The sequence below is a fragment of the Platalea leucorodia genome, assembly GCF_965183815.1.
Source record: "Platalea leucorodia genome assembly, chromosome: 9".
Classification (NCBI taxonomy): domain Eukaryota; kingdom Metazoa; phylum Chordata; class Aves; order Pelecaniformes; family Threskiornithidae; genus Platalea; species Platalea leucorodia.
In genome coordinates this window covers 7,802,855-7,924,750 of record NC_138831.1, presented here as the reverse complement: position 1 = coordinate 7,924,750, position 121,896 = coordinate 7,802,855, and the positions used below count along the sequence as shown (strand labels likewise).

The window sequence follows — 121,896 nt, the reverse complement described above, 5'->3', positions numbered from 1 at the left end:
TGAAGAAGATTAAATATGCAACCAAAAGTTACCTACACTGCCATAATACCACTAATAACACTAGCATTTATAGAGGGCTAAATCACGCTTTCCTTGCTTAAGGCCCTTCTCTCTGACCTTTGAAGGTTTGATCTCGAGACAAGATGTAAATCATCTGGAGAGTTTTCTTCACCTCCACCAGATGAAGGATATTCCTATTCTGGGAAAGCAGGGTTAGTCTTCCAAATAAAAGAAAGAAAGATACTGGCGGTACTTGGGCATCCCAGTTCTCCGCTTCCCAAAGTCCCTCAGACACCTCTGTGCAGTAGCAAAGCAGTTTCCATCAGCCGAGGAGCACCCTCCAACACCGCACACCGAGATGGACTCTCAGTTCCAGATGGCTTGAATTTTCTACACACTTATTAAAACCAACATAAACCTCCCTAAAGTAATAATCCAGCTATTTTCACCCAAACTGAAGTTTCTCAGGCTAGCAACTTACCTGTTAGTAAAAGTACACCACTTAGGGCGACTGGTGCCGGGGCAGCACAGCACAGCACTCTGCGTGTCTGCCCTCAAATCCCACTCGCTCTGGGACTCGTAGTGCACTCAGGGGAAGGAAAAAAGAGCAGCTTCTTCAGTTAAATTGATGTTTAAGTCAACGGGCATTTGGTAGATGCTCTCCAGGTACACCAACAGTCTGCAGCAATGGCCAGAGTTACATTCCCATATGTTTTAGAGAAGTACCTTGCCCTGTGAACTTAGCAGGACATTCAGACTCCATCCACTCCACCACTGGGTTTATTTTAAAAGCCAACAGGGTGTTAAAACATCAGACTGGTGTTTGCATCAAACACCACTTCCCTTGCTTAATAAACGTGTGCCTGGTTTGCTACGAGATCTCAACAGAAGTTACACAGCACTTCTCAGCCAAGCGCTCTTCTTTACACAATGTGAAAACGACTTGCCTTATAAAGAGTGAAAAAAAAAATAAACGAGGCTGTGTGTTTGACAAGAAGCTGTGGAAAATACATCAATATTTGTAATTACAGCGGCAGCTGCTGCTCTGTGAGCAGTCATGGATGAAGGCTGCTTTCCCACGGACCCCATACCCCTTCTCCCCGCTTCACCCCCATCCCCACCATGGCAATACTCCCAGCTTGTCCTTCCTACGTGCCTCACACCTATGTATTTCCCATCCCTCCACGCAGCCTGCGATGGCCACACAGCAGGCCTCGCTGCTGGCCACGTTCCCTAAGTAGCAGCTAGGCAAAAGGCATTGCCAGCACGGGGCACTGAGATACAGGCGCCGCAGGGCAGGATGGCATGAGTTATCCAGAACAGTCGATCCTTTCCAATTTGGATCTGCTATAGCCGATCTGCGCACAACTTCAAGGAACTGGACATTGTCAAGAGCTCATGACATCTGCCAGATTTGGTTCAAGTTGACCAAGGGGTTTAAACGCATTAGAGCACAGAAACCCAGACTGATGGGCAGAGGGTAGATTCACGTGAGACTATTGCCTTAGGAAAAGAGGCTTAAAAAAATCATCAAAGGACAAAAGTCACTAAGGCACCACAGGGAAGGCTGACAAGGCTGAGCTAAGGAGGAGGAAAATGGAGTAACTCCCCAGAGGACTGAAAGATTTCAAAATCCTTGCTCTCCATTTCAAGTTATGTCAGTAAATTGGTAACTATCACACCAACCAGCCAACAACCTGAGGATTTAAATACGCTTTTTGCTACCAGCACATGTAAACCCCAATGAATTCCAAACAGATGGTTTATTTAAAGATCACATTATATGTACTATAATCAATATCCAGATTACAGCGGGGCTGTTGTTGCAAGGAAAAAGATATAATTGTAGACACGTAAAAACCCTCCCGTTTGGACAGAGACTGGGCAAGAGTAATCAGCACTTCTTAAAGTCTTAGAAACGTAGTGAAAGAGCTGAAGTGTGTGTAATTACCAGTGAGAGGCACTGTAGCAAAGCAGATAAAGTTAATTATACAGTACAGGAGCATTTTCAGTGGATGTGGTAGTAATCATAGTCAACAGAGAAGTGCCCAACAGAAGGAACCGCATACAATAAAAGCAATCATGCGGTGAAAGTGTACAGCACAAATTACCTAAAAAACAAAGGCAGATACAGACACACAGCTGGAGCTGACAAATCTTAATAAAGATGTGTGGATTTCTACGTGCAATAGGATACCTTAAAAAGCAGCAGCCCTTGCCCTGTGGATGGTACCCCCTCAAAACTGTCACATCAGTCTGGAGGAGGTACCAATATTTGTGCTCCATGTGGGGAAGCAAGGGATGGATCCAGCACCAGCCTGTGACAATATTCATACCATTTGTCATGGGAAACACCGGTTATGTCCTGGGTGCTGCTGCTGTCTATGAAACAAATGCACCAGCGGGTTGGTCTAGAGTACCAATTTTCTGAAAGTAAATCTGTACTTAGGAGAAAAGATGCAGTAAATAGATCTCACGTTGAAATTCAGGCTCATGGGCTACGATTTCATAAAGACCATTCAACGTCTACATCCACCAGTCTGCATTAAAAGCAGGGAGGCTGGAACACAGGACCTAAAATGAAAGGTTCAAGAGTGTGTGTATATTTATGCATCTCTACAAACATCTTTTCAGAATCTCTTGGTTTGATGATGGGACAGACACGGCACAGAATTCCACCTTCCCGTGCTGGCAGCAATCTCTCCCACTCCTCATTACAAGCCATTTCACCCAGGAGCTACCTCTTCCCATATGTTTTCATGGCATCAAATAAAGTGGGTTCTCACCTCTTCGAAAAGCGCTTTCCCCCCAGGATTTCCTGAAGCAGTGGCATTAAACAAATCCAGTCTCAGGCAGCAGCATGCCATCACCCTCCCCTGCACCCAGGGCTGCTGCAGGTATGGGGCGAAGGAAGAGGCTCCCCCGCCATCCCAGCCCTACCTGCCAGTTTGATTTCTCATGGCCATTAGACATTAATAGCTTTTCAGATCTCTAATGAATGATCCTGTTTCATCCTGTCTTCCCAGGATAATAAACGCCCCCTAACATAGCTGTTTGTTGGAACCCCTCGATTCACAGACTTTAATGCTGTAAAAGACTTAATTTGGGGACTAGGTGAAATGTTCTCCTTCAAAACATCCTGGTGCGCTACTGGGGAAGGATTTATTGATTTGAAAATATGCAGATAAACAAATAAGAGACACTAATTGCTGTGAAACAGATACCTGGCTGATCAGACGCAATTAGCAGTACGGAGGGGGTGACAAAACATCAGGAAGGTCAAGAGATGCCAAAATCCCACTCCAAGGGCATTTTCTAACTGTCCTCACACTTGTGCCAGGGCTTGTCTAGTGCCAGCAGGCCTGCAGAGCTGTACGGGCAGAGGGCTTGACCCTGTGCCTTTCACTCCTTGCTAATACAGACTGTAATTTCTAAGAGCCAGACTTGCAGAGACAAGAGACATATCTATGCCAACAATAATTACTTATGAAAACAGATAATCTCTAGGAGCTTATTCAGAAGAAATCAATGCCTAACACCTGTGGGTTTGTATCGTGCAGCTCTAGGGCAGATATGAGTATTGCTGTCAACACTTCCACTACTGAAGGATGAAGAATGAAGCCAGACATGACTCAAGTGCCATCTTTTCCAAAGTTAAGTTAAAACAGCCCTGCAAATGAAACAAATGCATCGGCCTTGAAGATGCTTGAGGATCACAGCAAGCATAAAGAAAGCATAACTGGTATTACCGAGGTGAGCCTGCAGCTCAGGTTGGTGGTTGTGCACAAAGAGCTCTTCGTTAGAGCGCAGACAGGCCAACCAGCTCCCACGACCCTTCACGCTTTTCATGATGGGAATTAAAGCCATTCAGCAACACTTGGGTCCAATCCGGCGCCCTGCTGCGGATCCTGATCTGCTGGCAGAGGATGCTCGCAGTGCCGGGGTGGTCCCTGTCTCTGAAGCCCGGCTAGTGCCACAGGACCTCCTTGGTGAGGAAAGCAGAGCACTTCTGTGACCTGTTGCTGGCAAGTGCCACGTACCCAGAGGTGACGTGACCTTTTCCCTTTGCGGGCTGGGAGAGAGGAGCCCTCGCACCCGGCGGGGCTGGACGAGCAGAGGGAGCAGTGACAGCCAGCGTCCCCGGCTCCATCGATGGCACTTGCAAACAAAACGCTCGTATCCCTACGCTGCCATAACGGGTGGCTCCCTGCAAGCAGCAAGTCTGGGTGCAGGAGCCTGGACACCAGGCAGTGGCTGGGGCGGGGGACATGGCAGGTTTCGGGTGGTCTGTCCCAGCTACGCCCCTGCAGAAGGCTGGTGGCCCCCAAAGCTTTCGGTTAGCATCCAGTGAGAGCAGAGCTTCACTTTGCATGCCTGGGGCAAACCAAACACCCAGAAGGTAGAGATGCCGCACAGTTATTGCTCTGAAACACTGTCACCTTGTGGCTGCTCAGCCGCAGTCGGACACGCTGCAGCCGATGTGCCTCGCTGGACATCGGGGTGGCCTGGGCACGGCTCCGAGGGCGAAGGGCTGGCCGGGACACAACAGGGAGCAACCTCACACAGGGGCCTTGCTCCAGGTAGCATTTAGTAACCTATTACTCCTATTAATTACTGGGGAAGGCAGAGGTCTGGACATCTGTATTTGCACTTCCAGCTCTGTCTAGTGGCCTCCCACTTCTGCAAAAGTAAGAACAGGGAGGGTGGCATTAGTTGGGGTGCTGGTGATCACCTGTAACTGCCGGGAGTACTGACCACATGGGATGTGCCCACCCGGGAACTGCAAGGAGCAACCGAACCTCTCTGTGTGTCTGAGCATCCCTGGGGGGACTGAGCCCATCTGGGGGCTGTAGGTGACAGACACACCAGGTAACGGGTCACAGGAGAGTCTGCAGGACCGTGCCCAGCCCTGACCCTGCTCTCCACGCCTGCGCGCCTCATCCAGACCGACCCATCTGCTGCTGCTCCTGCCAGCACGTCGTGCGCCAGGGGAGCGCGGGGGCTGCGCCGTCCTCCGAAACACCCGGGAAAGGGAGCCCTCTGCCATAGAGAGAACGGTCAGAATGCCTGTGCCTGTTAGACACCGGAGAGTTGTGATACCCCTTGATTTAATGAGCAGATGGGAGATCTCCGCTCCCTGTGAGAGGAGTGCAGCCATCAGCTGCACAACGGGCAGGACTGGAGAGCTAGGCAACAGCAAACACCACTATATTTTGCTATTTTTAAGTTTGACCGCATGGCCACAGGTGCTGAAAAAGCTGTCCTGCTCCAAAACCACCATCAGGCAGAGGAGACCTGCTTGGGCGCCCTGAATGCCACCGGAGCCACTCCTGGGGTTAGTGCGAGCAGGAAGGTGGACCAGACCAGCGCTTTGCAGGTGCAGAGTCGTAGGGAGGTGCTGAGGAGCTCCTGCCAGCTGCAAAAGGGGTTGGCTCCTACTTTCAGCTGGATAACCAGTGTGGATGATGCCATTAAAACAACCTGCAGCATATCTATATCATCACTCTTCAAGTAACAGAGCATCATCAGAGTTATGAGGAGCCACCACGGAGCTTCTGCTGCATCTTGCAAGGAAAGACGCAATCATTTGAAGTCCATTTTGGAAAAAAAAAAAAGTATTTATTTATTTGGATCCTTTTGAATGCTGTAAGGCCACGTGAGAATTATGGTCACCACAAGGCCTTATTTTGTCATATAAATATTTGAGATATAAATATTCTCTCTGAATTTCCTTTCATGTTTAGTAGGGAACATCACATACGTGTAGCCAGCTCCCTTGTTCCCAGTTATTGCTTAAATATACATAAATATAAAAATGTGGGCAAATATTTACAGACAATAAATACTGGGGCTTTTTAATTAACTAGTGTTTCATATGGTTAAAAAACAAAACAACATTTCAGCAATAACTAAACCCAGGAAAATGAAATCTTGGCTCCCTTACTCTTCTCACACCTAGCAACTTGTCTGGGGGTCAATTAAAAGTTGGCAAATCCAGAAAAGAGAGAATGAAGAACTTTTTCTCCCCCAGCACATAACGAAACTGTGGCTTTTATTGCCACAATGAACTGCGGATGCCAAAAACGCAGCGATGTTAACAGGGCGTGGGTATTTCTGTGGACAGTAAGAATGGCCAGAGCTATAATAGTTACGAATGACGTGAATTTTGGAAGAGAGGCAGACCTCCAGCTCTGGTTGCAAACCAATCTTTATTAAGGATTAGGAAAAGAGCTAAGGTGACAGCCAGGTTATCTGCTTACAAGGGAGCTGCACATACTTGCCACCTTCCACCCAGCGCTGGAGAGACCGGCTGCAATAACTGGACATTGGAGCTGATTCAATTTTTTTTTTTCTTCTTCAATTTTTGTGAGCTAATCCCAGCTCGGCTGCTCACACGAGTAACGCTCACCCATGTGTGCAGTGCCTGAGCATATGAAACATCAGCCTCGCTTAGCAGAAAGAAACCAACCGTCCTTTTCTTCCTAAACAAGGCACGCTAAGAATAAACAGCATACCGCAGCGCCGGAGCACACTGCCCAAGGAATATAGCTGGGGACAAGATTCAAAAGAAAAATATGCAAGAGGTCTAAAAGTGTCTGTCATAAAAAAAAAAATCTAATAGGTCTCTGAGCAAATGCAAAGGCCAACAGGCAAATAACATAAACACTGCTGCTAAAAGACCCACGTGCAGTTCTCTGCAAAGCATCAAAGCAATTCCTTATTGTGCAATCAATACAAAAGAGATTGCAACTCAAAAAAAAAGAAACAGAAGACAAAAAAAGAACCTGCTCCTAAAGAAACAAAGGAGCTACCCAACTTAAAACAAAGATTCTCCTTTATTTTATTCTAAAACACTAGAACTACAAGCCAATGACTTAAATGAAGGAAAAAATAATCAGAATCAACATAACAAATATTAGCACTTATCAAAAGCTAATGTGATAGCCCTCCACAAGAAGGGTCGGAAGGAGGATCCGGGGAACTACAGGCCTGTCAGCCTGACCTCGGTGCCAGGGTAGGGCATGGAGCAGATCGTCTTGAGTGCCATTACGTGGCACGTGTGGGACAACCAGGGGATCAAGCCCAGCCAGCATGGGTTCATGAAGGGAAGATCCTGCTTGACCAACCTGATCTGCTTCTACGACAAGGTGACCCGCCTGGTGGATGAGCGGAAGGCCGTGCATGTTGTCTACCTGGACTTTAGTAAGGCCTTTGACACTGTCTCCCACAGCATTCTCCTGGAGAAACTGGCTGCTCACGGCTTGGATAAGTGCACTCTCTGCTGGGTAAAAAACTGGCTGTACGGCCGAGCCCAGAGAGTGGTGGTGAATGGAGTTAAATCCAGTTGGTGACCGGTCACAAGCGGTGTTCCCCAGGGCTCAGTGCTGGGGCCGGTCCTGTTTAATGTCTTTATCAACAATCTGGATGAGGGGATCGAGTGCACCCTCAGTAAGTTTGCAGACAACAAGAAGCTGGGCAGGAGTGTTGATCTGCTGGAGGGTAGGAAGGCCTTGCAGAGGGACCTGCACAGGCTGGATCGTTGGGCCGGGGCCAACTGTATGAGGTTCAACAAGGCTCAGTACCGGGTCCTGCACTTGGGGCACAACAACCCCATACAACGCTACAGGCTGGGGGAGGAGTGGCTGGAGAGCTGCTTGGTGGGAAAAGACCTGGGGGTGTTGGTTGACAGCCACCTGAACATGAGCCAGCAGTGTGCTCAGGTGGCCAAGAGGGCCAATGGCATCCTGGCTTGTATCAGGAACAGTGTGGCCAGCAGGACCAGGGAGGTGATGGTGCCCCTGTACTCGGCACTGGTGAGGCCGCCCCTCGAGTGCTGTGTTCAGTGTTGGGCCCCTCACCACAAGAAGGACATCGAGGTGCTGGAGCGTGGCCAGAGAAGGGCAACGAAGCTGGTGAAGGGTCTGGAGCACAAGGCTTATGAGGAGCAGCTGAGGGAGCTGGGGTTGTTTAGTCTGGAGGAGGCTGAGGGGAGACCTTATCGCTCTCTACAGCTGCCTGACAGGAGGCTGTAGCGAGGTGGGGGTCGGTCTCTTCTCCCAAGTAACAAGCGATAGGACGAGAGGGAACGGCCTCAAGCTGCGCCAGGGGAGGGTCAGGTTGGATATTAGGAAAACCTCACGCAGAGCGCTCAGGCACGGACCCGGCTGCCCGGGGGAGCGGCGCAGCCGGACTCGCTGAAGCGCTCAGAAGAGGCGCGGGTGCGGCGGGCCGGGCGGCGGGTGGGCTCGGGGGCCTCAGGGGTCCCCTCCACCCGTAACGATTCCGTGGCCGATCGCATGAGCCGAGCGGAACCGGCCGCGGGCGAGGGCAGGCGGGCCGCGGGCAGCGCTCGGCCACACGGGGGAGGCACCGGAGCGCTGCGCCCCTGCCCCCTATAGACTGCGCGTGCACGGCCCCTACAGCCCGCACTGTGCGTGCCCAGCTCCTGTAGCCTGCACAGGTACTACGCACCCCCTACACCCAGTGCGTTTGCAGCCCCTATAGCTCGCACTGGGCGCCTACAGCCTGTGCCTGCTCAGCCCCCACAGTCTGCACCAGGTGCACAGCCTCAGCAGCCTGCACGGTGCACGCCCACCCCTACAGCCCGCACCGCGCCCACGCACCTATGGCCACGGCTGCCGCAGCCCTACCGCCTGCGCGCGCCCACCCCCCTATGGACGGCGCTGCGCACGCGCGGCCCCCCCACCAGCACCCGCAGGCCTCCGGGGCGGCAGGGGGCGCTGCGAGGCGGAAGCGCGCCGCCGTTTCCGCCCGTCGCGGCTGAGTCACTGGGCCGCGCCGCCGCCTGCCCGCTGCCGAGTCGCCCCGTCGCCCGGTCCCGGTCCCGGTCCCGGTCCCGTCCCGCCGCCATGCCGCTGGAGAACCTGGAGGAGGAGGGGCTGCCCAAGAACCCCGACCTCCGCATCGCCCAGCTCCGCTTCCTCCTCAGCCTCCGGCCCCGCGCGCCCGACCCCGCCGCGCGCGACGAGCTGATGGCGGCCGTGCGGCTCCACAGTGAGTGCGGCCTGGGGGGGGGGGGGGGGGAGTCTGTCCGTCCCCCGTGGAGCTGGGGCGGCTCTGTCTGTCTGCCTGTCTGTCCGGCCACAGGCCTGCCTGTGTAGGCAAGGAGCCGGTCTGACTGTGTTCAGTTACCGATGGGGGGTGTGTGTGTACGTGCTTCCCAGCGGGAGGGCATCAGGCTGCCCCCGGGGCATGGACAGTCCGAGAGCAACGGGGAGGGGGAATGGGGGGGTGGACATATCAGTGAGGTGCCTTGTCCCCAGCTGTGGCCGCTGTTACATCATGCTGGTGTTTTAAAAGCTGAGCACTGGGGTCCACTGCGCTCAGGGTCAGATAAATAGTTAGGGAAGTGCAAGCGGGAGGGGTGTAAAGAGAGCAGTGGTAGTAAAGAATCAGTAAAAAGAAGCGTGACAGGCAAGAGCTGCTGAAACACTGGCTCTGTAATGTCTGGATTTAATAGGTACCTGATTGTAGAAGGGACGTGGCTGGCATTGACGATCTTGTCCTTCAGTGCTCTGCTCTAGAAACACGCACACGCTCGTTGCAGCGATTAATAGCAGAAGCCTTCCTGCTTTTCTTCCAGATATGGCTCCGTATTATGAAGCACTCTGCAAGTCTCTCGAATGGCAGATAGACATGGATCTGTTGAACAAAATGAAGAAAGCTAATGAGGAAGAACTGAAACGTCTCGACAACGAATTAGAAGATGCGGAAAAGATCTTGGGGGAGAGTGAAATCCGAGATGCAATGATGGCCAAAGCTGAGTACCTGTGCAGGATCGGGGACAAGGTTGGTTCATGGCAGAGGCTTTATGGACTCACGTTAAAAACACTGCATCATAATCATGTTAAGCTAGGCAGGTTCCAGTGAGCACCGTTCATAGGGAGGAAGCTGCGTGAGTTACCGTGCTTTTTCTCTAGGGCGCAACTCAGACACGGGTGGGAGATAGGGGAGGGGGTTACCGAAATTTAAATTATCTCGAAAAAAAACAAGCAGGGCTTACAATAAAACATTTTTTTTCTTGAAAAGGGAAGAAGTTATTTTCCATTTGCAGATGTTATCTTTCACTTTTCTTGTGTCTTTAGTCTTTTCTAAACTATTTACATAGTGCCACTTAATTTCAAGTTACAGAGTAGATTTTCATAGTCCTTAGATTTAAAAGATATATGAGGATTGGCTCTTTTAACTTGATTTAAACTTTGATGCTTTAAGATTATTCAGAATGTGTAATGTTAAAGTTCTGTGGGAAACTTAACAAAGTCACGACTAGCAGCAGAAGACAACGCGTGTACTTACGACAGACACTTTGTAAATATTCTAGGTGCTTTTAACATTCTTATAGTAGAAAATACTGTCTTGCTAGGAGGGAGCTCTGACTGCGTTCCGCAAGACTTATGACAAAACTGTGGCACTGGGACATCGTCTGGATATCGTGTTCTATCTCTTAAGGATTGGCTTGTTTTATATGGATAATGACCTCATCACACGGAACATTGAAAAGGCAAAAAGGTACTGCTTGGGTTGTTTGAGTGCACTAAAGCACTTTTGAGACAAACTGTAACAAAAGGCGTGGAAGATAAATACCTTGCTGTCAAGACATGACTAAGACTGGTTGTGAGGCAGAATCACAGTGATGGGCGGGTGTTACCTTGCACTAGAGAGCTTCCTGTTCCTGGATTTTTTTTTATGAGGGGGAAGAGAAAAGAAGAGTTAATGTTTTGTGTCAGCTATTTTCTAGCAGCTGACTTGATTTTAATTTGTAGCTCGCCCCTTGCTCCCACTTTTCAGTTCTGTAGCTGTTGGAAGACTAATAACTTTGGGCGTGATTAGATCGTACGATTGCCAGCTGAATCCAGCTGCTGCCGGTGCCACCCAGCTGGCTCTGTGAAGTGCCAGCTTTTCCTCTAGCCTCCAGAGCCCAGTGTCAGCCTGGTGTGCTCTGGTGCAGCTCTCCTTCCCTCGTTTCCACTGCAAGCTTCAGTGTCTCTGTGCTCCCAGCACTCTGAACTTCAGTGGTTCCTGTAGCAAGCTGCGGTTTCCAGTCTCTTTGCTGGTGCTGAGACACCAGGGCAGAGGGTCTTCCCAGTTATCGTGTTCCCTGGGCAATGATTTTTTTGTGTTGCCTTCTCAGCAGATTTTGTCTTGGCCTGTGGTCCTCCTTATAGCCACATCAATTTTGTGTTAATGTAATTCTTGAAAAGCAGCAACTTCTAAAGTTTTTCTATGCTGCTAGTTGGATGGCTTTGATTTTAGCAGCATAGGCAGTGGAAATCATAGAATAGAATCATAGAATCGTTAAGGTTGGAAAAGACCCTTAAGGTCATCGAGTCCAACCGTTAACCTAGCACTGCCAAGTCCACCGCTAAACCATGTCCTCGAGCACCACGTCTACCCAGCTTTTAAATACCTCCAGGGATGGAAGCTCAACCCCTTCCCTGGGCAGCCTGTGCCAGGGCCTGACTGCCCTTTCGGTGAAGAAGTTTTTCCTAATACCCAACCTAAACCTCCCCTTGCGCAGCTTGAGGCTGTTTCCTCTTGTCCTATCGCTTGTTACTAGGGAGAAGAGACCGACGATATGTTGCCACAGCCAAGGTTGGCAGTAACATTTGCGTGCACATCTCAAAAGACAGTTGTCACAACTTTAAAGGCTTTAAACTTTTCCTTTCAGCTGAAACTTGCACTGTGCAAAAGCGCCTGGCCTCTCCTGTCCCAAGGAAGCCACTTCCCTACCCCTGACAGGTGTACAAAGCCTGGACTGTTTCAACAAGCTGTAACATAAAACAAATTATTCTTTCTCTAATCGCATGGTATCAGTTGATTTACTGTACTTGTTTCATATAACTTATTACATAATACATGTACATAAGTAAATATTTCTTTTTTTCTATTTTAAGTCTAATAGAAGAAGGAGGAGACTGGGACAGGAGAAATCGTCTCAAAGTGTACCAGGGCCTTTACTGTGTAGCTATTCGAGATTTCAAACAAGCAGCAGAGCTCTTCCTTGATACAGTTTCAACGTTTACATCCTATGAACTTATGGATTACAAAACATTTGTAACATACACGGTCTATGTCAGCATGATTGCATTAGACAGGCCTGACCTTAGGGAAAAGGTAAGGAAAGCAGATGAAAACACCAGCTGAAACAGACACAGCCTTTCTTTAACCTGCTTATCTCTAGGGTGAAAGTGATGGTATTTAAACATGTTGTTTGTTTGCTTTCAGGTTATTAAAGGAGCAGAGATTCTGGAGGTGTTACACAGTTTGCCAGCTGTACGACAGTATCTCTTTTCTCTTTACGAATGCCGTTACGCAGCCTTTTTCCAGTCATTAGGTAAGGCTGTGTTTTTTCCTGCAACGCTGTTTCAAGTGCTTCAATTATTTATGTCAGATCATGCACAACTTTTGTGGAGTAGCTACAATCTAGAACTAAAGCTACTTCATGCAGAAAAAAAAAATAGAGATTTTTGTTTGTTTGTTTTTTAAACAGCGACCTAAAATTTGCTGCTGTTTGATTTTTTCGAACAAACCAACCTTTGCATACAGTGAGCTTTTTGAAAGGTCCCATCTGATGAGGTGGAAAAGCATTTTCAAATGGCTATGGAGCACTGTCTTGCCTGAAGAGCCAGGTCAAACGAGAAAGCTTTGAAGGGTTTTATCTTTGGAAGAAGTTATAGGACTTGTAGTCTAAAGACCCTGAAATCTCGACCGTAAAAGATACTCCAGGGAAAGTTTTCATGGTTGGTGTTACACTGGCTTTCTGCTCTGGTTGCTGTGTTAAAGGGTGACACTGAAAAAAAAAGCTTTTCAGAAAACTCATTCTTGCCAGTTGTCAGACTGCTTGTGTTCCTTCTGTGAGGTTTAGAATACAAGAAAAGAAGATATTGAGAAAAAGCAAAAAAGAACCCTTCATTTTGTGGAAAACTAGGCCTGATGAGATTAAGAGCTAGGGGCAACATTTATCTATCGCTGGCCTTATCGCTAGCTGAGAACTAAAACTGTCAGGAGAAAAAGTCACTTCAGTGCCTAGAAATCCTTGTAACTAATTTAAGAGCTAGTACCAGAAAGGTACCCTTATTTCCTTACCCAGCTTTGGGTAACAACGTTTCTTCAAGTAGTTAGGTACCAAGCACTGCTTGTTTCCCAGCACCACGTTGCTCCTGTGTGACAGTGGCTCCCCGCGCCTGCCTTCAGTGGGGTGGTCCCCCTGCAGCAGAGGGGAGACTGGCTCACGCCCCAAAAGAAGTATTCTCTGCTGACAAACGGGGTCATTAGCTTTGCCACAATATTGTTTACTGCTTCTGGCTCTAGAACTGATACAGATTATACGAATTTACTTTAGTGTAGAATAGCTTTCATATCCTGAAGTATGCAAGAATACGATAGAGTTATGTTCACACTGATTACTTATTAACTGCTGTTATGTGCTTTATTTACATAACTGATATTTTACATTTCTCAGAGATTACTGACTCATTTTCTTTTTTTTTTTTTCCTTTTCAGCTATTGTAGAGCAAGAGATGAAAAAAGATTGGCTGTTTGCACCTCACTATCGATACTATGTACGGGAAATGAGAATTCATGCCTATAGCCAGCTCCTAGAGTCTTACCGGTCGTTGACATTAGGATACATGGCGGAAGCATTTGGAGTCAGTGTAGAATTCATAGATCAGTAAGTTATTCGGCTTTTTAAGTTCATAAAGATCTCACTTTACACCTTAATTATTTATAATAATCCCATTATGAATAAAAGTCTTTGTTCTACTTTGATTCTAAACATGCCAAGTTATGTTCCTATGGAAGAGCTTGGCTAAATTTAAGTGAACCTTATGTTTCGGTAAAGAAAATAATCCGATTGCCATCCCTCCTGACAACGTTTTCCAGTATTTCTTCCACTCTAAACACCATATGAGAAACTGGTCTTTTATTAATAACTTTGTTCTTTATACTGCTGTATCTGTTGACCTTCATGTGTATGAAACTTAAGATTTTAGAGGATGACTTAGATCACAACTATGTGAAAACTTAACTGTTAACAACGTTAGGGATCCACACATTTTATGTATCATCGTACAAGTCTCCTTATTTAGTTTTGCTTGCTTTCTGGTATATGGACAAGATCGGATGTTTTTTGCTTAAATCAAACACACACTGCGGTCTCAATTTGCAGTTCTTTTCTAGTGTAAAACCAACAGATTTAGATGACTGAGAACTAACGTGAAGTGAGAAACTGACTTTTACTCTATGTGTGTGAAACGCTTTGTTTCAAATGCCTTAAGAGTCATTCTTTCATAGAGAAGTTTCAGATTTTCTAACATAGAAAAGTGTTACGGAAATATGAATACTGCTTGAAATATTCAGAAATTAATTAAGAGGTGTTTCAAGAGAAACCAAATACCATTCAATTCAAAGGTAAATGTTTTAAAGTCATGCTAGTTCTTATGCTTCCCAGTAATTTATTAATAGTTGTAACTTGTCTTACTGTTGATCGCAGGAATATTTTCTTCTACAGTAATGTGCTGTAGACCACCAGTTGATTAAGCAAAATAATAATTTTAAAAAAGCAGCATATTTAGAGCTCTTGGAGAGTAGGGAACTATTAAGAGACTTCTCTAATGAACTGACTGGCAAGAAGATATTTCCATCAGGATAAATTCCAAATAGGCACACTACATGACTGCGACCTTTGAATTTGAAGAGTAGTTGATGCTGAGCCAAGTGATAAATTTCACTAACTCAAGTATCACACTTTGGCATGAGAAGAAAATACTAAGACGTTTTGTATTCAGATCGCGAGAATGATTATTCTTGTGTGTAACGTCCAAGCTTTAATAAGATGAGGATGCGTAAGATGATACCTTGTGAAAAATACATAGGCTGTTGCTTCAGAAATACAGTGTGGTGACAGTGTTGTTTTGTAGTAGCAGACTGCTAAGTCTGCAAGTCCTTGGTGAACCATGATTTAATGCACTTTTTTTTTTTTTTCCTTAGGGAGCTTTCAAGATTTATTGCAGCTGGGCGATTACACTGCAAAATAGACAAAGTAAACGAGATTGTAGAAACTAACAGGTATGCTAACAATTCCTAGAAATCATTTTTGACAGCCCAGTTGAATTCTGTACGTTTTGATGACACTTACTACAGAAATGTAAGTGGTTTGGTGTAAAACATATTCTCACTTCTAAACCTTTTTTTTTTTCCCCCCCCCACAATTCCTAGGCCTGATAGCAAGAATTGGCAGTACCAAGAAACCATCAAGAAAGGAGATTTGCTGCTAAACAGAGTTCAGAAACTTTCCAGAGTAATTAATATGTAATTTTTTTAATGCAAGGGAACGCAAAATTTAGATGTTTAAAACATTTTGGAAGTAACCTATAAATATATTGTATAACTTGGTATACTGTAGGTAAAAAAATTACTAGCGAGAGAGGTAGTGTTTTTACTTTCCACTTCATTATGTAAAAGACGTTCTGTTTTGGTGTACGGATCCCAGTTCATTTATTAAATGTATGACAGAGTTGGTGATCTCTTGTAATATGCTTTGTTCCTTTACTTGACTGTGTATACAGCGTTCAATATTTAACAGCAAAGCAGGGCCAAGATCTGCGAACAGAGAGAAGTAATGGTGATTCTATGCTTGCTTGTTTAAGACTTCTGTTTTTGATTCAAAGGTGAAAAGAATCAGTTGCATAATAGTAAAGTAGCCAAAAATTTTAGTTTGTGTTTTAGTAGAATGAACTCTTGTTACGAGAGGGTTACAGGGAGAAGGAATAAGGATACAAATGACTGCGGTGAAACAGTAATATAACCATGAAAACTGTAAGGACTATAACTTTGGGAACATCTTTAACTGAGGTAGCCTCTCTCTTACAATGACATTTTTGCTAGTTGTTGACAAGAAAGTCAGCACATGAGCAAAGCATTACATTTGTAACTGCTTCCTCTCTTAGCTTTGCAGATGTCAAAACGATGGTAGGAAGAGTGGAAGATCCTATTGCAGTTGGACACAACTGATCACATACTGTAGGGGGTTACGGTTTCTTTCTCCACAGCTGCTGAGGAATAAACATTTCAAGTAGGCTGCTGCCATGCTGATGACACATGGTTCCTGGCCGTAGCAGAGCCTACGGCAGCAGCTGTTTACCCGGCTTGCTTGGCTTGGCTTGAGGTTCCTTTTTTCCTCCCAAAGAAAGTCTGTGACTTAGTTCTGTTGGCTGTTTGATGCCGCTGCGCTTAGCAACAGAATCCATTTACTGCCTGTATTCGCTGTGACTTTAATGCTTGAAGTCACAGCAGGTAGAGGTACCCACAGAACCAGCCTGACGCTTGGACGCTCGCAACAACAGCGAGGGCAGCGCGGAGTTTCACCTGCCCGCTCCTCTTACTGGGAGATCACGGGGGATCTCCCCTCTCGGAATCGCTGCCCCCTGCCCCAGGTGGAGACTCCCCAGCCACAACATTGAGGGTCCATTAATATTCTCTGTTGTGCTGTTCTGAAACCCAAAATACAACCTAATGATTTTTGGTTTTCTTGCACCGATTAGAAGAAAATTCTGATCTTCACTTTCTTTAGAATAGCAAGAGTAATAGAAGAGAACCCTAGTTTGTTTACCACACGGTCAGCTATTGATTCTATAGTTTGTATGTTTACACACATATATCACTTCTTATAAAGTTTTAATTGATTTAGGCCAATATTCAGACTTCTCAGAGCTGCAATAATACCAGTTTTTCTAGATCTGTTCCATATCAGATAAAGTGTAGCTTAGCTAGGAAGACTTTAGTTCTGGCTGCCTTTTGGTAACATCTTTTCCACCTTCCATACACGCAAACGTTAAGCGTATCAGAAGACGGTGCTACAGACAGGACGCACGGGCCGTAGGCTTCACTGAATTGAGGGATTTCGTTTCTGGTACACAGATGAATTTTCCTTTCCAACATATTTGTACGTGAACTGACCTTAATTAACTATATTGAAGTTTCATGAAATAAATCTCAGGATTTCCATTCAGCTTATATATTACCATATATATTTTTAACTATAAGTTGAAGGGAATAGAAACTTACTCAAGAAAAATAGGCTAATGTAGGCTTCATTCACTCAAGAGAAACCTTGCTGCTCTTTTAGTATAAGTAAGAGCAACAGAAAAAAAACCAACAAAAACCAGAAATGTCTACTTTGCAAGGAAAATAAAAGTATTACTAAAGATTCTTAGCATGCTGTGAGATATTTGCAGAGCTTTCACTTTTTATTTTATTTTATTCTAACCATCACTATCACCCTGAGGGAGCCAAGCATTTCAGAATCTGGTGTTCTCTGCTCAGGTGGGTGAAAAACCAGAACGTGCGAAGTGGAAGCGCACGTATCCTGCCAGAGCAAATGAGAATTCATTTCCAGGGTGCCGCTGATAAAACAAATCCTTGTCAAGATGTCAGCATCATCTAGAAAAACACTATTTGCACTAGAGAGAATTTTAAAAGACGTCCTTGCCTTGCTCATTTCTTGATCTCAGCCTAATGTCCTGCAAAGGAGGATCCGGGAGGAACCTGCAGAGCCTCTTGACAAAGCTTTTTGGGCCAAGGCCTGCCAAGATCACCACAGCAATTTTACCTGAATAATTTTAAGGCTTTCAGCAGCAGTTCAGCCCCTCAGCCATGCCAAATAGTGGTGCGATAAAATTCTGGAGAGCTGTAGGGAAAATCAGCTCCTGAAGGCCGCAGCTGGATGCACAAAGCATAGCCGGAGCAGCTAGTTATTGCTCTCCTGAAAAAAAGAAAAAGCAGTACCTGGTGCACAGTCTTTTCCAAAGAGTAGGAACGCTGAGGGGTGCAGGGTGGTCAGGCCTCCAGCTGATCAAGGGCATGATTTTTTTCCTATTCTATCATTTTTAACTGCTTGCTTCAATTTCCGTGTCAACTCAGAAGAGAGAGGATTTCTGCTTCCTTTGAACCCTGAAGTAACTTCAAGTTGCCTTTCACTGTCCTGTGCTCAACGTTAGTTTTACCTTTCATCTCACGATTTCCATTTATTTAACTCTGATGGTGGCTGGCACTCCCGACACCCCCGTTCATGCCTCGGTCTTGACACCTTTCCCTGGATTTATAGTCCACATGCCAAAGTTGTACATTCGCTCTCGTAATTTAAGCTTGTGCAGTTCCTTGAACTAATGCCATTCTCCAGTTTCACTTTGGAAGGCTGACTTCCAAAAGCAACAAGGGTAGCCAGAATCAGACACAGATTTCAAGACGCGGCCACACCGCAGGGCCGTTTGCCACCTTGCGCTGCAACGCGCGCGCTGCCATTACGCTCCGGGACCGCAGGCGGGAAGGACAGGAGATGGAGCGTTGTAGGGCTTGTCAGGAAGCTTCTGCTACAAAATGGTTGAGATCTCGTTTGTGTGCAGAGATTTTTTGGCTCACCTGCCTGCTGGCCTGCCAACGGCACAGTTTCTTCTCCCACTGAACGCTGGGCTCCAGAGTTTAAGGTCTGGCCTTGCAGACAAGAGACAAGGCGCTCGCTCTCGGAAAAAGTCACCTGTTGTGGACTGGAAGGGACAGAGGTGAAGGGAGCTCAACTGCCAAAACGGAGGACAAAGAAAATCTCCAGCACTGTGTTGGAGAGCAGCAAAACCGAGCAGCAACGCACTGGGCCTGCTGATGCTGAGGAAAGCTTTTGTACTGGTTTGGCTACAGATGTCAGCTACAGTCGTTCCCCGTGGGCTTGGGCCAAGGTTTTTGACTGACCGCATCGCTCAGGCCAGCTTTCGTCCTTCGCAACTTTGACTCCAGGTTAGTTTGAAGAACTTCAAAAAAAGTTTTTTGAGATTCCCCTGAAGTTTGGTGGGCCAGAAAAAGCAAAACCAAAACAAGCATATGCCGCTTTTCCACGACAAAGATCCCATGCTGCTTGTTAGGAACAAATCCAGCAGCTAACGCAGTTCTGAGCCAAAGCTCTGAGAAAAGCATTCAGTCAAATTAAGAGTCCCATGGTGGATCCTACAGGCCACGTGTGTTTGATTATTTCTTGCAGCAGAATGTGATAATAATGAACCAACAGGAATTTGCATTTAAATAAAGCCAATTGCAAGCCCTTGTATTGGTTGTTTCAGTAGTTGGCATCAGTAGCGGCGGCCACGGAGCGCTTCAGCCTGCAAAGGCAAGGGGTGTCGGGGCCGTTCGCTGCCGGCCCGGCGGTACGCAGCCAGGGCACCGGGCCAGCTGCGTGCCCCGGCCTCCAGAGCTGCACACGCTGCAGGCACAGGACCAGGATTTAGGACTTTCCCTACCAAAGGTGGTAGCCTTTGAGCCCAACACGTCTCCACCAGAAGGCTGACACCTTTGGGTTCAAAGGACACATCACCAGCTTCCATTTTAAATGCACAGGGTATCGACAATACGTGCATGTACACAAAGGCATACACACAGAGAATCTCTGACATTCGGATTCGTGTTGCACGCACTATCAGGCTCAAACTCCATCACCAAGTAGCTCTCCCTGGATATAAACTGGAGCATTTTTCCATGAGACAACAGCGACAGGAGAGAAACTGCTCTCTATCCACTTCAGGGAAGTCTGTGTTATGGGGCTCTACTCCGGCACCTGGTCTGAAGGCATTTTTCATTACAAACCCCTTTACTGAGCCGATCGAGTCACTGGGAGAAGCGATAACCCACCGAGCAGCTCGGCTCTCTGCCCCCAGGTCCGGGCTCCCGGGCACGGCGCTGCGCGGTGCCCGTAGCAGGGTGCCCGTAGCAGGGTGCCCGTAGCAGGGTGCCGGGCGCAGCAAAGGAAGGGGAGAGGGAGGACACTCCAAACCTGCCGAGCTCCCAAAGACCTCAAAGAGCTCAGGGTTATATGGGATAAACACAACCTTTTTCCCCCCTCTTTCTTCACCTTACCAGTTTTAGAGGCTACAGAACCCTACTTTAAATGCAGTTTAATGCAGAGTTAATCCTTCCATGCTGCAGCAGCCCCGAGTCACAAACTTGCCTGAGGGTGGTGCCAGGCGGGGCGCCCCGCTCTGCTGCGCCAGCTCCCGTCTCCTGCACGCTCCGCGCTGCCGTCGCCCGCGCAGCCCCGCGCAGCCAGCTTCCCTGCCGACAGCATACAGGGTGGAGCAGAAACTGGAAACTGCTACTAGAAAAGAAAGATATTTGCAGGAAGGTGAGACAAAAAATAAATAAAAACCTGCAGTCAACACAAAAGAGAAGTTAAATGTAGGAATATTAGAAGTACTCATTATAAAAAGGCAAAGCAGAACCTGCTTGCTGCCTGACTCCCCCATTTACATCTTGTAGCATTTATTCCAAACACTAAAGACGACTTTGTTCTTACTGTTGTAAGAGGAAAAGAAGGGGGGGCTGGGGGCGGGGGGAGAGAGAGAGAGAGTAAAGGCAGCATTGCCATGGATGCAACTATGAATCCCACTGACAGGAGTTTTACCGGTTTTACAAACCGCTCCTCAGAAGTCATCCACCACACGCGAGTCCCGAGTCACACGCAGAGGAAAGCCTGCAAGAGTATTTAACCTGTTGAATTCACACACTGGCTCTTTAAACTGTGAAAACACCGAAGATGCTTTTTTGGAAGGGGAAAAAAAAAAAAAAAAAAAAAAAAAAAAACCCCACGAAACATGATCATTCCACATACCGCATTTGGGGTTGCAAAAGCTGCTTCTCATTCTACTTAGAAAACAATTTAAAGCGTGAACCTGAAGTAACAAAACGTCCTTTGCATGGGAAAAACACGGCGGAGCTGGTGCAGGCCCCTCCGACAAGCAGGCACCCGAACCCCCGCAGCACGCCGAGATCCCATCCTACCGCGCTGACCCTGGGGCTGCTCGCGCGATGCTGAGGTTCAGCGACAGAATTTGAGCACGTCCAATTCTCTGAAATTAGTTCACATAGGCACCGATACAGATAATGTTTTCCTTTAATGGTGAATGGTTTTATAATGAAGCAGAAACATATAATGTATTCCATGCAACCAACCTCATTTATTGAAAAGTCCTAATTTTATTGCCTTGTTTAGTAACATGTTTGTTCAACAAACTAATCTTTTTCATGAAGCAAAGCACAACTTTTTCTTATAAATAGTATAAATTATTTTATTTACAGAAACTTGTTACAAAACAAATAGACTATATATTTATTTTTCTTTTAAATATCGAAAGTAATTTTTCTATCCCATGACATTTGTTCAGGTACTATACAGCAGCCAACACAGAGTTCAGCTGATCAGATGCTCTTGATTATGTATACAAATTATCAAACTATTCACACATTTTACACAGGAGATTGCTTTTAGAACCAGGCTCAACACCGAGCAAGATGCTTTCAAGGCCTACATTCACATTGACATTATGTAGTGCTCATTTTAAAATTATCTTTAAAACGTAAAATATCTTGCACAAAAGGTAAAAATGATCATTTTCTGCTGAACAGTGAAACATTTAAGAATCTTTCTAAGCCCAATTCCCTCCTCCAGGACAGAATGAGTGAAAGACGAGAGAGAGATTCCTTGGCAAGAGAACTCTTACAGGAAGACAACTGCCTTAGAAATGTCATGTGGAAATCACATCTTTTATCTTTTAATGGTTTTAAGAGGTACTTACTTGGTTTTTTTGTTTGTTTTGTTTTCCTGGAATAGCAACTATCGTGAAGATTTTCCATATTATTTCATTTATGAATGAGTAACTTCCCCTCTCCCTCCCTTCCCCAAAGGGGACGCTTAAATAAACGGCTGGTTAAAACCATATTTCAAACCCTTGGCGTTATATTAACTATGTGTTATCAGTGGGATTGTTCCAACACAAGGTATTCTAATTAAAAGATTTTACAAAAGTTACCAGCATCGTTCACTTTCTTTTGTCAACCCATCTCATTAATTTCAGAAAATATACATATATGTATGTGTGTGTGTATATGTATACATATATACACACACGGACACATACATACATATACGCACACATATATATAGGTGGAAAAAGCAAGCTCCAAAATTTCAACTGAACATTCAAGTCTTTTAAGGAGAAGCTGTCTAAACAGTCCAAGCTTAAAACTAGTTATATCAGGCACTTTCAGTTTTTCCGTTAGTTTTAAACCACATGAGACCCACACAAATGCGCACGCACACACACGCACACAAACACTAAAAAAAGAGAAGCAGTGTGTCACTTAACTAAATGTAGTCTTCTGGGAATCAGGCAACTGATAAGCGATGCCGTATCGACCGTTTCGGCTCCGATCCTGCGCTCGGGTTCCCGCGGCAGAACCCGACCGCAGGACCCGGGCCATAGCTCGCATGTATCCACTCCCAAGACGCGAAAAGGGACACAGCTTTCACAAAACGGAGGCATCCCTTAAGTTGCAAAGTAGGCATGTTAACTATTGGCTTGGCAGTGAACCACTTCAAATTATAAAAAGGTATTTGCTTTTTTTTTTTTTTAATTAATTAATAAATAAATACTAGATGATCTCAATTGTACCAAAACTGGATATAAGAAAAAAAGACCTGTGCAAAAATACATATTTAAATATGTACAATCAATTAACAAAATATGTCTTCTGAAATAGGGATACTTCAATATTTATAATAGAACAAGAAATTCCAAAATAAAGATACAAAAGTATGTTTTTTTTCTTGTATAATTCTTTGTTCATCATTGCAGCAATTTTTTAGGTTAAGAAAACTGCAGGAGTCATAACGAGAAGTTGGAAAGACTATAAAAACTGTATCTCTTAAATTAATACCAAAATCTGTCTAGAAACAACCCAGCCACTGCAAATTCAATTTTGCAAGGAAAATTAATTTTAAGCTTCCTTAATTATTTACAGTAAGAACTATGTGACAATAAAAGCTTCAGGAACAATGTTCTGCTTATAACCAAGATCTAAAACATACTATTGAAGCAGGTCTATGCTCACGGGCAGACAGAATTTACGATGTTCTAACTCTTTACCCCCAATGGCTTAAACCCACACGACGCAGGTGACTGCAGACACTGGCTCTGTACGAGCAGCGCTCAGGAATTCACTTTTTAAACACGTCTGCATGCTATCGAAGGAGCACGAATTTGCCATTTATGCTTTCAGATCAACAGAACCTTAAAAAAAAAAAAAACAAACAAAAAAACAGAGGAGGGTTTGATCACAAACCCGCCGGCGTTCAATCTTGCCAAATTTTTGTTTCCTTTACCTTTGTCTCTATCAAGAGTCAAATTGCACTTGTGACTGACGCTATCCTGAAGTGGAAGCTCTGCCCCAGGGACTTCATCAGAGCATGGATTTCACTCCAAATGTGCAGGATTTAATACGCTTTGATTTCTTTTTGTGGCATATCACTTTGGTTCCTTTTACGTTAAACCAATCGCAGTTCTAACAATCCTTTCAACAGGGCATCTTATTAAATATGAATCTTTTTGTTCCTGAAAAGGTGTCTTTTTTTTTTTTTTAAAGTTTGCATAATAAGTGACTCTAGTACGTTGCTTTCTCAATGTGATCTTTTATATGAATGCAAAGTTAACGTGTCTGCATAGAGGCTTCTTGTTGTTTTGCTGTATCACACTGATTCTGTAGCACGTTCAGGTTAAACTGAAAGCATCGTTAGGTAAACAACTAAGCAACTGCTACTCAGAGTGGCTTTGGATTCCCTGATGTACTACTTGCCACCAGAACTGGGGAGAAGGCTGGGCTACGCGAACAATTGGACAGGCTCAGATTGTCTCTTCTCAGCAACAGCTGGTGCCTCTTTAAGGCAGGAAAAAATGTCTTCTTGGTCAGGAATTTGTTTTCCTTTGCTTTGCCCCTTAATAAAAGTTGAGTCAGTTTTGAGACTTTACTCGATGTTTAAAAACTTAAAAACATCCAGACGAATCAAATCATAATACAATAAGCCCTTTAGCAGAATTAACTTTTGAGGTGTTTTGAAGCAAGACAAAATATTTCATAAAAATTGACTGGACTGTATAAAACTGTGTAAAGCCCCCTTTATTCATCAAGCCTGGGTAGGTGTGGGATGACTGCGATGCATACATCTGCGCTTTATGGTGAACTCGGCTGTCAAATTGGCGTTCATTCCAGAATTTTGAAAATCTTACTCTGTGGTTGAAAGCGTTACATGTTAAGGATTTAGTTTTACAAACAAGGCATAAAGTAACTGACTTCTATGTTTTTTAGAAAAGATTTAAATACTTTAAATACTTAGTTTTAAAAGGGCTATTTTTACCGGCCGGAAGGCAAACCCAGCCTAATTTAACCAATACAGTTGTTATTTTTTTTTTAAATAACAAAGGCCTATGGTACACAGTATAGGCCAATAAATACGTTCTTTGGGCACATAGTTTTAGAGGTTATTTGCCTTTGTCTGTTATTTTTGGATTTTTTTTGAAAAGCAAAATTAACTTTTATTTTCTTCTGCAATCGAATCTTATTCAAAAGAATAGAAAATAGGTTTTGTATCATGCAAGTATGACATTTTTATACTTGTTTTCTGAGCGATGGCCTCAAACAAGTTTTTTCTGGTTTTTGTCGGGTTTGTTTTGTTTTGTTTTTTAAACTCCTGATAGCTTCTTATCCCAAATTACTTGCAAAAGGCTGGGCAAAACACAGACTATTTTTTGAATTGTGCTATTTTTATATTCCATTAAAGGAACATTGCTATAAAAACACTAAAGCCATATTCCCTTCTTGAGGGCTTCTTTCCATTGTGCCTCACACATTCTTCCCCCTTGTCGCGGGGTCCTCTCCATTGAGGGTGTCTGTCTGGTTAGCTATCACCTACAAAAGACACCATCAGTATAAAAATAAGTCCACAGTAACGTTTATTTCCCCCCAGAAAACATTCGTTTGCCCAGCCAATCTATGTCAAATAGTGGCAAGATGATGTACTCCTGTAAGTAAAATCTCACAGATTTGTAGCAAACAGTCCAGACCACCGTTAACACTGATAAGAGCAATTATGTGGCTGAACTTCATCCAGTGTCCATTTCTAGTATATTCACTGCTACAGACATGGCTTCAGGGAAATTCCTTGTTTAAGTGACAGTCCAGTAGATTTCCACACCTGAGGACCATGGGAAGTTGGGAAAAGTCAAGGCATCTTGGAGTCCAGAATTCCAGATGGAGGTTTTGCTTGTAGTGAAAATTGTCCAGTTCGTTTCTCACCATGGTGCATTCAGCTATCAGGGACGTGCCTTTGGCTTTTGAGCAAGCAAAAGAAAGAGGAGGATGAGTGAGCCAGGCTGTTACAGCAGATGCCCTTAAAGACATTTTTACGGATATTTTCTGGATAACAAAGCATACTTAGGGGAGAACCAGCAGGCACGATGTGACACCACTAACACGCGGTTGGCTTCTCCAAGACTTGACAATTCTCAAGGTAGAGCTCTTTAAAGTTGTAATGGTTTCAGACATGATTTCCTTCCTTAATTCACTCAAATTACATTCCCCCTTTATTTACATTGCAGAGTTGAAATAGTAAGTATTAGATACATCCAAAAATAAATTCCGCCATCTGAATGCTTTTCTTATTACAGTAAACACAACATAATGGTGAAAATCTTCCTCTATGGCTGAAACTGAAAATTCAGAAACCGTTCTGAAAAAGCTCTTACTGACCTCCTAACCTGCAATGTGTACCTGGACAGTTATTAGCACCAGAGGAAACAAAAGTTTCTTGGGTTTTCAATCTTGAAAAATCTAGTTCTAAAGCTACTTTCTAAAATTCTTCTAAAATCTTCTATACTCTCCTCCAGCTGTATCAAATTATTTTTACCCCTCCAAGTGATCCTCCAAGCCAATTTGAATAGTTTTATTAAGAAGTCTGAGCTACCAGTTTCTAAATTATCCCTCATCCTAATTTCTCAAGAACTTTCTCTCCCAATACACTACTTTTCCAGTGCGATTTGTTTAAAAAAACCAAAACCCCAAACTAATTTTTAAAATGGTATCTTACATATTCATGAGATCTGCTGCTTTTATAGTAAATCTCTTTGCTTTACTGACTAAAAAGGTTTCTATCTTATTTATAACATTTAATCTCGTTATTACTAAGAAGTTAGCCAATGACACCTTGGGATAATAGGCTTATTTTATCACAGTATCACAGTTCTGTTATCAGCATCATTATGTTCCACTTTGTAGGATGTTTATTACTGACTCAGAAACAAGAAATGAGGCTGAGACATGCAGCTCAGTTCCATGGCAGGCTGGCAAGATTTACTTTTAAAGTTATTTTTTTAAAGTGTGAGGACTGAATTTCATCCAAGAGTAATTCACAGGCAATATTTAAGGAACTTGGAACATCATATTTAAGGTTACTTTAAAAAAAGAAAGCTACACTTTATGAGAGCGTTCATAAAAATCTTGTGTAAATGTACTATAAAAACACTCAAAATGAGTAGTGGACAAATAAGAGAACTGTCTTTTACTTGAACAGGATCTGGAATTGGCTAGCTAATAATTAAGAGAACACATCCAATACAGGCATGTAAAGAGGCATGTTCATATTGGCTTAGTTAGAGACAAAATTTCATACCTGATGAAAAAGAGAATTGTTCATCAGTCCTTGTGTCCCTGGGATTGCACCAGTGTGTTTTGCATGAACATTGTTCACCGATGTCAATTTGGCAACTTTGTTTGATTTGCTGCTGCTGCTGCTGCTGTTTATGCTGCTTGAACCAGGTGAGCACTTTCTTTTCTTTCCTATTAATTTGTCGAGGGAAGTATGCGAATGTGAAAAACTGCTGTGTGAATTTACAGTCAGCTCGCTGGACTGATGAACAAACGGCCCTAAGGAGAGCGTGGAGTCGCTGCTGTTCATCATCACACTCATTCTCTTTATCGATTCTGCAGGGCTTCCAGTCGGAGGACCCCTCCCTGATTGGTCATGTTTGAGGCTAACAGAGTTAGCTTTGCTAGTCATACAGTTGAGGCCAACGCTGTGGGACGAAGCTGTCACCGATGGATGATAGGAGGTCCCAGAGTTTCCAGAGTTAACCACACAGTTTTTTCTAAAGGACTCTGTGGAATGAGAAGGTGCTAGCAGTGCGGAACTGTTTTTACGCTTCTTTCCTGAGCCGCCGCTGCTACTGACGCTGCCGGTACTGTTACAGGTGCCACTGCCAGCAGAAGATTCCTTAGGTTTAAAAGATTTGCTGGATTTCATTTTCTGAGGTTTGCTGGGCATAGGTGAAGGTACAGAGGAAAGCACTGTAGGTGTTGAAGGGGATGAAGACACTTGTCTTGATTGCATACTGCAGACAGGATCCACTGCACCCAGACTAGCAGGATTGGCATTTAGTGTCGTTCCATGTGATGGTACCGATTTATTATTCAGAGACACACAGGAAGGAGATACCAATGCTGGCGAGGACATAACCGTGGTGGGTAAGAGGAAACCTGCTGCGCTGACACCGTACTGTGAAGCAGGCATCGAGTTTGTCCGATGTGGTGCACGAACTGATGCTGTGTTACCAGATGCTGGAGGAATTTTCCTGCAGGTGAACAGAAAACCAAACAAAAACCTACATAGCTACCATTCTTTGGAGTAACACCCCGTCTCATTACGGGGGTATCTACATTAAAGTTGATTGTATCTTGAGGCTGATTAATGCCACTAAAATATTTCATTAAATTAATAGTTAATTGGTGCAAAAACGTAAAGCATAGACTATCAACCTTTGATCCGATTAATCTGAATACAAGGTTATTGTTCTGTAACTAGAATCACAGGCTTCATGTATTTCTACAAATACCAAGAAGAGTAAGAGCTCTTTCACTTCTACTCACTTCCACATCTGTGAATTAAGATGCTTCTCCAACATGAAGTCAAGTGCACATCGAATATGGTTCCACCGCTTGTCAAACACGTAGTAACCTCTTCCAATTTGCCGACTACCAAATGTGCAAAACTGAAAAGACAGATTTTTATTGGTGTTTTCTACTTTCAGTAACAACTCTCTGAATAACAATGCACTTTTTAATAAATAAATATGGCTAAACAAATATGCTTTTAGACACTTAAATCAAGGATAAAAAAATACATTAGAATTTTTATTTCTATGGTTTAACAACTATTTTAAATTTCTGGCCTTGGTATATTGGGATAATTTTCTTCTCATCTGATACTTCTGGCCAAAAGCAGTGGTCAGATTTGAATCCCTCCGATTAAACAGGGAAGTACAGTAGTGTGTGTTTGTGTGTGTGTGTGTGTGTATGTAAAACCATTATATATATATATATATATGTAACAACTACTTCTGCGGAGCTATCAGCTATCTGCTCATAGTCTGTTTTTTGAAAAACGGAGACAATTTTATATACAGGCTAGGCAATAAAGCTTGTGCTTTTAGTTAGACTAACTAGCTTTTGTCAAGATTTTAATATTAAAACAACACATTACCGCTACCCTTACTGTGATGATTGGCACACTGAGTAAAAAAATGTGTGTGTGGTCAAGTCCAATAACAAAATCTCACCAAAGAGGCACTGCCTACATGTCCTTATTCCAAAACCACAGCCCTTTAGAGCAGTTACCCATTTCATCTTCAGTATTTTGGCATTTTGATTTTTTTTGGACTGGGGAAGTGAGCTCCAAATATATTTCTTTAGCACATTTACTTTACAACTACAGTTGCCTTCAATGCCTACTAGGCAACAAAACAATTTTCTTAAAATCTAGAAAAAACAAAAATCACATACCCAATAGGTGATAACCCATAACCACCCTTAAAACCCCCAAGTCATTTGTTTACAAGTTCAGAGCCAGCAAGAGACCAAGGTTAACTTTTACTTAGAACGTACAGCGGCTGGTTGAGGATGATGACCTGAATAATGACAATCCAGTTTTTCAACAGGCTCTTCTTTTTCATCACATTCTCCCTCATCACTGGATAACCGAGATGCTGGCTCAGCTGCAGGCAAGGGAGGGTGCGGGGACTCATGGACAGAAGGAGACTCGCTAGGGGCATTTCCACTGTGCTGGGCTGGACAGCCTGGAGGCCTGGGCAAGGCAAGCAGTAAAGGTGTTACCGAACTAAGTCTAGTTAAAAATTCCAAGCTTAAGTGCTTACTACCACTGACAGAAGGAAGCCTACATTAACAGATTTCTGATATTTTCCATAGTCTCATAACACATCTACCGCGAGGAAAGACAGGAGGTACGGTACCTCTGGAAAAGCAGCACTGCCCAATCGTTGCTGAACCGCTTTCATTGATGCAAGTCAGCTTTTACTATTTCAAACACCAAACCCTCCTTGCTAGGAGTTACAGCTCAGCATGTAATTGCCAATTGCAGACAGTCACCAGGCCTAATGCAAAAATACTGCCCCGTCCAACAGATCCATATCGCTCTTTCAAAGTCCACCTGATGAAGCTACCAGTATTAATTTCATACCATTGGATCTGCAGATTTTACTTACCTTGGAAGACTGGGGGGGTGAGGTTTGGGTTTATTAGGTAATAAAGGCTTTGACTCTGTAAGAGTAACTCCATAAGAATTTTGGTGCAGCTCCTGGGAAGTTTTAGTAGGTGAGGGATGTGGTTCCCTGAGAGGGGGCATCTGCTGATGATGATCCGAATGTCGAAGAAGTTCCTTTTCCCTGGTTTTGCTTTTGTGCTCGGCTAATAACACATCAAATCGTTTTCTTCGACCCTGTACAGCCCTCCGCTGGGTTAAGGAATGTGTCTGCAAAACCATGAATAAATCATTAATCCCAGGCTATTAGATTTGTGGAAATAAACACTCAAAACACATGTCTAAAGCTCTAAACCAGAGAAAATCATCACACTCATGGTTTAGTAAACAAATGGAAGAATGACTTAGAAAACAAACTTTAAAATTGCTTGGTGGATGATTATATCCCTGTCTGATACAAAATAACAAAACCCAGCAACTGAGTAACAGGCTTCTTTGAAATTTCTTTTTAAAAAAGAAACTACAAAAGTTCTTATGAGGTTAAGACTAGAATTGAAAATCTTTTTTACATTGATATTTTAATTGCCAACTAGTGCACAACCAAAAATGCTAAATATTTACCTTCACTTATGAAAATATTTAACACAATAATGTTTAAAATTAGACTTTTAATGGGAGACATGAGAAATATTTATAAAAATACTTTGCTTCCTTCTAATATATTCCTTGGAAACTAAATAATCAAATAGATATTAAGGAATGCAAAAAATACAGCGGAATCCACAGTCAGACGGAAGTCAGAGTCCTTTGAGTGTCCTGAATGCTACACATAGTAAGATGTGTATGTGTATATATGGCACAAATTCTAGATAAAGTGAAATAGATGGAAAGTTACTTTTCTGAATTGTTGAAGTCACATACAATACCTTTTTTTTTTTTTTTAATATGGCATAAAAGGTTTGATTGGGTTCGTTTTAGTAGGTAAAATACATAAAAAAACATAATTCAGACACAAATACCAATTCCAAAAAATATTTTATAAGTAGGTATAATATAAGGAATTGCTGAGAAACATTTTTACTTTCTTTCTCTTTTACACTTCTAATTTGCCTAGTTCTCTTGTAAAATCTTGATGCTTTTCCCTCCTCTATTAGCAAAACAATTGCCTCCCTCCTGTAATTCCAAAAGGGCAACTGTTCAAGTTCAGTTCCTCCGGGTCATTAGTACCAGCTTCATTTACCTTTGTTCTGTAGGTGGTTTATTTACCAGATGCTTCCCCTACTGACAGCTTAGCTGCTTTGCAGGAAAGTCGCTAAATATTACACAGTTGCAGGGGATCTGGATTTTTGGTTCCTCCTCAGGACTAAGTGATAACCCTCTGTCCCCCAAGATTTTTGAGCCAGAGGACACATTTCATGTGACCAAAAGTTTTTACAGATTGTTTAATATAGCGTTTGACCTCCAGGCATACTCCGTGGCTTTTTCAGAATACTCATTTCTGAGTTGGCTGTAGTGGTACACCAAGCAGCATTAGCATTTACGCAAATACCTCCTAAGTATCTGCTGCAGACTCTGCTGGGGGAAAAGGTGGGGTGTGAGTGGGGAGGAGCCTGATTTATTTAAATCCTGCATAAACAAATAATACTTCTAATGCTTATGAGGAATTTTAAAATTCATGATCTATGACTCAAATGTTATCCCCAAAAAGAAGAATGTGTTGGCCCCCTACTACCTACATGTGGCATAACATAATCTGTCCCATATCAACATCCATGTTTCAATAGTTTATACAGAAATACAAATCTCCAGGTTACTTTAAGAAATACGTTTTTGAATAAATAATTAACTGAACTTTGAAAACAATTCATTCTTGGTTCTGGGCAACATGTTTTGAGAGGTACCATTTACAGCAGTAATTACTGACAGCAAAAATTTGTACTTAGAAAAGTATTTCCTGTCATATTCCTCAGGAACTTGAATTAAAACTTTAGATAATCTTATTCTGATTAAGATATCCTACCTTGCATGTCAAAGACCTAGTACAAGGTTTCCTGGTTTCCACATCAATGACACCACAGTATATATCAGGATCAAATTCTCTCTCTGTCAAAGGTACACAGTATTGAAAAGTTATCCAAAGACACTTTGAAATACTAACATTTATTTTCATTATAAAAAGGAACCATACTGGAAACTGTTTTCAAATGTACCACAGGCAAACGTACAAACAAAAATGCACAATAAAACTGTAGAAATAGAGTTTTCTACACTCTCAGAAAGTTTATGGTGTGCTGAAATACAGATCTCAAGTCTACAAGCAGAACGGAGAAATTTACAGCTGTAAGGGACCCCAAAGGAGGAGTAGATCCTGCATGTTAGGATTAGAGGTCCCCATCAATATGAACTGTGATAAACAAATGATGGGGTTTTGTTGTTGGTTTTGGTGTTAAGAACTTTTCTACCATTCTACTAACACTCAAAGTTACTGTATTTAAAAAGTGTAAAGAGCAGACTGGGTTTACATTTTTGAGTTTATGCGGCGCTAGTTGTTCTGTTTTCTATGTACATTCGGATCTTCCATATAGAAAAAAGGAAATCTTTAAAGACAGTAGAAAAACATAACTTTAAAACGCTAAGAACTGACAGGCCTTTGAGGTCTGTATGGTTTCTGAAAGCAACAGCCACATTTCAAGTTGTTTGCGTCCTTTAAGAGTATGTCAAGTTTAGATTTAATTTCTAATACATAAAACATACCTCATTACAAGTTACAGTGTTATAAAAGTGTTTAATTTACTTCTGAAACTTATTTCTATATATCCTATATATGTATTTCTATAGATACACTACTAAGAGGAATATAGCAAATAATAATTAAAACCAATTACCTGACAATCTTTTATGTAAAAATTTCCTATTATTTGTATTTTCTTCAGATTTCTTTTCCAAAAATGGAGGCACAGAGAGAAGACCTTTACCATTCAGTATCTGTCCAGGGGAAGGCAAGGGTGGCTTTGGTATTGAGGGACAATTAAGGCCAGTCTTTATTGAGGAACTCACAGTAGTAGAACAAGTTGGACCAACAGCAGCTTTCAGTTGGGCACCATCTATCTTTGGATGAATCTTTTCCACTTTGACAGATGGAGTCATACTATTATTTATGAAAAACAAAGGGGGGGAATTGAAAATTATAGTCATAAATTATAAGGAGTACTTTAAATATGTTATTATTCACTAATACTCTGATCTATTCATAATGCAAATGTAGACCTTTCTCTTTCATTCCCAGTTTTCTTATTCTTATCTTTTTTATTTTCACATTTTTTTATGATGTCCATAACCTCTTCTGTCCTCTTTTCCCCATTTCCTCGTAAGTATTTCAGAGAGTCGTCAGGGACTTCAGAAATTGTTATTTGGATTCACAGATAGAGTGTATCACCAAAGCAACTGGAATGGGCCTGTTATGTCCAGTGAGAAATGCCCCATTCTGTGACAGTAGTTGCATTACCAGTTCTGCAATCTCACATGGGCAGGTCAAAAATCACCTGAATCAGAGCTAAAACTCTCTTATAATCAAAGTATGCAGATTAGATCAAAGAATTAAGAGCCCCTAGTAAAACAACCTTTATTTATAGCGATTTAAGACGCAGCTTTGCAAGCGTTCTTGTTCAACAGTCATGAGTATTATCTATAATCTTAGACTAGGTTGCTGGAAAAGATCTGGAGGAGTTTAAAGTGATTACCTCTTAAACCAAAAAACCTCTGAAACAAAAGGAAATTCTACTGATATAGCAGTGTCTATGCAAGTAAGAACATTTAATTCTTTGTCAAAACACATACTCACATTTTATCATGGGGAACTTTGCTATGCTGTACCGAATGCATTAACCTGTTGTTTCCGCTGATCTGCAGCTTGTCTTTGGGCGATTTCAACAACTTTGAATTTGATGATGATGCACTAGTACCTCCACTGGATGAACGATTGCTCCCACTTCCACTGCTACCTTTGTTTTTTGAAGGGAAAGATGAAATGAGGGAAAATACTGAAGAGGAGGGAGGAGTCAAAGGCGGCTTGCTGGAGGAGCTGTGTCTTCTTTCTGAAAAGGAGGAAAAAAAAGGGGGTTTAAGCTCCCATACAGAAACAATTCTTAAATACTTCATGTTGTCATTTACTCCATTAACATTTTTCCTTTATTGGCTTAGGAGGTCCCCTGCCACACACAGAGCATAGAGGATTCAAGCCTCACTGTATTCCATGAGGCTCCACTCATTGCTGGTCCCCAGCTGGTTACGGGAATCTCTTTTAACTTCGTGAGCCACATTCCTCAGCCACTAAAGCTTAGCTTTTAATAACACTCCCCACTCACTCTCCATCTTAAAGAACAAGAAAATGAGAATCAGACCTAGACCTCAGACACACAAAGCAGAGACCCTTATCCTCAGGCCAAGCAAGATTAAATATCATATTTCCTCAAAGCATAACAATTATCTGTAAATATGTCTTCTAATGGTCAAAATTATATTGGAGCCAACATTTTAACTTTCACTTCATGACAATCTTTTGGTATGGTCTACTAGACCTTCAGGTGGAACGCCCCTGAGAACAGCAGCTCAAGTATTGACCTAAATTGTTTCTTGGGGTGTTGGTTTTTTTTTTTCTTCTTTTTTTTTTTTTTCCCCCCTCTCCTTTGTTTTATTTTCCTCTGATTAATTCTATAGGATTTCTATTTAGGAACAACATCAAAAGGAGCAACAGATATTCTTCTGCCAAAAAAAAAAAAAATCTCAACATTTGAATTAAGAGTGGTCAGGTTCCACCAATGAATGTGTTGGAAAAGAAATTATTTCATTAACATTAAACCATTAACATTAATATATTGCTAGCACCATTTCCATTAAAATAGCGTATGTTATAAAGATAGCTCTTTGGAACAACAAATTCTTAGTCACAAAACAGCTGACAGCTTCAGGGAGTACCCAGCTCTGCCTACACATGGGCACATTAATTGACCATTTGCTCGACCGACGCTTGGACACCTGTGCTGCCTCGATGATCGTGTAATCAACACCTGCTTAAGAGACATGTCTGGCAACCAAGTACATGCAAACCACAGATCTAAGAGAGAACCAAGAATCAGCAGGTCTATCAGGGGAGTGGAAAGGCACTTCTCTCCTTGACAGCGGTAACACCTCTTTCTCAGCCAAGGTGAAAGGTGCCCAAATCCACCATCGATCAATCCCAGGATCAGCTTACAGATGTTGACTTAAGTTTACTTAAACTATGAAAGAAGCAGGCTATTCATGAAGTTACAACTACAGCCAAGAGTGAAAGTCAAGTCCAGTGCAACTTGTACGGAAGTCTGTAACGCTCTGGAAAATGTAAATTAATACATCCATGTTCTGCATATATGACCTATTTTCCCCCCGGTCCTAAATACAGCAATCATATGCCACTCAGACGATGACCAACCAGGACTCCATTCGTAGCTGGAAGCCATCAAACAAGCCAGCACCAACGTTGTCTGGCACATCACCCACTGCACGGCGCCTGCAAGCAAGACCGTAACGGAGTGCAACAGCAATAACCAGGGGGAAAAGGCAAGCCACGGTGCAAGAGGAAGGCACAGGAGTCTAACACCTGGCAAGCTCATTTCTTAGAAAGGTGAGGAAGCAGCATGTAAAATATGTTCATTAGCTTGGGGCGGGAAGCATAGAGCTTAGACTAGGAAACTCCAGTCAAGAAATGAGATCTGAGACTGAACCAAGTGATGTGTGTTTCTCTGTTTAACTGCAAAATGGGTGCAAACTACCTAATGAACCTTCTGCAAAAGAGTCATCACTTCTTAATTAGCATTTACCAAAAAGCTCTGAGAGGTCAGGTGAAATACCCAAGAGAAACACGTAACAAATGCAGTAACTTATCACCCATCTCAAGAAACAACTGCTTTAAAACTATAGTATTTAGAACAACTAGTTATCTGTGATGTCCAAAATCATGTTAGTTTTCTCGAACCAGATGCCACTGTAGAGTTTGTAAGTGAAGTATGTTAGCATATTTATGTTCTAGTAAATGGCTGTGCTTCTAATATGACATACTGCTTATTGCCAAATGTCTTTTTATAGCAATGGCAAGAATCCCTGAGCAGCTCTGATAAGTTACTATTTGAGGGCCATTCGTTCAGCGATGCTACACCCTGTGAGATTACTCTGCAAGATAATGAGAAAAATTGCTCAATACTCTTCCACCTTCTGTATATTTAGAAAATTCAAAGTCCAAGTTCTTATCACAGTTACAAATGATCTCTAATAAACCAGTGGATGACTAATGCAATCTTTGGGAGTTTGTTTTGACTTTTTTTTTTTTTAAAGAAAGAAAGGGTGTTACTTCCTTGGAAAAAAACCTGGCAGATGAGAATGGGATTAGAATAAGACTGAGTACCTCGTTGCGTCCCATCATTAGGAATAAACTAGACAAAATATGAATCTCAGCTATTAATCCAAATGATATGAACACTTCTTTTCTGGCAACTTTAACTGGTACTGTTCTCGTACTAAACCAAGATGTTACAGACTACTATTTGCATGAATGTTTCATAGCACCAATCTCAATACGAGTGAGTTAATATAAAAAGAAAGTGTTTTAAACTGCTGATAATAAAAAAAAAAAATTACCTAAGACAACTAAGGCTAATGGCCGATCACACACCAAGATTAGAGTCTACCATCAGAGAGAATTTCCATTCTACAGACAGACATATGATTTGGAAAACACACACACACACGCACGCCAAATGAGCTTTTTCTAGAATTCTGGGAGAATTTCTGAAAAAGATACTATAACATTGTAAGTCTGTGAAACCTTCACTTACTCCTTCTGTACGTAACCAGGACTTGTGTAGTTTATCAACAAAATGAGAAGACTTTTCAGCTAACTTTTTGTAACCTGCCTGGACCTGTTTTGTGTTGACTTACATACAAGTAGAGGTAGGGCTGCTACTAGGATTTGCTTATATTTAATGTTTCAGTCTTTTTATAAAATTCATGTTTTTAAGTGAAATCTGCTTAAGGTCTGTTTTGTAAACCATCTAATACAACTGATGTCTTATTGGAGAAAGCTAATATTATTTTTGAAACCAGACGTGTTTTAAGCATGGCATACTTGACCTAATGAATGTATTTATTGACAGACTGACAGAGTCTTTTAATTGAAAAATTACTACACAAACCATCACTGAATAATCAAGACTACCATGCTAAGCATATTATAATGATAAATTCCACTAATCACCTGCCAATCTAATACGGTTCCCATTTGTCATTAACTCTGACTCAGCCTGAAAACATTTAAAAATGTAATTATCTCCAGGTGTTCAGTTTTCAAATTTTAGAAGTTAGCACTCATGTCACTTCCCTTCGCATAACTCTTGAAAGAAAAACAATTTTTTTATGTCATGACCGCTTTTACAACATGTCAAACTGGTATTTCAAACACTGCGCCTGTATAACACGGTTCTAAACTCTAAAATTTGGGAGGAGGATTTGGGGGGCGGAGGGGGTGTTGCAGGGAGAGATTGTTTTTTACGTATCACAAAGATGTAAGTTTTGGCTTCGGACAAAGAACCTGGAGGTCTTCCTTGATCCCACAGCACTGGGTAGTATCTGACCTAAAATGAAAGCTGCACTTAACACTAAACATTAACAGATAAACTCCTCCCTAAATATCTTTGCATTGATATAACATATTTGTGACCCTAAGGAGAAGGGCTGTACAGAGAGTTAGAAAGCTGTGAAAAGAGATGGCATGCCAGCAAAGGCCGTCTCTGCTCGGTGACTGGGATATCTGTTAACTATCAATTTGGAAAAATGCAGCGATAGTTTGTGTGCTACTGGACTTACGGTTGAGCAAGAATTATATATGCATATTGCCAAAGCACACAGGACTTCCTGATAAAATGAATATTGAGAATTTAGATCTCTTCAAGAGCTCTAACAAAAACAAAACAAACAAACAAACACTAAACACCTTTGCTTTGCCCTTAGTCTGGCTGCCAATTTTCTTGGGTTTAGAATCTTCTTTTCCATTGCATATTTCCTACTAAACATGCACCAATTTCTGACAAAATGCAAAAAAGTAACCTGGAAGGGGAAGAAAAAAAAGAAAGCTTCTCACTGTGTTTGGCTACTACTTCTTATTCTTCCATCAGTGGGTAAACACTCAGACTTACTGTGATTCATAGCTTTATTTTTGTATTGAAATAAAAGAAGAAACCCAGACTATTTTTCTCTATAAAAGGGTATCATGAAATGCTACTTTCTTTGCTGTATGCTTAAGAAAAAAAAAATTAAGAGTAACAATACTCTTAAAATTTTTCAAAATGTTCCTCCCAGGTCTACACTTAGTTCTCAAAATCTAGGAAGTGTTCTGTGCTCTTCATTCTCTCTGGGCATAAACTAATAGCTTTGGGCAGCAAATACAAGATGTACAGATCAAATTTCATAAACCCATTTTTTTATACTGACTTCTTGCGTAAGTACTGGGCAAAAAGTCAAACTGACCTGTGTCAGTGCTAGCAGAGCTGTCATTAAAAATGAAGCACACCCATTCACACACACGCAAGTTTAGCTCAGTGAAATACGCTGCAACTTCAGCTAACATTCAGAAAGATAGTTTTAACATAGGTTAGCCTACGTAAGATTGTCATTCAGGCTATCAAAGTAAATGTGTATATTGAAACAAAGCATAAAGGTAACTTTATGTTTAACTAATTATTATTTCATGTATCCGTCTCAAAGTATAAACATGATAAAAGCGCAACTTAAAGCGAACTTTTTTCCTATCATACTGAGCTACAGTTTGACTTGTCATTTGAGAAATTGTTTAGTACAGCCATATTAAAACAAACATCTTTTACCTGAGGATAAAATTTATTTTCTGTCAGCATGACTATTACATTTCTAGAGTAATTGTGGAGAGCTAATTTACTTGATCTTCTAATTTCTCTAGAAGGATCAGATCCAGGACATGACAGGAGAGCACAGACTGGGACACTGCTGTGGAAGGGCACCTCCCCATAGCTCCAGACTTTACTCAGCAACCAGCTAACACCCCTTTTGCAGCTCTACCCCAAATGCCTGTGTTGGGCTCTGATCCACCACCACTCTGACCTCAACACGACAAAGAAAAAAAAAAAAAAAAAAAAAGAATTAGATCCATGAGGATTTCACAAGGGGAACTCGGGAGCTAAAACAATCATGGGCATAGCAGGCAAATTTCTCTTCCTTTGATGCCACCGTGGCAGCACGCAGCTGCTTGGGAGCAATCGCCTGCGCGAGATCTTGATCTGCTGCTCACTCACTTCTTGCTGGTTCATTATCCCGCTCCAATCACGGGGCCTAGATACCAAGGATTCTGCCTTAATCTTTCACTGATGTCCCTTTAATCATCCCATCAGTTCTGTTTGCACTGTAAGGCAGGATGAGGTCACTCCATCTTCCATTGTGTGGTGTTCAAACTTATACTCTGAGCTGAACAGACAGCAGCTAAACAAAGTTATATTTTTTGCTCCAGCCAGAAAGTTACAGAAAAGAATATTTATGGAGTCCAAGCTATCAGTATGACAGACTGCCAAGACTTGACTGGCACCAGTACAAGCTGTCATGTCTCGAGAGAGAATTCTTCTTACTATTTCATAAAAAACCATTGCTTTGCCACTGGCAGTTGATATTATTGTTTATCACTCAGTGTTAGCAAAACCACGAAGAGAATCTGACTGATAGTCATGTATACTTATGGCACTCCACTCACAGAAAAATAACACTTTAGCAGAAGAGAAATAAAAAAAAAAAAAAGGAAGTATATAATTTGTATTGCAGCATACCAAATGCAAGTCAGGGTGGCACATATATAAGCATTATGTTGCTTTATGTATTTACATCAGTTACCACAATGGTCTTCCTTATCTTGACCAGAGTTCTTCAATATTATAAAGAAAGATAAATAGTTCATACCTATTACTATAAGAAATAGGTTTATATAATATCTTTTATACAGACTATGGCCAAGTTAGCAATATCGATCCAGCCCTGTGTCCTGCACTTCCTCACTTTAAAAATACTCAGCTCAACCGCAGTACAGAATGTTTCTATTGCCTGTGTAGGTACCACCACATAAGGAGGCAGTTAAGCTACAATGATAAAACTTTACTTAAAACGTGTCTCTTCTCAAAAATCTATTAAAATGCAAGACCTAGCCAATTTTGAAGAGTGTATTTTAAAACCCAGAATTTACCTTCACAACTCGATATGTTAACAGGTTTGCCTAGCAGAGATTTAAAATGTGCTGGTTTATATGTTTGTACATTACATCTTCACCACATACATGCTACAGCATTGTTCAAAGACAGTCTTACATTTACATGGAGGTGGTTAATACCCAAGAAGATAAAATCACCTTCTTAGGGGCAACAGATAGAATTTAAGTCGAAGTCATACATTACAGAGGAAAATATAACTACAGAGATCAACAATTTTAAAAATTCCCTTTAAAATATTCTTTCACATTAAAGCAATTTGTGGAGGCTTCAGCTTGGTAAGTACAAATACATCAAGACCTTTCTTGCTGACTGGGTATGCTCCAAAATTATACGTCAGTTCCTAGGACATTTTTACTTCTCAAATGAGGGCGGTATCACCACTAAGCTTTACACGTCATCTGTTTTCTGCATCTTTATTTAACGGCAGTGTTGGTGCATTTACCTCACGCTCTTCCAGGTACGAATTCCTGCACTGTTCCCTTGTCAATCACCTCCAAAACACACACTACAACTCGCCCTGAAAAGCATATAAAATCTGGCTATGCTTTAACTAGGGTGCACAGTTTTTGGGTTGGGTTTTTTGTTTGGTTTTTTTTTTTTTTGGTTGGGTTTTTGGTTTTTTTTGTGTTTAAGATATGCTTCAGTTACAAATGCTCAATTCAGAACCCAAAGGTCTCATATATACAAATATTTGGGTTTCAGTTTATCATTCCAGTTCCAAAATCCCTCCACAGTAATTCACGCTGATTTAAGACATGTAAATAAAACATATGTGGATGTTTATGATGGTCCAGCACACTTAACTAATCTTCCTCATGAAATCCAAACTTCAATGCAACCAAAAGCCACTGATCGTTTTGAATGATTTGTTTGTAATAGCTACTTTAACTAAAAGTTTCAGGTAACCTACTTCCTATCAGTCCAGAAATCCTAGACTGACAGATTTTAGCTCAACTTTCACTTTGGTTTGTTTTTAAAAGCAGATTTACCAGAACACTTAACATAGGAGATGCGAGCAAAGTTGGGAATTGGAAAACAACCTCTGAGAAGTATTTGGGCTTTCGTCTTCCCCAGCCTCACGGCGCCACGTTCGCTGTGCCACTTCAACCCTCTGAAGTTCCCCAACATTTAAATTTGAATATTTGCAAATTATTTACTCAACTCCCAAGAGGTGTTACGATGGTTAGTTAGTTAACCACATCCCTTTGAACAGAAACAGAACACAAACGTTAGCTATTCGTATTATTTTGTTCATTTCACTACAGTAGTTATGGAGAAGCACTGACTACTTTTAAAACTGTAAAACCAATTACTCAACTTCTGATTTCTAAGTATGTATGTTTATAATTTTCCTAGAGATTTACTTTCGAGAACCAAAATCCACTCGCAAGTGATCACTGTGCAAAATACATCAGATAAAAGAGCGTGAAATTCAGCATAAGCGGGGTCACAGTTTTGTTACTGCCATTGAAGAAAACAGAGGGAGGAGTGGAAAAAAGATCATTTTCACTAGTAAGATTCTGAATGCCAACTTCAATACTTTAAAATCGTATTTCAAAAAGGAGATGATCCTTTAACTATAATTTAGGGTATTTAAATGATGCTTTTAAAAACGGTACCACTACAGCGTAGCCAGGATGGTATTGTAATTCTCTAATAGCACAACACTAACTGGGCAGGAACGGCCATCTCCACTACAATAACCACTGCAAAACAGCCCCAAACCTAGCACGCTTCCCCTGATCACCAAGATTATCACCACAGAAAGGAGAGCGAGGAGCAGATTGCAAACAGAGTTACTAAGAACATGGCAAAAAAAATAGCAACACTAAAACGTATTTAAATAAATAACGTTCAAGTACACCCCTTTGTCCACTGCTGCCTCTGCACAACTCTCTGTACATTACTAAAGCTATTTTTTCCATTTTTCCGTATTTGTTACTAATCCTTTCAAAACCCCTCGTATTCAGCACACGAGTAGTTCTGCAATCAGTTTCCACAGGATTTAAAATCCCTCTTTAAAATACACAGGGTTTGCCCCTGAGAGGTGTAAAATAACCCTTGAAGCATCAACCAATACATACTGTCATCCCAAGCCTGCAGACAGACTAGGGTTTTGCTCCGTTGTGCAGCTCTCGTGCAGTGGCAAACTGGAATTAGGGACGCTCCCGTCAGGTTTGTTTCAGCTATTCAGAGCCTTCTGGAGACCAGTAAAACTCTCAAGAGCAATGTGGGAAAACTGACAGAAACAGAACATTAAATTATTCATGGAGCAGAACCACAAGCAAAACGAAGCCAGGGAGACCAACTGTTGGGAAGTCCCCCTTCGTCACCCAGAGGAGGATGTTTTCCCCATCCTTCTCCATCCCCCTCTTTGCTCAGGTAAACCCAAATGCAAGGGCTTGAACATCTCAAAGAGGCTCCGGCCTAATATCCAAGATCAAACTTCTGGTACACTTCCCTGAACAAATTGCTAAGAGGTGGGGGAAGGAACGGACAGATTTCTCACCAGGGAACTGGCCCTGGACATTTCGGTCGGTAGCTGTCTGGTAAATCTGTCAAGCGCTGGAACATAAATATTGCAAAGTTATTACGGAAGGACAAGTAGAGTGTCTTACATGGTAATCGGGCCATGGAGAGATTATAATATCCACATTATAAGCACTAATCTCTGTGTAGCCTGTTGACGACATGACAATACCTGCACTGTCTGATTAAAAAGCAGGTATCGAATAAATCATTTTTTGCTATTAAAAAAATTGTTATTTGGAAAAAACTTTGGAGAAGCCACAGTGATAATAAACAAAAACATCAAACAAAGATAACCAGTACAGATTAGCATTGTACCAAGACGCAGTATAGGTCGGCTTCCTCAAAAATACAGCTGGAAAACTGTTATCTCATATATGCTTACCCTCAAGGACATTAAAGAAAAGCTTCAGTTTTTCAAAACAAGCATAAAGCAAATTAAAAATAAATAAAAAAAATTATTTCAAACTTTTAATAAAAAGTTGAATAAACAGAAGTTTAACAAAAACGTGTGCTGAAAGCACGGGAGTAAAGAATTAAGTGAAGAACCACCACCTAATTTCCAATTTTCTCTCTGCCCATTTTCTACCCAGAAATCAGGTTTACACCTTTAACACCATGTTCTTCCCCTTCAGCATCAATAATACTTCTTACAAGACCTTATCACATAGTATTATAATATTGTGTAATGTATTCAGATGAGTTCATATATCCAAATGCCTGTTTAGTTTTCATCTTGCTAATGCTTCTATTCACGCCACAATGAGGAATTTTAATGTTTTCCCCTGTAGCTATTTCTTTATGTGTAGCAAACTTTAACCATTGCCTGTTGACCATCAGACTCGGCTAAAAAAAAAAAAAAAAAAAATACGCTGACATTGAAAACTTGCTTAAAAGCTGTTAGTGAACCAAAATACAAAGGGGGTTAAGGGCTAACTGATAAAGTTCTTGAGATGGTGTAAAAAAAAAAAAAAAAAGGGTCTTGAAACAGAAAGCTCTCCGTATGAAAGAGATCAGGAAGAGTGAATTGACTTTGTTTTGAGCAGGAGAATAAGAGGAAATATCACAGGGTGTACAAAAATAGTAAATCACATTCTTTGATTTTGTCATCAAGAAACGACAGGATAAAAAGACATTGAGCACAAATATTTTTCTTACATACTGCCCGACTAACGAGTGACATCCACTGCCACACGATAGAAAAGCTTTGTAAGATTAAAAAAAAAAAGATAAACATGTACATAGCTACTTAGAACTTAGCCACACGCCAACTAGGACAGCCCCTCCTCTCCCCCGAGGCGTTACTGCTCACGGCAAAGCCGAGGAAACGCCGACTGGTAGAGCCGAGAAGGAAGCTCCCGTCGCCGTCTCTGACGTTACCGTCCCTCACGTCTGTCCCTGTACGTACGGCACTCACCACGCGCACCCGATGGATGTGACAACCCATGCGCTTCCCCACGGCTAACGGGACAACCGCGTTACTGAGCCTCTACACCTACGGGCAGTGCCCGCTTGCAGGAAAACCTCGCGGAGAAGTGAGAGCAGCGTGAGGGATCCAGGCTGGGCTTCTGCCTGTGCGGCTAACGCCTCGTCTTCTGTCCAAGTCTTTAAACACAAGAAATGTTGAACTTTTTCAGGATGGAAAATGAAGATGGGAAGCAAACCTGTGGTAGGGCGAATTGTAATCTTTTTAAAAGATGTTTCAAGAGCCGAATAACTTTCTAAAACTTGAAATCTCTTGGAACATAAACACTCAGTCTGCAACATCAATGGAAAAACAGAGAATAAATATTTTGGTTTCTTGTTTTAAATCGGATCCTTATGTTATTTTACACTGATTTAAGGTTTTTAGGCATTAGTCATTTTTCAATTATAAAAAGGATCCTTACAGCTTATTTCATTAACACTGGTCAATCACAATTGGCTTGAAACAACTGTTTTCATGTTTAAAAACACTGACCATGTTAACTATACACTAATTAAAATTTTACAGCAGCATTAGCACAGCAAAGTCTCTCAGAAATCACCAATACAGTCAAACGAGGGCACGAACCTACTGTGCTTGCACAATAATGTCTTTCAAATTAAATAAACCAGTCCTTTCACATTTCACTTTGAAAGAACCAAGCAATGCTGTAATTAGGATGTGCTAACTAAAACGTTTGTGCAAGTTTAACCTTTTAAATAAAAACACAACTGCATTCCACGCATCCAGGCTGCGCCTGTATTTCCTATTTCCTCCAAAACAGAGATATAACGGCACAGACCATCCTGCCCACAGCCAGCCACACAGAGCTGCAACAAGGAAGGTATTTGCCCTCCGATTTATAAATTACACGGATGAGCGCACTCAGGAGAACAAGCTAAAACGAACACGCTCTTAATAGTTTCTTTCTTTAATTAACACTTTGACTAACAGCCGCCAATTTACCTAGAGGCCTGACAGGATTGCAGTCGCCTGTCTATGTTTTTATTGCTGTTTTCTCGCCTTGCGCTTTCCCCATCAGAGCTGCAGCTTCAGCGCGGTTTGGGGGGATTTCACGTTTCTGAAGGTGGCTGCCTGCCGCAGACCCCGGTCAGGTCCGCGCACGGCTCTGGGGAAAAGGGGCAGCTCCCGGCGCGGGGCTCGGCAGGGGCTGTGCGCGGCACTGGGCAGGGCAGAGCGCGGCACTGGGCAGAGCGCGGCACTTCGCCCCTGCTCACGGCAAACTCACCGCCTGCCTGCTTTTGGAGCCGGGCCAGACCGCTCCGGTGACATTTCAGAAAGGCTCACGCCAGCCGCTTGCAGCGCGTAATCCCTCCCTGTGAGATTATCCATGTCGCTCGGCCAACTCCGCCGAGGCCCTGCGACACCCGTGGGCAACGCCGCCGTCCATGCCGGGCCGCCTCGCCAGCGGTGCTGGGGCTCCCAGCCAGCCTCGGCCGCCTCAAGGCAACCAGCCGCCCCGGGGCTGCCCTCGGGCCTCTGGCCAGCCTCAGCTTTACCTTCTGCCTGCTGCTGACGGGCACTGGAGCCACGGAGGAGGCGGCCACGGCCACGGGGCGTGTGGATGGAGGTTAATCCCCTCTCCGATTCCCACGGTGAGCTGCCAGGCCCAAGCCGGCAGCACTACGACGGCTCCCCTGCGGCCACGTCACCCAGCCCGGGGGCAGCCGGCATCTCTGGAGCTGCAGCTCCCTGGGCTGTTGGTGGCCCACGGGGGATGGCCCCTGCCGCCCCGGCAGAGCGCCGGAGGACACTCCTGGGATGCATCTCCAGCAGCACAAATTCACTTCCAGATAAGTCTTGCCGTCCTATATTTCCAGACTCAGATGTCTGAACATCGGGGTCTGATGTCCACCCAAAGTGAGCGCATGGATACTAAAATCTAATTTTTACCAAATTACTAATTTCTGGACCATTTCCTAAGTAATCACTAGGAAAAATTACAGCGTATCTGCTGACAAAATAGAACGGGAAGAAACAACTTGTGGCTTTTGCTCTTGTTTTAAATTACCATAATCAAAGCTGAAATTTCTGGCCTCCCTCACTCATCAAATTACACCCAAATTTGGTTTTAAAACCAAGCAATCACTTTTTCACTAAAATAAAAAGTTTGCCAAGAGGAAAGGCATATGGCTCCTACAAGTGCCTTTATGTATTAATATCAGTGTGTCAGCATATTACTTTCTTTTCATAAAGAAGGGGTAAACAGAAGCAGGGAGCACCATTTCAGCAGGCTGGGCTTTGGGTTGTGTTTTTTGTGGGGTTTTTTTTGTGGGGTTTGTTTTTTTTAAGGAACACACAGAAACCTGGAGACTACTGCTCCCATTAACAAGCTTAGAAACAAATCCTAAACCACAAATACTAAATACTAACTTTCCCACGTCTGTGTACTCAGAATATGAGACAGCAACCAGTTCCTCTTTCGCTCTGAATTTCAAGAGAAGTTGACGGCTCATGTCACCTAACCATGAATTGTTAAGGACAACTCAGAAATACAAAGACATTTCCTTGGACTATGCTGTTTTTAAAAGACATCTCCTTCCACTGCTAAAATTAGTACCAGAGGCATGCGTGCTTTTGGGGGATTTGTTTCTATTGTGTACTCTTCTACTTGACACCCATAATTAAAACTGGGTAAGTCTCCAACAGATTTTAGTGGTTCACAAAATTCTTGACTTTAAACTACTACGTGCGGAACCAGCACTGATGTATTTGTTTTCTTACCAACTAGAATTTATCCTTCCTTAGTCTTTGATTTGGTCTAGTCTCATTTTAGGACCAAGAGGGCGAGTAACTTCTATTTTTTTGCTTTTTCCACAAATAAACCAACCAAGATCAGGCAATTTAATTCCCACATGGAACAATATAGAAAGCTGTCTTCCTTCTGAGTAAGAGCGAGGACAAAGAGCCCGATCACTAAGAAACCCCAACAGCTGGGCGTCAAGGCAGGAGCTGGAATGGAAGGGAGAGGCATGACGGTACATTCACACGGGGAGAAAACAGCCACGGCCCACGGGAAGGCACACAATGGCCGAGAGAGAACGCAGCAGGATTTTATGCTTGCATATGTTATAGTCGCAGCATATATGCCAACTGTCTCAATCTGTGCGTTTGTTTTTATTTACTATTTTCCAATGATTAAAGGCTTCTAAGTAACTTTATACAGTAAATATTCATGGAGTTTCACCTTAAAACAAATTGATGTACCACAGTTAAATCATATGCTGCAAGTGTACCCTGACAAATGCAAAAGTAATTTTACTTAGTGTAGTAAAAACAACCCATTATATAAGACAATGAAATTATGAAGTTCTTTTCCTGGTATTGAATATCGCAAGAGGTTTTATGTTCTACCAACATAACCTGAAATCATTAAAAAAAAAAATCCCCAAAATACCAACAACATCAGATTGAATATAAACGCTTATATCATCAGTTAACACCTGAGTTCAGAGGTCTAAACTTAGCCTTGGAAGCTGTGATAGTACTTTGTACAGATACCTACACAAAGGGACATAAACCTGCGCACGCTGCTGGCTCCCAGGGAACAGGGCTGAAGTGACGAGAGTCCTGCTCCAGCGCCGGCTCAGGAGGACAGCGCAGGCAGGGCAGACGGGAGAGAAGCAGTTCAATCTGCACCCCTGCAGAGAACCCAATTTCCAAGTCTTTGCTGTTGCAATATCATCCAAGAAGGACAACTTGAACTGTGTTGAAACCATTGCAATGGAAGAACGTTTGCTTCCTACTGCTCAAGATAACGTAAAGAACAGCATCAACCCCCTCCTTTCTTCATTTCCTCACTGAACACGTGTAACATGAAAAGATATTTATCACGTGTGATGCTATCGCTATGCACACACATATAGTAGCTTCCTAGTATGAATGAGTACTGCAGAATGTTAAGAAATGCAAAAAAAAATATCATTCTACAACCTGAAGTATTCCGCACATTTTGCAATGCCAAAAAAATTGTTTTTAAGATTGCCTAGAGAATTTTTAATCTTTTATTTACATTATATTTTCTTATCTAGGTTTGTGAAGTGAGATAAATGCAGCTGTACCACATCTCCTTCCACCTGTCTACATTTTAATGTTCTCTATGTTGAAATGATAGGTTAATTTTAAGTAAACGGGAGCGCTGGATTTGAGGCAGCATGCCCTCCCGCCCCCTCTGCTGACAGAGGTCCTAAACATACTGGGGTTTATCACTAGCATTAAAATCAGCATTCAGACAGCAAAGGTAGGACCTCTCAGTGCTCTTACGGAAGGCAGGCAGGCAGGCAGATCTTCACTGGCCAGTCATCATGCGCACACTCCAGCCTAGCTGTGGCATGCGTATGCCTTATTAAACTGGCAGGGGAAAAAAAAAAGGGGGCAAAACATGACATGAAACCTGAAGCTATGTATGTGCACAGAGCAGGAGGTGTTGCAACGGGAGGGAGAGTGATGGCAAAACACACAGGACAAGCCAGAGATGACCAGGCTTCATTATCTCCATTGCACATGAAACAACTCATTTATTCTTTCTCAAAATTCAGTAATCTCAGGCACCAATTTCACAATCGCTTTAAGCTGGCTGGTGCGAGCCAATACTGCCACAGCAAAAAGCATTCCTGCCCTCTCCCCCAATCCTGACCGCTCAGTTCGAGCCTTCGCACCATCTGCTCTCTCCGTAACAAAGAGCAAAACCGTCCCTTCAAAGGCCTGACAGTCTTGCAAACCGCAGGCCTCCTTGTGCCAACGCTAGCAATTAACAGAGCGAGGACCAGCAAGAACTAAAGTGTGAGTTGATCCCAGGGAACAGGCTGGAGGCCTAAGCAACTGGGGATGACAAAGAACTGCGTTGTGAGCTGCAGTAACGATTAGTTTGCCAGTTCCTAGAAGTTTTGAGGGGGGACATAAAAAAAATTGAGACTTCCAAGGAATTTTCACCTGATTGATACCAACGCTGCACAAGCTGGGCTTCCTTACGCTGCAGCCTGCTTATGTTTACATTTAGTACTGCCTAAAATGGTTTTGTTGTAAATATTTTGTTTTAAAGAGATTGTTTGGTTACTGGCTACTATTATTATTCTTCCCGGAAGGAAGAGAATGATGGGCCTTGAGCCAACACCAAACTTTAAGAAGTTGATCGATTGAGAACTCCAGCGTGGTTACTTGGAAAACTGACTTTGCTGCTACGGGGGGTGCACAGAACGGACCCTGCCACACGCTATGCGACACCATGAAATCAGCCTTAGCGAAGGAAGCAGCAAAATCATATAAAAAGTAGCACTACTGACTTAGTATTTAAGGCCTTTTGTGTCTTTTTTTCCTGAAGCTGGAAACGAGTGCTCTGAAGTACCATCATGAATGAAATTCTCAGAACCTCCAGAATGATGGGGCAATGGATTTTGAAATCAGTGGATTTTTATCTTGAGCAGCTGCCACTTTGGAGAGGGTCTTATGTGCTACAGAAAACACATCAGGCAAGATTTCCGATTTTGGGGTTTTCTTTTCTTTTCCAAGTGGGCATGCTTAGAAGTTCCTCAGGTTTTAGAAAAGCGGAGCAAGTCCAAAATAAAATGGATGACTGAGTAGAGGAACAACTTGACAAGCTTGCTGGTGCACAATCAAGTGACAGCATTTTATGCCTTAGTATCAACTCTACTTGCACAACGTGCTTGTTTATACCAGAAATACAAAATATAACTGCTACCCATATAGCATTGTGTACACACAGAGAGCGAAGGCTTCTATATAAACTTATGCCATTTTCAGGGACTAAAACCAGAGAAAGACATTTAGTACATTAGATTTCAAGCATCCAGCCACAGCTATTGTGGACCACTGCCACCTGGACAACTGGGACAAGGCAGAGGAAACAGCAAGCAGCCCAGGAGCTCGTCAGGGCTTTCAGCACGTCCTATCTGCCATGCCTCCAGCCTCCCCAGGTACATTCTTGTGATCACAGAAAAAGGCGATGGGTATGGTCCTAAAGGTCAGTGTCCTCATTCTGAACACCAATCGATCCTATGGAGAGCATGCTGGACTGAGAAAGGAACTGGCCGCTATCAAAATGAAATGACACTTGCTGTCATTCGCCATCCGTGACAAGCGAGATGTGAGCATCAAGCTTTGCAATACTACGCACATGTATAAGTTTATATCATTTCTATGGCTATCAAAGCAGTCACGGGTATTTTTAGAAGCTGGCTGGTGGATAGCTTTGGGACCCACATGATGACCTTTGGTCAAAGAGTACATGGCACTATGAAGGGGAGGGGAGTGAACTGTGGTGGTTTAAAAACCTTTCCTTTGACCTTAGAGGCCAGGAGAGGGACAAGATGGCATGCCTCCAGGCATATACATGGTTATGTGTGGCTTGTCAGAGGCTGTAAGCCAAAATGAAACCGAAGAAAATAAGTGCTAGCTAGTCCCTTGCCAATGATGAGAAGGGCCAGAGCCTTCGAGAATACTGTAAGGCTTCTCATTATCATCCAGAAAAGTGAAAGAAATGAAAACAATTACTTCACTAAGTCCACCCTAATACAGCAGAACATCAAAATGCTTAGCCTGCGAACCCAAACGAAGACTTCAGCCATGTAGTAACAAAGGAGATACAGCCAATTTTCCCCTTAGCAAGGAGAGGAGCCATGAATTCCACGTGAATATTTATGGACAATAACGAACAGCTCTTAAAACTATCGAAGTATATAACACAAAACTTCTGATCAGCTCAAATCCAGCTCTACAAATAATCCACAAACACCTGAAAGTTTCAGGCTCAAAGGTGGAAGGGCACACTGAAAGGGGTACACCTTCGCCTCACGCACAGAATTAGCTGCTACGCACCACAGAAACCAGGGCTTTTCCCACCGCCAGACACAACAAACAGGTTCTTTGCAACCCGCGGGGGTCACACATAGAGGACACGGCACAATACAACTTCTGCCTGGCAGAGGAACAAAATCCTATGCGGTAAAAATATAAGAAGGTGATCTGGCTAGAAGAGAAGGCTTTCTTTTGAAAAGCTACTCTATATAGAATTGTGAGTTAAAGATTTTCTGACAATCTTGCCAAACAACGAGGAAAAACTCAGTTATGTAGGAACTGCTTCAACTCTCCAGGAGCCTGGTCTAATTGCATCCTTTACAAACCAGTGTAAAGAGCGAGAGTTTCATACCAACATGGGCAACTCATTAATTGGGGAACAGAGAACAGAAAAGAGGACAAGGTTCTCTTGATGACAGCTCTTCTTCCTCTAACACAACCTGGGGAAACAAGTTAAAATGTAATTGCAATCTTTGTGGCCAGCAGTGCTCTCAGACATCGCAAAAGTTGTATGAGGTAGCAGAACAGGCAGAGGTTATTAGGAGTTTACGTATTGGACAAATTGATGGCTTTTTCTCCTACATCATATTGTTATTGTTCAAAGGATTAACCTGTTGCCCTGCTGCACAACAACTGGAGGAACATCTACATAAACTATAGAGTAAAAATATTGATTTTCTATACAAGCACTACATTATGTTTTTGTTTCATCAACAGCAGATAATAGGGTTTGGAAGTATTTTGGCTGTTACTGCCCGAGATAGGTAATGATGGCCCATTTAGTCAATAATAGTATCACAGACCTATGTAAAATTTCATATCATATTTATCTGTTATTTTCTGCATTTTTAAAAGATAGTTGTAATTGTTTTCAAGTTTCACATTGTTATGGAGCTCTTATAGAGCTGGGTACTGCAAAAGCTAATCCAAGACTGCTATTGAAAAGCTGTTTAAATCTTTGTTACAGGTAGACAACACAACATTTAGGAATCTGAATTGACTTCAAGGCCATTTACACTACTTGGTTATAATTATTTAGTGTTAAACTGAATTAAACCTAATGAGGAGCTTAAAAAGTTGGCATTAATTGTGCTCTTTTGAAAGGGAATTTCAGCCTGCATTTTTTTTTTTTTTTTTTTTACTTATTACATAAATCATGTGGTTATTGATTGCTATTCATCAATAAACTTACAGGTTTCATTGTATACAAAGTGTTTTACACTCCCTCTTCTGGTAATATCTTAAAAACACAGTTTGTAGACTTTATGTGTATCAAATGTTAGATTTTAAGTGTATCATATTGCCTGGAAGAAAAAAAAAAAACAAAGCAGTATCATGTCAATACCTGGAAGTTTGTTTTTAAAAAGTCAACAAACTGGTGATCAAAAATGAGTAAATAAGTAACAGGTGAAAATTACTTGACATAATGCCTAAGCAAACTAGGTAGCAGTCTACCTACTCTGTAGCTGTGCTTAAAAGCAAAATGTTATTGATTTCTTTTAATTTGGTAAGAATAATATTGTCTCAAGTTTTTCCAGAAGCAGGACACTCGCATACACACCCGGTTACCATTTGGTGCACTATTGCTGTAGGTGAGGATATGGCTTTCAGAATGCTGCCCACTTGTCTTGAGGCAGCAGATGAAGAAGTTCCTACAAACACTGCTTTTATGTAGGTCCAGCATGGGTAACTTTCTTCCATCTAGTACACTACCTCCTTTTCTCCCTGCTTGTAGAGAACTGGTGGGCATTCCTCTTACTGCAAAAGCTGCATGAAAGCTACATGCACATCCTATGCACCTCCTAGTCTCTAAAAAAATACATTATTTAGAATACAGAAAAGAGCTTTGAAGTAAACTTCAGGAGTCCAGCAAGAAACAGTAAAAGGGATGTGCAAGAAAACAAACAGAAGATGACCTATTAATAATTAATATTAATAACATGCATGCATATATCCATGTCTTTTCTTGATGGTCGGTGCCTGATAAAGCCGGGAGAGGTGTCTCAAGCAGGACGCACTGCTGTTCCCCCCGCCCCCCACCAAAACGTGCAAAATCCAAGAATGCCATGACGATACACAAACCACACTAATAGCATTGCTGCCAAAACATTAAGAGAGGAAAAACTAGTGAAAAAGCTTTTGTTTGTTTTGCCCTGTTAAATCTCTCCTCCTTTCTTCCACTTTTCCTCCTCAATACAGAGTAATAAAACCAGCACCATACCTACTTCATTCTCCCTCCTGCAAGGTCATTTTCTCCTGCCTTCCTTATTTAGCTTCCTCCTTATTGTCTTCATTATTTCTTTTTGTATGGATTTTACTTAAGTTCTTTGTTTTACGTTTCCCTTTTTAGCTATTCCTCCATGTCCTCTCTTTCCCCTCCTCGGACACGCACCCACCCAGACTGCAGACCACTTAATTCTAGCTGTGCTAAACCAGCCCTGCCAAAGCTGCCACCCTCCTGCCCCAGCCAGGTGCTGCACAGCTCTGCGCTGGGAGCAGTGGCATCTTGGCAAAAAAATTAATGTAATTGATGGTTACTGATGAGATTTCCTATCTGTCCTTTGTAGCTGTGCTTGCAGAGAAAAAGAGATTACGTGCAAATCCTCTCCCTTCCGAATGCAGCAGTTGTTTGAGAGTTGGCTGGTGCGATGAGAGGGTACGGTCTGTGCAACTTGAAATTATGTGCTTCCATGAAAAAAAGCAAAAACCAACCCAAACTATTTTCTTCATGACATTGTTTTACAAGCTTCCCAGAATACTTCTCCCTGGAATCACGAAGCGCTGTGGCGTTCATCTGAGGTCTGCAGTTTTTGGAATAATCTACAGAGTTCATGAGAACACATACTTCTCCCCAAAAAAATAAATTAGGAAGTCCTTATAAATAATTGATCTGCATGTCGTTAGCTTTTGAAATTAAACTACTTCTAACTCCACCCTCCAACACCAAGTTCACATCTCGATGGCTCTGACACATTCCCAACTCTCCTCCACAACAGCAGAAATCCTGTTTTTTATTCTGACCCGGGCTTCTTCCACCTCCCCAGCTCTTAAACAGGTTGCAGCTTCATTCTTCTGCACTCAGCTTAGGGCTGCCTGCCAAACCCTGCGTGCCCATGGCCTGCCCGTGCAACACGTGCCACCTCCTCTGGCCGAGCTCCAGCTCGAAGGAGTGGCTTCGGCCTTAGAAAGAGCCCTTTTAGCTGTGAAGGAAACCCTCCAAGGATGTAGAGCACGTAAGCTGATGCAGAACGGCCTTCCCTGAACCTGCAGAAAATCTGAAACGGTGGTGATGGGAGCTGTGCTCTGCTCCATGCGCCGTTTCATCATTCAGAATGAGTTCTGACTGATGAAACTTAACCTTGACTTTCAGATCGGTTAACTCTCTCGTTGTCAATCATTTTTCATTGTAGACCTGATGCGACTATCCCAGCTGGCTTCTTCCAAAGTAAAGCTGTAGTCAAAGATACTCAACAGCTACTTTTTATTAGAACCACTTGTTCTCTCGAGATCTTACGCCAATCTATTGATCAACGTACTAACGTTCGCCCACTTGCTGAACAACTATTTCTGTAAGCAACAGTGAACGCAGCATTGCTTCCTTTTCCCACAAAGATAAATATCTTTGTTTTTCTTTCTTTCACTTGTTCATTCCCCGTTACTGTTTACCTTGAAAAGGGAGCAGTCGGTCCCAGTCTCCAAATACCTAGCAAGGAGATCACTATAAAGGACCAGGGTTTTCATGGAACCCTTGTACAATTTTGTATGTTGGCCTTGTTTTAACTACTTTAATATTTTAGTAAGACTAGAATAAAAAAAAAAAAAAAAGATATTGTCTATCCAGCCAGTAATAAAACACAAGGATTTCTGCATGGAGGTCTTCTGCTATGGCAGAACAGCATGAAATTCAATTGACGCTAACTGAAGGTGAGAAAAGCCAAAAGCATACCAAAGCACTTTAAGTTTGCGATATTTTAGCGCACATGGTGCTGTAGATAGAGTAACATGAGTTAGATGGTAAGCAGTAACTGAACAATCAATTTCTTTTTTAAATCTGAAGCTGAACATCACCTTTTTTGTTAACTGATACTTAAAATTGCTTTATGTCTTCAACCAGAGTTTGACAAATCCATGTACCCACAAAAAAGGAGGAAGTTTTACTAGAAAACTGCCATCAACTTCTCAAACAGAGTCTCTATGCTTTCATGTAACAAAGACCACAGCCATTACGCTTACAAAAATAACCTTCTGCATGTGAACCGTTTGCGATGTTACCATCAACCACAGTGCCTAACTTCATCGCTCCTTAAAATTTGCACGGCAGAACTTGTTTGTGACTTTAAATCCCAACTAGCACATTTGGTATTCAGCTAATGGCTTTGGGGTACACATTTCACAGCCCAAAATATATTTACAGAGTTTAATTCCAGGCGGTAATACTTTCTTATTTAATGATGTGTTATTTAAAAATAACTAAATAACCAGCTGAAACGTTTTTTTCCAAAACGAATCCTGTCCTGACCTCTGAGCCCATTCCCTTCTGGGAATATGCCAAGATGATTCTTGCAAAAGCTACAGAATTTCACAAATCTCTGCCAAGAAGAAATTAAGCTAGCTGTTGCTGGACCTGGAGACTAAGATCCAACTACTGGAACCTGGACTGTGTGAACTACTGTGAGAGGACTGTGTATTTAAACAGAAGCTGCTGAAGCTGCCAATGGTAATTTGTTAAATCATATACATTAACTCGAGCCATAATATGCCAAATGCCACCTATGCACGTTTGGCAATGTGCTTGGCAGATTACTCCAGCACATCTGTGACACACCACATAATATTCAAGTTTTATTTTGGTTGTTAGACTACTACAGAAGATTACTGATACCCAAGAAAATTCTTATGGTTTATATAAAACGTTTTCATACTGCTTTAAAGAGACATTAGCGAACAGTGGACACTTAATTACTGAAGCAAGTTGCTTGCTGCCAAAAGTATGCAGGCCATAATGAAGGCCCATCCCTCCAACACACAGATGAGCTCAGGCAATCTCCTACAAGGGACACCCCGCCCCCCAAAAAAAAACCTCAACACAAAACAAAACCAAAAAACCCACCAAACAACAACTTCTCCCAGTCCTCAGGTCCAATGGCTTTGGAACAAGATTCAGTACATTCCTTTCTTTTCCTATCTGCTTCAAATGCTGCCTTGTACAGACACTTTATCTTTGACTTTGTAATCCATGCTAAACACTCTCTCTATTGTATTCTAAACAAGCAACATCTGCAGAACTCTGAAAAATAAAACTTAAAGATATCAAATACCAATGTCAGATTTTTCAGAACAATTAGCTGATGCCAAATTTGAGATAACAAAAAGAGGGCAGGAAAAATTTATATTCAGTTGACAGTATGTCAGAAGAAACCAAATATGTAACGCTGCAGGGACTGTAATAATTAAGTTACATATGATAAAACATCTGAAATACAACAGGATATTAGCAAGGATAGTTAACGGATCATTATCCCGATTAAAATCACAACAAATATCACATGGTCTGTCCGAATTCAAGCACTTAACACCAAAAAACCCCCTTACGAGTAGGCAAAGCAGTAAATCTGCTAACTAAAGGTGGGCATGAGAACTGGCTGAGGGAGGAAGGAGTTGTATATTTGTATATACAATTGTATAATTACAATTCTACAATTAAATGAAGGAGATTCACGAGAGACCTTACACTGACTTGCAAGATGGACCCAAGTAAATAACACAAGTGAACACCTCTCTCTCTACTGCCAGGATCTGCCCTCTGAGTCTCTCCAGGGTGGGTACAAGGTTGTGGGATGACCTTCTCTATTCCAATCTCACAACCTCCTAGAAACCACAAAAGGTGTGTAAATCTGTATTATTATCCCATTTCTGAATCCTATACTTCAGGTTTAAACATGCACTGATCAGAAACTGAAACGCTTAAGCGATTCCCCACCGGCTCAGAGATCAGCAGCAAGCAAAGCTCACAGTATCGCTCACCTTTGCCACTGCATGCCAAACTGATGGAAGTTAATCAAAACACCAGGCATAGCCTTTCAATGACTCAACAGCCCAACACGGCTATCATCATCTCTTTTCAGTATGTACTGTATTAATGGTTTTCACAATCACTACATGACTCACAGGCACTCTCAGTTTAAGTTTTACAGGTAGCCTTCATTATTATTGCCGAGAGCTTAACCTCACTTTATATTTTACAGAAACCAAGGCACAGAGGAAACAACCCTGCAAAAAAACCCTAGGAAAAATTAGAAGAAACCTCACAGCTCTACACTGATGCTGCTTCCACACTGCTGAGCTGTCTCCTCTCCTCTGAGCCACAAAGCAGCCCAGATGGTGCAGAGAAGCATCGCTCCTCAAACAGGAGGCTGATAACCACAGGGAGATGCGATAAACCCGTGGAACGGCTGAAATACCAACGAAAGGTCATACAGCCCGAAAACCACGTCACTTCAGGGCTTCCACGAACAACCTGAAATAACTGTCGCGATGGCTTTCTCAAAGAGCAGCCTTTTGGCACGGCATGGGAACCATATCTAGCACGTTTTTGTGGGAAGGAGAGAGAGGAAACAAAAGGGACGCAGGCACATCCCGCTGTCTGCCGAGGGGCACTCTTGAGGAGCACGACCGTTAGCAATTTGACAGACAGCACAGTCATTTTTCTTGTAAGAATTTATATATTAAGAGAGAAAACCGTGCAGGGACTTAAGAAATACATACAATTTAAATACAGAGGGAGAGTCTCTGTGGCATGGAAGCTGGAGAGGCTGGCACGTGATCATCCAGAGCGTAGAGAAATACTCCAACTGGAGAAAAATACTGTGTTTTTTCAGAATAGGTCATCACGCCAAGCAATCTCAGGTGCTTCGCCCACAGGACTGAATGCCTGAACATCATACCTTTTTTTTCCACCTTTCACCTCTGAATTGATCTTGAGCCATCCAAGGAAGATGCCGATACCATGCAAGTGTAACCATTCAAAAAGCAGCAGCAAGAATAGTGGCAATAAAGGACTTAAATCCGTTGTCCAGCCCCACAAATGAAGAAGCTGAGATCTGACAGAACAGAGGATTTGTCTTGAAACAACCCTCCCCGGCTGGCTGGCCTGCCCCTGCCCCGCCAGGTCCCCAGCATCACTGCCACCCCAGGCCAAGAGGGTACAACCCTCCGAGTGTCCTGACGGTCAGCTGCAGGGCACAGGCCAGAAGAAATACCACAAGCAGACTTCAGATATCTCATGATATTAGATTGCTTTTAAAAACTTAACTTACATGTGGTGTTATGCATACCAAATATGTCACCGAATTTTACAAATCAATGATAGTATATATGCTAACAGTATAAATCATTAAAGTGGCAATTCATACTCCAAATGCATGCTTAGATTGCTTCAAAAGGTAGAATTTTGAATTAATATCTCTTCTAGTCAATTAAAACCCATGAAATATAAAAGTGTCAGTTACGTACAAAAATCTGTGATTTGTATCAATGAAGTATTTCACTAAAAAGGTCAAATATTCTGATCAACAAGGTTACATTTAAATTATTTCTGACTACTTGTGGTCCAGGAAAAAAAACAGCATATGCCCTGCAGTGCACTTTCTGTCTACCTAGCTAAGTAGTTTATCACAAATATGCTTTGGAAGAAATTAATTAGCTCATTAGGTTTAGCTAAGTTTGTCTAGCCTTCCTTTGACAAAACTAACATTTTAAAAGAGCGTATTCTACCTTCAGAAAACAAAATCCCATGTGACAGGTTTCAAAGAACACCAAGTACAAGCGACACATACCACCAGGAGTTGTAGAATATTTTAAGAGATTACTATTTCTCTGTAACAATTAAAAATAACTTTTAAGAGACCCTAAGAACATCACAAAGGTACAGCTTCATTGATGCATTGTAATTTTTCAGAACTTGCTGAAGTTACCTCTCCTTTATCAATCCCAGAAATAATGCCACAAATAAAAGACCTAATTCAGGGAAAACTGACTGCGATGAATCCAAAGAGTGTTTTATTTTCTTGTTATCATGATAGCGTACTTTTCGTTTTAAAAGAACTGTGCATTTTGAGGACTTCAGCAATTTTCTTCTCCTGAAGTACTCCGTGTTAAAAAAAAAAAACCACACACCATTGCCTGGCAATCAATCATCTGCCATATTTATCAGCTTTCACATTCAATTTGCTAAAATGAGGGACAACTGCGTAAGGATTTCAAGAATGTGAAGGCTGATAAAAAGCGAGAACACTAGTTGTACTCAAAATCACCAAGTCAGCCTTCTTACCTTTCTGAGGCTATTAGTTTGGCAAACTAAGGTCCTTTAATGACATTCACCCCACCCAAGCCTGTTTTTCTCATCAGAATGACCCCGCCTGTTTCCTTTGCACGCCGCAGCCCTTGCCGAGCGTCTTCATTGTTCAGAATGGGCTTAAGAAATACTAAGAAAAACCTCGTCATTTCCATCCCCCCTTCTACATTTCTCTCAAAGTACGAATCTGCCATCGGTGTAAGTTTTACATCAGGGAAAGTTTCATGTTTAGAGATCACGCTCCTACGACGTGATAAAGAATGGGAACATTACATTAGTATTTATTCTTTTTATTTTTTAAAAATATTTTTGATACCTTCATTTTCTGAGTTCCCTCTTCACTCTGTCTCTTTTAAATTGCAAGTAGGGCTTACAGAAGAGTTTGAATTAACTTCTCATAGCAAGCTTAACACTGGTACAAGCAGCATTACAACACCCCACGTTTTCATGTCACGGTCAAGAAGCAATGCCATACCTCTTCTGTTCTTGAACTGCTTCTTCAATCTGCCCACAAGGCTGTCACGCCAACAACTACAATACTGGTTCCTACAGTACGGATACCCGTTTGCCAGACAGTATTTGGAGATACCTGCTCATTTCAGAAAGACTACCCGAAGTGTCTGCAGATATCCACAGCTCTCCGTCACTGCCAACCTGAGCCAGTTCCATATTACTGACCTCAAGATGGAAGACTGAATATGCCAAGACTCCAAACTGGGTACCATCCAGTCCTCCCCCATGAATTTATTTTTAACTGTCAGAATCAATTTAATATGATATTTTAGAAGGACTAATTGGACATCCCAAACTGGTATTCAGTGACAGGTGAGGAATCATGCTGGCAAGGGGTGGACTTGCTCTCAGCTGATACAAAGGCTTAGAGCAACCAGAGGAAGAAAAGCTGATGGCCTTCTGTTCTTCTGGCTCCCTACAGCTCTGGAGACTTATGTCCACAAAATTGTGGGTTTTTTTAAAAAATTTATTACTACTGCCATCCACAGAATAACAACAAAATGAGTACGAATTATGTCACAAGACCTATCAGATTCTTCTCCAGGACACTCTGTGCGACACAACTGCAGAAATCCAGCAGCAAGGGTAGAGGTATAATCCATAAGGCATTACAACACAAAAAACCTCAAGTGAGCGGTGGAAAGGATAAGAAGTTCACCCTCTGCACAGCGTAGGAAGACCCCTTCCCTGTCTCTAGGAAGCAGAAGCGAGTATGCCTTTTCTTGCCAAAGGGCTGGAGTATTTAAGATGCAAGAAAAGTTACCCCTTATTCTCAACACTCGAAAAGCCTCCCCACCCATATCCAGTATCTTCTGTCCTTTTAAACACCAAGGCAATCAGTGGGTGCACTGGGCTAGGAAAAAAGGGAACACATACAAATACTCACACTCAGAGGGAGGAAGGACTAGTTCAGAAGATGCTTTGTCCATCTTTTTTGTTAGCACTTGGTTAGCAAACATCTCCTGAATTTCTCAAGAAACAAAAAGCTGAATACCCAACACCTCCTATCCAAATATTGGCATGAAACTGAGATTAATTTCTAGGCTTGAGAGGAGTAAGAAAAAGAACTGCCAACCACCCCCAGTTAGGTTTGTAGGAAGTAACAGAGCACTTGACCTTGCGTAGCACTTCGCATTTTCTCAGTCCTCTATAGACACTGGCTAACACCAACCAATACAACAAGAGCTTCCTAGCATAGTTTATATACAAAACCATCAGACCAGTAAAACAAATACAAATTGATACTTTTGAAAATAAATAAGCAAGCCTACTGGCCAGTGGAAGCATACTATGTTTTACAACAAAGTTTGTAAGTTTAGCTTTTAGCTCAAGTTCACAGTTCACACTGCAAGAGAACCCGTGTAAAAATAATTTGTATAAATACACAAGGAGAAATGACACACAGACACAAACACACTACACATACTGTCTGTGAAATACACTATATGTCATTTCAAAATTGAACTGTATGTATGCAGTATTTCAAGAAGGCATTAAAAAAATTAAAAGGAACAAGATCTTTACGTAACTGCATTACAATGTATATAAAATGCTTAAACACAGGTTATGTTCTTTGACATTATTCATAATGTAATGATCTATGTACCATCAATTTTTAAAAAAAAAATTGCCAGGCTTAATCCTGATTTAACCTCACCCTTAATTATTAAAAATAGTTAAGCACTTACCATAATGTGATTGAAATGCCTGTGGTTTTACGACCTGATTACAGTGGTTACACATCACCAAATAGAAATCATCATGAGCCGGGCAAAGACCAAATATTGGCATATCTAAAAACAAAAAGACAAAATGGCATCTCTCAGCTGCTGACAATTATTGAAAAACAGTTTAATTACAGAGCCATGACACTAGTGTTGAATCATAATTTTAATACATTTGTACCAAATTTGAAAATGAGGAAAAAAGAGCATATAATGCAATAGATAATTTTGTGCTGGAGTATTACAAAAGCAAAAATCTTCCTACAAAGATAAATGTAAAATGAGCGATTACTTGTAGAAAACATCTATTAGAAAACTGATTTAGGACTGATTATCTTATACCAGATGCAAGAATGTAATAAAAAAAAAAGACTGACTTCAAATAACAAACACAACATAAGAGAGGATGTTTTATGTATTCTGAAAGGGGTCTGGATTTTATTCCAATTTCATTAAATGAATTCAAAAATGAACTTTATTTTCTATTTAATTTTTTTAAACCATTTTAAACACACAGTCGTTTACCAGGCAGTATTACATGCCTAATGGTTTTATTTGTTTAGGAGTGCATTATAGTCCAGCCATCTGCTGCCAGAGATCTGTGTAACAGCTATATAAGAGAGAGAAATAGAGATAACAGTATGTCAGAGCATGTGTGGATTTCAGAGATAACACACATACTTGCAGACCTTTACTAATAAAGTTAGTTTCTACAATTTTGTTTTTAAGAATACAGTTTCTTAAGAATACAGTTTAACAGTTAAAACTGCATTCAGAGACTACTGGAGCATTAAATACAACATTTACTACACAACTTAAATGTATATATTACATTTATATAACTAAAAATGTTATTCGATCATTAGAAGACAAAAAAATAGGAAACTGCAAACGTAAGAGTATAAATTCATTATTGCCAAAGCACGTGGCTAAGGGATCTATAACACTATTTAAAGGTTTAAAACTGATATAAGAAAACTTATTTTCTTAAAAAAAAATAAAATACTTAAGTAATAGATTTATGGTAACAGTAACTTCGAAATTAAGTTAAACTTATTTACCTCTGTGCTAGAACTGACCCCGGAGCTTTGTTTTAAAGCTACTAATTTGCCTATGTGTATTTTTAACAACATCCATATTTTTGTTCGTTACTGGAACACCAATTATGAAATCAATTGAGTGGGCTGCATTTTAAGAGCAAAGGTGCCATAACCCAAGGTGACCGCTGGCAGCGCGACGCTGGCAGCCCTGTAGAGCCCCACAGACTCCACTTTTTTTCCTCACAGACAAAAGAACGTACCCACACCAAACAGCTTCCAGAATTAAGGGCTCCCTTTGTAGTAAGTATCTTCTTCATAAAAATTTAATTACCTTTCTTTAAAAAATAAGGTCTATCCCAGGTTTTCCAAAAACCTTATTAGCGCTACATTAAAATTAAGCATGATACCAGCAATAACAGCTGCAACTGGATTTTGCAGTTGGACACAAATACAATGACCATCGACATCTGACATGGCTGTGATAGATCAGAGCTACACTTACCTAAATCACAGGCACCTTTTTGCAACTGAGGTTACATTAAATAAATAATAAATTATAAACTGATTTGCACTTCGTTAAGTAGCGACTCTTGTTTATTTATTTATAAGATATTTATACATATATAAAAAAAGGTATTAAGACCTCAGGCACACCTAACTTACTGCAAACTAGGCAAAACTGAGTAAATATATGCTAGGGGAAAAAAAGTCAGATAGGAATAATAAACTTCTATTTTTCAGTATCTACCTTCTGTGATGTAATATTAAGCTAGTTAAGAGGAAAAAAAAAAAAGTATAAACTTAAACGTCATTGCTAATACTCCACGCAGGAGCTCTTTCGCTATGCCTGCGTAAAAGAGTTTCCACACGGCAAGCAAATACTCCAGGGTCACTTCCATTTGACTCCTAATAGACCATGATGAATGGGACAATAACAGCGCGCGCTGCCTGCTATTTACATTGTTAATAGCACGCAGACAGGCGACTGCTGTATAATGTCTAACGAACTGTAAATCCACACCCTGTAACCTGCTCTCATAACCATACCTTTCGGACAACACTGGATTCACAGGCTTGACACCAGCTTGACCCGAATGCAGGGGGGAAAGTCATTAACAGGAGGAACGGATTGCTTTCTTCTGCGTCTCTTGCAAAAGCTAAAGCACTCCTTGACACTAGCCCGAGACATCATGCTCACTCTATTTAAGTACCCTTTTATGAATATTTGCTGGCAATACAGAGCTGCAATTTGAAACGACAAGTGAAACAAATTGGCAGAAATTGACGTAAACAAAAATGTTTTCTTATTTCCGTTTGGGGATCCCAAGAAATCTGAATAATTTATGAGCATCCTTTACACTGTGAAGCACATCTTCAGAGTTTTAAAATCAATGCTCCAAGTGACAGAAAGCAATGCCAATATACTAGGAAATACACAAACTTGTAAAGAACCATTCTAAGAGTAAAACCACTTGACACAGCAAAAAAAAAAATGTGCTGCACACCCAAAATCACAACCGTGGTTTCAAAGGAAGTCACGCACAAAACTCCAGCCAGATCACACCGATCAACGTGAAAGATCTGCTACCCCCGCAGTACTCTCCTGCGGTGCTGATAATAGAGCAGCACCTAAACGTAACCAGCGAGGGAGCAGCAGGAAGGCTAGAGTCCTAAACGCAATTCCTTTTGTTTTCTCATATGAGGTAAAATAAACTATAGCATTTTATTATCAAAGCATTTATTTAAAATAGATACAATCAAATCCTTTTGTTAGAGAAACCCATAGGGCCCCAAATAAGACTGGAACCCAACTATGCTGAGCACTGCATGAACACAGGAGACCAGCCCACAGACTGGATACCGGGGGGCAAAAAGTAGTGTCCGTACTTCACGGAGACCTGAACGTTAGCGTTAACAAGGGGTTTGGAACTGTAAGGAGTGGGACCCAACCACGATCAGTTAAGACGACTGGAAGAGACCTGAATCCACACTTCCCAACCCCGGAGCCTCAGTCTTAGGCAGGTAAGCTCCCACGCATTTAATGTGCTTCGCTGTCATTTTAGTTGAGCGGAGTAAGAGCAAGTTTCAGGGAAATCCTGTTTCTGTGTTCCAATGGGGCAAACACCTATGCGGCACTGTTATGAGAATGACAAATTAGACCATGCAAATGTTAGAGAACAATACACAGAATAGTTTAACAAAACTTAGGTAAGAAGTACGTACCAAGAGTAGGGGATGGATGCCTTATTTTTGTGTTCCCCCCCAACCACTTCTGAAAGTTCACCCGTCTTGCAGTTGATATTCTACTGTCTAATACTTTATACCCATTTCATTTAATGACATGCAAATTCTCTATTTAAAAGTCTAATGAAGTTTATAGTATTTCACCAGTGTCATTTCAAACGCGCTGTTCCTCCGAGTTTAAAGATTACTTTTTGAAATACTTCACTGTAAATGTAAAGCCTGTGCCTCTCAAGGAAGAGCCTAGCAACCGTGATTCATATGTTCCTCTTTCAAAGCTGGGCTCATTTAACTCTCTCCATCTGGGAATGTTTTTCAAGGTCAAACTAAAAATTTAAACCAAGACCTCAAAATTTCCATTTATTTTTCCATAAATGCAATATTTATACAGCATCAACATACAAATACTGTTACAGGAGCTGTTAGTTACATTAATTCTGTTAACACCAAAAAGAAAAACAACTTCATTTACCTCCATAATATGAAACCTCTGAATGTTGTGACCTCCAGAATTCACTTCTCCTTTCAAATGTAACTTAGTTACCGTGTTTTTAAAAAGGTAACTTTAAATGATATATTGCTGCACTCTTCACCAAGACTAGAACAAACCCGTGCCATAGGCAATTCGGAGATCTCTTAACTGCATTATTTGTTGAGCATGTAATAAGGAAAATGCTTCTTATTTGGAAAAGGCCAATATAGTATCTTTTCTAATAAAAAAGGAAAAACAATAATGGACAATCTGGCATACCGTACATCAAGTAACATGGAGCTCAGCATGTCTACTCTGAAAAACTTCCTTAAACTGAGCTGCCATCTCCTCTTCTCCTGAGAGACGTAGAAGCACAGAAGTCACCTAATAACGTCTTAGTATTTTCAGCATTTTCTTTCAAGACTGTTAACTACAGAAATTCATGCTTGTGGTCATTAAAAGTAACTGTGTCTGTGTACTCTCAATTCTATTACTTAACGTCACGGACAACAGAACAAATAAAAGAGGCTAAATCATGCAGCTGGAGAACAGGCCGGCAGTTTGCATTTATTGAGCCACTAGGTTCAGTGACTGCCACAGCTCCACTGTGTATTTTTATTGTGGTTTTTTTTTTTTTTTTAAACCCCAATATTTATCAAATTTCCTACAAATCTTGTTGTCCCTTTTCAGGCTGGGACCACTGCACAGTCCATCTAACCTAGCAGGTAATAAGACAACATCCCTTCCAGAAATGAAATGAAATATCACCAAAAAAGCGAGGTCGCGATCTTCTCCAGGACAGCAAACCCCAGAGGAAGAGGGTAAAAGGAGCCCTAATCCTGGCTGTTTGCAGAGACCAGAACACAAGTTTCCTATTTTGCAGAAGTCTGCTCACCGCGACTGAAAAAACAAGGAGGAGAGTAAACAGAGGAAGAGAAAGCAAAACTAGGAAGGGGAGAAGTGAAAGGGCAAAGAACAAACTCTATCGATAGAGTCAGGGCAAAAGAATAAAAAAAACTTGATGAAAAAAGTGACAAACACACATAAAAGTACTGCAGAACTATTTTTTAAGCCAGGACACAGCTAATGCTCACTTCCTCCCTATCCATTCTCAGCATAAGCATCTGCTTATTAAGATTAATTTTTGAAGTCTGAATCTGATTTATCACAAATATGTACATACTGCTTGCCATTTAGTGTAATTTGACAACAGACATTTCATGCTGATGCCCGACGTGAACAGTAAGATGTTTTGACTACAAAGATCCCCATGGCATAGCATAACATGCCTTCAGCACACCGCCAGCCTGATTATACTTCCATAATATTTTAAATAACTATAGTTAATATTCGATGCATTAAAACACGATGCCCTAGACTATTAACTTTACACTCACAACAGAGATATAACTCCCTATTATCTTTACAGCTCCCCAAACACAGAGTTTATTTTCCTTTTTACTGGGGCCTGATCTAAATCCACCCTAAGTAAATGTACCAATTTTTATCAATTCGCTGGGCTTTCCATTAAGATATCAGGGAACTGTTTTGGAGGTACTATACAAGGAAACTTTAAATATATCCCATTATTTTGAAATGTTGCCAAATCTGGATTGTTTGAACTATTTACTTCATGGACCAAGTAAGTTCAAATAGTGTTCACAAAAGCTATCTTGAATACATTTGCTCCATACTAGCTGTGTTTTCTCTTCTCATTAGAAGATCGTTAGTCTTGATCATACTAAGGTGAAAAATATGTGAGTACATCTCGTTTTAACTTGACTTAACTGGTAGATCTCTTTCTCTAAAGGCATGCTTTTATTAGAACTTTTCTTCAAGATAACACAACTCTTCAGTAACATCTGAAAAAAATTTTGAGAAGGGGAGAAAAAACACAGCTGCAGAAACTTAAAACTAGTCGACATCTTGAAGGAAAAAAAAAAGGTTTGTGCCACCTCCTGTAATTTGCTTATAACACTTGTCCCAGCTACTGACAGATCCTGTTAAAGTAATAAAAATATTTCTATTGGTTTACCCTCTATGGTTGTGGAGAACATGAATGTCACTTTAATATCTGAAAGCAGACAAAACCTCCCAAATTACTGTTTTTAAGAGCTTGTGATTTGGGGGAGAGAGGCCCAAGGAGGGAGAAGGCAGGCGCCCAACCAGCGCTCAGGGACCAGACGAAACAGCGCACACCAAACCCGGGCAGATTTCAAACAGAAAGCTGAGCTGGGTTACAACCAGGCCAACGGCTTACGGTCAGCCCAAAAAGCTGAAATTCTGCCAGGAGATCTGCACACCTGGATCTGGCGCTGACATTAGTTGTCAATAACAAGTAGTTTTCAGGTGCAAGGAGGATGTTAGACACAAGCCTGAGGCAGCAACCTTTCTGCACAAATAGCACTACAAGGTATCTTAACTTAGTTATCTTAAGTAAAGCTCCATCAATTCTAAGCCATATAGTCCCTTATTTGAATTGATAGGAATGTTTAATAAAAGGGATTTAAGTTAGCATCTCAAAACTTACCTTTCATACACAAATACTTCACTTTCTGCAACTGAAATATTATTTTCTACACAATATTTTTCCAAACTATTTTCCAGAAACACTCAAGTGCTTATCATTCATGAACACACATGCGGTTTTGTATACTTATCAATGTTGAAATGAAATTAAACTACTGGCAATTTTTTTACTGTGTATTATGCAAGATGATAACATAAAAAGAATATTCCTAAACAGATATTGTGAACAAAATAACTAAAACCACATAATATTCAGAGCGCTCTGGTTTACACAAGTTTTAAACCAAAATAAGAGATTCTAGTAAAATATACACACTTGAGGGTTTTCTGCAAAATTTCAAGTAATGAACAGTTATGTATTAATAGAACAAAAGTATTTTATGAACCATATGTGCAGGCATAACAAATTTGTGCTTGCAAAGAACATATGCATAATCAAACAGACTGAACATAAAACGATCAAATTTACATACAGAAACACTTTCTTAAAAAATTTGTCCCATAAGGTTTGTGCTCATGTTGCCTCAGATACAAAAGAACCTTTTAATACAAAATAAAGCAAAACAAATGGACGTTTCCATACCCAAGCTGTTTCATTTAGGCTCAGAGGGAAGCATTGCTAAAGTATTTTCTGCAAGGTTATGTATTTTTTTTAAATTCCTTGCCAACTCCGCTCTGTCCATTAAGTAACTTACATTTTTTGCACACACAGCTTTGAAAGCCCAGCTACTTGAGGAGACGTTCGAAAGGCACAGCTCTGCTTGGGTTCTGAGCACAAGTGCGTGAACTTTGTTTCACCGCGCAGTTGTTGATTGATCGGATGAAGGGAGGAACAGCTGAAGACTTGATTAAATGTTTTTACTGCATTTTCCACTTTGGCAAATATAGCAATTACACAGCGTTTTATTAAAGTCCTAAGAATACCCAAACCTCAAAGTTTTGGCTCAGAGAAATGACTTTCACTTCAAGACCAAAAAACCCCACAATCTAGTTTAACTAGGCACAGGAGCCGCATTATGAGATTTGATCGGTCGTAAATCTTTACTAGCGTTAGAACACTATCTCTAAAGGCAGAGTCCTCTCTGTCCAGTCTCCTTTCCAAACTCAAGACAGTCTATTTTTCCAAAGCTATGGTTCTGTAGTTTTCACTTTGCTTTCCCAAATTCAAGGCAGAGTCTTGCCCAGCGAAACCTGAAAGGGTGAAGGAGGACCTACCTCTCCTGGCTCACATTTTCTCTGGGTTCAGACATGCTGCATTTCCAAAATCCCATCCCCTGCACCACCTCCTCCAGCTTCACATCCAGCAAGAAAAGGTTTGCCGCATGCTGCGGGCAGTACCACTCCACCGTGCGTACCCCAGCGGCAAATCCAAACACCAGCCCTTTTGCAGGGCTACGAGCACACGATCACTGCAATGCTCCTGTAGCCTTTCCTCTCTCAGGGTGCAGAATGCAACGCTGGCAGTCACTATACCTCCTGTTCTCTAAAATTTAACAGTCTTGGGAAATTTCTGCATCGTGGCCACTGATAAAAACCGAGCAGCAGATACCAAAGAGAAGTGTGTCATGCACACGTGCACCTGCAGCCTAGCGCGCAGCTGGGAGTTCTAATTTTAGGCTCCCAAGATTTGAATGTTCCTGTAATTATATATAAAACACATATTAAAGCAGGCATCTAAGTATTTAGTTAAATTCTTTGTATACAAATTCAGCTACACACAATTAATCTTTTAGAAAATCTAACACAAAAAGTATGTCAAATTGTTCATTCAAAACTATTAAACAGTTTTTCTAAGTTTATTATTCAGAATAATACAAAATTTCAGTGAGCGAGTTTACAAAAGATTGATTAATAAATTCCTCAAAGAAACACAAGTAGCATATTTAAAGCTTTTCAGCAGATGAAAAATTGCCCCCCACACATTGTATTCTGTTACATCAGGTTTTCATCAGCAATTTGAATGAAGTCAGTCATAAGCAAAAACTATGTCCATTTACTCATTAATTAGTTTTCAGAGTTGAAGATACTTTAAATTTCTCCAGCCAATTTGTATAATATTACATAAATGCTGAACATACAACTTGTCATATAAGAAATCTTCAAAGCCATCCATTATTTTTAGATGACATGATCTCACCGTGCCACTGCTATATTTTAGACAACAAATTATTATTTATGTTTTTGTGGCAAAAAACCCCTATTTGTTACATACCTACTCCTAAAATACCTTAAGGAACCCTCAATCTTGAGTTAAATTTTGTGATTATGACACAAAAATTAAACAGAACTCAGGAAATAAACTTGGGATTTACACAGCAATAGTAAAATCGGGGGTAATTTAACATGAAAGGGTACACAGGAACATTTATGCAGAAAAACAGAGTCTACTATAAGGGGACAAAAAGTTCTGGCCAAGCAACTAGTTACAATCATAGCCTCAATTAAAATTAACTGTATCATCCAGAGAATATTCTGAATTGTATCTTAATTCGTATACCCCAAAGCATGCTACTATTATGAATTGTTTTAACATCAACAGGCCTGGTACTTTTCTCCTCTTCCACACACAGCACTGTGTACTTTGCAGCACCTGTACTTCTGTAGTAGGAAAAAGGAAGTTTTTTAAAATCTAAACTCACAGTTTACATAAAACCATTAATTGCAGCAGAAGTATTCGGGTACATCGTGACTGCAAATGGTGACCATGTTCCAAGCTCCTCACCCTTTCACATCTCTTATCTAGGCTTTTGAGGAAAAAATAAAGTGGCACGTGTGGTTTTTGCCATCTTTCCCTATGTAACTGTCCACGTCACAGCGATGCAACTGGGTGCTGGCTGTATCTCAGCACCCAGTAACTGAGGAAGCAGAGAGGTAGTCATCATTCACTTAGATTTACACATTTTTTCTTACTAACTGAGAACTGGAGGAATACAACCTACCCATGACTGTATCTTTTGTGATACGAGAAAACAACAAGATTTAGTAATACTAAAAAAAAAATAAACAAAAAAGTGACATCAGAAACACCAGAATCCATACAGTCTTTAGAAATATAAACTTTTTCAAAACCAATAAAAACAAGAACTAGAGACAGTTATGCATCTCTCGCATGATGGCATTACTGCAATTTTCACATTAAAAACATCATCAGTTAACACATTATTTTCCCTGCTACATAGGACATGCGCAGTGCTCATCTTTCAACCTCTTCTACCCTCTCTCCTGCTGACCCCAGCTCCTGGGTGATACCAGCATAGCATTCTTTAATTCTGCAAAGGCAATGCGTCTTTGCACAAAGAATACTCTTTCCATACATTTTACATCATGCACCTGATACCTGAGGGAGAAAAATCAGCATATGCAAAAATGAATTTAATGAAAATTATACAGATGACCTGTCAACTGAATTCTATTTCAGTATTTTCTTTTATTAGGCAACCCAACTACCTAAAACCACCCCACCCCTGCCACTCCTATTCTCCCCACACTGAAATATCCACTTCAAAAATAAGACAATCATGTCTAATATAGCTACAAGGAAACTGATGCCTGTCAATTTTCACATACCAACTTAAATTTCTGCACCCCTCTCAATTTGGCAGGCACTATTAGTTTTTCCCTTAAAATTTACCTCCTTTGCTTTACAGATTTACTAGCAGTTGATTTGATACAATTAAAAAAAAAAAAAAGTAAGTTGCACAGCAACAGGCATATAAATATACTGTAGCACAAAAAAAACAGTACTGTGATATTTCATAAGATTAAAAGATAAAGTGGAAAATAAAACAATGTTTTAGTTGTTACAGTGTAGTGTAAGAGCTAACCCACTTCTTAGGTATTTGAACACACATGTAGTGACACAAAGTATTTTGAACTTGACCATTGCATACCTTTAGACAAATAAATATGACTATTTCAATTGTATAGCTGAGGAACCAGGAAACCCTAAGTCTTTACTTCTCACAAATTATATATTCCAGCACATACAGAGCTACAGTCGTCACAGCTTCCCTTCCAAGAGGGGATCTATCTATTCAGAAGTGTTAGGCTTCAAACCAGTACCAGTTGTTTTCTGAGACAGTTATATTAACTAAATAGGTAAGCACTGAAGAAAATCAGGCTACCTGTTCACAGTATAAGGTCAATAATTCCACTGCTGCCTGTTTGCGATAAAATACAAACCCAGTTCAGCCTAAAAACTCTTTACGGAAGTGATTTTTTTTTTTTTATTGTTATGGTATTTCAAATTCTTCTAAAGAAGAAATTTAGGTTTTGCCTTTGCATGTCATCTCCCTTTTAGAATAAGCCCATTGCTATACTGATTTCAGGATGTATTTCTTCACTGTTGAGAGTGATTCGCCTTATTTTAGGAGCCCGCCTTCACAAAATTTTCCAGAATTCCATCTCCAAACATTATACATAAAATACACGGTATCTGTTACAGAATAAAAAAAGACTCTGAAAACACCAGGTGAACGAGTCTGCCCCAGGTATTACCCTTCCATATCTGGTACTAATTCTCTGCTACTGAAAGCACCCGTTTCACTCTTAAATAAAAACAGGTTGGGAAGGACTGCAACTTTTAATATTTTTAAATTTAGATGTATTCCAAAATGAAGATCACTTAGATCATATTATACATGTGGAAGATCTGAAAGGGCTGACATGCTTTAAAGTAATTTTTCTGCTCTTTCATGGTCTGGGCCTCTATAACATAACTGGAACACCAGCCCACTTGTGATGTACATGAAAGGTAATACCTGTAACAAAATAAAACAAAAGGGAAGGATAAAAGAATTTGCTGAGACTACTTAATGTACTGATTTGGTTGGTTTGGTCTAACTCACGTTTTTGACAGACACTTCCAAGACTACTACTCTCCTCCGGTTCCCCTGCAGCTAACAGTGCTCATCACACTTGGGAAGACGGTATATGGATATCTATGAATGGAACTAAATACACAGGGGGAGGGGGGAAAAAGGAACTTTTCTCCTAGGAAGCAAAATGTTCTGCTCTTGGGGGGCAAAAAAAAAAAAAAAAAAGAGTACTGAATTGGGCACAAATTCTAATTTTTAGACATCTCATGTCAAAAAGGACATAAGAATAAACCTGATTACAGAAGCAGCAAGACAGAGAAAGTCATCCTTGCAGAGATACAAGAAGATTAGACACATTTGGTGTATGACTGTGCAATGAGACACAGGCGAGCGGTGTCCTGCCCCCCCCCCCCCCAAGGACCCCACAGACCTCAAGCGGTGGTCCCGGCACATCACGTTACAAGACTAGGCCTATTAGCAAAGGTCTGTGGAGGAGATGTCACAGAAGACATATGGAGTCAGTATTAAGCAAGAGGCACGGCAAAGAACATACGGAGTTAGTATTTAAAAAAAGGCACGGAAAAGAACATTTCAGAGCACCAGTTAACTGCCCCTAGATGATTCAGGATGACAACAGCACGTAAGATTAAATAGATAACAGAAGATTGAAAGCTAAACAGGATCCTTTGATATTATGACAAATTTGTAGAGTTTACCACCCTTCAGTACACTGAAAACAAATAACACATCCACCTTCCTACAGCAGACAAAAGATAACTACTGCAAACATATCTAGGATAACAAAACCGTGGTTTACAACAGAAGCGGATCCTTTGCCAGACGCAGCAGTTGCACGCGCATGAATTTCAGGACCTAGGCCGAGGTCTTCTGCGCAAACCCGCCCGAAGACTACGGCAATCTCTACTGGTGCCTATCCAGGGTAGGCAGGAAGCCAAAGCCACTGCTGCCAAACTTGTTGAGCCAGTCTTCCCAGCGCTGGCCCAGAATGCACCGCTTTGTGTTTGGAAATTGCTCAAAAGCTTTTGCTTCCAGCAATGCTGCAGAGCACTTGGGGAATGATGCCAAAGGAGTCCATGAACGGGTATCACAGGGCCCCCATAACAGTACGGACACCCCAAATGCTCCTGTCAGTTGGTGACGTCACCCTGAATCACTGCGATGACGAATGACACGGTGCTTCCTGTGAAGCCCTGATCTCACAACACCACTCACAGGAGTACAGGAAAACTCTTAGCGTGAATAAACTATAAATAAAACTGCTGATGTTGCACCTTACCATCACGTCTTCCCATTTTACAGTGCAGAGCACCATCCATCCAGACTGTGAGTTTGGTCCTTTCCCAGGACAGGGGCCTTCCTTCACATGGTCGTGGTTATCCACGATGGCTCTTGATGGCGTCAGCAGGATGACAGAGAACTGCAGCGTTGCACAGAGAACCCCCTTCTCCTCCCAAGCAGTTGTAAACAAGCCTCAGACGAGACACACTGACAGCGCGCCTAAGATTTTACTCCTGTGCTCTACCTACTCCGCAGATAAAAATAGCATTGTTATCTCCAAGGCTATCAAGCCAACACTTCAGATCATTAAATTCAGGCCACAAAAACAACAGAAGAGACTTGCAAGTTTTATTCCAGCAATGACACAGTGGTCTGTGCCCCTACATTTCAGTGCATAGGCTGCTAGTCAGGCAGAACCAGAAGGAAATTTCCCAAACAAGGGCTGATGCATTTTGGACGACTTCTCCCAACACCCCGTGGAAATAGCGGTGTTGAAATAGCCAGGCAAAGCAAACCAAGTCAGCCAGCTATTAAAGCAGGTCCTACAGAAGGAACAACAGGTAAGGAGAGGGCTCTGCCCAGCCTGCACACAAGACATAATCAAACTGTATCAGGTATGGTTCAGACATCGGTATTTTGCCCCAAGTCCCAGAACACAACTGGTACTAGAAGTCTCCTTCAATCACTTAGCCACAAAAAAGAGCATTTAGGGTGAAAATTTGCAACCTCTTATATAACCACGTATTACAGTAGCTTTGGTAGGCAACGCAGATATATTGAATTTGGCTCAAAACTTCTCTGTAAATTACGAACCACAATATGGAACAGAAGGTCCTTAACAAGTATGATTTCTAGACAGTTGCTTTGGGTAACACACCTTACACAGAAACAAAAAAACAAAATTGCTTTCCGAAATTCATCTTCAAGTACTTTTATGAAGTAAATACTGCTTACAAATATTCCTCACAAACCAAAGCCTCCTAGTTGTCAGAGGCAAGTTACAGTCCTTTAACACATTTCTAGAGTCATCCTAATTGAACTGGAGGGAAACAGACAATTTTAACATTTCCCGGGAAAAGTGGAAAAATTCCTGGGAAAATGTATTATTTTGAAAGCTGCTTTCCAAATTATTTTACATGGCTGTCTCAATAATCCAACACTCACAGTGTCTGACTATTGGGAACAATTTTCGTTCCTTTGAAATATCCATCAAAAATACAGCCAGTTAACCCAAATTTTTGCAGAGTTTGAGGCCTCCAGATATTCCACGCTACTACAGATTTGTTCTGAAGGGATAAAAAGAATATTTGGTATGGTTCACATTTACGTATACTGTATAGATGATGCCTCTTTCTCCTTTTGGCACCATTTGCAACAGCCCTCCAATAGGAGATAAAAATAAATGACACCGTAACTCTTCCTCAGCAGAGTAACCCAGATTCAAATGGTATTCTCTCCAGTTCACAAAGCTACTGGGAACCATCTCGGGAATTTCAGTCAAAGAAACTTTAAATTTCTATTACCTAGTTTTCTAACACAGCTAGTTACTGAAAATAAATTTCAGAACTAACAAATATGTTAAATAATATGAACTAATTCTTACTTGCTGTTTACTTTTCACAATACACTTACATATTATAACTGATCCTGATATATACTACAGTTATTCACGGATATAACATCTCCAACACTCTTAAAGATAACCAAGATACAAGATCTAATATACCATACAATCACATAGGTAGCCATGTAAAAATCAGATCAGATTCACCCTGAAAAGATACATAAGCAAGTATGGCCCAATGGATTCTATGATTACCAGACCAAATACGTGCTGGAAAATTCAATATCTTCTTTAAGCAACCATCACCTTGTTTTGGAAACAACTTTAAAGTTAGAACGAGACCATTATTTCACAAATGTTTTAATCAGCAGAGATGGAGGAGCTGCTTAATCCAGCATTATTGGGAGGGGGAAAAAAAAAAAAAAAGATCGTAGAACCACACCCTAGGTGTAAACCGATACAGATTTTCTTCTGTATTTTAGCCTGAAACAATAGCCAGAGGGTGTCATTTAGGCTATATACACCTTGACAAAGCAATGGCTACAATATCTAGGGACTGACAATTAAAATGTTTGCATAGCGAAGTACCTCTCTGTCTGATCACAAGGCTGTAGCGAGGTGGCTGTCTCACACATGCAAACTCTCTCGCTCACCGAGCCCCATGACCTGGTCCTGCGTCCTCCCTCCAGCCACAAGCAAAACCCTTGCTGGCTTCAGTGGCTCACGACAACACCTCGCATCCCCAGATACCACTTCATAAACTGGCAGAACTCCAATTTTCCCACTGACAACATCTACTGCGTCATTTATGCAGTCAATGAAAGAAAAACTGTAGACAGAAAACTGGATTTGTGAAGGGTAAAATACAACAGAATTTGACGTTAAAGGAAAACAAACACCCAATTTACCGTGCATTCAGTGTATTATTTGCTTTTCAAATTTAACTCAGTAAAGCTTCTATACTTCATTTTCATGCAAGCTGCTATAGGACTTCCAGGCAACTGTATCAGCATGAAATTGTCCAACAAACTTTCTTGCAAATAAAATCGTGAGAGCTCTAGATTTCAGAACAAAAGCACACATCACGGACTTAAAACCTCAAAGCTGCTCCCTATTGGATTTTAGCCCTTCAGCTGCTTTGTATATGCTTTTTCAGTGCCAGTTGAGAACACTGCATTTTCTATTACACTACAAACAGTTGATGCAAGTCCTGCTTAGCCACAGAAAAGCTGATCAAGAACACTGCGTAAGTTTTCTGGCGGTTATAATCCCACCAGAAGAGAAGGGAGGCACAACCGATTATCCCTTTCACCTTTTATTATCAATGAAGTTTGTCTATGGGCTACACTGAAGCTATTGAAAGTCGAAATCAGGGTGGGGGTGAGCTTGTAAATAACCAATCTTTCTCATGGGAAAACAGGTTACCACAAAATAGTTTATTCCACAAGGGCTGACAAGCAGCGTTTACACACCAATAATTGAGCATTTGAGTATTTATAATCTACTTGAGCCAATAACCTAGAATATTTACCATTGCAGTGACCATTTCCAAAGCTAGTGATCATGACTCAAAGTGATGTGGGAGCAGCTGCATGTGCAGTTTACTTTGATGAAGTCATACCCCGTAGTAGCTAGGGTTACCACGAGTATCTGACTTACCACAAGAATCAGTTTGAGAGCCACTGCACCACCGGTCCTGGCTCACAGCTGCACGCAGCCTGCACAAGCAGGGAGAACTTTTGACTGCACAAAGCTTGCTAGCAACAGGAGCACCAATTGCAATAAATTCATTGCCTTCCATGACAACTGCTTTTACAGTCGTGCTACTTTGCTCTGTTACACTTTCAATTCCCTTTGCCAGATTTTTAACAGTCGCTTCTAAAAACTTACGGTATAAGTACAAAGCTGTGTTCACCTCTGTGCTGTCACCTACGCTGGAAGAACGTCCAGGAAATAACACTGAGTATCATACATAGAGGCAACTTCCACAGCAGTGGTGATTTTCTTCATTAAAAGGGAAGAGAAACCATTTTAAAGCATCTTATAGACAAATCAAATATTATGATTTGCGAAAGATGAAATCTCTTCTGTCTTGTAAGTGGTAACAGATCACATGCATCCCCAGCCGGCCTTCGGCAGTTACAGCCATAGGCTGGGCAGAGGCAGAAAAGGCGCAAGAACGGTATGCGCGTTCTTTTACAGACCCACTGCAGTGGAAGAAATAGCTTTTAAAATAGTTACCTTAGAGAGAGTAATCTGCATCCTCTTAACCTAATTTGTTTAAAAGTAGCCTTCACTAAGCCTTTTTGTCTTTCCTGCTCTACTTAGATGACAGTGTTATCAACTCGTGTGAAAGTCACATTTCTACATAATATTTATTGCATTGTTGTTCTCTTACTGAGCATTTGTTGTTAAATACAGAACAGAAACTACACAAAAAGCAATATTTAATCAAGTATTATCAAGACATCACCTCTTCTGCACAGGGATAACCTAGCTAATCATACATACCACTTAAGAAGCGTTAGATAACAGTGAATTCCTGACTGTTATGCACGTGTATAGACAACTATTTCAAAGGTTCTTATAAAAAGAAAAAAAAAAATCCTGCTTCCTCACATATTATGGATAGATTGAGGCAGTTTTGTGGCTGCAGTTCCAGTGAAAGTCCCCAAGGCCTTGCGATATTGCACTAATAATATGGTAGTATCTAAAACCTGCAAAGTATCTTTAAAGCATAAAAGATGACACAGTTCTAACTTGCAGTCTAACATCACAATATTCTATTTATAACATGTGACTCATCTTGCCAGATATAATTAAATATTGTAAACAGAACTTGGATTTAAGGGGAAAAAAAATAACAAGACGAAAATGAGGGCCAGTCACTGCAGATAATCTCAAAAGTAGCATCCTTTCAAATTGCATGTTTTTCAAGCTCTTTCATAAAATCTCTACAATTTTCTTGAACAGTTCAATGCACTTTTAAAGTCTCCTTGTAATTGTTTTACGATAACCAGTCCACAAATCCCTAAAACACTCTGTGTAAATAGTCAATTAAAATGCAATAAAATGAAGAGGTGATTTATCTGATTACAGACTGTGAATAGCTATGCAGAATGTCAAAAAAGAAGCATGGCACTTTGTACTGCTACCTTAAAATATTTATTTCAATCTATTAAAAATTCTCACAGTGCATTTGCAGGCAGTCAAGGACTATAGAGCCCTCTAAGCATCTTTCACATGATTTAACACAACAAAAATCAACTCAATTGAGCACCTCCCAAGGCTGAATAAAAACAAATTTAAATTTGAAATAAGATGCCGTCTCTTACTTGTATTTACAACTTAATATTGGAACAAAAGTTTCACCAATGCTTTAATTATTTATTGAACCTGCTGCTGGGAAAATTCTAGACCTTGGGTCTATGTGATAAAGATGCTTCTAGTGAGCCCTCCTGGCCCGGTCCTGGATTTCAGTGCTCAACCCTGCCCAGCACAGGCTCAAGAAGAACAAGGGTTTGTTGCATAGCTGTCTACCCTCACAGCTCTGGTAACTTCCATTAATAACAATTAATATAATCAAATCTCAAAGCTCCTGTTGAATGCCCTAGAGGTTCATGAAGTGTCTTTTTTTTTTTTTTCCCCCCTCCCTAGGACAGACTAACTCCAAGACCAGAAGTTCAACTGCTATCAGGTGACAGGATGCTGAATGGAATTTGCTCCCACCTGCTCTCCTGATAGATTCCTACAGTCATAAAATCTTCCGGAGTGTCTTCTGAAGGTGCTTCCCAAAGCTGATGATCTGTATTCCCACAGAAAATTCAACACTTATTTAAGACCAGTATAGCCTAAAAACTGTAAGAATGGCACCATGCTACATCACCACACAGCCAGCATCAATTCTGACTTGCAATACCTCCGAGCACATCAAGCGCATCAGTGACCATCGCTCAACTAACCTCAACCTATGATAAAGTAATTGTCTCCTGTGCATCTCCCTCCGTGACCATCGAAAGGATCAGCTCGTCCGAAACAGTTCTGCTCTGTACAGAGAGCAATCAGTAACTTCCTCGGGATTCTCTGAAGCACCAAGTACAAACAGTTAGAACAAATCACTGGCAGACTCTGTGGAAGCTGTAAGGGTGGCAAAGACCTCTTTTTAGCCAAGATTCAACAATCTTGATGAATGACAATTGACCAAATCGAGCTCAAGACTCAAGTTACAAATGTTCTCTCCTCCTCCTCCTCTACTTTGCCAGTTAGCTATAAACTACTGTGACAGTACTAGTGGAGTGCTTGAAATAGGCAGTACCAAGGGGTTTACCTCTCAAAGGACATAACACACACACCCTCCAAAAAAAGGGGAGGGGCCGTATGTGTTACTGAAAAGATGAGATGCCTAAGCTCTTGCAAAGACACCCCATGGTTTCAGCATGCACTGAATAAGCTATCAAAACCAAACACTCAATCTTAAATTGTCTAACTAAATCCCTCCTCTGTTCTCCACATTTTTATTTTCCATTCTCAGATGCTGTAGATTCCTTTGCATTTTTATTATTACACATATTTCAAAATTATTTAATGAGTCAATATAAGAATCTAAGAGACTTTCACCCCAACCACTTCAAAAGGGTTGCATGCATTAACAAGTATTACTGCGAGTAATGGTGATCTTTGTTAAGGGCAGATAGGCTCTCTGCCTCTCCAATACAGCCGTGGGGGTCGTGGTGGCTTGATTTTTTTGGTTTTGTTTTATTTAAAACAACATACAAGATAACTGGTAGCACCTGGAAATTTACTGTGGGGAGAGTCAGAGTTTCTCGGGGGGTGAGGGAGGGTTAAGCCCCCAGTCCCAATGAACAGCTTTAGGCCTCTCTGTTTCTACTCAGAGCTTCTCTACTCTTCCACAGAGTGAAACAAGCCAACCTGTCATCAAATTTTGCAAGAAGAAAAAGTTCACTCTCTTGATGCCTGTCAAAGTTATCACAAACGAACTCTGCTTACAAACACAGTTCTATTTAAAGGTCATCTTCACAACAATAACGGGCTAGAAATTTTTTTTAAAAGAAAACCAAATTCAACACAGCGAGAATCTCCTGAAAAACAAACTTGTTTGCCGAAGCGTTTCAAGCACCGATTACAAAGTTTGACACTAAGAATCATTTTCTTCAAATGAAAAAAGTATCCGATACTACAGACACATCAACCTCCTTCTGAGGCCTGCTGCATCTCTGAGATGAACTGAGTGTACGTGAGCACGTTGGCTGCATCTGACAGCACATGCTCCCAGTATCACACAAACAAGTTTGAAAGATGCACTTCAGCAAAGTTTTGTGTTAAAATATAAGAAAAATGGGATGACAAGGACTAGATTTTCTGCCTCACTGTTTTAGAATGCATTTACAGATCATAACGCAACATGCTATACTTGCTTCGTCACAGCAAAAGCTGTGTGGCAGGGGAATCACACCTTTAGCTGGTTCGCAAGCAGCAAGTAATTAAGTGACTGCATGAGCTAAAAGATTCTGTCATGTGAACTACATATGAAAATAACTGAAGCACAATTGCTTCTAACACGCTGTTACATTGATAGTATTGCTCATCGTGAGATTATTTCAGTCCACAAAGTAAATTTTAAAGGGTACTTTAAAGTAATATTTTCCCATGATGGAGGATGCCCCTTTCTCATTTCCATCTGTTGGGGACTTTCTGTACTAAAAGCAAGCCAAGTCCAATGGGCCCGCACCTTATTCCTGCAGCTCTAATTTCTACATCCAAGCTCAGGGTGGACTGTTACTGCCTCAAAAAGCAACACGTAGGAAAGCATCCAGTGAGTTTCTCACTTTGGTGAAGGTCCGCGAGGATCCCAGCAGGAACAATTGCACATTATGGATTAGCAGAATAGAAAGCATATAAGAGCAGTGAAAAAGAAACAAGTATGAGACACAAACACTGGGAGTTTGGGAAGCCCAAATTCAATCTCTAGTTCTTACTTCGATGAGAGCTTGGTGATGTCAGGGAGGGTTAGATACAGAAAAAAGTGTTTGAGACTATGAACTAATTTTAGTTTCCTGATCCCCACATGGAACCAGCATCACTGACAGGTATTAAGGACTCATCAGGCTTCACAACCACCAGCATGCTGAGAGAGGAGCTGCTCGATCAGCAAATAGGAAATGCCAGTGACAAAGGTGCGTCTGAAATCCTGCCTCTCTCCACAGCTTGCAAATGTTGTCCTGGAATTACACATTTATGTCCTTTGTTCCTTTAAAAGATAAGAGGCATCATTCTTTTCCTTTACCAAAAGGAGAAGCTGGTAAGATTAAGCCCCCTTTTAATACAGTGTAATGGCAATGGGAACACTCACTCTTCATTCAGGAGACCCAGACTCTACTGCCTGCAAGCCTCTCACCAGCAGGCAGGCTGATGATGAAGCTATTCCCACCAGAAGACGCAGAGAAACAGCACGTGGGAAAGGAAGCAACTACAACCCATAGCCCAGCGGGTACGCAGGCCGGCGGGAGCCTGACCTGAAAGCTGACAGTTGTTACATAAAGAAAATAGTTCTTGGTTTTGAACCCAATTCTAATAAGTGGGCTGTGAAGTCATGTTCCCTTCTTCGCTCCCTCTCCAGGCCATGAATATTTAATTCTTTTATGCAAACTGGAAGAGTTGCAATGCAAGGTTAAATTAGCCTAAATAACCTTGAAATCCTTTTGTGAAGTCGGGCCTCTGAGTCAACTCCCAATCTGTAGAGAAATAACTTTCTTACACAACAAGTTCTGTTGTTAGCCGTATTTAAAATACCATGTGGTACCATGACAAAAATCTTGAGGTTAGAGTTGATTTGACAAAATTTATACCTTTGGTTCACCTTTCTGTGTTAAGATCCATGGTTCAGACAGCCCAATTATTTAGTAAGTGTTTGTTCCTCAATTCTGAATGCAAAATTCTTCCCGGGAAAAGGAATCATTTACAGTATTCTCCAAATTTTATTTGATAACACACCATATACATATGCTGGCATGTTTTGCTGCTCTCCTAGTTCTTTAAGTGCAAACGTAATTAATACTACTTTTTCTTTTGCTCTATTTTGCAGTAGGCCGAGCTCCCTACAGACTAGCTACAGGTATACGCCAAGTCAGTGTCTCATTCGTATGTCATAAAGCAACCAAAATAAATAGAACTCTGGAAGCCTGACAGAGCTACTAAGTTTCACTTTTAACTCTCAAAGCGTTTTATGAACTTCCTTCATCTCATAACCCTACAAATCATTCACATGGCTGGAGTCAGTGCGGAGAAGCTGCGTCTCAGTGGTCAGCCTATGCAAAAACAGTTTCATGATCTCTCTCCAGAGGAGAGAGGGAAAAAAAAAAAAAAAAAGATTATTCTTCACCCTGCCAGCTAATCTTTAAAATCTGGAAACCTTAGATGCTTGCATTTTAAGAGGTAGAAATAAGAAAGAATGTTTGAAAATCCTTATTAGTAAAATCTTTACTAGGATAATGTGTATGCTTATTGTTATAAATGCTGTTTTAGCACTTGAATGATTTGCCTATTCAGAAAAATTAAATATCCAACACAACTAGTAGATTGGAAATTGACAATGAAGTAATAAAGTGATTTTTCAAACGCCTAAGAACTTACACGTACACTAAGAAGATGGCAAAATGGCACAAGTGTTTCTGAATGCCGCAGCATAGCTGTCTATCACATCTCTCTTACAGGTCAGTAACCCCTGACTCTGGTCCTACGAACGGATTTTTTCCAAATTTTAGCAACACTAGCAATTCTACAATAAACAGACATTTTGATTCAGCCTCAGTAATCTATACTTGCCTCCCAGTCTTACTCGCCCGTGCCACCTTGCTTTAGTTTTCATTTGCTGTTTGCAGCTCACAAGTAGGTAAGTGCTGAACCAGATCATCTCCTAAGGCCCTGGCAAGTCCTGCCTTCCGTGACTGTAAACCAAGTTTACAAACTCAGCCTTCCATTTCTAACAGCGTCACATAAATGACTCGGGTCTAACTGATCTAGTATTTAAAACAATGATGCCTAGTCTACGGCATACTTCTCAGTAAGAGAAAGTCCAACGGAATTCAGCTAGCAGCAACAATATTAAGAAAGTTTTAGAATGTTTCTCTGCTGTAAAACAATCATTAAACTGGAAAAACAAAAAAGAAAATTGAACATCACAAATCAGACTCATCACTGTTTTCTCCACTCCCTGTTACAAAGTTACCAATAATCTATAGCTTTCATTCATCATTTGTTTACAACTTCAAGTAGCATTGTTACTCCTGAAACCAACTGGGCTGTTAATGGGCTTTTGCTAATCACAGGTGAAAGGTCACTCTCATTTAGCAGTACACTAAGAAATAAACACAACGCATTGACATGACAGAGAAAGGGATCAGTGTTCAAATACAGACACGGATTATATTAAGAATCAAAATATTTTAGCTCAATAGAAGATATTATCGGTGCTGGTCACACAGCTTCCTAGAATTATTTATAGCAAAAGAAAAAAAAAATCCAACTAGAAACACGGTACAGACAATACAATAAGTAACCTATGCCCTACCTTAGCTTGTAGTTTTGAGATTATATTTTAATAGTAACGCTAATAACACCATCCACTGACAGGCCGCAAGTCCCAAAAGCAAAGAGACAGAGTTGAAGATAAGTTTCCTTTCTCTTTCCCATGCACGTCCCCTTGTAACTAGTTACGAGCAGGAAAACTTCTGCGTACACTTTTCTTCAAGAATGAATCGCACTCACCTTCTCGGCAAAGTCGCATCGCTTCTCGGTTTCTTCCGTATTCCTTGAAACTTTCTTCTAATGCTGTTCCTAAAACCAAAAAGCCAGGAGATCTCAGTCCACGCAGGAGTCACAGAGCAGGGCTGACCCCCGCCAAGGGAACGAGCCGGCACATCAGGGATACGCGCTCCCGTCGCTGCGGCAGCAAACACAGCTTCAGAGGGGCCGGGGGCCGCCGGCCCGGGCCCCCCGAGCCGCTGTCAGCGCAGGGGGGTGCCTCACCTGGGGCGGGAGCTGCCCCCGCCCCACGCCCGGGCCGCACCGAGGGCGGGAGGTGCCGGCCTCCGGGGGCCGGCTCAGACCTCCTCGCCCCGTGCCCCGGATTACGGGAACTGGGGCAAGCGCTGCCGCTCCGCGCCGCTCCCGAGCCCCGGGCCGGGGAACCGCGTACCGGACAACGAACTCGGCCACGACGTTGGGGCGGGGGGGGGGGAGGGGGGGGGCGGGGAACGGACCCAACCTCCTCCCCGGGCCCGGGCCCCGCGGCGCCCTCCTGCCGGGCACCCCGCCGACTCGCACCGGCGCCCCACGGTCCCTCCCGCGGCGGGGCCGCGCCCGGGGCACTCCCGGCCCGGCGGGGAGCGGGGGCCGGGCCGGTAGAAGGGGTTGGCGGGGCCGGGGGGGGGGTGGGGGGGCGGCCGCTCACCGTCGTTCCCGTGAAGTTTAGCAGCATCGACCCAGTGGCTCCAGGGCTGCCCCAGCATCGCCTCGGGGCTGGGCAGGGACCTGCGCTCCCCGACGGCCGCCATTGCCGCTGCGGTGGCGGCGGGGCCGGCGCCGCTCCCGCCTCCTCCGCCTCCGCCTCCTTCGCCGTGGCGGGGCCGCCGCTGCCGCTGCCTGGCCGCCGCCGCGCTGCGCTGCTCCCTTCTGACGTCACCCGCGGCCCGCGCCGACATTCTTTCCGCTGCTATAATGTAACGAGAAAAAGTCATCGGGCGCTTAAGGTGGCGCCGCGCTTTTAAGGAAGCGCCGCGGCGCTGTCAGCCCGCTCGCTCGCTCTCCTCCCCGCGGGGGAACCTGCGGCCCTGGGGCGGCGTCGACTCACCTCTGCGGCGGCCCGGGGGGCAGGAGCCGGGTGCCCATTATTGTACGGGGAGCGCTCCCTTCCTCTTCACCGTGTAGGTGAGGCGCGCTTGTGTGTTTGCGCTAACAAAGCGGCGGAAGGGGGCGGGGGGGCAGGGTTACGCCTCCCGCCGGGCGCTCCCCGGCTCCATGGGCCGCCTTTCTCTCTCCGCACCGCGACCCTACAAAAACAACGGCCGCATCACAACCCCGCCTGGCACCCGCTGCCCCGGGAAGGGGAGGGGGGGCGGACCAGCGACGCGGCGGGGCGGAGCCGGGCTTTACGCGCCCCGCCCCTCCTCGCCGGTCCACCTTAAACCCGGCGCCTCCTTAAAGGCAGCGGCGAGCAGGAAAGGAAACTCGCTCGGGGCGGGCGGCGCCCCCCCCCCCCGGCCCGGGGCCGCGGGGGGGGGTGGGGGGGGGCGCCACTGCCTAAACTTTGGGATGTAAAACCAAACAGCGGGAATCAAAACTGTAAATTAATAGTATTTCTAGTCCTGCCGAGGTGTGTGTACGTGCAGGCTTAGCTACCGCTTTGCTATTTTCATTTAAAGTGTGGAACTCTACGAGGTGCAGCTGTTTCTTTCCAAATTTATGCATATACAAGACGTCTAAGTACAAGCTCATCAGACTATCGTCGCAGGGGACTGTAATTATAAGAACAGCTTCAGTGTTCTGCCCAATTTATGTCACGCTCAACGTATCTTGTAAAGCTGTAGATCTAATACAGAATAGCTAGTGAGATTTGTCTCTCCTCTTGATCACCCTGAGTTTAATTTAACTGGTTAAAAAAAGGCAAACACCATGAGATTTAGGCAGAGGTAGCAACAACCACTTCTACCGCAGACAGCTGTAGGAGGATTAATTAACAAAGGCCATCAACTTCTTGAGCTGGGCCCTGATCTTTCAGTTACACATGGTCGTAGCGTCCCAAAACAGCGGAACAACTCTTCGGCTTAGGTGTGAGCAGGGGGAAAGGCTTTCATGCCAGCAGAGTCTAAAGATACATGATGAATGGAGGGCATTATGGTTTGATAAATTATCAAATAGTCTACAGTATAGAAAACTACTTATAATTAAAGCTAAGAGCATCACTGGAAGAAAAACATCTCTCAGGTGCTAAACAATTTCTGGACAGAACCTCAGCTGCTTTTGTGGTGTAGAAGCCAGCTAGGGGAAAAAAAAAAAATCTGTAAGTGATTTCTTTCAAGCTTAGTTCTTCAAGTGCTCCACAAATGGAGCCTAATGCAACATCCGTAGCTGAATTCAGGCTCCAGCCATAGGACAGGGCAAGTTACAGACAGAATTATATTCTCGGTGTCAAATACTCTGGTTTATATTATAAAACTCTGCTTCATTCATACAGCTCTCCTTTGTTCTGGAGGAAGCTGTCAGAAAGCTGCCTCAGCTGCAGTCTGAAAAAGATCCTCGATACGTCCGAGCGCCCACCAAATTCGTAAAGGCTTTTGCTATTATTTATTTTACGTAGGTCATAAAGCAAATATAGCGATGGGTGACCAAACAGAGCCATAGAACACCAATGCCTACCTTTTAATAGTGACAGATTTTACCATGGCGTATCAATTTAATGTTCACACATCACATGATTCTTTTCTTTAAACATTGCTGATGTATGTATGTCAAATTATGCAAAAGTAAAATGGCTCAATTTGGCAAAATTATCAACTTATCAGTTTCTAAGGTTGACTCTCGTCAAGTTACTCAAAAGCGCCTCTTGCCTTAGAAGTGCCATCCAAACAAGTAAAGCACACACCACCTTTATTTCATACATCTTTGAGTATCTCCTTTCTTGCTCTTTTTTGCTCTTTCAAACTGCTTGTTGCATTTTTTTTCCCCTCCCTCTTCCACAACTTTTCTTTTTTTCCCTATATATTCCCACTCAACATCTAATTCTGCAGCCTGGGCCTCCAGCTGTCCTTTAGTAAACCTCCTTCCGCTAGCAAAATATTTTCCCACTGTCGTGAATACATCGGTATTCCAGTAGAGGGAGGAAAGTGGCAGCAGAAAGATCAGTTCATCAGCTCAGTGCACAAGACCGATTAGTCAGAGAGCAGCAATAGGGGCAGATGAAAAACCAATTTCACAAGGACTGGAGGTGGAGAGAATTTTCCCACAAACTCACTACGCTGAATATGTTTGGGGGTTTTTTAAGCACACAAAGTTCAATTCTCTTAAATTGTTTCCATAGTGCTATACACGGATGCATTGACAATTTTAGGGAAAAATAGGGAAAACACTGAAAATCCATCGTGTTAGAAGGAGATCAGAATTGAAAACACATGTACAAGCTGTAGACTTTGAACGGAGGTGACTGTTACAGATCCGAGACATCCAGGTCAGGAGTACGGTCATCCAAAGCTCCCTTGGCAATCAGCAGAGAGCCAGGGATACTTTGGGATCAGTTTGACCCTTCCTGGTCCAAAGCACTTTTTGAAGAAGCCCTTCTCTTCCCACTGACCACTGAAGGAGGCAAGGATGACCATGCACACAGGTTAGGCACCTCCATTAGGCACCCAGAATTAAGTGGGACGAACCTGCTTGGGAGTGGGCAGAACACCCAAGTGTGGAAAGCACTGCCTAGAAGCCAATGCTCCTTTAAGAGAACAAGAAGTGGTCCAGAAATGCCACAATTCAAAGGGCTTAACTGAGGAAGCAAAATAGCCCAAGAAGTAGCACTGGGACTGAGACGGTGTGTAAATAACCACAGACTGCTTGTATGGGTGAATGAGAATAGGTATTCAGAGAACGGAGAGAAAAACCATGGAGGAGTAAGCTAAGCTCGGATAGAAAGTGGAGAAGGAAAAATGTGAGGCAGGAAAACAGCAGAAAACAGTGGATGATGTAGAAAAAAAGAGCCAAAGGGGGTGAAGAAAGCATCAACAAACAAAAAATATAACACAGCCTGCAAAAGGAAAGAAAGAAAGGAGTCAAGAAGAGGAAACAAAACATACAAAAAAAGAAAACCCCCCGTTTTAAAGCTCATCAAATAGATTTAACAACATATTAAAGATGGTTGGTGATACTATGCTTAAAAGTATGCCTACAAACAGCATGCAACTGCTTAAAACTGCAGAGGATGGTTATTTTGTGGCATGACACTGCAGGCATTTTTTCACCTGTACCGGCAGGTTTCATTCTTTTGCCAGGTGGTCCGGGAAAGCTGTTCAAACAGGGAACACCCACCTCAGCTGTTCAGTTAGAATCTGTAAGACAGCCTCTGTATAGGATCTGAGATATGATAATTCTTAACTGGAATGAAAAAGGAAGGATGGATCTGCAAATGAACTCTTTTAAGAACAGAAGTAGTACAATGATAGGATTCACCGGTGATTTTCCACAATGAAAGCGAAAGGATGCATGAATTGAAGTGCAAAGGGAGAGGCAGGTGTCACTTTATCAATACTCAGAAGAAAGAAAAATAGTGAATTCACAAAAAAATCTGTGAAGGAAAAGATCTGAGGGGCATTACAGCATTAAAGGAAATCTAATAAGTTAATTGTAGCCAAAAGGTATGAAATTATCAAAAAGGGCTTAAAAACTAATAACAAATATTATTAGTGAAGACTCCTTGGTAGATGAGATTGAAGGATGAAATGACAACTCAAGTAGCTGATACACTGAAGTGAAGTCCCGACCGTCCCGTCAGCTCCCGTTGACAGCGGAGGAACTGGGAGTGCATTTTGTGCATTTTAAAATACGTCTCCAGTATGAGAAGTATAAGAATATAATCGGGCAAGTAGGGAAGCAAGAGATAAAGTGTAAGTTCATATAGATCAGATATAAAGAGATAAAGTAAAAGTTCATATAGATCAGCATGTCCAGATGACGAGAGAACTATCCAGCCGTAACAAAACAGACCATTTCGCTTAAGCGCCACCATAGAAAAATATCAATAAATTAAGAAAAATGCATTATGGTAATCTGTACTTGACTGTCACCTCCAGTGAAATCAAGCAACTTCTGCCTTTATAACTATACAGAGGACCGTGATCCTGCAGAGTAATAATCATGAGCAGAACACAATAAAAAAATTATACAACAAACCATGCCAGTCTGTTATCCTTTTCCCACAGATCCTGGAAACAGGTTGATGTGTATAATTTTATTTATGAGTAACACTTTAAAGAGGGAGCTGAAGATGCTCTGAAGTGCTGGAATACAGCTACTTTAAATACTGGAATACGAAATTATTGTGGATACCTACTACAAACCACCCGTACCAGGGGAAAGAACAATATTGTTAAGATCAGACTAACTGAAAATATCCTTTTCTGAGGAGAAGGAATGGGGGAATGGAGGCTAATAAATGTAAGTAAATCTGAGAAGAATTCTGCATTAGGATGAGAATGCCCCCAAACTTCACGATGACTATACTGAAGATAACATAATATTTTTATACCCAAATTATCAACATATGCCATTGCCATGTGTTAATAAAATATACAGTATCTGACAAAACACTGCAACCACTTCCTTCTTAACTATCAAATATGTCTTAAATGCAAATCAAATTTCTGCAAGAATTGATGACATAGCAATCTAAAGCAGAATAAAGAGCATAAGGAATAACAGGAACACAGATCCTTGCCCTGCTTAGATATCACTAAATACTGTCAGTTCTTGAAGAGACTGTTACAGAGAAAACACCGAATAGTGACACAAAGCTTTCAAGTGTTAAAGGTAAATAGGTAAAACTATGCAAAATACATCCAGTTAATGATTTGCAAATCAAACTAATCTTTATTTATTTTACATAAGGTATTGAAATCACCTTTTGAATTCAGAAATCTTAAAACAATTTTGGCAACCTAACTATGCAGATGAATCATTTTAATCAAAGGAATCAGAAATGGGTATGACCTTTTAAATTCTCATTTATACACAGAGAATACGATATTACAATTTAGAATGATTAAAATACACTGCTATTTAGGTCCATTGTAACAAAACATTAGTGCTGAATTTCCATTTGTTGAAATCAAAGCACTTAACAGGAACAGTTTGATATCAATGATCTTCCGATGGAACCTAACTACCACATGAGGTTTCATAACCCCGCCTGGTTTCTTGCCAGCTTGTCTACATGGCTCCTTGGCAATTCATTGAGGCAGAAGACTCTGGGTCCAAGCACAGCCCGCAGGACTCAAGAGTTCCTTGAGACCACAACGATGCCTACCTATGATGTGAAGCTGCCTGAGTCCTCATACCCTCAGAAGTTTGACATGCTGATTAACATCAAAGCAAGGATCCCAAGGAGCCTGGCACAAGGAAATTTAAACTTATACCGTTCTTCTCACATTTGATTGCTGCTTGCTGATGGTACCTGCACTGACCACACGCTGAAGAAAGTTAGCAACAAAATATGGTATAAATTGGACATGGACAGGTCTATGGGACTTGACAGGATGCACGCAAGGGTGCCAAGAGAGTTAGTTTGAAAGGTCATGGATATGGACCATGAGACTGGTGGCAAACAGGCTAAACTGCCGTGCTCAAAGGGTGGTAATGGCTCAAAAATCAAACTGGCAATCAGTCACAAACGGCGTTCCTTGGAGGTCGATTACTGGGATCAATCCTATTCAGTATCTTTTAAAATGATCTGGATGATGGGAGTAAATGCATCCTCACCAAGTCTGCAGATGACACAAAACTTGGAAGGCAGGTGGATACATGGGAAGGAAGTGTCACTATGTACAGAGACTGTGACAGGCTGGAAGACCGGGCCAGCTCAAGAAACATTAAAAAACTGGACACGGTCCAGCAGAGGGCCACCGAAGTGATTAGAAGGTTGGAAAACTTACTGAAGAAATGAGAAAGAATTGGGTTTGTTTGGCCTAAGGAAGAGAAAGCTCAGGTGGGATGTAATCACAGTCTTCCAGTAAGTAAAAGACAGTTATAGAGAAGATGGAGGTACTCTCTTTGCAAGAAACACAGTGACAGGGCAAGAGGCAACAGGCATAAACCACTTCAGGAGTTCTGTCTGGATAGAAGAAAAAAATATTCACTGTAAGAACAATTAAATATTGGAACAGGTTGCCCAGAGAAATGGTGGACTTTCCCTTGCTGGAAATACTCAACACTTGGCTTGACCAGGCCTCGGATAACCTGCTTTCAACAGAAGGTTGGACCAAATGATGTCCAGAGGATTCTTCCAATCTAGACCTTCCTATGATTACATGAAAATCTGATAGATGTTGTGGCCCTATTTAGTGACGCGGAGCAAGGAGGTAGATGAGAACAATGCCAATTTTAGTTGCAACCCCAGGCACTCTGGGTTCACTAATACAGCCACTTCTCAGGCTGCTGGAAAATCCAGGGGAAGCATTTTCTTATAGAAACCTCAGATTTTACGGTTTCCAATGTTACATATTGCAAGAGCCACACCATGACAAACACTCCTCGCTCTTCTTGAGCCCAGATTAACTCTGCCACTTAAATAAATTCTGCAGACCAGCTCCATGCTAACTGTAATGGCCCTTTCTGCAGCAATCTATTTTAAGATATATTAAAAGATGATTTGCACAGCAAATACTAGCCAGGCTGTAACAGACTGGATTCTGCAAGTGTGTGCATAAGAAAAACGGAAACTTAGAGTGAAGTCTTTTCTTTCATGATGTCAAGCAAAAATACACAAAATGAAACCTACAAAGTGAAATGCATGTGATAATAAAGAGTAGAGAAAAACGGAAAGGAAACAGAGAAAGAAACAGATAATATTTCAATGAATTACCAGTACCTGATAAAATAATCTGCACTAGCAGCTTTTTAGCCAAAATTTCAATGTATTATCATAATTTTCTCTTTTTCCTAACATTCTGCCAGGAATACTAGTCACGGAGAAGAACCCCACTGTGTTAGGCAACTGTACAGTCTTTGCCTCAGTTTACAATTCTACTTTCTGAATGTGTAAGATAACAATTATGCTATATACCAGTGCCTAATAGACTTCAAGTGCTTTAAAGCATCACGGAAACGTGGAAATAGACAAAAATAATTATTCAGAAAAGGAAGTTTACTTCTTCTAAAATATAATAAATAAATTAAAAATATGCCTGGCTGCTACACCTTACTTATCCAAGTCACTTCATCTAAGTGATTGAGATATATAATCCAACTTACTTTTATTTTTTTTAAGTTTGACTGTTCCACGCATTGAACTCCCTTTAGGTTGATTGTAAGGTCGCTTTATTTCCCACTGAAACATATATTAAACACCTGCATTTTTAAAAAAAAAAAAAGGCTCCCCACTGCATCTGGTAACACTTCAGACTTGCTTTGCAACCCTGCTAATATCCTGTTCTCCACGCTTCTCACATCTAAAGTATGTGAATATTATGCTTAAGGAAAATATTTGGGTAAGCATGTCACAGTACCTTGAAAGTATGGTGAATCGCTGGGTTGATTTATGAATTGATCTTCATCTGTTCAGATTTTGGAAGCTTTTTCTAACTTGTACCTGATTAATTCTGCAAGAAAACAAAAAGAGTACAGCAATAAGACATTTGAAACCTTATCCCTGTTTCATAATTATAAATGTATCTATTTAAAAACTAATATGAAGCATTTTATCAATTTTACAAATACAGTTTCTGCAATGGATTTAAAATTGAAAGGTAAGTAGGGAGCTGTTATGCACTCTTATGTACAGAGCAGCTCTTTAAATGGCAGCCTGACATTACCAGAAAGGTATGCATTGGATGAAATCTCAATCTTCAGCCCAGTTACTGCACTTACATCGACTATTACTGACCAGATTTCCAAGCAGACGGTTGTGTCTGTATCACAAGCTGGTAAGACGAGAGAGCTGTACTTTCTACACAGGATTTTTCTAGAATATAGCATGACTCCAACAACAGGGGCTCTTGGTACGCAGTCATTGACATTTTTACCACCATGTCATAGAACGCGGATAGCTAAAAATGATCCCTCACGTAATAGTCATTAGTGACTATTACTGTATCGCTGATGAAGAATTTAACAAAAATTAGAGAGATGTACCGATTGAGGCCTTTCCCACCAAAGGAACTTTTATCATCTCAAGCTCAGGTTTTTAAAATCCTTTCATTCAATGCTTATATACTTACTGCTTACATAAACCAAACATAAGCACGGTTTGCTTTGGTTTAGCATAAATCAATGTCTAATTGGTCAAAGCTAAACCAAAGTCCTGTTAAAACTTAAACAAAGAAAATTACCCATCCTTGTGCACAGATTACAGTAAAGATAAAATAACTGATTTTTATAAGTGCTTTGAAATTAAACTAGTGATTTTTTTTCATCTACTAAAAAGTCATGAAGATAGATATAAATAAGCCAACCTAGTGCTGGGACCGGATGACACTTCAGAGAAAACTATTTTTTTCCCCTCCAAGGATTAAAGTCCAGACAAGAGGAATGCAGTCCAAGAGGGCATCCAAGCCATCCCACAGGCTGTAGGGCTCTGCCCCAGTGGAAGGTGCAGAACGAAGCTTTTCCTGGCTGCTGCTGCTCCTCTGGGAAGCTGTCTGCAAACTGAGTTAATGTCTTTAAATTCTTCTTATGCACCGAGGATAAAACCCTTTTTTTCCTTTTCTTTTAAACTGCAGCTTAGCAGCTGACACTATCTTGACTGAGATCACCTACAGATATCTTTACTATTTCTAAACCTTACTCGCTCAGTGACATACTTGATCCTAAGAAGCATATCCGAGCTTAATTATATTCTAGTTACTCAACACCATCCAAAATTTTCTGGTCTGCAGTGGACAACACTTGAGAGCAAGTACAATATTATTTTCTCTCTCTCCTCTGCAGTCATTTTTCTGTTTTATGGTCAATAAAACTGATTGTTAACAAATTTCTACACTAGTATAAATCTCAGAAAACATTGTATTTCCTTGTTACACATACAAATCTACTTGAATACTACAAGATAAAAACGTTCTCTTCAGCTCTGGCTGCTGCTCATGGGGAAAGGCAATGCAGTGTTTGTCAAAAATCCTTTTTTTTGTCTGTTTAGGACAGGAGACTGAATTCATTTGGACCATCCCCTTCACAGATCATTCAGTGTTTAGCCCCAAAGTCCCAATCCCTTCAAGCATATGTCCTCCCTGCCGTGGAAGTAACTCACTCCTTCATCTGTACCCCAATTTCTTTAGGGGATAAGGGAGCTCTGCATGCAAAATGCCCTTTCTTTTATCCTGACGTAAATGTTATTTGTTACGTAAAAGGCAAATTCCATTGCTTCATGCAAAAATGAAAACAAAAACTACCTATAAAACAGAACACTTCTCCAAAGACTTAAAAATCTAGAAGTAGGGCAGTAAGTAAGTGGTAAGTACAAAAAAAAAAAAAAAAAATCACGGCTAGAAGGCACGTCCCCTGGGTGGTGGATAGGGGATCCCTCTCTGGAGGGTGCACCGGATAAAATTGAAGAAGGTGCCGCGAACCAACGCAGCCTAAGGGAAGGCCACCCTGACAGAAAAACCACTGGCCCTCCAAGTCATGGGGGTTGGGCAGGAGGCCAACTACCTCCTCCCGGGAAAAAAAAAAAAAAGTTGCAGAAACGACGAGCATCAACTTTCAAAAAAAACGAAATGGCGGAGATGGAGAAAATCAGTAATGAAGTGAGGAGGAGGAGATGGAACTGGATCGGTCATGTCCTGAGGAAAAAAACAACAGAAGACTGCGCTGTGGCCCTTGGGACTCCAGAGCACGCAGCCGCAGACCGATCGACGTGGAAGAACGATGTTCGCGCCTTGTGTGCCTCCTGGCACTGAGAGAATTCAGATTCAGATCAGAAGTACAAAAAATGGAGCAGATGATGGTGAAGGAAGGATCAGCAACAATTTTATTCCTATATACCAGAGATCAGAGCATACTATGACACCACCTGTGAATTTTGCTGTAGGGATTACATCTGGAGTTGAGTTTGAAGGAAGTTAAGAGAATAAGTTTCAAAAGAGTAAAGTGACAGCTTAACGACCCTTTAAAGAGAACTCTTTCTCCGGATAATGGGTGGCAAAGAACAGGAATGATTCTTGTTGAGAATTTACAGCAGGTCAATTACAACCGCAACTGTCAGCAAAGAGCACTGCAAGGAAGCGATGGGATGATTGAGAACAAGCCAGGAGGAGCTGTCTCTCCAGAAGGTAAGCACTTCGGTACCCTGGAAAAGGGAGAGCTAGTTGAAAGATGGAAAGATGACAAAAGTAGTTAAAGCGGCAATTGAAGAAAATGGAAAAAGGCCTGCATTTTCAAACCAGCAAAGCAGACTTAGCATTATGTCACTCTCAATGCCTGACTATCAAAGAAACTTGGTTGCAATTGCTATTTAATACTTTGAGGAGTTACTGATATGCAAGACAGGAAACCACAGCCTGACAGAGCAAAAGCTATACCCCAGTCAAAACTGTATCCGCATAGACGTATATAATAAAGGCATAGCTATGATGACTAATGCATATTATCCATTTAAGGGAAACATGCTTACATGAAAATTGTAATTGCAAAGCAACTTATTAAAATAAAGGAAATGTAAATGTATGTGATAAAGCATTCCTAACTTTTGAAAGTATCAAACCTAATGCCTCAGCTGTCCAAACTCCTTTAACTGTTTTTCTTTTCAGCTGTCAGAAATAGGCACCAAAGAATGAGCCTCAATTTTGGAACATACTTTCTCCTTTGTTAGCTACTAAATATCCAAATTTAAGATAAAATACAATGTATACATTTCTACAAAAAAAAGAGTTGGACCTGCTAGGTATAATCAGCCCAATACTGGGCTTCGTTTAGACATTTTATAATTATGGGGATAACCTAATGAGGTCTTCTTCTGCCCCTTGGAAAAATAGGTGCAGGAGGTGCATGTTGAAAGGACAGGAGCTGGCCAGCAGAAGGCTCGGGGCTGCTGTTACGGCGAGCCAGTAGCTCAAGGGTAAATCAGAGCGATGCTCAGGCTCACTTCATTTGTGCTGGAGACTGACTCAGGACCCGCCAACTACAGAATCTCAGGGGGTCAAAGATGGTGTAAGAACCGTAAGCTCTACCAATGAGAGAACTGGCCCTCCTGTTCCCTTCGGGAAACACAATTCTTTGTGTCTTCGCAGATTAAAAACTAAGTACCAGCTACCTTCTTCAAACAGAGATTAGATACCAAACTTCTGTAAATACCAATTACAAAATTGTAGCACCTCAAGATTTCATATAGTTCCAATATATACCAATATAAAATATTTCTCGGATTTACCCAAATATTTGCCATTATTTGTGCAAACACAAATGCAACAGAATATTCAGTGCAAAATATAATAATGATACAAGCTATTTTGAAACTATTTCAAACATGCATAGGTACCTGCATAGCTAACGAGGAGGGCCAAACTTAAATAATTAATATCTTAGTTACTAAACAACACCTTTCAGATGATTCTAAAGAAATTGCTAAAAATTGCAAAATAATTACACATGGCAAAGTGCACTTGAGGAGTCTTAACTTCAACTACTGTCATTTTCCTTTGTCTAATGGCAACAGGAAAAGATTTGCGTTCATTATTTTGCTCAGCAAACCATGTTATCGCTAATTTTAATTTTATCTTTCAACGATTTCTCTTTTAACTTAGAAGTCTTCTTTAGCAGTAAGATTAACAAAGTCATAAGAAGCCTTTGCATATTGCGCTTCAACTCTTTAAGTACAACCACACAAAGCATAGAACAGACAGGTTAAAAAAATACTTGGTTTCAGAAATAATGAAAGATATTCTATAAGCGAGTATCTTGTCTCACATTTCAAAACACCTGCATCTTGCAGTATGATTTATACCACCATTTGGAAGTTCAATCCATAAAACACATTAGCTTACTGCATCCAAGATAAATAAGGACAGCTGAAATTATACATTTCCTTAAAAATGGTATTTATATACAACTGTAGAGAAGAAAAAGAGACGTTCTGCATTTTATGCCATAGGAATATTCCATGCCAATTAGAACTTGTATTACATCAGAAACACAAACAACAAAAGACTGGTAGCAAGCAATCAGACACTGGACATCAGGATTTTCCATTTTTTTTAAATAAATAAAATCCTGATTGGCTCATTTAAAAGGGTGCATGAAGTAAAACAGTAATGTTAAAAAGAATATACAAATGTATAATATAAACATACTTTTCAAGACAGAAAGGCACAGCTAATCAAGACAATGCAGAGTACATGATTAACATGTTTTGCAAAATTTATTACTGAGCTTCTCTGTTAAAGGTAATATTATTCAAACTACACCGTCACGGTTATTGCAGATTAAAGATTTCAAATTAGCTCCTCATGTATATCATTATTGTGAGTGGTTGCATTTTATCTGTCTAATTTTAAATTACTGCAGGCAGATGAAAGTCATCTTAAAATCTGACTCATAATTTAGGTACCATACCACTAACCTTAACAGAGATGCTGGATCTTACACAGGTACAACACTATTCTCAATGTAAACAAAGGACACTGGCATGCACCCCAGGCTAAGGATGTCAGCATTTTTCAAACACCTTTCTGACTGTTCCATTTTATGGTGATGCAATATGACCTACATTTTCAATGGCCAAAGAGAGACAGAGAGATAGAAAGGGAGGAGATAGAGAAAAGACAGACAGACAGACCTTTCCTGTCCTTATTCTCCATTAACTACAGCTTTAACTGTCCCTCATGGGGATGGTAATGGGCAAGAATAAAAGCAGAATAACCTTATCGTAAATTCTGAATGAGAAGCTGAAAGATAGGCTAGCATAAGAAATAGCAAGATTTTTTTCTACAATCCTGTGAACAACTACACAGTAATATCCTCAACGGGAAAGAACAGTAGAATCAATAATTTTGCAATCAGTTGCCAGTACAAAGCTGCCTGTAATACAGATGCTTATTTTACCACCTTATATTTCCCACCATGTTCCTACTGCTTCATTTCTAGGTATTCCCTTTAGATCTCAAAACAAACACCAAAATAATCCACATCATTATCATCATTTCTACAGACAGAGAAACTGAGGAAGGAGGAGTGATTTGCCCCCAGTTACCTACCAGGCCCAAGGCAGGGCTGGGAACAGAAAGCATCACTCTTCATTATCTCCGTACTGTGCAAACTACTAGGGACTGTGATACCTGTCATCCTAATAGATAATCTTGACATAATACCAGAATTATCTCTGTCTTGTCTTTCTGGCACATGAACTCCTCATAGGAAACTGTACTAAATTACTGCTAACTCTCAGAAAGCTTTCCCTCACAAACGATAGTCCACATTTCTCAAACTGGCTCTGGAAATGCACTTTGAATTCACTGACTGTGAATTGCAAAACTTGGCATAAAAAGTCAATGGTATTTTTCATTATAAACATGTAAAAATAAAGACCTAATTAAAGATTTGGTTGCTTTTTTCATTTTTCTGCAACTAAAGCACCTTTCCTTTAAAAAATCAGTAGTTTTCCACAGTTAAACTAGTATATTCAGAAATTAAAAGTTTGTTGCTAGGACTGTATTAAGCAAAAATCAAGATCTTCCGATTTTCAGTTACTCATTTTTAGTGCAAAAAATGTCCTGCAGAATATTTGCAAAGCGCTTCCAGGATCACAGTCCCTTTCCTGATGCTGGTAGTTAATACAATACGCAATACAACAGTAAATCATTTTCTTATTATTGAAACTGAAGGCCAAAACTTGATCTTAAGTATACCTCTGTAAATCCAGAATGACTCCAGTGCTTTCCAAAGAGTTTCTGGGGATTTGTACATACGTAAACAAGACTGTAAATTGGCACTGCGTTTGAAACCAGAGATCAATAAAATGTATAGATTAATTTCTGGGTTTGAACTGTATTTATTATAACAATAGCTCTCTTATCAAGCAGCATTCATCTCATGAAGCGCAATCACCCCGACACAGCAAGTGCTGAGAAACTGTTGTTCATTTGCTTGAGTGCTGCTGCCTTTTCTAAGTGCAATGTTACATCAAACTGTTTAGTGGTGATGAGTTAGAAAGGCAAACAGCACCTATACAAAGAAAGGGAGAGAAAAAACTTAAAGCCCGTCCTACTTTAAAGATAAGAGAGAGAGCGGAGAGTCAAAAGACAGATTGCTAACAAGTATGAAGGAAAGCAATTACCTGTAAAATGACGGGAAGGAGTTTGGAAATGCAGAGAGGATGGACACCGTGAAAGGAGGATGGGGGGACAGGGCGCTGGTGGAAGACACAAGGTCTTAAGCAAAAAGAGAACTATTTCTCCAACATGTGCCCCTGAGACTGAGGAAATCCTCATTCGATTAAATGAGATTACAACCACACATTCCTCCACTCCTATTATCCCTGGTTGCACCTTGGTCAATCTGTTTTACTCTTTGAAACTGAATTTAGTGGGAAACTGGTATTTCTTCCATTCTAAACAAATTCATTTCTATTAATCTAGGACAAGAGTCTTGCTGATATAAAAGAAATCTCTTCACTATTGTCAGCATTACTAAAGTTCTCTTTTGTGAATGTTTCACTACAACATTTTCTCAGTTTCTCTTATTTTTTGCCCCTTTTTTTTTCTCTTTCTTCATAGTAACTCTGTTGCAGTTCAGAAGGGAGAGAAGCTGAGGTGACACTTTTATTGCTGTCCAACACCATAAAAATTCCAGCTAGAGAAGCCAACGTGTGCAGAGACTTGCAGGGCCCAAGCCAAGCAACCCAGAACGATTCTTCCCTTTGCCTACCAGTGACTGCCATCTAGAGTCAGAGCACACGGCCTCACATCAAACACAGTAATGGGAAGGAGAAAAATGTTAGAGCAATGAAAGAAATGTTAATCCCATTCAAAAAACCCCAAGAACTCACATTCTAGAAAGTTACAACTAGCTTGAAAATTTAAATTATTTGGGTTTCTCTTCTTAACATGCCTTCTGACTAATGAGCATTTGCCCGATGTCTCCCTGCTTGTCTCCAACAACTGCAATTGCATTTTGTTATAAACACTTAAGTTGTACCTGTGGGGAAAATGTACCTAAAATAGCACTATACTCCTTTTCAAGTACGTCCTGTGTTTCAGATTGTTTGCTAAGAAACAGGCTAGGCCATGCTAAGAAACTGAATACAAAATTTCATCATTAGCTGAAGATGCAAGTCACCTTTCAAAGACTACCTGTGTAAAAATGCTGACAAAGCTTTAACATTAATGACATTAGTGATACTAATGAGATTAAAAATGTCTGTCTAGTGACATGAAACTTAATTTAAAAACCTTTAGATTTTCATTTTAAGAAATACATTCATACTGACCCAAATATACTAGTGGCTTAAATGTCTACAAAAGCCCACCCAAGCCAGCACTACTTCTTATACACTGTAAATTTGACACATATTTATATACTATATTAATTCACAGCTGTTTATTATACTATATAAAAATCATATCTTTTTCTAACTACTACTACTTATGTAGCTATTAATAGGGCACTCAATACTCAAGCATTAATCAACCAACCACTAGATACTCTTTAACTGAATAAAAGGAAGGATTTTTTTGTTATTCTTTACCTGGAGAACATAATAATTTGCATTTTAACACATTCCCAGTAGCAGTTACCTTCTCTGCAAACCATACACAGATATGAAGCCACAGCTGTGTAAGTGCTAGCATACTCTTTAGCTATTAAAATAATTTATTAGCTATGGCTAATAATGTCTTGTGAAGAAATCAGTTCTCCAGTTTCCTCGCTCTTCTGCTCATGGTCAAGAAGACTGGTAATGAAGCATTATAAAAACACAAGATTTCTTCTGACATTTATTGTTGCAATAGATATACAACCTCCAGGTCACACAGTATACCTCCTCTTACTGCTAGTCCCACTAAGAAATTAATTTTTCCTAAGGGGATACATATTCACAGATAAAATGAAATTAAGTGGGATTACAAAACTCACTGTTGAACACGGCTACCTACGTATGAACCAAATGTCAAGCAGCAGTCTATTGAAATCAACAATTTCTACCTCATGCATGCATGCAGCCAGCTGGAACAATTGCTCATTCAGATCCACACTCAGGCCACACTTCTTCCCCACGAGCCACTCCAAGAGTCCTCTTAGTTTTTCCAAGTAGAATAGCAATTCTATAACTGCCCTGGATGCAACACTACAGCAGAGAAGAGTATTATTTAAATGGGAGGAGGACAGGTACTTGCTATAGCATTGTCCTGCAGGATGACATGCAAGAAACACCCCCCAAAAATCCAAACCCACTGAAAAACACGACCTTTACTTGACAACTACCATAGCCTTTCTTATAGATAAAACAAATTCCAGTTGAAATAGAACAGCTAAACAGGTCACAGAGGTGGGAAATAGGTTTCAGCGCGTACCAGTCTTGTACTCTGATCTTATTAAAATCTGTGCGATGTGTAGTAAGAGGTCTGTTAACCAAAGGAGGGATGGAAGGAACCTCCAAAGGTCAGATAGTCCGTCACTCAGCCCCAGGGCATGATAACTAAACTACCTGGTGGGAACAACACGGGTAATCGAACCTGTTCTTAAAGACCTCAGGCAATGGAAGCGTCACTGTCCCCGCAGGTGATTATTCCAACGTTTCAATACTTCCACTAGAAAACTGTGTTTGTCCATGCTGAATCTTCATTGCTGCAATTTGACCCATTTCTTTCCCTACCTGCCATAAGCGCCCCCCTCCCCGCTTTGCAACGCTCTTCAATAGATCTGTCTTCTCAGTCCCCCTTACTTAAGGAATTGCCTTCTTTTGGCACTTATTTATGCACCATGTTTTTCAGATCTTTAAGCAATTTCACTGGCGTCTCCACACTTCCTCTCTCCTAATTTCGTTCAATACAGACCCTGTTGTCCTGCCTGTGTGCAGTTAATTAATACTTTATTTCAAGACTAAAGAAGACCTAGCAGTCTGATTTTCAGAAACTCAGGATCCTTAATAATGTATGCATTTTTTTATCTAACAAAGTTTAGAAAGCTCAGCTGGAATGCAGTAGGCACTCCTTCCATATGTAGTGTTTTGTACTTATAAATAAACCAAGCAAAAGTATATATGATATTCCTATCACTTTAAAAATTCAAGTCATGTTCCTGAGATAATAAAATGTCACTATTATGGTGTGAGCACAAATATAAAAAGGAGGTTGGCCCCATTGCCCTGCAGCAAAACTGTGCACTTTCCTGTTGATATCAGAGATGGTGCACAAAGAAGAGCTGGTGAAGAACTAGAAACACAGAAAAGCACTCACCAAATGGCAAGAAAAACAAAATGTCAAAAATTAATCTGAAAGTATCAAAGTAAATCTTCACAAAATATGACCACATAAAAGTGAGTTTTATCTTTTTTATATCCTTCAATATTATATTTATGTACACAAACTCTCAATAGTTACATTTTCTATTTTTGAAGCATTTATATTTCTAATGCAAATTTTACTCTTAAGCTTTAAACTCTCTGATAACAACAGACAACTATATCACAGTCTCAGCACTCCTCTTGATGAAGACACTTGCCTGGGAAGATCTTTGACTTGACATCAGATGATTTTTGGCGAAAGAGATCATGGAATTTCCAATGACTCTTCCCTCCTTTGTCAACAAAAAGGATTATGAAGCCTAGCAAAGTCTGGGCCCTGCTGACAACTGGATTAGCAGGAATCATTCTTCTTTAACTACAGTGACACACAGTTAAAGTAATATTTTCCTATTTCTGTAGCTTTGTAAAAAAAAAACCATCATATTTTGACATGAATTACTGTAATATTTTTCTCGACCACAACAAACAGCCCTGTACCTTACCCGTACCTACTAGGAGCTGTCTTGTGCTCGGGCTACCCATTACTTATTTTTCCCCAAGCAATGACAGTATTGCAGCTGCCTGAAAGACACCACCTGCACAGAAGGCAACAGAGAACAGCTGCTTATTTAAAGACGACTATACTTGCCGAATAACTTTAAGAGGCCTCTTTGAGGGAGTAGCACATTCTCATAGCATCCATCTCCACAGAAGAGCAACAAGGAGAACCACCACCAGAAAAAAAGATAAAGAATAGCAATTATACTCACTGATACAAGCAGAAAGAGAAGAAAATGTAGGTTGCAAAATGGCTCTCTTAGAGTTGGAACTCTCTGTGCCAAATTTAGTAGGCCAGTCCTAGAAAGACACGATGGGGAACAGACTCTATAAAGAGGCAATTACAAATAAAGAAGATTCAATAATAATAATCCAGTCATTAGGAAAGTTGTTAGCTGTATCATCATCATATTACAAGTCTACGCCAACATTTGAGAGGACTAGTAAAGCTCAAAATCGGTTCAAGAGCTTGCAAGACCAGGACAGACTTCTTTAACATACATATTTGAAAACAGCAGCTCTTGAACTATTTCCTTCCATTTGTTTGATGAGATAAACTACAATGACAGTCAGTTGCTCCTGTTTGTGCAAGTCTTTCACGTAACAACAGGAAAGAAAAGCTTTACTAGAAAACCTGACGGTAAATATCCTCCTATTCCAATCCCAGCAAAGTGGCTGCAGCTCAAGTGCCATTTAGGTACTTTTAACATTAAATTTCAAATTCATGACATTTAAAAAAAAAAAATCCCGTATGGTTTATTGTAATATACATGCACACAATTTTATTTCAGGATATGGTATTGTTCAACACCATCCTAACTTTACATATATATAGAGAGAGAGAGAGACACACACACACCAAAAACCACAAGCAGATCTCAAAAATGAAAAAAACCCCAACCAACCCATAACTGCCAAAGCGACACTGGAATGAAACTGAAGTGAAAATATTTACAATGAACCACTAAATCACAGGTGCATACTTGTAGTTATTATTAGCATGGCTTTGTTTTACTCTCATCTCTTACAAGCCAATCTTTATTCATTTAAGTTACAAAACCCAATTTATGTGCCTTGCCTCTTTTATTAGTTCAATTCTCTCCATGCATAATCAACATTTAAATTTTTATTAAAATAAAGGCAAAAGGCAGAGGACCAAAAAGAGCTCCTCGTGGTTTTCAAACATTCTGCACTGTTTTGCAAAAGAAAAAACAACAAGCAAACCTGAATGCTTGTTTATATAAAGTCTCTACTAAAACATTATTATAAGAAAAGTTACTTTGGGAGTTTTGTAAATACTATTAAGAGAAATAACATTTTGGGTTTACTGTTTTGGGCACACATATAACCACTTTCATATCTCAACTGAAAATGTACATGTATATATAAATACATACGTATATACATACTTTATATAGACCATATTTTATGTCCAATTCCTCTTTTTCCCAACGTTTGACATTAATTTTTCTATTTATTTTTTTCAACCCACCAAAACAGTTTACGAAGCAGATCATTTTATTCCACAACTTGTTTTCTTCCGTTTACCTATGCTTTTCAAGTCCAAATTCTATTCCTGCTTGTACATAAAATTCGGAAATTCCCAGGAAGGCACTCATACATCTTTGAACAGAATCTGGTCTTCAAATGTTATCTTTGCCACACTTGCATGTTTTTCTCTTGCACTTCTGAAACTACTAGTTTGTTTTTAGGGATTATTTCCTTAAACGCCTTAGTCCTCGGTCATCTAATACCTCTGTGTTGGGCTGTACAGTCGTGTTCGGTCTTTCTGTCAGCGACACCGCATCATGCTAGTCAACAGCCTGGTGATTACAAAATTGACTCTGATGGAAAGACTTATGGGCATTAATCCCCTCAGGAAGGAGGAGAGCTGGGTTGAAGTCTCCCACACACGTGGTGAGCAGTCTAGCGGATAACAGCTCTGCTAATGACGAAAAGGGAACCAGAACCATTGCCACCTCCTGGGTTTTGAAAGCAAAGATTGACCTTTGCTCCCTTCTTGAAAGAAAGGGCTTATGATACTAATTTCAAGAGAGCGTGAATCCGAAAGGCTCCCTAGAGAAAGGTGCTTAGCCCTGGATATAGGCAGGATTTAAGCGCATTCCTACTTTGGCTACCGAGTAGAAAATGTGCAGATTCATCATCTCCTTCAAGCTGCTCCGGCTGGTATAATTTTAATGAAACACCAGCAAATACTAGAGCATTTGGCCCCCTCCACCTTCACAGAAACACAACCCAACTGGCCTCAGCCAGACCAACCTTCCCTTTGGTACAACCAGCTTGAGAAAGGTAGGGAAATGCCATAACCTGGATCTGCCCCTTCTGGATCTGAGAGTCTCTGCTGGAAAAGACCAGTTATCTTCTCATCATACATCTCTTGAAATACTTGAGGGCAATGGAAGCAATAGTTTAGAAGCTACATTTGGCCCACTCAAAAAAGAAAAAGAAACTGAGGAGAGCATGCCTTCCTCCTAAGAAGGCCACAACTTCTCTTTGGGGTTTTACTCTGCTTCCAGGCACTAGCGGTAGGACAACGATGGTGAGAAACAAAGTTCAATGTTTTCATTTAACATATGACATACTAAAAGCTAAAACTGAGCAGGCGTCACCAAAGCATGCGACCATGCCTCCGATTATTTCTGTTACACTGCTCAGGCTTGTACTTCAGTCAGAAATCAGGAGGTGAGAACATGCTTCAGTGTATCATGTTTTATGGGAACTGTAAATTGTAGCTGTGCTTAAACACTACCCACGGACACAGTTACTCTATTAAAAGAAAATAAACCATAAAATAATCCAAAGCAAAATATAAACCCAATTTAAAACGAGAAACATATGTTTATCGATATAGACCCGATACTCTCTTTCTTCATCTTCTGAGATAGAAGCATTTCTTCCAACATCTCTCCATGGCGCAGCCAAACTCAAAGCCTTGTAAAATTTCTAGGTCTTCTTTTACAGATTTGGACTGCTTTTAAAAAAAAATAATGACACAAACCAAACCCAACCCACCAACTTTTTTAAACTTTGAAAAGCTGACTCAGAAGCTGCGCAATAGCTCTGATTCAGCTTTCTTAGCCGAGTCAAAGCATCTGGCCACGTGATTCAGAAAACGCCGCTCTGAAGTCGGGCAAGAGCTGCTTTCCAAAGGAGGAAATGCCTGTTTTCCCTTGTAATCTTTGTGCAGAATTTCCTCAGTAGCACTAACAGTTATTTATTTAAACGCGATACAAGTAAATACGATATTCACAACTCTCTTATTGTTCATCCAATGTTTGAAGCCACAGTTAAATACAAACATTTACCATTTGGCCCGATGCCAACAGAGACAAATTCTTCTTCTTAGTCAGTGTAAAACCTCATTCAACATCCACCTCTTCCTCTGAAAACTCTGGTACGCCACTGATGATCTTCAGGGCACAAGGTAAATGCTACCAAACCCAAGAATTGAGGGATTGGGGAAGGAAAAATAAAAACACGCCGTTTTTTTTTTATTAGGAAAAAAAATAAAATAAAGAAAGCCAGACTGAAAACATCCTGCCAACAAAAGGCTACTAGATAACTGACTAATCCTGCCAAAAACAATTCCAAAAGAATAAATGGCTGCTTCCTTACAAAATACAGGAAACACGAAACGCCACCCTAAAATTACCTGACAGTCATTTTAAATCACAGAATGCAGACACCGTGTGGGATCTCCGAGGCACTGCACAGGCAGCTGAAGTCTACAATGTTAACGATTTTCAGATTAAAAGAAAAATCTAGCCATCTAATCCATCTTGCAGCAGTTTCATGACACAGAGTTTCATGAGATACCTGTTAAAACACCTTGACTTTCTTGCCAAGTGGGAACCTACCAAGTCACTGGGAACAGGTATCACGACCCAGCGTACCACTTCTGACTTCTGATAATTCCACTGCCTCAATTAAAGCACCTTTGGACACGCATGCAAGGCGTGCTTTCATTTGCTGGGCACATCCCTGCACCCGTAAGCTCAGTTTTCTACACTGAATATCCGCATTTCCAGTATCATGTAGTTTCAACATGAGTTTGACAAGCTTTAATAAATTAGTGACAGATCACCTTAAAATGTACAATAATTGATCTTCAAGCTTCATAAATATTCACTAGGATCCAGATATGAAATGTAGAAAGCTGTTACATAATTCCTGCGAAGATATCTGAAAAAGGGCAATATCAGAACGCCACCTGTATAATCTAGATTAACCAAGAGACAGAGCCCTTACTACGGAAAAAGTTAATTAAAAGGACCATGCAGCACTATTTTTTTTAAACGACTAAGACAAGCTTTTGTCTCCCTTCATGAGAAAAGTAGTAGCAATGAAATGTCTTTCTAATGAACAAAATATTTCCAGGACCTGTATTTTGCAAAGTGCTTCTATCAAAAATTCTGGAATTTTACAAGCTTCTTTCAGTTACAAAGTGAAAAATAAGAAATAAAAACAATTCCGTAGCCCACAACTTGTGGTTACATTATTATCTGATAGGAGCCTGGTTTTTAAAGTACGGTATTAACAGTACGTTTAATCAATCTTGGTAACACAGGCAGTAGACAGCAAAATTGATTACTGTTCGGATAATAAAATGTTGCATTTTTAAATTATTGTTATTGTCACTAGAGTTGCAAAGAGTATTTTCACTCTCCCTTCTCTTGTTATGTTGTAATTCTATGAAAATGTGCTAGCTCTGCAGAAGCACAAGGGTCCATGTTAGGAAAGCTTTTTACAAGGCTAAGAACCACACTGCTTAGTATCTAGGAAAAAAAAAAAGAAAGAAACCCTACTACTTTTTTATCGGATTGAAAAATTTCAGGTTTATCTGCCAAAAGTGAATATTTTAATATCTGCAGAACTAGACAGCCAGTGTCTAAGAATTTTTACAGAACGAGATGACAAGCTCTTGAAACACTGATGCTAGTTTTCAGTAAACGGTAAGGCTAAAGAAGAGTGCAAAGAAAATATAACACTCTAACATAATTTAAAATGAGAAAACAGGGTGACACCAATAGGTTAGCTTGATATCAGTCTTGCACAAAATCACGGTACATAATCAACAAAGAAATAAAGGATGGTGGTAAAAAGTAATGCTAAACATAGGCTTACAGAAAATAGGTCTCGCTAAATAAATTTAGTATGGCTTTCTGACAAGAATATAGGTTGGACTGGATAAAAATACCTTGTAGTTTCTGACCTACTATACTTAGATCTCTGTAGGATTTAGTGCCACACAACAGTCTGATTTAGAAGTTATTCAACATGAAGAAAACCTGGAATCTAAAACCACCTCATAAATTATTAGGGAGGCTTAGGAAAAATATTTTAAATCCACCTCATCAATAGTTAAAACTGTTTTCTTAGCTCTAAAAATCATAGCTCATTATAGCCTGGAATACTATAAAAAGCTTCTTCCCCTTTAATTTTTTCTGCCGTTGGAAAAAAAATATATATACACAGTTAAAGAAAAGGGGAGGAGGTATAGAGTCACATTAAACTTTGAATCTCATAGATTTTTTTTTTCAGGAAAGAAAACTTCCACATTAACAGATTTCCTCAATAAAAAAAAAAAAAAAATCTGGTGTACTTAAAAGCCATTTTTTCAGGGGAAAAAAAAAAGGATACTAATGAAAAATCTGAGCTAGTTCCACACACATGTAACATCTTGCAGTACTAAACTTACCTAGCTTATACTTCTTGTATCCAGAGTCACCTGGAAACGTTACAGAGGATCATTTAACACTTTTGACAAGGACAGGTGTGCAACAAATTATTATGTATAAGCTGCTTCAGGGTCTTACCATGTGGCATACATAAAGGAATTCAAGGAAGGATGGAAAACAACATCACATTTACCTTGCTGGAAAGCTTGCACGCACAGGTACGTATTCCAAAAGAGCTGGCACGGAGTAATGTGCTATGCCCTGTGCAAGACATTTTTTCCTACTGCATGAATCTCCAATACTGATGCCTTAAGGAAGGTCCAATGCTACTCTATTCCTGCCAGTCAGCTGAAGGATTATATAAAAGACTGCAGCTGATAGAATCTGCACACAATACACGAACTGGTGAAGGACAAATAAATAAGAGTAGGTCAACCCTGCTCCAGAGATCTACATCATACCTGACACTGAATTAATGGAAAAAACATGCTTGTATACAGCCTGGTGCAACACGCACTCCATACATGTGAAACAAGGGTTGTTTCATACTTACAAGATGAGGGACTCCACTTGGAAATGGAGCAAATCCAAAGAAGACTCTGAAGGCATAGTGAATACTCAAGCGCGTATAGAAACCCAGCAAGCTGGAACTGGCTTCCTAGGAAAAATCATCTCGTGGATGTTTAAAATGGCAAAGGGGAACAGGAAAGAGAACAGGCTATGGCATCAATACATAGCCTTAGTGAGACTGTTGATGATGTATTTACCAAGTTCTACTTCCAATTCTAAAGGAGAAAAGTTAATGAACATTGATGATGCCTGAAAGCCCTGTCTTAAAAAGAAAAATAATGGCTTTGTTCCCTAAACTGTTCTTATAAGCCTAAGACCCAGAACAGAGAATTTGTAAGAATCTTGTAATTAGTAACACATTTGAAGACAAGAACTGCATAAAAGTCATTAAATATTATTAACTAATCATACGGACTGCTGTATTCTAAATTAATTACTCAAGGACTATCTATTTGTCATTGTAGAGAGTTTAGTAAGACTATCTGACCAACACTGGAATGATGAACAAAAAGTGAGAAAATATTATATTGGATTAAATGACAGAAAATAACATAAAAGTATTCCAATGTGATTAAATAAATAATTGTGGATTTTCACCTACAATAGTTTTCAGATCAACTTCTCTCTGTGGTAGAAACAAAAAGGGCTCAGAAAATGGAAAGAGCTCAGAGAAAGGCAAGAAAAATATTAAGTCTTGGTCAGACTGGATGCTTCAAGATGCTTAAGACTTCCAAGAGGTAATCAGTGGATAAAGAGGGAAAGGCAGCGACAAACCGCACTGTGTAAAGTTTGCGTAGAGAAGTTCAGCTAGGTCTTCTTCTCACCCTTCGCCAAAACACTAGGGCTATATCATAGTGACCAAAGCCTTAGGAAAAACAAAGGTTTTCGTCAAACCAACTATATTAAATGGCAACAAATTCAGAGTTCATAAAAGTGAGGTTTTTTAATAGCGCATACATATCTCATGAATTCATGGCCTGTTCTTTGGCTCAGACTTTGTAGAACTGAATAGAGAGTTAGGTTTTCACATAAAATTATATCACTCACAAATCACATAATAATACATAAAAATTTCAAGAACAGAAATCACTTATCCAGGTTTTCTATGTTGGAAACGCTTTATTCTCAAAAGTTCAGGTGGAGTTTTAATGGCCACTCCCTGTAATGCTTTCCCAATAGCATCTTCCAAAGAATCTGACCACTTACCTATTGAAGACAAAGTACCAGCTTGAAACAATCTACCAGTCCGTAAACAGCTGTTAAATGCTGCTATCCAGAACAAAAAAGCCCTATTATAACCACTCACAGCTCTAAAACCAGGAAAGCACAGGTTATAGTACACATTCTCTTTGTTCTTTTCTTACCCTGATTTTCTCCACCACCCTAAAATTGTCAATGCAAAGCGCTGAGCAGAACAAGTCCGTAAGTGTCCAAACCAAAATGAAGAGGGAATATGAGGGTGTCAGACTCTGGATATACATCTCACGGCACCGTGACATGTAGTACAGTAACGCTGCCAGTTTTAACACTGCCCAAGCGTCAAAGTCGGTGGACCAAAAGCCTAAAACTCAACACTTGGTGTCGGTAACACCTTAATATCTCTTTTCTCCAGATACCTCTAGCCTTTTTTTCCAGTGCCCGCTTAGTTTTTCAGGGTAGGAAGAAACAACTTTTGTTCCTGTCTACTTGTGACAGCCAAACTCCCCAGGAAACGTATCAGAATGATGATTTTTGCGCCCCCGGGGCCCTGCTGCTTGTCTTCCCAGCATCGAGTGGGGATGAGCCCAAGGGTGGCCCAGGGGAGGCCAGCCCGGCTCCCTCACGCCTGCGCCATGGGCACGTCCTCCGCACCCTCGCCAGGGAGGAGGCACCCCGGGGCTGGGTGCCCCCGCTCCCGCTCCCTCCAGCCACAGGGGCCGGCCAGCCACCGCGGTGGCTCCCGCCGCCCTCGCCTCGGCGCGGGGCACCGTGGCGGGACCGTCCACCCATTCCCCTGCGCCACCGCCGCCGCCGCCACCCTCGCAGGGCCGAGGCCGTGCGGGAGCCCCGTCGGGGGAGGATGAGGCCGCCAAGGGCGACGGCGACGGCGGCCCCAGGAGGACGCTCTGAGGCAGGAGCGCGGCGGGAGGGCGGCCGCGGCGCACCCCGGCCCGGCGGCCTCCCCGCCGCCGCGCGTCGAGGGCGAGGGAGCATGTGCCGGGGGCATGGCGGGGCGGCCCGGGCGGGGGGCGGCGGGGCCGGGGGCGCGGTGGCGGGGGCGGGGAGGTGGAGCCTGGCTGCGGGCGCGGGGACCGCCGCTTCCCTCCCCCGTCGGCCCCTCACCTGGCGGGGCCGCCCCTCGCCAGGGGGCCGCTTCCACGCGGGGCGCAGGCCTCGCCCGCCGGCCCTCCCCGCCGCAGCAGCCGCCGCCGCCGGGCCGCGCGTCCGCCGCCAGCCGGCTCAGGCCCCAGTCGCCGCCGCCGCCTCCCCCTCCATGGCCGCCGCTCTCGCCGGCTGCATTGTGGGAAGCTGACCTCACTCGCTGCTGCCGCCGCCCCGCCGGCTCCGGCACTCGCCGCCATGGGGGCCGTGACCGACGGTGAGACCTCCCTCCCTCTCTTCTTCCTCCCTCCCTCCCCGCGCCCGCCGCCCCGCGCCCCGACCCCTGCCCGGCCCGCTCCGCCGGGCTCGGCTCGGCTCCCCTCGGCGCCGGGCCCGCCTCGCCTCCCGCCCGCCGCGGCGCTGCCCGCCGCACGGCCCCGGCCGCCCTCCGGCGAAAGGCTCCCCGCGCTTCGGCCTCAGGCCTCTCCCCCCGGCCCCCCGAGCCCGACCCCCGGCCTCTCACCCCGCGGACGGGCCTCCATCCTGGCCCCGGCCCCACAGCCCCGCTGCCGGGCCCTTCGTGCCGGGGCACGCCCGGGCCTTGGGCGCCCCCCGCCCCCAGGCCTCTCCTCCGCCCGGGCCCCAGGGTCCCTCAGCCCCGCGCTCCGGCCCGCGGCCCCGGGCCGCCTCCTGTGGAACAGCTCCTCCCGGGTTAGCCCCGGGAACCGTTCCCCGGGGGCCTGGGGCGAGACCCGCGCTCGGCTCTGGGGTGCGGCTGCCATAGCGTGAGCATTAAACAGGAGTTTTTCCTCAGATGAAGTTATCCGCAAGCGACTTCTGATCGATGGCGATGGTGCTGGTGACGACAGGCGGATCAATTTGTTGGTGAAGAGTTTCATTAAGTGGTGTAATTCCGGATCTCAAGAAGAAGGGTATTTGTTTTCTGTTTTGTTTTTGTCTTTTTTTTTTTAGTCTTGGAACCGACTAGCTCGCATTTCAGTGGAAAACTGGGCTTGATCCTTTTTGGAAAGATCCCTGTTAAAATGTATACATCTGCTTTTCAGTATGGCCCTGTGGTGTTCCCAGTACAAACGCCGAGCACTGTGGTAGGAGATGAGGACTAGAGACAGGTCAGAAATTACTGAGGGCTGCAAGCTGTATCATGAAATCTGCCAGCGCCACTCGAATGCCCCCAGGATTGTCGTGCCGCTGCGTGATCCGTCCGGGAGTCCCGCTGTTATAACAGGATCATGACTCGAATATTTTAGTTGGCAGTTCTGTATTTGCCCTGTTAGGGGAGGATAGTACTGCTGGTATTTCTGCTGCTACCGTTCTTTTTTTTTAAAAAAAGAAAACAGGCTAAAGTGGTAAGGGATGAGCGACAATGTGCTCTGCTGTGAGGTCCATACTAGTACTGGATATAAATTCCTGGAGGGCACAATATCACGATTGTGTGTACAGAGAAGCACCGCAGTTTTAAAATACTGATCTCGGTGGTCACAGAGCCGGCCTTAGCTGGGAAGTTTATAAGCCCTGGATGAATCTGCCTGTTGCTTTAATACTCACTTTGCACCTTTGAGGACATGATGGTAGAATTAATGGGCGCAATGTTTCTAACTGCGCTTTCAAAAAATTATTCATTGAATCTTTGAAATATTTTATTTCTTTAATAACTGTTATTTACCTTTCCTTATGCTACATGAGGCTTTGTTTTGTAAAGGTAACAGGTATTTTTAATGCTGCTTAGGAATAAATATCCTGTCTGTTTTCAGTTACAGCCAGTACCAACGAATGCTGAGTACTTTATCACAGTGCGAATTTTCAATGGGAAAAACTCTTCTGGTGTATGATATGAACCTGAGAGAAATGGAAAATTATGAAAAAATCTATAAGGATATAGGTAAAGATGAGAAAATATTACTGTTTTCTGTGTGACAATTTCTCTTTTATGAACAAGCTTGAGCCAGTCCTGGTGAACATAATATATACATATGATGAGTGATTTGTCTTTTTTTTTTTTTTTCTTAATAGATAGCACTCATACATGTGCCGTAAGCATCTTATCAGTATATAATTACATACAAATAAAAGCTGTTTTAACCCATTGAAGTGTATGGAAGTTTTGAAGCTGGTGGAGCTAGCAGGCCACCATGTTGCAAACGGCTCTTTATCTTTTTATAATTTAGCAGAATGGCTTGATTACATGTATTGTTTGGTTTCAATATAACTCTCTATATTTTATTTTTTTTTTTTTAAAGAAAATAGTATAACTGCAGCACATGAGAAGATTTCTGAATGCAAAAAACAAATCCTGCAAGCAAAAAGGATTCGAAAAAATCGGCAGGGTAAGGAGCAATATCTGTATTTACACTGGTCAGTTTTGTTATTTTGTTATCTTTTAAAATATATTGTATCGGAAAACAGATTCCAAATTTTTGAAAGTGCAAGGGAATATGCTGGCATCGTGAATACTATATTTAGTCTGGTGGGTTCCACACCCACTACTGAAAGTTTTTGCTGGATGAGGCAGGCGAGATTCAACCAGTAGGTCTCAATGACATGCAGCATCAGAAGAACCTAAAACAGTAGTTCAGAGAGATGTTTTCAGGCCAAAGAAAAAGCCCGAAAGCATCCTATCACCATTGAGGTGACTTGAGAAGAACTAAAGCACAGTATTAAGAGCGAGACAAGAGCTGAATAGACCTACACCCAGCACTGAAGATCATGCGAGTGTATTCCTTCAGCTGAAGATCATGCGAGTGTATTCCTTCAGCTGAAGATCATGCGAGTGTATTCCTTCACCTCTTAAGGGAAGGTAATGTCTTGGCATGCTCAGAGACAGTGGTGCCAGTTACACACTCAACAACTCTGAATGTGTCCTTACTGAATACCTGTTATGAGAGGTGTATTTTTTCCCTACTCTTAAAAGTATGTGCTGATAATGTCAATTGAAACTTAAAGCATTTCCCTGTAATACTGTCTTATCGAAAGATTAGCAATTGAGGAGAAGCAAGAATTTGGTTTTTTTTCTTGATAAATCAAGTGCAAAAAGAAAATGTTTAAAAGTACAACAGGTGAAAGGTTTTAAATACAACTGTGTGATCGATTTTGTGGATAATTTTAGACTCAACTGGAAATTAAAAGAACCTTAACCGGTAGGAATGTAGAGTTCTTACATCTTCAGCAACACAGGTCTGAAGTGTTTGCTTTTTGATATGTTCTGTCCATCCTGCAGCACAGATTTTTCCATGTGAATGAGGTAGTTGGTGTGTGTACAATCTTACTGTCAGGAAATGGCTATGTTAGTTGCCTATATAACCATAATATTGTTCTGAATGTGTAATGCTGTTTAAAAAAAATCCTGTTGTTTCTCATGCAGCATTTTACTTTTTTCTAAAAATCTTAAATGTTTATGTGTAACATCAGCACTCTTTTCTGTACATATACATTATCTAATTATTAGCATTATCTAAAACCAATGCTTATGAATCATACACAAATGACCAAGTGTGCAGCAACACAGAGCTATCTAAAGGTTGTGTTATATGGCCTCGTTCTTTACGAATCACTAGTACTGGGTAAGTTTGAGTGAGTAGATAACAGCCTACAATCATATCTGAAGTTTATTTGAAATCTCTTTTGACGTAATCATCTGCTTTGAAATGTTATAGCATGGTATCAATTATAAACATTTTTATATATGGATATTTGCAGGTACTTTTTTATATATGTAAGGTGTTACGTACAAATTTGAAAAATGTTATCACAGTTTTTCAAGAAGGAGAAAGAATCTGTAGCATTCTATCTCACCTGATTTTTGGTTCTTGAATCTATACTTTCAGAATTATTTAGACTAACTATTTAAATTTCTTTCAGAATATGATGCATTGGCCAAAGTCATACAACACCATCCAGACAGACATGAAACACTGAAGTAAGTACGAGACTGCATTAAATTATAATAAGGCAGTAAGCTAGAAGTCATCAGGTCTGACATTTCCTTGGTTTCAGTTTGACCTTTCTTTGCTTTTATATAATTTCTTTTGACACAAGAAAGACTTGGGTTTCGTTGTAAAATTGTACCCTTATCAGTTTTCTTTAATTAATTTCCATCTGTATGGGTTGAGAAGCATTGCTAATCGTTTTGTATTTGAAATGTTTCCATTGTTAAGGTGAATAAGTGAACTCAGATATAAATGCACATCTAATGTCAGGACAGTACGAGTTGCTCAGAAAAGAGAGATAGCGGGGAAATGCTGTAAAGCACGCCAGCAAGGGATTCAGTAGTCACGCAAAATACATCACACACAAGCAAGTAAGGTAGAATGAGAGAAAGCAGGAGAAAGCTCTTAGGGTTTTTTTTATGTTTTCCTTGTAGTAGTTGTTCCTGCATGCCCGGTTATAAATTACTACGTTGTCTACCACAATATAACCTGCCCCGGCATGCAGGTTAGACCTACCTGTTTTCCAACTCGTCTTGCATGTAACTTAGAGTATTGCTTGTGTCATCGTTGGATTTGGATCACTGTCTGTGCTTTTGGGTCATTTTGGGCAGTTGTGGGGACATAATCTTTTTAACTTCATCAAGCCACAGAAACATTCCAGGACTCGTTGCACCTATGAGTTTGTTCTTCTTAACCTGATGAAAGATGTAGCATGGGGTTACTGTTCTCATTTAAGCACAGCTTGCACCTATCCTCTTGCCCACTTCCAGTGAAATTGCAGAGGGAAGCTGTCTTTTCACATTCCATAGCCTTTTATAGCAAAAGGAAGATTTATTTTTTTATTGTATTATTACCCTAATAGTAGGATTTTTATAGCTATAAGCCACTGAGAATACTTCGCACATTTCTTTCTTGCATGTTTTTCTGTGCCTTGATTTCATTACCACAACTGTGATTATTACAGGCAATTCTTATGAGGCTTGACTACTTCTTACTTCATAAGTCAGCATGCGCCGTTTATCAAGTGAGGCTTCATAATAAAGAATTATTAAAAGTGAAGTTTTTCAGATAAGTCAATTGATTAAGAATGGAAACAACTAAATGATAGTACTTTTTTCTTAGAGGATGGCAGGTTGTTTAGGTTTGGAGGGGTTGTTCTAATTTTGATTAACACATCCAAGCATAAGTTTCTTGAGCAAAGATAAAGGCTGGTGGTAAGTTACAGCTAGTAAATTTGGCATTTTGTCTTTTCTTAAACTTAATTTTAGCATCTCTTTAGAAGAGTATATTACAGTTAGAAATACCAATGTGTTCATCCACTGGAAGAACGGCTACAGCATATGCCCTTTCGTCCTTAGTCCTTCATATCTGTAGTCAAAGACACAAGCTTGAACTACAGCAGAGTATGATCCCCCATTTTACAGATGGGGAAGTAGGACATAGTAACAGAACAGAACATTTTTAAAGGGAGCTTGGTTCATAGGTATTGTAGCTTTAACTGACCTCGCCAAGTGAATAATTTTAAATATAGGAACTAAATGAAGTTTTCATCCAATGTTTTCATTACAAGGCTTCCTTTCTCTCCAGTTTGAGGAAAGTATACAGAAAATCGTACTGTGAACCAAGAAGGACCACCCTTAAATCAGAACGGAGGAAGCTTCACTAACAATGTCACGCTTTTTGTGGAACTCTTAATCACTAAAAACGCTTGAGAAAACTTCTTGTGAGGAGAAATGACATGGTTTATTGCGAGAGTTACATTTAGAGCTTTTGCAGGTCATATGGCACAATAGGACAAAGTTCAGAAAAATACTTTCTTTATGCTTTTAAGAGACTGTCTCTTGGAACAACTAGTCATCCAGCACAGAAGAAGAGAAGGTGTTACCAGCTTAGTCAGAAGTAATGCACAGGAGCCAATTCAGGAAATGACAGGAGCTGAACTACTAAATGGCAGTGTTCTCGGTGAAATTAGATGCAGTATCAGAAGAGCAGTTGAGAGGACCGAGAAATGACACGGAGTCTTAGAAAAGGAGATACAAAAATGAGAAGGCTAGGTAAAGATTCTCTGGAGCGGGAAGTAAAAGAAGTAAAATTCCAGATGTAGCTTGGATGTTACTAGAAAAAAATTGCATGTCTTCTCACAGTCTGCTCGTACCTGACAGCATGGTATAAACAGCAAGATTTGGCCAAATAGAAGTCTTCCAGAAACTAGAGACCAAATACTAGCGAAATCACTGTATGAGCCTAGAAGCTGTTAGCCTGTTTCCATTATAGGATTCTTTGCCCTACCTCAAAAAGGATCATGGTGGTCCATGGTGAGTCCAAGTGAGAACAGAAAACAATCCAACGCTTGCAGAAAGATCCCAAAGAGGTGTTGAAAGATGATGTATTTCAAAAGGATATGAATAATAATGAAGATTATAGGTGTTGCATGTTTCCTTTATATCTTAATGCCAGAGGCAATCAATTAAAATAAAAACTGGCATTTGAGAAGAAAATGCGTATTTATATGGGTCACAGTGTTAAATTCTGTGTGCTGAGGCATAAGCTGTATCATGTAGTTTCATCAAAAACGTGGATTATTCTACATAGGCCTACCGTAAAGCCTACATGTTATCTACTACTCTGTCTGGTCTGGCCATTGCCCGAGATAAGGTACTTTACTATGTGTCTCATCAGTTGTTGTGTCTGGGAATTGTTGTGTTTGTATGTTGGGTATGGAGGTTTATCAAATACATTCTCCCTGCAATGCTATGTTTTTATTTAATCTACTCCTGTCAACATAAAGAAATCTGTGAAGTAGCGAAGCCTATGAAAATGCCATGGGTGTTCAATGTAACCCACTTTTTTAACTTTCACTGTATGGTCAAGTAAATAACATGTTTGTGGCCGGACTGAATTGTTACAGTCTGAATGCCCAGTGTACAACTGTATTCCAGCTTGGAGGCCTTGTTTTCTGTACAAGTCCTGAAACTACAAGTTTATGACATAATAGTTAAACATTTATGTGAAGTGGCCTTACCTCTAATGTCATTTCATTTGTTATGCTTTCTTTACCTATGCTGTTTATTTAATGGTTCTTTTCCTCCACTTAGTTCAAATCTATTTTTCAAGAATTTTACCGAACTTTTTAAAAATACTATGACAATTTCTTTTCAGGCAGCTAGAAGCTTTGGGAAAAGAACTTCAACATCTTTCTCACATTAAAGAAAATGTTGAAGATAAGGTAGGTTTTTCATAGAGATTGTTATATAATAGTTAGGAACATAATTAATGGAGAACCTGCTATGGGTTGTTTGACTGTATGTGCTCTCTGTTTCCTAAAATATATATTTTTATCATTCCAGTTGGAGCTGAGAAGAAAGCAGTTTCATGTTCTGCTGAGCACCATCCACGAGCTTCAGCAAACCCTGGAAAGTAAGTGGTGTTCCTAGGTGATATATATAACTGGGTTGGGTTTCAGCGAGTCAAGAGGAATCACAGCTTCCAGCAGTGGGCTCCCTATGTGCAATTGAGGTTGGTGACCTCTGGCATCGGCAGAATTTTTTTTCCCAGTGGTAATCCAGAGCCTGAGACTGCTCAGAATTTTTTTCTTCTACAAGCTAGCCACCATGTCGTTTCCTGACTAGCTTCAGATTAATCTGTAGGCAACAGACTTATTTAAAATGTGGGGATGGAGAACAGCAATTTGAGGCTGGTTTTTTTTAAATAGAAAAAGTATTTCTTGGAGAAAAGTATTCTTGTGCACAGTTTCCAAACTTATTTGTATAATTCCTGTTTCAGTAGTTTTGAACATGTCACTGCCATCATGGTGTCATTTGAGGCTTTACTAAAAAGGAATTGGAATACAGGAAAGCTAAATGACTTACCTCCTCAGACAGTGAGTCTGTAACAGAGCAGGGACTAGAACTGTCATACCCGAGAGCTAAATTCAGGAATTTAGTCATACTCATCTTTTGTCATACAAACACTTAATATTTTCAAATCAGTGCTTAGTTTTCATGCTCTAATAAGAATAATATTGTTTTAAATATTATTTGCTGGATTTTTGCTGTGTCTTTCCAAGATGGAACAACTGGTATAGCCTTTGAGCGTGGCCTGATTAACGTACATAGATGGCTATAAGAGTAGACTTTCATTCTCTAAGGCCGTCTAGATCTTCTTAAGCAGAATGAACTGTTAATCCTAGGTGCGCTTTCGCAGAAGGTTATTGTTATTATGTGTTACTAACACTTGCTTAAGTATTAGTCTCTAAAATACATTTTCACATGAATGTATAGATTACCTTTCAGCTTCTAGAATTTTGTGAAGGAAGTAACATTTTAGTGGAAGGCACAGCTTCAGTTTGAAATAAACCATTAATAGGCAAAGAGAAGGCATGTAATTTGAAGCAATCCGGTACTGTTTGCTTGAATTGATACTATAGGATTTACCCCATGTTTCCTGCAATAGCTGTTACAGCTAACAGCCTTAAAAACTTTGAAGGATTTTTTTTTTGTTTGTTTGAACATAGCATTTTGTATAATGAGATACTCAACTACACATTTAAGGCAATCAACATAAAATATTTAAGTGGGGGACAGCTCTGCAATATAGCCTGTAAATATAACCAAGCATATTTGACTAACAGTAATATTGAATTTTAGATGATGAAAAACTTTCAGAAGCTGAAGAATCTCAAGAAACTCAGATGGAAACAGAGACCAAACAGTAGATGTAATATGAAGACTGACTATATGGTTGAAGAAGGTCCAAGTGTCTTCACTCTGTGATGAAACCAGCAGTAAGAGAGACGGAGCCAAAAAACAGTTTTCTACTGCTTCTGTGAATTTTTAAACAAAAATACTTGTTTTGCTCATGCTTCAGGGGAAAACAGTTACAGATCTGTGCAGACAGGCACTTTGCGTTAATCCACAAACTTTGTAATTTGTGACAAGAAATATATTTTGTTTTACAAGGGAGGAGGCTTCTGCACAGTACTTGTGAACTAAGGTGTTTGCAAAACATTGTCAATAAAAGGTGTTTACAAAGAGTTTCCTGGTTTTAGTAGGCATTGAGCCTGATAGTAAGGGCTTCTTTTCTTACTTGACATTGGACTGAAGGCAGTGCATCTTTGCATGAGTCCCAGCTTCCGTATCCTAGTCCAGATGGGACCTAAAACTGAACTACGTAGGGTCTTAATTTTTCAAAGTAGCTGCCATTTTAGAACTCACCTGTGAATAGACTAGAATTTGCTAGTTTCCTATAAAACAAATTACCTCTTTAGAATTAATGCTTGTCAAGGGGTGTAAACAAAAATCATACTGCTAACTTCATTTTTTCCTTAAGGTGATAAAGAACTGCAGTGATCTGAGCCTCATTATGCTGTGTTCTGTGCAACCACATCAAAAGTCACATGTTTAAAACTGCAATTTAAAAGCTTTGTTCTCGTAGAACCAGGAATCTAATCCTGATACCATTGATTATCTGCTTTGGGATTTTATCTGTCAATTGACTATTATGAAATAAATCATAGTTCCTGAAATAGATGATGGAACCCTTCCTTTCTCATGATGACAAACCAAAGCAGTAGAGCGGCAGTCATAATGTTAAAGAATCTCAGATATTTTAGTATTAATAAGGAGGGTGGAATCTATCCACCCGGCTCATCCTGCAGTCCGAGCAGTCTGCTGGGAGGTAGGAAATACAGGTTTCAACCTTCCCAACAAGAGAAGAGACTTGAGGAGGCTCTAAGCTTTTGTAAGGCAGGGAGGAAGGAACAAGGGGCAGTAGTAGGTCATGTCACTACCTGTTAGCCATGTTCTACAACACCTGTTAAATCAAGCCTTCCACTGGTTTGGGTAAAAGAACACATTTTGGATCTCGCTCAGACTGAGTCATAAGCATACACGGTTGAAGTAAAATGATGATTTTATGCAGAGTAGAGCCTCCTTCTCAAACTAGGTGACAGCTGAGGGGGATTTCCAGGATTGTGCCTTTGGTTTTTCATAGTCTAAATGCCATATAATCCCCACTCTCAGGGGCTGTGGATCTGCGTGCGTTGGGCTGAACAGACATATCTGAGTTTGTTTTGTTCTCATTCCAAGTTTCCTAAGGGAAGCCAGCGGAACGAGAAGTCATACAACTTCAGTGGTGCAGTGCAGCCCTGTGCTGGTTTTGGCTGGGGTAGAGTTAATTTTCTTCATAGTCGCTAGTACGGGGCTATGGTTTGGATTTGTGCTGAAAACAGTGTTGGCAATACAGGGATGTTTTCGTTACTGCTGAGCAGGGCTTGCACAGAGTCAAGGCCTTTTCTGCCTCTCACCCCACCCCACCAGCGAGGAGGCTGGGGGGGGGCACAAGGAGCTGGGAGGGGACACGGCTGGGACAGCTGCCCCCAGCTGACCACAGGGATGTCCCACACCGTATGGCATCACGCTCAGCGTATAAAGCTGGGGGAAGAAGAAGAAACGGGGGGACATGCAGAGTGATGGCGTTTGTCTTCCCAAGTAACCG

At 41.2% G+C, this 121,896-nt stretch overlaps 3 protein-coding genes across 9 annotated transcripts; 2 read left to right on the top strand and 1 right to left on the bottom strand.

Moving 5' to 3' along the window:
- The first annotated feature begins 8,782 nt into the window (after positions 1–8,782).
- Positions 8,783–20,314, top strand: PSMD6 (proteasome 26S subunit, non-ATPase 6). 2 transcript variants are annotated; one of them, XM_082321996.1, is made up of 9 exons: positions 8,783–9,015; positions 9,605–9,810; positions 10,385–10,530; positions 11,916–12,135; positions 12,247–12,355; positions 13,525–13,693; positions 15,013–15,090; positions 15,241–15,322; positions 17,944–20,312. In XM_082321996.1, the coding sequence occupies exons 1-9, from the start codon at positions 8,871–8,873 to the stop codon at positions 17,968–17,970; spliced, it is 1,182 nt and encodes a 393-aa protein (XP_082178122.1). In that variant the 5' UTR covers positions 8,783–8,870; the 3' UTR covers positions 17,971–20,312. The 2 variants fall into 2 exon arrangements, with proteins under 2 accessions (XP_082178122.1, XP_082178123.1); XM_082321997.1 differs by having other exon boundaries at positions 15,241–20,314.
- A 1,288-nt stretch (positions 20,315–21,602) lies between these two features.
- ATXN7 (ataxin 7) lies at positions 21,603–85,240 on the bottom strand. 6 transcript variants are annotated; one of them, XR_014229229.1, is made up of 13 exons: positions 84,999–85,240; positions 84,600–84,860; positions 83,915–83,983; positions 61,133–61,237; positions 33,282–33,534; positions 32,326–32,588; positions 31,461–31,543; positions 29,445–29,710; positions 28,828–29,026; positions 27,814–27,935; positions 26,561–27,518; positions 23,222–25,223; positions 21,603–23,129 (listed from the first exon to the last, which is right to left on the bottom strand). XR_014229229.1 is itself a non-coding variant. In XM_082322254.1 (12 exons), exons 2-12 carry the CDS (start codon positions 84,847–84,849, stop codon positions 25,206–25,208), a joined length of 2,586 nt encoding a protein of 861 aa, XP_082178380.1. In that variant the 5' UTR covers positions 84,850–84,860; positions 84,999–85,240; the 3' UTR covers positions 21,603–25,205. The 6 variants fall into 6 exon arrangements, 5 of the variants coding, with proteins under 5 accessions (XP_082178380.1, XP_082178381.1, XP_082178382.1 ...); XM_082322254.1 differs by having other exon boundaries at positions 21,603–25,223; XM_082322255.1 differs by having other exon boundaries at positions 21,603–25,223; positions 84,600–84,857.
- A 26,246-nt stretch (positions 85,241–111,486) lies between these two features.
- Positions 111,487–120,611, top strand: THOC7 (THO complex subunit 7). Its single transcript, XM_082321045.1, has 8 exons — positions 111,487–111,734; positions 112,272–112,389; positions 113,230–113,357; positions 113,716–113,802; positions 115,334–115,391; positions 118,561–118,627; positions 118,749–118,818; positions 120,048–120,611. Exons 1-8 carry the CDS (start codon positions 111,716–111,718, stop codon positions 120,113–120,115), a joined length of 615 nt encoding a protein of 204 aa, XP_082177171.1. The 5' UTR covers positions 111,487–111,715; the 3' UTR covers positions 120,116–120,611.
- Positions 120,612–121,896: the final 1,285 nt, after the last annotated feature.

What these genes read in the sequence shown, in the direction of transcription:
- PSMD6 (XM_082321996.1), top strand. Translation starts at nt 8,871, where the DNA reads ATGCCGCTGGAGAACCTGGAGGAGGAGGGGCTGCCCAAGAACCCCGAC. An exon ending in GGCGGCCGTGCGGCTCCACA is followed by an intron (nt 9,016 to 9,604) that starts GTGAGTGCGGCC and finishes CTTTTCTTCCAG; the next exon opens with ATATGGCTCCGTATTATGAA. An exon ending in GGCCTGACCTTAGGGAAAAG is followed by an intron (nt 12,136 to 12,246) that starts GTAAGGAAAGCA and finishes GTTTGCTTTCAG; the next exon opens with GTTATTAAAGGAGCAGAGAT.
- ATXN7 (XM_082322254.1), bottom strand. Translation starts at nt 84,849, where the DNA reads ATGTCGGCGCGGGCCGCGGGTGACGTCAGAAGGGAGCAGCGCAGCGCG. An exon ending in CTAGGTCTTTGACATGCAAG is followed by an intron (nt 29,711 to 31,460) that starts GTAGGATATCTT and finishes ATGGTTTTGCAG; the next exon opens with ACACATTCCTTAACCCAGCG. An exon ending in CTTAATTCACAGATGTGGAA is followed by an intron (nt 27,519 to 27,813) that starts GTGAGTAGAAGT and finishes GTTCACCTGCAG; the next exon opens with GAAAATTCCTCCAGCATCTG.
- THOC7 (XM_082321045.1), top strand. An exon ending in GATTCGAAAAAATCGGCAGG is followed by an intron (nt 113,803 to 115,333) that starts GTAAGGAGCAAT and finishes AATTTCTTTCAG; the next exon opens with AATATGATGCATTGGCCAAA. An exon ending in GACAGACATGAAACACTGAA is followed by an intron (nt 115,392 to 118,560) that starts GTAAGTACGAGA and finishes ATTTCTTTTCAG; the next exon opens with GCAGCTAGAAGCTTTGGGAA.